Here is a 144,179-nt window from a genome sequence, read left to right as displayed (position 1 = left end):
TCGGCTTCCGTAACGTGTGATCCAGCCATCTCTATTTTATAGCCACGTATATAGGTTCGTAATCGTCCATATTTATTGTATTCAATCTCAGGCAATTAGTTTTATTGGTATTGATCTTAAGGCCGACACCCACAGTCACCTCCCCATCTTTTTGGGTGTTTATTATAGTTCGCATATCAGCATATGTATAAGCTAAGAGGCATATATCGTCCGCATACTCAATATCCTCCAGCCTGTTGGTAAACCCAATCACGGTTTGTCGTAACTCTTTTCATTATCCATCCAGCACCACTATGAAGAGAAATGTTGATAGAGGACACCCCTGCCTAACATCTCTGCCTGGGTTAAAATGTTCTTGCCAAGACAAACAAGATAAAAAATTTGAATATAAAATTTTCGAGACTAGTGTTATTAGAAATAATAAAATTAATCTCGAATTACTTTTATACGAAAACTAATGAACTACTTTTAGCTAAACTACACTATGGCATCACAATGTGTAGCCATCGTCTTTACATATTGTAATTTGAAAACCGAAACCTAACTCTGGGTGCACTAGACAAACGTCAGATAAAATTTCGAACAATTAACAAATCGCATTATGTTCTGTTTTCCGATTTCGGTCGTTATAAAATATGAATTATATTTTGTATAATTAAAAATATTTAAAACGATTACTCATATTTTATAACGAAACATATGTGTTCATCGGTGCTCTGCGTAAAATGAACGATTTCGAGAGAAATGAAATATTTATGAATTGAAATTTTAAAAACGATATTACCGTGTTTATAGATAGCAATTTCGGCATCAATTTGAATTCGTTCGAAAAATTGAATATTGCCCATTGTTTTTATTTCTTGAAATTATTATTGATCAATTCAAATTTAAAATTTATTTTATTTACTTCATTTACAAAACTAAGTGTCTTTAATAAATTAGAGAATTTTTGTTTACAAAATTTAATTTTTAAAATCCGCTTAATATTTGATATTATTCACAAAAAGAAAATAATCTTTTAAAATTTCTGTTTACACACATGTACCTATATATACGAGTATATATATAATATATTTTAAATACTAGTAAGTATTTTGTTTAGATAATAAAGTAATATCCTTTAGAAAAATATAAGAAAATTTTACAAAATCAAAAAAAAACACACAAATATTTTCTTTCAAATTGTAAAACAAAAAAAAAAATTACCTGAATTGAAAATTTACCCATCATAAAAAATCTTGTATATAGTAATAAATTTTAAATAACAAAAATCACATACATACATACGCACATTTCGCACTATAGAATGAATTTATTTGTACATGTGTATGTATGTATAACGTGAAATTTATGTATTTATTTTTAGCGCCGCAATGTCTACCAAATGCGATAACAAAAACCAACTTTACGCATCACGCAGTTAAAAATGTTAAAAATTTGTTTTTTTGTTATTCTAAAAAAAATTTGTTAACTTTACAATCTGTTTATATAAGTAAAATATCGGAAGAAGAATATTATTTAAACAATAGAATAGCATTTATGGACCATAGGTGAAAAACTATAATATATACGTTATAGGTACACAATATATTTAAGATTATTGCACATATGCTTAAAAAATTAAAGGAAATTCATAATAATATAATATACGAGTATTATTATAACACAAGATTATTGTAAATTTAAATGGCTATATGCATATGCGCATACTCGTATAATACCGCCACAAACATGTGTATGTAGTAAGAAGGGAATTCCTTAAACTTGAAAATAAAAATATTTTTGAAATTATTTGAAGAAAAGAAGCAAATAATACTGTTGTTTAGTTAAATAAAAATATCCTTGGGATAAACCGTTTTAAGTTAATTGATAGCCTACCTGATATGCAATATAAAATATTATTATTATTGGTACCTTTAAATAATATAGAGTGCGGGCATAGCTGTATACTAATTTTATATACAACATATATGGACATTTTATATTTACTCACATGTGATACGAGTATTATAAATATATTTTTTAATAATTTTTATTTTATTTATTTGTTAAATAAGAAAAACCCATGCTTTACTTACATATATAAAGTGATGTGGTAATTTTAATACATGAGAACTAAAAATTCTATATATACACATGTGAAAATATTTTCTATTAATTTTATGAGAAGAATATATATGTATGTATATATATGAGTGTAAATTTCTTATGATATATTATGTTGGATTGGAATTTCCACACATGATCATTTCTAAAGATTTACCTTTTAAAATGTTGGGAAATTTTTATAATTTATTTTTTGGGTAATTTTTATTATACCTATACATATGTGTACGTACCTTATTTCACATATGTTGGAAAAATTTTTCTGGGTGTTTATACAACACGCAATTTGTATTAAATTTTAATATTAATTATTAAAACATACAAGTAAAAATTAGAGGAAGTTGTGCTCAACTTTTAGAAAAAAAATTTTCGTTTTTAAATTTAATTTTTATAGTTAATTAATTTTATTGTACAAATATTGTACACAAAATTATTTTTACTATTAATAATTATTTAATTTTGAATTAAGAAATTATACACTACACAATTGAAGTATTATGCACAATTAATTGGACAGCAACACTTTATATATTTTAATACTATTATTTTCTGTTCAAACACAGTTTTCTAAAAACATAAATTATGCACATATTTGATTTTATTAATATAATGTTGCAATATCACAAAAAAAACAATATAAGATCAATTCATGTTTTATTCAAAATTTTCAACTTATAGAAATTAGTTAAAAAAGGTGAATATTTTTACAAAATTTTTTATTTAACCCTCGCGGTCACACAAAGCCATTAATCACATCATGTTAATGTCATTGAATAATACAAATACAATTTGTTAAATTGTTCTCTTTGTGACGTACACATAGAGATGATGTTTTTAATTGCATGAGGTTTCATTATTGAAAAAAATCTAGCCGATAATTAATCTAGTAAAATAGTAAACATTAATTTTGAATATTACAATTTTAATTGGATTAATCGAAAAAGAAAATGAAGATTTGTGTCAAAAACATTCCTCTATATGTGAAAGTAGTCTCTTTTACTGCCCGCCTACCAGTAATTTAACCTTTAGATTAAAGAAAATTTAATTGATTGCCTGCGCTCCAAAATATTCCTTTGTGTCACGTCCCAATAAAAAAAAACTTTACGATAAAATATTGAAACACAAAATTTTGAATAAATTTATGTTCCAAAAAAAATTTATAAATGCAAAATTTTAGAAATAAACACAAAAAAAAAATAAAATTTGTACATGTCGTCGAAAACAAAAAATTAAAACTTATATGTCAAATTTAACATAAATGCATGTTAAAATAATTTTTTTAGTGAATTTTAAAAAGATAAGAATCAATTCTTTTAAGATTTCCAATTTATTCAATCACCTATATTGTATAAAATATTTATGTAGAAACATGTGGTAAAATGATGGAACAAGCAAAAAAAACAAAAAATAATATTGATTTTCGGAAACTTCATTATTTTTATCAACAAAACTAGCTTTTTTTATATGACGTTTATTTTCATTGAATAACATTAAATTTGGTGAAAATAATAATATGTCAAAATTTTGTTTGTCATAAATATTTATAGTAAGTAGTCTATAAATAAAGAAGACAGAATCATGCATAATTCTACATTTTCTGAATTAAACTGAAAGTTAAGCTCTTTAGCACGGTCATTCTATTTACAAATGATCAAAAGAAAAATAAAATTTTTATTATAAGTCAATTACATTGAAACGTACAACTGAATAAATGATTACTTCACCTTATCAGTTCTTTTAAAGCCCAAATTACAAGAAACGATTGCATTAGTCAAATTTGTTGTACAGCTCTTAGTCGATCAGAACTCAAACAATTGGCATTGTTCTACTAATAGAATTTTAAAAATGAAAACCAGTTGAAAGTCAACTCATTATTTTAAGCCCATTATTTTAACAATAATAAGTGTACCGATTGTTCAAAATATTGGACATTCGACTAAGTTAAAAAATTCTTTTAATATAAGGTTCATTTCTGGAGAGTTCCTTAATATATAAGGTTCTATTCATCAGAGTTCCGATCGGATGCCTCCAACTTTATTCTTTCATCTAGGAAGAACAATAAATTAAGTGAATATTTTCATATTTAATTTTACATACTCAAAGTATTCACATGTGATATTTGATATACACATGTAGTACAGTGGCTTGTATAAAACATTTTATTGCCTGTTAAATTTTCCAAATTCATATACAATTTATACCTTTACCAATATATTCATTACAATATCGTTATAGCACTTACATTGAAAAATCCATTATTTAAGAAAACTTCAACTATGCTCAAGAAGGTGCCGCCGCGGTCCTTTAAAAAAAATCAATTACAATTAAATATTTCATATGAAATAAAAAAAAAAAAACAGGGAACAAAAATCTCACATATGGAAAACAGACACTCATTGCATGTGCATAAATTGACAATATCTTTTGTACAAGTATACAATGTAAACGATTTTAGATGGCACAAATTTTTTCACACATTTTAACAATTTTATTATATAGAGGGTTGATTCGTTTTTCTTCAACATTATTATGTTACCTTTTTGACACCTTTATTAAAAATATATACATAATGTGAACAAATGTGTATATACACAGAAATTATATTTGAGCTCATTATCTACACTGTTCTTGGCTGATAACAAATTTTACGAAACCAGAAAATTCTCTTATGCATTAAACAATTCATATCCAATGTCACAACTAAATATCTTTAGGATATTTATAATGGTATTGTTTAAATCTTTTAAGGCGCTAAAAATTTCACATGAAAAATTAACAGGCGCCTGTACAAATTTAATTCTACATAGTATATTTATTTTGTTTATATGTACATAAATATATGCGAACATTATTTTTGAATCAATATAGGATTGATCTATCCCGAGAGAAGAAAAGAAAAAACAATATAATACTTAAAATCTCATGCTGCGTCTACAAAATATAAAAATCTTATGAATAATATCATAAGTGTATGGTACAATTTAAACAAGAGAGCTCAGGTAAACAACTTTATATATGTGTATAGGACGCCATTATTACTAATGCAGATTGTCCTTGAAGCTCAAATCACGTACAACTACTTTATAGAAAACTTTATTGTACGAATTTGTGATGCCCTCTAAATACTATACTTTTTTTTTCTAATTCACTTTATGCAGAATTTGGAAAAAATAGCAAAATTTGAAAAAGAAAAAACTAAAAAAAAAATTGCTTTAAAATTATTTTGAAATTAATAAGTTTAGCAGAAAGAGACAGAGAATGAAATCGCATTAAGTTTTTTTTTTGCTATAAAAACATTAAATTTCATGATGACATTTGACAAAGTTATATGAATGTATGTTAATAATTTCGTTATTAAATACCCGTATAATTTCTATTGGCAAAAATGTACAAAAAGCTGTTATAAAATTATTGTTCCATTTAAAATGTTATTTATCCCAAATTTTAGACAAAATGGACTCTCAAGAGATCATACAGTTCATAAATTCAAGAGATCATGCAACTTACAAAGTGTCATACAATCCGATTTTCAAGAATTCGGAAATGTAAGTTAGGAAAACTTTAAACTGAATTAAGTATAAGTGTACTGTAAAAAGGCAAAAAATTCCAATCTAATTAAAGGTGTAATAGATGTGACAAGAATGCTTCCACCAAAAAAAGTCGGGTGCAAATAACGATAAAAAAATGTTCATTGAACGAAAATTTGAAAAGCTCTAAAATGCTTACGATATTATTCAATTCAATCATTATTCAATGAGAATTTATTTTATTTTATTAATTGCGTAAGATGTCCAAAGATCTTGTTCGATGAAATAATACTCACACCATTTAACAATCATCAAAAAAAGCAAACGAGCAATGTACGCGATAATCTCCCGAAGGGAGAAGAGAACGAGCAATGTACGGCTCTCCCGAAGGGTACATTTAGGCCTTTTAGGCCATTGTGATATCGTCGGATCTTTTCCTTGCTCTTTCAGCAGTCGAGTTCCTCAGAAACCGACGAAGGCACCCTAGCATTTTTTTTTTTTTTTTTTTTTTTCCTTTATTCACTCCTAGAAGGAGCATAGAGCTAGTGCATGATTTCTCGTGCACTAGTTTCATAGCGTCATAGAGTTTAACTAGGTAGGTGACTAGCCTGCCCGTAACCCTAGCATTTACATTTGTTAAATGTAAGTGCTGAAAGAAACAAGACCTAAGAAGCCTTCGTTTTGAGCTCGCCAGCACCGGCCATGAGCACAGCATATCGGTCACCGTTTCCTCCTCGTCAGACGACAATATATAAATATCGCCTGAACCATAAATCATCTACTCCAGGGTCCACGGCCACATAAACAAGTAAATGCCTCATGCCACTTGGCATTTGCAAACTTCTGATTAGTCACAGAAAGGATATTATTGTTGAATGCCTATTGTTGTTGCAATACATATATACACTATATTAAAACGTTGCATGTAACTTGCTATGTTTGTTTAGCCTTCATCCATATTTCGTGCAAATATCTTAAGGTTAACATAATAGAACTTTTATAATTTCGACATAATTCGAACAATACTCACATTTAAGGTGTCCCCACAGTTTTGAACGAATTATAGTTATTAATTTAATCTAGACACATGTTCATTTATCTACACATTTATTTTTGTAAATATTCAATAAGTTATCATTGATCTTTATCTATATGCGCAATGATTCACTTCCATAGTTAAAAATTTGAAAATAAAATTGTGTTTTGTATATTTTTTTTTTTTGTTTGTTTATTAATTCCTAGGGAGATGTTATTTTTAAAGTTGTTTTGTTTTAAAAAAAAAGTTTTCGCCTTGAAATTTATAAAACTTAAAAAAAATATAATTGTTTTGCTACAATAATAAAGTAAAGATTAAAGCATTATCAAACATCAGTTACAATAAGAAAAGATGTTATTGTAGGACATTTCAACATTTTGTTGAAAAAAATTAATAAATTTAACAGTACATTTACGGTTATGATTAATTTAGTTAAAATGCTGTAATAAACGTTTTTATTGTAGTAATCTGGGATCCTTTATTATGACCTTTATTATGACTTTACGTAAACCGTGGTATAAAATAAAATGTTCTTTACATTTAATGGTAGCTAATTAAAGAGCTTGGAACCAGTCTCAGAAATGCGTTGAAATGATAATAACGTATTCGATTCTTAATTGCGAATAATATCCTTAAAAAATTGTGTTAAAATTATGACTAAATCTCCGAACAGAATCTATTGTGCTATAAGCAAAACCGTTAAATATCCTATGAATACCAAATATTACCTGACAACGTTGAATAGCTCTCACTCGTAACAATCTACGAGATATAGTATATCGTAATATCGTAAATATTATAATGAGTTTTGAAATCCCAAGATATTTTTGGGTACTCTATTCTAAGTTTTAAAACGTTATATAAAAATATGCCCATGTAGCAGTCCCGTAAGACAAAACTAAGTCATGCAAAGCAAAATACATTTTCAACTTAATTGAATATGATAACTTAAATATGATTCCATTGTTTGTACATGATTGATTATCCAAATAAGGATGCCAACTTAGACTATTATCAAAAGTTACATTTTAAATCACTTACTTCTTCAATATTATCTAATCTAATTTGTGTAGCTGCAATATTAGTCCTACGCAATTTGAAAATTAATAATTTATGTTTTGAGAGAATTCATAGCAAGTTTATTTAATTTAAAAAAATTCAGACAACACAACTAAATCATGTTCAATATTAGACTTAATAACAAGAAGATCATTAACTAGATAAAATAAGCTACAATCATTTGCATATATATACATATATAAATATCTACAATATATTTGCATAAAATGGCTCACCTATCAGAGGAAGTTTATGGATGTCGTTAATGAATATCAGGAATAATATTGGTTCGGGGATAGAATCCTGAGAAACCTTGATATTAATAAAGTCATAAGAACTTTCTACACCTTTGCAGTAGACAAATTGATTACGAAATTTTAGGTAACTCACCATTATTGCAAGAGCTGAGACCGAAAAATCAGCCACTTTCTAGTAAGCTTAAAAGTGGATTTGTATAACGGTTTCGAATGCTGTTATATTGGAGACATTTGTATTGCCCATTAATAAAATTAATTATTATCATTATTAATTTTCCATCGGCATACAAAGAATTCGCCAATTTTTAACATATTTGGAAAAGTACATAAAGTTTGATCTGAAATTTTCAAAATTATTTCAAAAGTAAATCATAAAAATCAATTTTAATTTTTTGAAACTTTTCTTTTCTATATTTTTTTTTTTTTCAACATTATTATAAAAAATAACTTACATTTTATATTAAATTTTCTTAATCATCTAATGGACTAGATTTGAACAAATTCAAATTTACAAAAGACTAACAAATAAATTTAATTAAATTAATTAAAAAAATTTTTATAAAGAATGATTTTTAAACATTTTTCTTCTTTCTTCATTTAAAATAGCAAATCAGTCTTTCTTTTTCCTTTGCAATGCAATAAAAATGCAAAAACAAAAAAAACTTAAAAATCAAAATTAACTTTGGTACTTTTAGCTTCAGAATTCATTGAACATTTTACATTTAATTTAAAAAAAAAATTAATTTTCTATATTAAAAATTAAAAAAAATTAAAATTAATTACTTATTGGACATATTCTTTGACATTCTACATTATCATCGCAATGTTTTCGTAATAAAGACATACGAGAAAATGATTTTTTACAATTTTCACAATTGTATTTTTTGACATCGACATGTGTCTGTTGATGGGCTCTTAAATTAGAACGATCAGCAAAAGCTCTCGGGCAATGATCACATTGAAATGGTTTCTCTCCGGTATGTGTTCTTATATGACCTTGTAATAACCATGGTCGCGAAAATGATTTACCACATATATTGCATTTACATGGTAATGTATGTGTTCTAATATGCATTTTAAGGGCACCCAATGAATTATAAATTTTACTACAATCTTGACAACTAAATACTTTTTTAATTTGATTACTTTCAATTTTTGGACAATGGAATTGTAAATGTTTTGTAAGGCCAGCAAATGTTGAATATGATTTACCACATTTATCACAATTAAAACGTATTGTATTCTTAACTGTACCAGTAGACGATGGTGAGGTTGCCGTTAGCGATAATGTTGAAGAACCATCTAATATTTTATTTTTATTATAATTTAATTGTGATTCGGATTGATTATAATATGATCCATTATTAAATTCTGCTATTGGTAATGGTATATAATTTCTTATTGATAAATCTTCAGGTTCTTCATTTTCTTTAATTGCAGTTATTATTGTTGATGTTTTATATTCTTCATTTAATTGATAATAATAATGATTTGATTCTAATGATTGATTTTGATATGATTTTTCTATAATTTGATAATTACTATTATGATAATTACTATTATGATAATTACTATTATCACTATTATAACCAGAAGATACTGCTGATATTGGTGATAATCTTGGTGACATTGATTGTTCATTGTAATTTGTATAACGCATTTCGATACTAATTGGTGATATTGTTGAATTACGTGATATATATGAATCACCGGATAGCGATTCCGGAGTTATTGATCTTCGCTCAATTTTATTATAATGTAATTGATGTTGTGTTGTTAAATAATTTTGTTGTGGCCAAGTTATTGGACTAAAATATTTAGTACTATTTTGTTCCTCTTCTTTTTTGTAATTATTTGGATTTGATGCAATTGATAAATCAATTGGACAAAAACGTTTCGATTCATTGATTTCATTAATTTGAATTTCATTTTTACGTTTTAATGATAAGTCTTGTGGTTGGTCTGTATAATCCAATGGTAGATTGTTTTGAACAATTTGTTCTTCATTAATTTGATAAAAAATTGGTCGTTTTTTTAATGGGCACTTCATATAATCCATTTTTTGTTAGTTTTTTTAAATTTTTCTTTTTTTATCGAAAAACAAAATTATTAATAAAATTTTAAAATTTAAATTTCTCTTTTAATTGTAAACCGTTATGTTATGTTATGAATGCTACAACTCGAATGATTTAATCCTTGAACATGAAACACTATTTATACTCTTTCATTATCCCCTCTACAAAATTTTAAATGAAAAATAGTATTTTTACTTCTTTTTTTTCCAAAATAAACTCAAAGAAATTCTTTTATTGGACAAAAGCACGTGCGCAAAGGACTAAAAAAATTTTTTATTTTAATTTTTCGTTCTTTGTTTTCTTTCTCTTTTTTTCTTTTCAATTCATCTTCCTTTTGAATCAGCAGAGAATATGTACACATAAAGAGAAAAAACAAACACATCACATATTGGAAGAAAAAAAAACGGAATTCCCTTCTTTTATAATGGTTAATGGTATGCACATTATAAAGGTATGTTGCATGCACACATGCATTTCAAAAATTTCGGAGGGCTGTTTATAGTGTTATTAATGTGCAAGTTCAATTCATGTTCACCGTGCATCACATATAATATGTAGTACATACATATGTAGTGTAATATGATGTGTAGATTTAAATTTTTACTAATACTACAATACAGGTAGGGAAACTATATATATATACATTAATATCAAAAGAGAATCGGAATACAAAAGGAATCTAAAATAAAAAAAAAAAATTTTTTTTCGTTTTTGTGAACTATTGAGCAGAACAAGAGCACTAACCGACCAGGTGTGTTAATACAAAACGTACCAATATGAGTTTTTTTTTTTTTTTTTTGGAGACGGTAAAATATTTTAGGAGAATATGTAAAAGAAAAATTCATCCATATGGAATATTTTTGTACGAATTCGTTTAATTAATATGAGGAATTTTTTATGAGTATAAAAATGCTAAATTTTAATTTAAAATAAAATTTTGGTAAAATTGGTCCTTTCAAGCCAATTCAATTAACCAGACTCTAGTGGTTAGAACCAAAATCTACAGCTATTAGGTAACTTTCAATATGAAGATGAGAATTCTATTTCCTGCAGAATAATATAAATTTCGAAATTAGAATTTATATTAATTGTAATAATTATTTTAATGAAAGGTTTGAACTAAAAAATTTGTTTTCCGTCAACTTTTTGCCAAATATTTCAAATGTTTGAATGAATTTCGAATAAAAATGCTTCGAAATATTCAAATTTTTAGTATTAAATTTGAGAAATATTTTTGTTCCAAAACGTAAGATTCAGATTTTATGAATTAATTAAATTAATATTTACTTACGATACAAATTATGTGGAAATTCTTAATCTTAACTCAAAAAATATCAAGCCCAATTTTCTTGGGTTTTTTTTTTGCTGTATGTTTAATTCTACAAATTTAGAATTCAAATTCTCGCATTATTTTTCTTTTGTTAATTTTTAATAATTTTTTAACCGCAAACGTCCTCACAACAAATTATTGACGTGATTAATAGATGAGGTCCAAAGATTTCGTTTCTAAAAATTAATTTCTTTGTTTTTTTTTTTTATTTTAATTGTTCAAATTAAATTGTTATTATTATATTGCGGTGAAAAATAAGTAAAAATATAAAACTTTTATGATTAAATAAGAAAAATTTTAATTTTTGTAATTTTTATAAAATATTCACGTCCACCTTATACTCATTTATAAAATTAAAATTATGTTATTCACTGAATTTTTTTAATTACTTTAGAAAAAAAATACTTAAATTTAATAATAATTTGTAGCCGATAAGGTTACCTATACCCATAAGGATCTAGATCAAAATTTAAATTAATTCAAATTCAAGAAATGTTCTACACATTTAATTTTAAGTATAATAAACCGGAATCTTATTAAAAAATTCGATCGGATCTTTTAACAAAATTAATCCTATCACAATAACCACATCAAAATCAAATTTGATTACAAATTTTCATTTATAGATGACAAAGAAAATTATTTTTAAAATTATTGCAATTTGAATTTTAATTTTGTAAATTTCTAGTAACAATATAAAATATTTCAGGTATAATTCAAGTTATAATGTTGGATAATATTGTGATTGCACAAAATGCTTTGTGGTTTTTCCCATAAATTTTAATTATAGGGTAATTTTTTTTACTGTTTTTTAGTGTTTTTAACTTTTAACAACTCACATATATAATGCGTTATAATTATTGTTAGCGTCAAATAAACCTTATTCAGTTAAACGAGCAATTTTCGGGAAACTGGCGCCCGAGCAGAGCTTCTAATATTAATTATTTTTTTCATTAAAACTAATTTTAAAAAAAATTTTTAGCAAAAATTAATTAATTAATCTAATTCATTTGAGTTTTCTAGATTATTTTTTGTAGAGGTTCGCATAAAATTTGTTTTCTTAATTATTTAAATACGGGATTGTTATCTAAATTAATCAATTACTGCATATTTATAAAAATAATATTGAAAATATAATTGATGATTTTTAAATTAAGGTGAATGGGTGAGAAAAAACAACTCCGGATTGTGTAATCTTCGAATTCAGCACCAAAATCGTGCTCATAATTATCATTTAATATTGAAAAATCATAATTAAAAGCCAAATTGTTGATTACTTTTGCTTTATACTGTGAAAAAAATAAATTATGGCTTTCCACGTTGCTTATTGTAAATTTGCATGGAAAATTGGAAATTTTATGTAGTTTTATTATCCACCCTATATACTGTTTCTATTTATTATTATTATAATGAGTAAAATATTTTATATATAATATTGAAAATTCTCATTTCCATATTAATGCAATTCTAACAATAAAATAAAATTTAATTTTTCATATTTTAAAAATTAACTAAGTATATGAGATTTAAATACGCTCTACAATTCACAATATCGTAAAAAGCAATCCGCATAGTGTTATATTGTCCATCTGCGTGTATATTGTTATTTTATAATAATTGTAGTATTTCCCAAAAACGTTATAGACATATTGATGACAAAAATTTTTTCAATACACAAATTTTTCTAAAATTAAATCAAGGAAATTCCTTAATATTTGTCTTTTCCCAAAAAAAAAGTATTACTCTCTAACTACTCCTAATAAATTATATATTATGTACGCCTTAATTATCCTAAATAAAATAAATACGTTATGTGTATACAATTCGTGTATATATACCTACCTAGTTAGTTGTATATTATGGTATTTTTGGGTTTTGCCACACTTAACATAATTAAGTATTTCAATCATATTTATACCCTCTAGTATATAACTTGCATATATTAAACAAAACATTACTATATACTTTTTAGTATACGAATACGTAATAATATGCGCACAGGTATAATAATAGTATATTCATAATATAAACATGTCGGTACAAAAATCAAACTAAAACCATAACTCACATACATATTTGAACAATAAAAATGCTAACAGGTAGCTGAAAATACAATAAGGTATAAAGAGCTATATACGAGTATATATAGTAAAATTATAATTTTTAATATTATTTCTTTTATACTTTAAACTAAACATTTTGAATACAAAACAGTTTTCGAAAAAACCAAAAAAAAAAAATTAAAAAAGGATATTAAGTACAGTAATAGTAAAACAACAAAAACAAAAAAAAGAAGAAAAACCCAAAATAATTACTGTTTACTATGCGATACAATAATGAGTACACGTGCATTAGATATCGAATATAATATAGTGAGTATATTAACTGTGAAACAAATAGTATACAGGTGATAATACAATTGTTTTTATTTTATATTACCTAGCGCCATCTAAAGAAACAAAAATATAAACAATTGATCGAACAAATTTTTTTGGAAATTCCACAAAATTTAAATTGGTTTCGAGTTTTTGGTTTTTTTTTTTTTTTGGTACGTGCTTTATGAATTTGTAGTTTTAACATGTTGTACTATGGTGACTATAGTGATATACTTGCTTCTTATACTATATACCTATGCTAACAATTAATAATTATGCATATGTGATGTTAGGAGAGCAGGACACAAAAAAAAAATTTTTTTTTTTTTGTTTTCTGTATTCAAAATAATAAGTTCAGCACAGGTGTAAAATTGTACAGGAATATTGAGATAGTATGGGTTTTTGTTTTTTTTCCGAAAAGCCATAATTTTTATTTAAGGTTCGTGCGGTTTTCTTTTTTATTTTTTTGAAATTATTTAAAATTAAAATATGAAATTTTGTATTGAATTTTAAAATTTTTTATATATGATTTAGATTAACGAAAGGAGATTTGAACGCGGGAAATTTCACGGAAACATAATATTAAAAAAATCAAAATAATTAGATCAAAAAAAATTACGTACCCTCTGTTGAAGAGGATTTGTGATTTTAAAGGTTTATTTCCGATGAATTAATTAAAAATAATTGCTATTTATTTTGATTTTATTTTTATATATTTTTTAATATTTAATTTTAATTAAATTGTTCTTTGAATTTTGTGGGAATTAAAAGTAAATTGCTTTGTGGGAAAGAATACTTAATAATGTGTCTTATATCATGATATTTCAATTATATATTGCATTAACTATATACTATATTATAAAATTTCAAGAGAAATTATAATCTAAAGTTTAATACCCATTAAATGATTTGGGTATTTTAAGTACATGTGTAGGGAATAGTATAATATAAGGGTCTAATATGAATATGGGTATGTTTGCATATCATATACATTCATACTTAAAATTAGTTTGAAGAATTCTGAAGACATTTTATAATAGTTCAACATAAACCAGCATACCAAAACAGATATTTTTGTATATTTGAAAAGTTCTTCATATATATGAATTGCGTTCCAGACAGACATTTTTTTTATAAATTAATGATTTTTTAAACAAATTATTATTCCGAACTTTTAATTGTAAATAATTTTATTAGAAATTTCCTTGCTCAATATGTCAAGGATATTATTAAAAATTTCATATTGTGAATGATAAAGAAAACAATCAATTGACTAACTAAATTAATTTCACCTTTAATTCTCTTTGTTAATATTAAACTATTATTTGAAAATTAATTTTATATAATTGATATACTATATAAAAACATACAAAACTGATTTGAAATCACCTGAAGAAAAATACCCTTCATATATTAAATATAAATTAGATCAATTTCAATAGATGAAAATAAACGAATAATGGTCGCACGGCCGGCTTTGACACTATTACCATTCCAATATTATAGCTATACTCAAAAAACAATCATACAAAAATCTGAGCATTAAATGCATCTATTATATTGAAAATTCAAAAAAAAAAAACATTTTTTTTTAATATCTCATTTAAATTTGCGAATAACAACACCATTATTACAATTTGTATAACAAAATTAAATCTTAAATACTTTACTTATTACTATTGTTGTTATTATTATTATTTTTATCAATTATGACCTATAAAATTGAAAAATTTAGACAATACAAAATATCAAGAAGAAAAAAAAAATCACAAGTTTTTTTTCAATTGTAGCAAAGTACTGAACCAATTTTAATATACAAAAAAAAAATGGTGAATTAAACTTCATTTGTTCGTGATTTACAGTAATAATTCATTAAACTTTAGTACATGATTCTAAAAATAGTTAAGAAAAGCTTAAATAATAATGACAATAAAAATGAAAAATAAAAATAGTTGCCCATATTACCTTTTTTGTTCTGAAGAGCGAAAATCGAACTAAATTATGGAAAAATGGAAAACAATCGCGATAAGTCGCAGCGCGGCGCAGCGTCATTTCTATCACCATTTTATTTTAATATACCTATGTATGTATATTTCTATATGAGAACAGAGCAAAGTAAAACTTTGAGATAATCAATAGAATAACAAATTTTATAACTATTTCTTCATGATTACTGCTATACTTATTTTTTTTTTTTTATTTTATATTGATGAGTTTTAATAATTATTGTATCGAGTTTTTTTAGAAATCGTATTGGTTATTCTTTTATTCTATTTGTTTTGAAATATTATTAATAACATCATTAGTAAATTATATAAAATGATAACCTAATTATGAAGCTAAAATTAAATAATTGAGTTGTAATTATTTTGGATTTTCAAATGAATGAAATTTGAATTTTCATGGGAGAATTGAATTGAGTTCCAAATATTCAATGAATTGTGGTTTAATTTTTATTTTTAAATTACATACGAGTATATGACAAAATGGCGGTTTGTGAGCATAACGGTAATCCAAACAACTTTTTCTAAATTTGGAGTTATAAAACTTTCGGCATATTTCAATAACTTTCATATTATATATCATCCTATATATGAGCATATTTACGAGATTTAAAAAATTCTAATTGTTTGGAGGTCTCCTTACAAAAATTTTTTTTACTCTTTAATTTATTTCGAAATACTCGTTTGTTCAAAAAACTTAAAATATATTAAGAGCTTACTCGAGAATGGTTTATTAATTAGTTTTCTCACATTCAATTGAATTAACATTTCAGAAACTTGGAACAACAAATTACAGGACGATATTTGTTTAAATCACGAATTATTAAATGAAAAATAAGTGAATTTTTGATTAAAATTTCGATTTATATTTCAAAGAAGTGAGCTAATTTAAATTCTTTTAGAAACAAACTTATTAATTCACTATTTATCGTACTAATTTGCTGATCCAATTACACTTCAATATTTTAACATTAATATTTACAGTACCCATAAATAAAAATCAAAAATCAAAATTCAACTGTTCCAAATTCAACACGAAAACCTTTTTTTTTTTTTTGCTTATTGCCGTCTTTAAGTAAAGATTCTTATCATTTACCTGCTATTAATAATAAATTTACTATAAAGGTGCGTGCAATCTATTTTAATATTTTTTAACAATAAAATTGCAAGAAAATGTCCATAATATTTCTCGAAAAACTTAAAAATACTATAGATAAAATAAATGTTCATGAATTTATTTTGTAATGGTTTAATTTTTCTTTAAATAGAAAATAAAAAAAAATTTCTGAATTAATAAGAACTTTAAAAATAAAATCTAAGAATACAGATTTATGGTACTTTAATGGATAATAAAAAATGTTAAGGTAAAAATGCTGATTTTAATAAGTAAATCACAGTTAAAGTTATATCAGCAACTTAAAATTTAAGATATCGCCGAGCAATATTGAACGTATATAAGGTTTGTGAACAGCTATTTGCTAAGCAAACCTTATATTTTGGCAGCTAATGTGCTGACGAGGAGGGGGGAAACCACACCTTTTCTTGGGCCGGTACCCTTCTGAGAAATCGGACAACATACGATTCGTTGAGAATTAAAGAAGGAATCGGAGAGGAGGCGGTCAGAATGCAAAGGTTCCCGGGCTGCGCAGGTCAAAAAGCTCTAGGGGACTTATAACCAGAAGCGATTTAAGGAAATAATAGGGATGGGCAAGAATCAGCTGAGAATTCTCATCGGGGTAGAAGAAGGGAGGCGCTGAGGGCTTTGCTTTCACAGTCGCGCAATTGCGGTCTTCCGGGCCTCACAAATTGCTTTAGTTCATCAGGAGGTTGGGTCTCGAATGTGTGTTGTAGAGCATTCCCCGCTTTCGGGCAGGGAGGGCGAATCATTCTATTATTTTTGTTATTTGAATCTCATTACAATGTTTGTTACCTATTACAGTAAATTATAATTTTTCAATGAAATCTATATTTTTGTTTACATCGAAAATAAATGTCCCGCCATGAGTTTGACATTGAAATTTGAATTTTTCGGTTTGATTTTCATTGTAAAATTTACGTTTTTCAACTATTACTCACTTTTTTAATTTTCAATTTTATTACTTTGAAATTTTACAATAATTTCTATTCTATACACCTATACAGAATAAAAATTTAAATTTTTATAAATTATTTTAATAAAAATTCTTAAAATAACAAACTCAACATAGAATTCTGACATTTGATCGAAATGACCTTGAAAGAAAAATCATAAAAAGACAAGAATTAAAGCGACTATAACCTCAAAATCAGGAATAAGATGAAAGAAAATTAAAGGAGAACAAAAGACCTACAAAATAGAACAATAAAGAAAAACCGGCAATACCGACAAAAAAGAAAAGAGTTTGAAAGAGCATGAAAAATTAAGGAACCAAAGAAAAGAAAGAACAGAATTTTCTTTTATTCTATATAACAGTCAACAAAAGTTAAAACAACTGTAACAACAAGAGCAATAACAACAATAAAGTAAATCATGGCAGACAATTTGTCTGCTATTCTTCTTATTATCTTGCTTTTTCTCTTTGATATTTTCAGCAAAGAAGAAAACATAAAAGAGAGATAAAAAAAAAACAAAGTTGAAAAATACCAAAAAGAAAATTCCATTTTGTTCTCAAAAAAAAAAATGTTGAGATATAAACTACAAGCCAAATAACATTAATTAAACAACACTTGAAAAAAAAACAATGGCGGTCCTGCAAAATCAAAAAGAAAAAGCATCCTTGTTACCAGGCGTTCAGAAATTTTAAAAAGAAAAGGAAAATTTTCAAATATTTTGTTACGAAGAACTTATCTCCAAAAGAAGTCCCACCAAAAGTTTAATTTTCCACATTTTATTTTCATGCATGTTATCTCATGTGATTTACTCTTCTTAACAGTTAAGTTATCTATTATACTTTTTTTTCCTGTTTTTAGAAACATCCACATAAGGGGGGCATCTTTAAAATCAATGTGTATACTGAAAATTATTACAATTGGTATGATTATATGTGTATGTGTACATGGATGCATTGTTGCTTTGCTAGTTCCATTCAAAATTCATTCCTAAAAATTGAGAATAATTTGAAATCAAAATTTTTGTATGTAATGTACGCACTACTTAACATGATAATTTCGAAAATTTTACTCGCTTTCTCTATATAAAACAAATTTTCCTCATACTCTCCATACATAACAGATGTTATTATTATAACAAGTGTTCGGAAAATTTGGAGGAAATTTTACAAAAAGAATAATATTGAGTATACACATAAAACGGATCTAGCAAGGCAAAACAAATACAATAATACAAAAATTGTCATATTATGAAAAGAAACGAATATAACAGCATCACAACAATCAAATATGGTAGAAAAATTGAACAGGATTCAAGTAAATAATTGAAAGAAAATAATTTCGTTGTTGTTGTTGTTCCTTTATGAAAATATTCATTTCAAGTACATAATTTTAATATTATAGTGTATATATGTATACTGTTATACATATATAGTTATAGTTTACAAATACATGAAAATTATTTCGATTTAATTTATAAATTTTTATTAAATGCGCATGTTTTCGTATTCAAATATTCTCTACGACAATATTTAGGTACTTTTATCCTGTTTTTTTTTTTTTCATTTTTTGGGTATTATTCTTTCCGAAATTTTCCACTCAATACGTTGTTGGGAGTAAAATATTCAATTTTGGTCCTTAACATTCACATATACTTCTGTTATATGCTTTGTATTATTTTGCTCTCATGTTGTATGTGTGCACATAGTTTGATAATTTCATGAACAATAATAAATGACCGAAAAAAGAAAGCATCAAAAAACGGAACTAAAGAGAAAAATTGAATGGAAAATAAGAGGAAAATTTGGTTTTTATTGTTATTATTTTTTTCGTTTTTTGTTTTTCTCTGTGTATATTCATTGGGAATAAAGAATTTTTTGTTTTTTCAATATTATTTCGTGTATATATAGTATCTATTTTTCTGCTTTGATGTTAGCCTGGTATTGTAAGGCGCCAAAATTTAAAATATTTGCTTGTAGAAATTTATCTTTTTAATATTGGAAGAAAATTATCAAAATTATAAGAAGAGTTTCCCCAAAAAAAATAATAATAATGAAAAAAGAAAGAAAATAATTTTTAATTTTATTTTTTCGTCCCATTTCATTGACAACGCCATTTACACACGTTATTATAATGCAAGTTTATCATAATTGATAAAATCTTAAGAAAGGTCAAGAATTTTTTTTACATTTTAATTTACTTTTTTTTTCGGAAATTTATGCAATACCTACCCTACACCAATATTTTGAATATTATATATTGAACATTGAATTACCTCTACACACTTTTATTATAATTTTACGTTATTCTATTTTGGAAAATTCCAAAATGCAATGAATATTAAATTGGTGGACCGGGAAACACTGAATGATATTATTATATATGATATGGTGATAAAGGAATAAAAAAGGTAGATATTTGGTATTTATTTTCTTAAATTATTAAAACAACGTTACATTTTCATGATATCCTCACTTATATCCTTTGCAATATTATTTCACATATGGCCATTTAATAAAGGTATATTGCCTATACCAAAAAATTCCAAAAATATTCAAGACTACACAAGTACAAATACCTACAAATGTACATATATGTATGTAGATTACTCGAATATTATGCAAGATGCATGAACATATTTCAGAGACTTTTAATGAATGTTACATAACTACAAAGTCCATATAAAATTGATATGAATTGAATTATTTAAGCTATATTTGAAATATACCCCCATGTATAATTGATTGAAAAAACAACACCGTATATACATATATTGATATTGATTTTCATCAATGACTGTATGTACCTACATACATGTGTACACATTAAATATTGAAATTTTGTATTTTCAATTACTTATATATATATATACGCTTTGTTTGCATAATAAATGAAAATTTGTGTATTTGTATGTAATATTTCATATGTACATTTGAGTGTGATATCTTAAAATTATGTGTAAATAAATTTGTGCAAGATTTCATATATGTATGTATACATATCTATAGCTGGATTTATATGCAGATATTTTATATTCAATATCCTTGCTGTTAAATTTTAAAATTATTAATGTAATCATATACAATGTATAACAATTCCAATTGTGATATTATATAATTATTATACTATTGAATCTATAAAATATAAATGTTTATTTAATTATACGTACACTGCATCTACACGAACACACATCATATACCAATGGGGTACTACTCTACACGCACATACGTCTATACTCTAAAAATAAAATCATTTATTCAATTATCGAACAAAATTTTCAATTTTTGCCGCGCCATATTCGCATAAACACACCATCATTGTAAAATTATAATAATATCCTTTTTGATAATTTTCAAGGTACATTTATAATTCACAATAATAAGGTGATTTTATTACACATGTTTATATAAAATGCTATATGAACAACCCATTGAGTCTAGGAATATTCAATACAATATTAAAACAATACAGGACAAATAAAATAAACAAAAAATCAAATTCAATTTTTCATTTTCCACTAATTTTGTGTTTTCTTTTTGTTTTTGTTTCATTTCAATCCAAATTTAATGTAAAATTGCATATTATACTGTTCTAAGGAAATAATATACAAATATATCGTGCAGTATATTTGTACAATATGAAATTCATGCAAATCGCAAATCGATTTTTTTTTATATATCTCATAGGAATTTATCGATATTCATATTTATATTAATGCAAATTATAACAGTGTGAACGTGCAATTTGCTTTATATCCTTTTCTAAATCTAATGAAAATTAAATAAATCTAAAATATATTTCAGATTATACAGATCCAGAGATTATGTTTCAGAAAATCATGTTATGTAACAAGATTTTTGTATGCATAATATCGAAATGTATACATATGTACATATATGTCTCTAATATTTACAACTATAAGAAGCATAAGAAATTCAATTAATAATCATAAAAGTATAAAATTTCTTATTCTGTAAAGATATTCAGTGAATTTAATTCATATTTGTATGTATGTACTTATGTCTAAGGACCCTAATATTGTAAATATTCACAACACAAGTGTATAACAAAATCACGTTAAGGGTGGTAATAAAAGCAATTTATCAAGTGTCTGTTAAACACATTGGTCGGTTTATCGTTGTCGATATGATTCTGTATGTGTATGCGATTGGTAATTTCAAGAAAAGCTATTAAAAATTAAGTTATTAAAAATTGTGAACATATACATAATCGTAAAAATATTTGCTAATTTATTTACAAATAATGTACCAATTACAAATAATTTAATAAAGTTCCAAGATAATCCATACATACATATACACAAGTACATAAACCGTACATATGTAAATATGTATATATGAAATTAAGCTTATTACATAATACGATTACAAAACAAAACTTACACAATAAATTTTCAATATGGGATCAATGTCCGACATTTTTAAAATTTTCTTCAATATATGAGGAAATCATGTAATTTTAGTACTTTTTATATAACAAAACATATTTTAAATTCAAATTGTTGTAAAATGAAAATTTCCCGCCTAAAGTTTTTTTTTTTACAATTAAAAACACTATAAAAATTTTTTTTTTGCTTTTACATATATTTTCTCGATTATGTAAGTGAGAAGAATCTTGCAAATCTATTATACATGAGTATAATTCATATGGTGTTATTGTAAATCCTGCTATCACTGTTTGAGGAAGCAAAAAAGTGAATAAGAATTTATACAAGAATGTGTACGCACACGGAATTAAAGATTTCCAGTCGATATTATTCATGAAATTAAACTGGAGTGGAAATGGAAACGATTTTTCAAAGCTAACTATAGCATAAAATTATTTAAGTTCTTTTTACATATACATATATTCCAAAGGGGGTATGTATAATCCAACTTTTATTTATTTAATTTGCCTTGCCTGTTTACATGACGACATGAATCAATATTGACATACATAAATATGTACGTTCAATTCCAGCTAATCAATCACATGTCAAATGGTTTTGCATAAACATTGCTGCAAAACTCGTCATATAAACACAAGTAATAATAAAGTATAATTATGTATTTGAAAATTTAAAAAAAAAACAATTTACCTACACCAAATAAATTTCAAACATAGGATTTAATTTGACAAAATAATTTTTCAATATACATACATAAGTATATTATTATTCTAACAAGAAGTTCAAAAATTCTAACATGACTGCCGAATTATCATTCGATCAGCTGCTTAATCAGCAAAAGCTTTTGCTTTAACTACTATTGTGAATAGGATTTTTACATTTCTGCACGCAAACGATCCATTTTGACAAGATATTTTTTTTACGTCGTTATTTCTGTTTCAACTGCAAATGTTGAGTTAATCAAATAAATTAAAAATGGAGAAAGGTTCTGGAGAATTTTAAAAATTTAATAAATTACATAATGGCTATTTCAAAAGATAAAACATATTAAATATTAAAATTTAATAATTGGAAATTAAGATGCTAGGCTATCGATGGACTCTGTATATTGATTGTTGGCCTCCGGATGAAATTTGACCTTTTCAGATACGCAACAGGCACAATTTCAAGGTTAGCAAAAATATATGTATGAGTAATAAAATAAAGATGCACAATTTCCAGTACATTCAGTTGCCGGGAAAATCACATGGTAAAAATTTTTTTTTCATTAACTGTTATTTTAATCACTCCTACATTATATCTGAACTTTTTTACAATTCATATTTTATTAATCAATGTATGTATGTATGTTGGTATACAGTAGTTACATGGTTACAAAAATATTGAAAAAATTTACTTGCTATTCTGCATTGCAACGTGTTTAACAGGATAGCAAAGAATATGAAAACTACTCTAACTACTTACTCTATTATAAATAATATTTTTATTAAGTTACACAATGTCACATATTTAAGAATAAAGACCTATGAAATTTTAACTATTTGCTGAACATTTTTGCTTGAATTTTCTTTGTTTAAGCAAAAAGCTCTTGCATTTGTACATCATTGTTACATATGTCATCTTCATTCTTCAATAATTATCTAAAATAAAACATTTATTTATAAGTGATTTCATAAATTCTACTAGCAATATTGATTCATTTGTTATCTACAGGTATGTTTACTAGAATTTTGCGCGAATCTAAAGAAATTTTGAAACTTATCCAATAATATCTTGCAACTGGAAAATATTACATATGTGTAAGTTCAAACAGTTTCTTCAGGCACATTAGTAACAATATTTTGTAACTTCACACGATATAGCACGGTCCGTGCAATCTTTCATCTTTTAAATAAATCTTATAGCCCTGCAATGCTGCACATACTTATCTTCATATATTTCTTATTAAAATATTTTAACCTATAATATAAGTAGGTTATGTGCATACGTATTATATGCATACATATGTACTTAAATATTATAATAAGAAAGAAAAATAATATTAAAGTAGAACGAGAACCTGATAAAACATCTTAAATAACTGTTATTACAAAGTAACATAATTTTCTTGTACGGAATTCAATCTGGCGCAGCACAACGCACGCGAGACGCAATATTATTCACATTTTAAATGTGTCAGGTGCAATTTTATGAACAATTTTAAAACTAGATTATAAAAAAAAATATGTAAATTTAGCAAAAATTTTATAAAATTTTTAACAAATTATGAATCGACATATTCAATTAGGATTATTTCTCCAATTACAAACATTTTAACAAACGAATTTCATGTTACAAAGGTTTTTCTTCATTTTTGTTTTTACAATATTTTAATGGAATCTAAAACTGTCATCATAAAATTTTGCATCTTGGTAATGCGAAAAACTAAAAAGAAAAATATGTAGTTGAAATTAATAAGAAAATTTTAACATTTTTAATATTGCAATTTAAACAAATTCAATATTTTAATAACAATTTTATTTTTACAATTTTTTTCTTATATTTCTTCTCGCTGTTTCCATTTTGTATTAATGATTTTGATTGTTATATTACCTAATATACATTTTCAACGTCATGTTCACTTAACTAATAATAGTGTTACATTTAACAGGAAAACGAACATTACAAATCTACTTACATTTTCAATTTACGGTAAAAAAATATTTACATCTGTACATGTGAATGCATTGAGATAGTCATTAGCAATATAAATATTTTACCTTAGCAAAGTTTGTATAGGTATACTAGGTGCATATTGATTTCTATTAGATCATGAAAGTCTATATAACACACATCGCAATGTATTATCAAAAATCAAACTTAGAATTTAGGAAGCCTACAAATAAATGACTGTATTTAGAATTACTATTCCCTCCTTAAATTAATTTATAGTCTAAATTATAGTTATAAGTAAAATGTATGTATATACAGAAATTATCATCTAAATATAACGAATGAAATGAATGAATTTAAATTCAATATTAAAAAAAAAAATAATAAATACTTACCTTTTAACATGCTACTTTATATTTATCCCAGGTGTTGTTGTTTAATTGGTAAACGTGCATTATACAAACAAATGGCGCGTATACACATTCAACATCACAGTAATGTGAGATTTTGATAAATTGATTTTAATGTAAAAACTTAATAGGTGTTAAGAATCAAATACCAGGAATCAAAGTAGTTAGTGTAAAAAAAAATTTACTCTTAAACACCAAATTTAACATAATTTTTAAAATGTAATTCTCACCTTTTTTTTCCAAATGTATTAAAATAAATAAATAAAAAAATAATATTAAATAACAAGAAACTAGGAGATTCAAAAATAATTTTTGCACTTTATACTTGTAATTTTATTTTATTTTTATTACATTAACAAGATTTTATTAATGTATTTTGATTTCATTAAAAACAAATGTTTTTATTTTCTTTATCATGTGTTATTCTTAAAATTTTATTTGCGAAAATTATATTTGAGTATAGGGTTACTCACTCTTTATTTGATTTTAAATTGGGCAAGTCGATTCTGATCGCATATATGTATGTGTTAAGCACATTTTAATAAAGAAATAAAATTTCAAATTTGTGAGAATAATTTTGAAATAATTCAATCAATCACAAAAATAAAGTAGACAAACTCTTTTTTACCTATGAACTTTCTATGAAAGTTCCAAGTTGCAAACATCTAAAAAATTATATTTTTTCATTTACAAATTATTTTTAAAAAATTAGTGCAATAATTTTTTAGAATAAGTTTTCGAAACTCGGAAATATTTTTTTAAATTAAAAAACATTTGTTTATTTTCTTGAGTATAACATAATAGAGTATAATATTAGTATAACAAAATTGTAAAAATTTTTTTTGATCTCAATTTTAAATTTAGATGCTATAATTTTATTGAATCACTTTATTTTTCTAATCTTCAATTATATATAGGCTTAAATGTATAACTCTAAAAATCTATGTTAATTCTAGATTCTTAATCGATAGATAAATTAAATCAACAATACAAGACTTTAAATATATTTTGAGCGCTAAATTCGAATTAAAAGCAAATATAAAAAAATTAAAGTTAAAGGCCAATGTGCAAGAGTATATTTATTTGATGTCATTTGATTTTGCCCACCTTGTAAATGTTCTTTATCAACTGATCCACAATGACTACTTGTGTATTATATGTGGTGTTATTCCTCTACATTTCTAATTTAAAATTTTTGCGTTTCATTTTACTTTCAAAGATAGTCGAGATTTCTTTATTTTTTTTTTTATTATTGTTATTTTTAGAACCTGTAAAATCTATCGATATCCAAGCATCACAATACATGTAGAGAATTGGAATCTATGTAAGACAGAGATATTGAAGCTTGAAAATTAAATTACTAAATTTTCATTGAAAGAATCACGAAACAAATAGAAGAAAAGAAGCTGAAAAAAAATTTAAGATAAAGCAAAGAAAACAAAAAATAAAAAACAAACCGCCGATTACTTATTTAATCGAAATATTGCATATACAGGTTGTTTTCACGAAATTTTAGATTTGTTTGTATGTTGTAAGAATTTATGTTGATAACTGATTGATTTAAAAAAAAGAGTTGCCGCATTTTTAAGAAATAGGTAAATAATTTATGAGTAGTTACTTTACAAATAATTACCAAGGTGTTGTTTAAGCATACAGTGATCGAAAAAAATACCGGTGATGATTCTCAGCTTAATCTTCGGAGCGGTCGGAATGCATTCTCTCTGATTCTCTTCTTAGTTTTCAATGAACCGAAAACTTACTCAGCACCCCGATGGTAGCCTGACTATCTGTTTCCCAAAGATTCGAAGAATTTGGTTCTTGGCAAAAACATCCCCGCAACCAGCCTCCTACTGGTATTCAGCCCATCTGTGTACCAATGATGCCCGATCGCATTTGGTAAACCGAATCGACTCGTGCGTATGTTATACCCCTAAAGGTATTATATAATTTGATCTACTAATGATCATAATCAATTGAATAGGAAGGCAAATCTTAGTTGTAATTAGACAATAACGTTTTCTACACAATATTTGTTAAGAAGACAATTAAACAGTATGCGATATTTAAACCGTTATACAATTAGCTAACTGTTATAATGATATTTAAAGCAATAAATATAATATAAAGCTGGAAACCTCGATTGAAAAAAAGGAATAAAAATAATAAACAAAGAAAATTTCCTCATGCAATAAAAATAATTTTTATGCAATTCCTTTTTTCTTTTTTTTTTTTGTCGAAGGTGAAGGGAGCCTTTTTTTACTGTTTTATTTTCAATTTTCATTCAATTCAAAGTATTTTATTTTAAATGCAATATCGTAACATTTAACGATTTGAATTAATTTCAAATTAAAAAGATTTCTCAACACAACAATTTTATTTTACAAAAATGTTGTAATATGTGCGCTGATTTACACGAATTTGCTTCGTTTTTTTTTTTTTGTTTTTCTTATATTTTAGATTTTGATATTCTCAGGTGCATATTATTTTTGGCATTTTCTTGTAATATATATTTATAGTTTTAAATACTCAAATAAATATTGCTTATAAACACTTTATTTATATGTTTAAAAAAAACATGCAGCAGCAAAAAGAAAAAAAAATTAAATTTCACGAAATTTCAATTTGCAAAAGTGCACAGCACAACAAAACCACCAAAAACACAAAACAAAAAATTCGATTTAAACAAATTCAATGTTTAAATTTTAATCTTAAATGAGAATTTTAATTTTAATATCAAAGTGATTGTGGAGTTTCTTTTTATTTTTTTCAATTAAATTTTTGTAACATAAAATTTCAATTAGTTTTATTACTTGTTTTAAACTTTTAAATGTATTTAATTTTTTTTTATTATTGTATTTGTGTAAATTTAAATTAGTATTGCAAATATTTAAGTTGTTTGAAAAAAAAAAAACGAGAATAGTTACAATTTGGTGTTTTAATTTTTTAGAAGACTAAAAGAAAAATATTGTAATTAAAATAATGTTAAATATGTGAAACTCACATATTAAACATGTTATGGGTAGGTGCCTGGCTAATAATCATCAAAAAGTGCGGTAATAATAATAAATATTTGCATACTGTAAATTTGCATTTTAAATTAACGCTAAAAGGTGAAAAGATTAAGTTCATATTCTACATGTATATAGAGGCATGAGAGGAAAATAATTATTGTAATTAACAGAAAATTACAAACCTGACTATAGAATGGGCAGATTTATTTTATTTTATTTATTTTTGCTGTTTACTAATTTGCTAAAATTAAATATTATATTTAATGTTTAATATACGCAAGAAAACTTGTTAAATTTAAATTTGAATTATCTCTGCATATATAATACTTATGTAGAATAGTTTTTGGGAAATAGTAAGACTTTAAAATTGGTTAAAAAATGTTTGATTTTTAAAAATTATCCTAAAGACAATAGTTAATTATTTGACTAATTTTCATACAAGAGATTAGAAATATTTTGAATTTGCCTTTAAGTTTATGTGAAATATGGAAAACAGAAAGAAAAAGTGCTGGGAAGAAGTCCGGTATTGAATTGGCCTCACAATAAATTTCACTGTTTAATGTTCTTAAAGCCTTTCTTATATATAACTCATATAAAAAGTTTGTTGAGAGACTAATACAAATTTTTAGAAATGCATTTCCTCAAATCTTGAAACGCGATCGGAATAAGGTTTCCAAATTTGATCATAAAAACAAAAATATTAGGGATTTTAGTGCTTTCTTTAGACTCATGTACAATGGCACATACATTATTTTGAACAAGATAAAATATAGCTTGCAAATTCGATCTTTTTTCCCACACGATCTGATTCAGTTAACATATTTATCGGACCCGCAAGACTCCTTGTCAACTGCTACTTTTATTATCATATTACATTATAACATTAACTTTATTTTAGGTTCTTCGAGAACTCGATTTTCTGTAACTGAATTGAAGTCTCGCAGAATCGATTTCGTATAGTCTCCTTTTTGAAGACCTTTTCAAAAAATATTTTGAATTCTAATATTCAATCAGTTTACAAAAAAAAAAAATAGTCGTCAGGCTTTTTGTATTATATCGGGCTAGATTTTGAACTAACAAGTTTTCAGGCTTTTTGTACTAATTCGGCCTAATATTTTCGATTTTTTTTTCTTTTTTACAAATAATTTTGTATAATATTTTTTATTTGATTCAATTAGTTTTGACTGTCTTTTTGCAACACAAAACCGCACACATGGGGTAAAATCAATGTGCGCAAAGGTATTTACATTTATTTAATTTAAGTGACTATAGAAAATTTTTAATATCGTCATTTAGTATTGTACCCTTTAAGATATTTTATCTGAGTTTATGTTTTTAAAAATATTTCAAAATTCACAAAATAATAAATGTTTGCTTATTTTTTATTAGATTAATTGTAGCATTAAAATGAAATTTGTTTATTTTCTAGTAAAGCATTAAAAATTATTTATTTAAATTTATTTTAATTTCTGCAATAATTATTAATCATTTACAATTTTAAAAGTAATTTTTCAAATTTTCTAGATAATTTATATTTTGTTTTTTTTTTCTCATTTGAAAATTTGAGCTCCAAATTCCTTTCACAGTTCATTCTATACAAAAAAAAACAAAAAAAGCAACTTTTAACTCTGGTATTGCCTATTACAAGATTTTTTTTTTATTTTTTTTTTTCATTACTTTGTTTATAATTTATTGTAAATCATTTATTTTTTTACAATTAATTAGTATGTACCTATATGTATACATTAAAAATATTTTTATATTCAAAAAATTTAATTTTACAGTAAAATTACAATTGGAAAATTTTAACTAACTAGAAAAATCGTAAAAATTAAATAAATGATTTTTGTTTTTTCTTTAACTAAAATTTCAAATTAAGAATTAATTATAAAATTTAATAGAAATAAAGATTAATAATAGAAAAGGAAAAAAAAAATTACAATTACACTGTAGATAACAACAGAATTGAAAATTTTTTTAATAAAAAAACCAAAAAATAATGCAAAATTAAATAATGCAAAACAAAATATAAAAAAAATCTGTAAAATAACTTGCAATATAAAAGAGCAAAAATAACAATGGCGACCTTTTCCTACAATACAATTACCTACAACTCAAGGTTGAATTTAATAAAGTAAAAATTAGAAAAAAGAAAAATACACAGAGATTCTAGTTAATTCATTAAACAAAATAACGAACAATAATAATAAAGATTAATAAAAAGAAATCTAAAATAATAGTAGCATTTAAAATATATATATATAAATATATATATATATATATTGAATTATAACATAAAAAAAAATTGGAGCATATACAAAAAGTTGGTAATAATAAAAGTAACTAAAATTCGTTCAAGTATTTAAAATCTTTTTCAAAAAGAGTAATTGACCAGTCTAACCATAATCTCAGTTTTGGTATTGAAAATTGAATTAGGAACAGTAAAAAAAATAGGTAACAAAAAAAAAAATGTATATAGTTCGAAAGATTTGTGCTCTTATAGCAGAATACTCCTATTGAACTCTATTGAACTTTCTATTCGAATAATTTCTTCAAAAAAAAAAAAAACAAACGTTTAAAAATTCTAGTGAACCTAAATAAGTCAGTCGATTTTTCCCATTTGTAATACAAACCTAAGCATAGTAAGCAGAAAGGGACCGATTTCTGCTTAATTCAGCCTTATTGAGCCTTTTTGCGTGATTGAACCAAATAAAATACGTAATGTGCTAATAAGCAAACTGCTTGATACAAGGCTAAAGCCATGAAAGGCGAGTCCGAAGCTTCGGTAACCAAAAAAAAAGTTTTTAGACAATTAAAATCGAGATTACTTTAAAGCAATCATAAGGAAATTGTAAGTTTAAGAAACTACTGAAAAGGTTCTGTGGCGGAAGGGGAGTAGACTCCGATGCGTTTTTTTTGATGATTGTAGATTCATGAGAGAAGGGACGGTTGAATGGATTATCGCTGATGGGCATTTTGTCGCGGATTCATAACAAATCTGTGTCTATCGGCGAAGCTCGTAGGAGACTTTGGGGAGAGCACATAAGATGTTTTAGTTACTAGTTCTTTTCATTCTAAAATTCTATTAATATTCCATTTAAATATATCGGACATTTGCGAGAACAATAACAGGCCAAAATACACAGTCGCAATTTTGCTTTTATTATACTTTGATATATAAAGATTTTCTGTAACAAAATAATACAGAAAATTGGTTCATATACTTGTAGAAGGGTTCTACACCAACGCTTTTTAGCCTGCGATAGTAATTTGGCACCCGGCTATAAATACATTGAATTCCGGAATTGGAAGTTATATTTTTGAGTTGTGTCGTTATTCTACCCGATATGCAACATGATCAGATCGATTTGAATTGAATCAAATGTATAAAGCATAATTTATTGGATCGCAAATCCTTACTTCATATATATTTTTTTTAAGCCTCTAGTGATAAATTGAATACACACCCCCTATATGATTAATAGAATGTTATAGGAATTCTTCGGCAGAAACCCGAACTGATTTTTTATTCCTCAACCACAATTAAACTACTTACAAAATCAATTTTATTTTCTAAACTCATAAGATTTCTTTAATATCAAAATTATTATAAATTTTCCCTTGATCTCAAATATAATAATATTATCATCAATAATCATGAAAAATTAAAAATAAAAAATAGAACAAAAAACAAAAAGAAAAAATAACACCCGAAATACACAGTGTTCGAAATATCACAAAAAAAAATAAAAGTAAATTTACTTTTTAATCCTAGTAATCACATACATAATTCGTTGGTATGTTCAAAAAAATAGTCGTGATAATAAAGTGCAAATAATATGTTTTTTTTTCCACCACAATATACTTAAATAACAATAAAAAAAACAAGAAGAAAATAAATTTTAAAACAATAAACAATCACAATGAAAAAATAACAAGAACAACTCCACTATGTACGAGTATGACTCCCCAGTCTCCATTTGAAATATTTAAAATAAAAAGAGAGCAAGAATATAGAAGCACATGTAAACTGCACCGTTATGATATCAACGGTATTCTTATGTATTAATGTGTATGCGAATATTTGTATATTCGAAAACATGTTGAGGCAAAAAAGACATTAATATGGAAATGCACCTGACTTGAAATCAAAATAATAAAAAGCAAAAACATTTTTACTACCTTATATTTTTATACGTGTATCCCATTGTACTATATTGTAATCAACTGACAGCATAAATGTGTGTTTGGTGTATAAAAGTAGAAAGATAGATTCGTTTACGACTTATTTTGCAATTTTATTCCGTTTTTTTTTTTCTTGTTTTTATTGTTTATATTACATATTTTGCTTCTTGCATGAAAACTATGTTGTTTTCATTTAATCAGGTACATAAAATTTATTGCTTAAAAACATACATGAGTAGTACTGTGCTTGTTGTTTTTTTGTGTTTTTTTTTCATATTTAAATGTTATTATAAGGTGAATATGTTACAAAAAAAGTGCATCAGCTGATGATATTGTTCCTAAAATGCTACAAAATTATTAAATTGGGAGAAATTACCAGCATTTTGGAGCCTAAATCGAAATCAAGGAACTGGTACCAGAATTTTAAGACTTCTTATTGGTGTAAACATGATTCGAACTAGCCAATTAGAAAATTGATTATATGAAGACGCACTCAGAGAATGTTGATGAAATATTGAAAACTATGTTTTCAATTCCATTTTCCAACATTTGGCTGTTTGTTGTTCGCATCATAACAGTTTTGCAATCAAATCTAATCTATAGGAACCTTTATATTTTGCAGCAAAGGTTTGTCCAACGCATGATTTTTCTTGATTATTTTTTTTTAAACAGTTCTAACTGATAATTTTATTTTTAGGTAATCATTATTCATCATTTTAATTTTTGGAATTGTCATCGTGCAGTATTTTCACTTTGACCGTAACATAACATGTGCATATTGTATGCATGCATGTATAATGTGCTAAACATTGAGAAGGCTGCCTATATAATGTTTTGCTGTTTTTTTTTTTTTGTGGGTGCAAATAGTTTTACCGTTATAATAATATAGAATTAATATTAACAAAAAGAAAAAATAATTATTTAGAAATAAGTCATATTAGTCTGTGTATATATAGTGATCTAGGACAATTCATCGAAATTATTTGCAAAAAACACAAAAAACATTTCAAAATTAAAATAAACTATCAATTTTAAGTAAAGCTTAATAAATGACCATTAATATCTGAATTCAATTTTTAATTGCCATAATTATTTTATAATTTACTTAACATAAATTTTTTTGTTCAACTATAATATAATTAACAAAATATAGAGCAGTACTACTTGTATAAATGAACATTACTACATTATTTATTTATTTATTTATTCAAAACAATATTAACTTTAAAAATTAATTACATTTATTATTCATTTTATATTAAAATTCAATAATATAATTTTTTGAATCATAATTAATGATAATTATATGTTTTACCCTTTATTAAGGTATAATAAAAATCTGTGATCGAAACTGATAAAAATTTATGTGGACTTCTAAGATAAAAATTAATCAAATTACATAACCGCATATCATTTTACAATCGAATTTATATAATTTAAAAACTGATATTACAAATATTTTATATTATAAAAATTAAATAGTTGTTGTTTTATACCACATACATATATTATTACACTGACATTTATAGACATTTTTAAACAATAAACAATTCTTGTATACCTGACATCTAATATGGGCACTTTTGACTTTGTATATTATGTAATTAAACAGTTAGTTATAGTTCTTCTCTTCAAAATATCCCAATTTTATATTTTATTAAAAAAACAAAAATATATGCAAATCAATTGCGCTCATATTAAAACTATAAAAATTTGTGTAAAGTAGCTCGGTCTAACTTTAAAACATATAATTAAAATCTATTTTATTAAAAAGCAACTTATATACAAATTTAAAGAATTTATTAGTTGAAATACTGTTGTAGAACCAAAATAACAAAAAAAAAATTATCTCGTAAATAAATTGTGAATACTTAAAAAACGTTTATCTTTTTTTTTATGGGATTTTGATTTCCACTTTGTTTTTTTTGCTTTAAAATATACCGGCAACAGTGGCAAATATTATAAGTAATTCCAATAACAGCACCAGCAAGAGCACAAGCAGCAGCAATAACAAGAACAACAATATATTAAATATAACAAATTTGTATAACAGTCTTCTATTTATTTTGTTCACTTTTAATTTCATTTGTACCAATTTTTTTTTTTTTTTTTTTGTACATATAGATTGTTTATTATATTATTTTTTTAGTGGAAATAAAGTATATGTTTATAACATTAAGGTTTGGTCAATTATCTTATTGAACCAATATATTATTTTTATTATGATTTTGATATTTTTCTGGTTATAATTTTCTTTAATGATTGTTTTTTTTTCTGTGAATTTGGCCGACCGATCGATCGATCGACCAAAAGTACAAGTGGTGTTCAAGTTTTAGTTGTTCTTTTTTTTAATGTTTTTTTTGCTGTTGTTCTTTTTTTCCAATTTTTTTTTATTTTATTATTTGTATGTGTGTACATTTTTGTTAATTCAAATTGCTATCATTTAATTTTTTGTATATTGTTAAGATAATATGTGCTAAAAAAAAAAATTTAACAAATATTCAAAATCGTTCTTAATCAGGTGAAACTTTAGGATAGATGTAGCTAAGCAATTCAATTCGAAAAATTATACGGTAGTTGAAATTGCGCATTGACGGTTATCTTGATACTAAAGAATGAAAAAGTGACGTTTAAAATAGAGAAAGAGAGCATTTGATCTTTATTTTCCATATCAAAATATAAAGCCATCTACCAGAAGAAATACGTGAAACTACACCTTTAGAGTTACTCCTATAAAATCAATTGGTGAAGCTGGATGCTCTTTAGACGTTATTGTATCCTCAAACAGAACGTAAACATCAACATTTGTTATACAGACTCCTAATCCAGCGTATAATCCAGTCTAGACAATGGAATTGTTAAAAGTAATAGTAAGCTACAATTATTCCGGCAGAAGACTCGACACTGAAATATACGTATATTATATTTTGGAGTATAAATGCCTAATTTTCAATATATGTATATGAATTTATGGATTTATTTTCACTCCTGGAAATATTTTCCACATAAAATGGCGTTCCGTTTGCAGATTGCTCTGAATTCATACCTCAGTAGTAGTTCGAATTGTTATGTGCTCTTAAAACAAAACAAAAAAGCCATTGTTAACTAGAAAATCAAATTATTTTATAATTACATAATCATTGTCCATCAAATTTGAACAAAACTACTAACTTTTGTTAGTATTAGGAATTAGGAATTAAGTTCGTATTAAGATGAAATCAGAAATTGCAAATTTGGTATTAAATTATACACTTAATTAAACCAAATTCATAATACACTTCAAATTCTATTCATAATACGGAAATTTTTACCAAAAAAAAAATAAATAAAATTCAAATAGAACAGTGAAAGGTTTAATCATTGTATAGTTGCGGTGGCGTGCTGGTGGTAGTTGTTGTGATTGTGACGCTTGTAATGATAAGCATAGTACGGTGGTGCAATATGGTTGGTGGTGTTTTAAATATATAAGCTTTAAGCTTTTTACCTTGGCAGACTTACATAATATTTACTATACATGAATATATTTTTTTCTTCCTATTATTATACATTTATTCTGTTCCGTTTCCAATTTTTATTGCAATGCTAATTTTGTAATCGTATATATTTGTGTATAACATGTAATATGCACATAACCATTATTAAGTAATTTTAAATAGTTATTTTTATTTTTTTTTTTTCCTTGTTTATGAATTAATTTGTAATCTGAATCTATAAAGAATAAAATAAAAAAATAATTTGAGAAAAAATTTTTTGAACACAAATCAAAGTTAATAAAACAAAGATCTTAAAAGATTAGTGAAATTAAAGAATGAAATTTACAAAAAAATTATTTCTTTTTTGTAATAAAATAAGCATTAAAATTAAAATAATAATATTGTGTTTCATATATATATAAAAATATTATCAATTTTAAGAAATCATATACATAATTAAAATTTGTTTATCACATATGTTATCTGGGCCATTATTAATTACAATTATTGAAATTGAAATTGTGTTGAGTTTTCCTTGTTTGCAACATTATAAAAATTCATATTTTCTATACATTTTATTGTAACAATTATAACATAGTTAGAACTATAATTAAAGAAATACGTGCTTACCAAATTGCAAAAAAAATATTATGTTTGGTATACATAATTAATTGCTAAAATAATCATTATACATTCTAAATTAATTGAAATGACAAAGAAATACTCACTATTTTGTATACAAAAGTTGCCATTTTATAGTACAGAATTATTGACTGACCTTGATTGTAATGAGTAACAAATAGTGTAAATTTTGTAACTTACTTATGTGAAGGTGATTTTGTAATCCAAAGGAATTAATGACCTCACAATTCAGATCTAATTTTGACGGAGTCCAAGCTTTCTAAAGCTATTAGTTATAACAAAATTTTAGATTATGAACTAGTTCTGTTAAAAAAATTCTAAATTTTAATTTTTAATTTAAATCATCTAATTTCTAAATTAGCTGACTCTGATGTTGAACATAACTAAAATTTTTTCCTTTAGAAATACAATGGCACTGCATGGGGTACTCAGTAACCCGTTTAATATCTAGCTGAATATCTAATAATACTGTAGCATTGTCGCGCGATACAAGCAGTTTGTAACCGGTGTTCACATTACTTATTCCATTTGAACTGTTAAGTACTGTAAAATTAGCCTTCTTCTTTAACCCTCCAACGATTATTATTTATGTATTTCTATTGAATGGTCTAGAAGTTTTACCTCTTCTATTTATACATAATGCTGTCTCTCGCTATCTCATCTCCTGCTTTCCGCTATAATACTGTATCTCACAATTTAATCATTAAAGTAGCCTTCTTCTTTGATCCTCCAGCGATTATTATTTATGTATTGCTTTTGAACCATCCAGTTAGATATTTTATCTTTTCTTCCTATATACAGAATGCTGTCTCATTTCACATATCTCCTTTGGCCTCTGTTGTTCTCTATTTTTTCTCATTATTGCTAGAAATAAAAAAGGTCAACACCATAGACCTTGATTTTTCTTATATGTATATAAAATTATATTTAGTTGACTTTCTTCCCATTAAGGTAAACAATGTACATAATACACAAAATGTCTATCACGTGTTAGTATATTTAATATAACTACTATATGTATATGTATTCAACTATGTTTATTCAAATATACAAATGCGTGTATGGATGTGTGATATGGTGTGTGTTTATTGAATAATTTATGTTAAGAAATTCATTAAAAATAATCAATTTATGATTTTATCATAGCTTCTTCAATTAATTTACTTAAGGGTACCTTATTACAGGATTTTATATTCAATAATATTTAAAATCAAATAAAATATTTTTCCTTGTTTACGCACAATTTTAAACTTAATTACCATAATATTTTTGTTATTTTTTGATGAAAAATGTCAATAGAATATTTAAGGCTATAAAATAAATAATAAATCTATATACCAGAATTCTAAATATCTTGAGAATTAAAATTTATTATGAAAAAAAAAAATAAATTTAAATTTCCAAATAAAAACAAAAGTTTAAATGACCTTAAAAAAATACAAATTTTAGGTTGACCTAAAATGAACCCAACATTAATTTTTTTTTTTTTGTTGTTGTCATACAATACACAAAGATCCTTCAAAAAATTTATAAGATTCCTAAATAAATTATGTATTTTTTGTTTTTTATAAATTCTATGTATGAGCGTGTTTTTAAAAATTGAAGTGTAAATAATCGCGCTTCTAAAACACAAAAAAAAAATCTGAATTAAAATTTCTAAATTTTCTAGATAAAAAATCTTAGAAAATTTACAATTTTTCCTTGAAATCAATGATTTTATCATACAAATGTCATTAACACCATACAAAATATTGTTTTTGATATTTTTCTTTTATATTGATGATTTTTATTTCAGACACAAAACAAAATTACGAATATAGAGTCGTTCTTAAATATTGTTTTCCAATTTTTTAATTTTGTATATAAAATATTTTTCGATATTTCGATTAAAATTTCCTTTCTAAAATTAAAATAATTTTATTTTATTGAAATTATTCTATAAAAGACCTCAATTAGACGGAAATCAAAAATTTGGTACAGTTCTTTTTATGAAAGAATTAATTGTCAAAACATACATACATACATACCTTACTGTGTGTAAACTCAAATTTTAATTTCAAATTTACATTAATACAAATAGGTTCTTAATAACCATATAACCTGGTACTTAAAAGTGTTAATTGTATAATGAGGCCTAATCTATGTATATTACATTATTTTGACCGGGACCTTTACCTTATTTTACTAAAATAAATTATTTAAATTTTTCAGTTTATTTGAAATTTATCTTTTTTTTTCTTCATTTATGTCCTGAAATAATTGCGTTTTCAACGAAATTTTAAATAAATTCGCACTCTATTTCTTTTTAATTCTTTATTTGAAATTGATTAATTAAAAGAACAGCTAACTTTAATTCTGACATACTTGTGTATCACACAAAAGTGGTAGTTGTCAAACCTTGTTGTACTTCAAATATTGAAAAAATACCTTTTTAGTTATGATTAAGAACTTGCAGCGCATCATGCGACAAAGTCCACTTATCACGTACGAAATGCTTTAGTTTCTTTAAAATAAATAAAAATATTGAAATGTTTTAGGATTTAAAATTATTTAATAAATTAAATATTATTTACAAAAAATTTACGTTCTGATATTATACAAAATCCGTTATTTTTAATTTAACATCAATTTTTTTGTTTTTACATTTAACAAGAATATATTTATAGAAAGAAGAAAAAACGATAAAATTTTGTTACGTTAAATATTTGCATATCGCACATAAAGAAAAAATATGCATTTGTACATGCCTCTGTATCTGTATCTATATTTGTATAAATTAACATTTAAATTTGTAAATAATTTTTCTTTTCTATATTTTAGAATAATTTATTGTTTCTTTGAACTCATCTCCTTAACCTTAATATCGCATAGAAAATTCAATATAATATTATTTTTCAAATAGAGCAAAGATTTTTTTCTAATATTTTTTAATTTGTTAAAAATTTACTTTTTCCAATTTCATATTGCAAACAATAAAATTTTTTAAGTCAAATAAATTTGTTTTTCAAATTAATTGAGAAAAAAAAAACAGAAAAATTAACATACTTTAATTTTTTTTTGCATAAGTGTAAACCAATTACAAATTTATAAATAGTGTTATGTCAGCAAAATATTATTAACTAAAAAATAAAAAAATATATTTTTTATACAAAATGCTATTTAAATTATGAAAGATAAAAAATATTTTTTCGTTATCTTAGAATTACATAAATTTTTTGAAATAATCCGAGCTACTTAATAATAATTTAATTTAAAAAAAAAAAAAACAATATTAGAAATTAATCATAAATTATCACACATAACTCACAACGTACAATATAAAGAACACATAATATGTATATATATGTACATACAATTTAAAGGTACAAGCGGAAAAAAAATAACAAAAATATTCTTGAACTTTAGTCTGTAAAATCAAATAAATAATTTTTCAAAAAAAAATTTGATAATCTTCATCTATTATTATTGCAGCCTTATGCATTAATCCGAAAAACATTTAAAACATTAAACGAACAGCACAACATTGATCATTGAATGATCCGCAATTGAAAGGCCACAAATAAATAAAAAAAATCTGCACTATTAAAAGTGTCAATTAAATATTTCTGTTTACTTGTTGTGATTTTCAAAAATTATGTGTAATAAATGTTTTTTGAGTTTGCTTTTCTAGTTAATTCTAATGCCAAGGGATCCGAACAAATTTGATCCCTCTACATACAATCTATGAATCCAAACTAGTCGGCATCCTATGTAAACATTAAAATTTAGAATAAATCGATTTTGTTGTTGTTATTTTGTTGATGTTACCCTCTTCAAATGCCCATTTTAAAGTTTAATCAGAACAATTAAAAAATCGGTCCGCCTTCAAGTCTGTTCTATGGCATTTTTTGTTTTTTATATTAATTTTATTTTACTATTTCGCTTCCATATCTTTTCAAATCTAAAATAAATATTAAAATTAAATTAGTTATTCAAAATTTTAATAAATTTACTTACTTTTAGGCGTTGTAACAAAATCATGGAATACCAATGTTGATCAAAACTGTTTCTACTATAAGATAGTCGAAATAAAAGCAATTAACGGAATTTAATTAATAAATAGCTAGATACCAGAGTGCGAGAGTAGTATGGCACATTGCAAGACTGGGTAAGCCTCTTATATTTCTTAAACACCCATAATAAATTAATACAAAAAAAAAAATTATTATTTGAATGAAAGTTTTTAACCACCCACTTTTATGTTTAAAATGTTTTTGTAAATTAAGTGAATTTAATTCCGGTTTTTGTATATAAATTTTTTATTTTATATTAATATTTAATATTTTTTTTTTTTTCATAATAATTTTATGCATAAATAAGATTTAATTTAAAAATTTATTTGAATATTATTTGATCTATTTGTAAAGAAATAAAATAATAAAAAAAAAAAGAGCATATAAAATAATCGAAAATCAATGTACTCTCCAAACAACTCTAAAAATGCATGCAAATACACGTTCTTAATATTTTATTATACGTGAACTACAACGCATATGATCCTTTCAATTGAAAATTCCTCTTTTAAACCAAAAAAACAATGCATAAATAATTTTCATTTCTGCACTATGAATTAATTGGTTCTAAACAAATCTAAACGCAAAAATTTGCATTGTAATTTTTTTGTCACGTTGTGAACTTTTTACCCTATTAAAGTTTATTCACTGAAATCAAATAGTTCTAAATATAAAATTCATAATATTACCAGAGTTTAATATTTTCCGTGTTAAGTATCGTGTTTTAAAAGTGTAACATGTGTAAATTGCATTTTAAATTTAAACGAAAACGTTTTTTGAAGTGAGTTGTTCATTTTATCATATTTTATTTTCTCTATTACTAATATTTTCATTCATATTTTTTTTTGTAAAATTTTTTTTAGAAATTCAAATTGTATCAGAGAAAATCACAAATATCTATATAAGAATTATTATTTTTTGTTCTTGATAATCAAAATATTTATGTGCAATTGAAAAGAATTCCCATTCATTTATAATTTGTAAATTTTATAAATTTTAATAAGTAAATTGAATTTGTAGTAAAAATTTACAAGGACTAAAGCGTAATTAGAATTGCGTGTTTTGTTGATTGTTGAATAAATTAAAAGAATATTATATATGTAATTTTGTTAATGAAAAAAATTTAATATAAAAAAAATTCTTCTTATTTTAACATAAAAATTACTCTGTAAGGTTATACACAAGTTGAAAGGCTATAAGGGTTCTTTCTGAAAACAATTACATTTAGGTATTGTAGAATGGTATTGTATGAATTAAAATGAATTTTGCTCAGAACACTGAATATTAGAAAAAAAACTTCTTTTACGAATTGTTAAGAGATTTTTTTCAAGAATTCAAATTTCTTATAATTATAGAAATTAAAATTATAATTATTGTATTATAGCATTATTTATATAAACAGGATAATACAACAAGCTTGTACCAAATATTGTAATCCTAAATTTCGTATATTAAAATGTTAGTAAAATTAAAACTTCAAAATTTATTACTTAAACTAATATATTTATAATACAATTATGAATAAAAATTTCTTTTTACAATATATAAATATAAAATTTTAAATTTAGTATATAACACTTTCTATATAATAAAGTTATAACAACTGTTAAATATAATTATAACTTTAATATTAAGAAATTTATATATTATTTATAAAATAAAAAGACAAGCATAAAGGAAAATAGTCTACTTACCTATTCTAGTGTAAACCTAAAATTTGTCTCCGATATATTAAAACTGGTCGAAAAATAAATTACCGTTTCAAAAAATTTCTCTTGGATTGTGTCTTTGCTATTGTAGAAACAAAAAATCATCACAAATTATTCAACTTCAAGTTTCTTTTAAAAGACAATAGATGTCAGATCAAAAAACGAAATAATAAATTTAAAATTTCGAAAAATTTAAGAAATTTTAAATTTTTAAAGAATGGGAAAGAATTATTAAAAAAATGTACCGAAAGTAAATTATTATGATACTCGTAATTTAGATTTGATCGGAAAAAGAAAAAAATTTCAATTATTTTTGAAAAATATGAAATTAAAATGGTTTTCGAACTATCTTAACAATATTAAGTTATTCTTTATCTAACTTAAAAATCGAATATGTGTATTGGTAACTACATATATTTTTCAAATACTTTCAGGTTCATAGGCGAAATTGAACTTCAATTGAATTAATTGAAGATTTCGAGGACATTTTATTTATCGAATCTTCAAAATGAATATTTTATTTCAAAAAATGAAGATATTTGGGCTTATCTATTTGCCAGCATTGTATTCAATACTCATCCTAAGTATCCAAATAGCAGAGTTGAATTAAATTATGAACCCATTCCAGACGCCGCCAATCTTAACGATGTATGAACTAAGAAGATCATCAAAGAGCCGTAGTTCGCATTTTATCATCCTGTAGTTCCTGACTACCTTTGGTGAGTAAAAGTTCAGGACATTCTTGCCTTTGGTGATTATCAGATGTCTTACAACAGTGTTCCGCGGACAGTTTGAGGTTAGCCGACTTCCAAACTTGCATCTACATGTGCAAGTTGGAAGTTGCAAGTTGGAAGTTGGTGTCCGGTATCCCTTGTTGTGGTTGCCTGTGGCTTAGCATAAAACGGTATAAAGGAATCTTGAAGTCCCCATATGCTTCAATTTCATCAATTATCTCTTTGTATTTGATTTTGTTCTTAGCATCCCTTTCGCAAACTTCCCCTTTGGCCGAATGACAGAATTTACTGTCCTTATTAATTTTAACTTAATATAATGAATACACTAAGTATGCGTGTATATAGAATAGAAAAACAACCTTGTAATAATTCTAAACCATTATTATTCATTTAAATGACGTTAAATTTCGCATTTGATGTGGAACCTTTTTATTTCAATAACTGAAAACTCAATAACAAAATAATTAAATTTATTTTTATTTTGAATCTATTAAAAAACAAGTTTTTGTTTTCAATTATTGTCTAACGCATTTTTATATGTACATATTTCATATGTATATATATATATATATATATGCATATATGTGTACATAAATATGCTTTCACCTTCAATTAATGCAAAATAAAATTGCAATTTAATAAACAAAATTTGTAGTACGTCCGTCTCTCCTTTTAATCTTCCTTCCTTCTATGTTAATTTATTAATCTCAAAGTTACTCATTCACATGCACACATTCATATTCAACGTTTATATATATATATAATGATTTATATTAATTATTATCATTATTTATTATTAATTATACTGATAACATATAATTATCATGATTTTTTTGATGCTGGTGGTTATATAAGAAAACATGACATAAAATATAATAATTTTTGTTTTTCTTGTTTTTTATTTCAAATTATAATTTATAATCTAAAATAATTCTTATATTCGACACACTAAATTTACTAAAAAAAATTAAATTATACTTATATAAATTAAATTAAATTAAACACTTTTTTCTTATTACAAACATTCCATATAGATTATGATTAACATTTTCAAAATTTATATGTATATATATATATATATATATATATATAAATTAAATTATGTAGATAATTTATATTTAAATTAAGAATAAAAGTCTGTCGTCAACTTAAAGACTTAAAAAAATACGATAATTCATGAATTCTTTTTTAAATTCCAAGAATTTTTTTATTTTTTTTGATTAAAAAATTATTTAGTTAATTATTACTCGGGCATATTATCTAATGAAATTGAATGACTACTCCTTTTCCTATATAATTTTTCTTTTTCCGGTAATTCTCCAATAAGATAATCTTTTAACATTAACAAAGCAAGTTTTGAATGTATTCCATGGAAGGCGAATGTTGCATCTCTACCAGCATTTTCAAATAGAATATCCTGTCCACCGGGATGCTATATTTAAACAACAAAGAAAAAAGAATAATTGGCATATATCTATATAAAACAAATTAATCTATTTTGAAAAATTAAAAGCCTTAATTTTTGAATTTCGGAAATAATTTAGATTTTAAATTCGGAAATTTTGGAACAATTCTATGCTATATGTAAAAATTTTACTCTGGTAATTGCATCGAAACTATTTATAAAGTATTTTTTTTTTGCTAGCCTCAAGAATGGCAAACACTTAATCAGTCTGTGTTATAAACAAGGGAGTAAATTTTGGATCGCTCATTAGAAATACCGTACATGTAATAGAAACGAAATGAGGTGATTGAATTTTAGTGAATTTAATGAAAACATTGGAGTTTAAAAGATTTTCCATCCTACACTCTTGCAATTTCTTGTTTTTTAATATTGTTGTTTTTTTTTTTTTTGTACATTTTGCTCTTTAAAATTTCAAAAAATTTCAAAACTTAAAAAACCTATAGAACGCTCGTACCCTGTTATAACTGAACTAAACACATATCCTTCAATCAGGGATGAGATCTGATTTTACAATTTATGTATTTTCATTGAAATGATGTTTTTTTTCATTATTATTAAAATTTTTTCAACTCTACAATATGTTTTTAATATATTCCAATTAGTAACATTAAAACAGTTGTATAGCAAACTGTTCGAAATCATAAATTTTACTAGAAAATGACATCCCCTATTTAAGTAGAACTGTAATTCCCCTATTTTATTAAGTAGATAAGTAGAAACTATTATAGTAATTGTATAATATTCAACTTACCAAATCACGAAATTTTGTTACATCATAGACACGATCATACAAAATAATCCAACAACTTTCATATGATTGATGTTTCGAGACTTCTTTTAATGTAAAAATTTGTAATTCATTTTGATTATTTAAAGATTTTTTATCATCCGTGTTAGTTTTTACAGTTAAAGAATTTTTTGAATCTTGTTTTTTATATTTTTTATCTTTTAAATTTAAACCGCGTAATGCAAGACTCAATGAATCTTCAGTCTGAGTCTTTTCAAATTTTATTTGAAATGACAATTCAGAATTTAAAACTTCCATTATTTATTTCTCTATTTACTTTTATTTCAATTTTTTTTATAATTTGTTTTGCCTTTTTACAATAAAATTTATTATTTTAATAATAAAATTTTAATATTTTTTTTTTCTTGTTTTTTATAATATATATATTAATGCAAACTGTTAGACAGTTAAATTAGAACTAGTGATGCTATGTCAAGGAGCTTTAATTAAATTCTATTTTATATTATTTGAATTGAATCCGAAAATATAAATTCATACAAACATAAATATTCTATGTAAAACGTAAAAAAAAATTTTTTTTTTGCAAAGAAAATAAATTTATGAAAATAAGAAAACAAAAAAAAAATATTTACAAAATATGGTACCCGTAACCTCATTATAACGCTTTTCAATAACGTCATTTTCATGACATGTCAAAAATATAGTTAATGGGGAAAACGTAACGGAAATAAAGTGTGCTATTTTGTCACTCTTATTAATCATATGCAATAAAAATTACCGTTTTCATGGGAATGAGTAAAATCGAAACTAAATGAATGAAAAATTTCAGGTTTTCTCTAATTTATTTTGAAGTTGACAGTATTCTACATTTTCAATTCCAATTCCGAATTTATTTGCCGTATTACCGTGCCGAATTTACCGTATTTTTACTGAAAGTGATATTTTACAGATGGTATGTCCGATTATATTTCTGAATCATGATAACCTAATTGAACTATAAAACTCAAATATTATGAGATTTTCGAGTTATTGGGCCATCTTTTTCCAGTAACTTGATCTACACATACAGCTTTTTCCCTGAAGGTTATTTTTTTTTTTACATTTTTCCTTGTGACTCAGGAAATATATTAGGTGGAGCCAAGTTAGTAAACAAATTTTATAACATTCGCTACCCTATGGTGTTACCTTTGAATTCATGAAATTTTTTTCACGCTTTTTACAAATCTTTCAATTTGCCATAAACTTTTCCCGTTAGATATACTTGATAATGGCCGTAAATCGGTGCTTTGGTGTATATTTATAAACATAAATTATAAAACCCATATTTGAAAATATTGATAAGAATTTTTTAAATATTTATTTTATAATTTCAATATTATCATTTCAATTTTGAAATAAATTTTGCGACAATTTCAATCATTTAATACTATTTTTTTATCAACGAAACAAAAACAAAATAAATAACTAATTTAAATTTCTAATTTTTCATTTTTTTTTCTCTCTCTTTCTCTCTTTCTTCAATTTATCAAATTTTATATTGCGTACAGAGTCGCGTGTTACAAAAAGAAAAATTAAGTAATATATTTCGCACATTAACATAAACATAGATAATTATGAATGTGTGTGTTTGTATTTAGTCACTTACTTTGACTTTTTATACATGATACCAACAGATTGGTCGATTAATTTTTAATTTATATAATGACAATTTGATAGTTAATGAAGGGTCAAAAATCTTATTCTTTTCTTATATTCTCATTTAATATTAAAAGTATGTTAAAAGTTTGATTAAATAAAATTGTGATTTATCTGTAAAAGTGTAGATTTATAGAAGAAATTTCAGGTTGAATTGGAACTTAACCTTTTCAAGACGCAATTCAATTAAATTACCATTACTGCTATAATAGTTTTTTTTTGTTATTCTTTGCTTCTTTTACTATTCCTATAATGTGATAACAATTTCTAATGAAATTTATCAATAATATTTTCTTTTTTAGCTCCTGTACTTATAAATGTATTTTATTATTCTTTTAATATAAATATGAATATTAAGTGAAATTAAATATATATAAATATGTACATAAAAATAATTATAAATAAATTTTAATTATAAAAAAATGAAAGTTCGTAAAACTTTGTGTTTTAGGACGCATTAAATATAATTCAACTAATATTTAAATAACTTGAATTACGTTCAATAAATGTAATATAAACTACAATTTTTAAAAAAATATTTTTTTGTTTCCGATGAATTTATAAAACGTAAAAATTTTCTTATTCGTTGCGTCAGAGCTTTGTAGGTATACGTATATTTCTTATTTATTATTTTAATTCTTAAAAATTCTGTTTTACGAAAACATATTTTCCAATACTTTTAACAGTGATGTCAGAGAAGAAGACGGAAATTGAAGAACATTCTATATGAAAAAACTAGAAGAAGAGCGAATTTTGGATGGCAGGCGAACTTGTGCAACGAGAAGGACCCTAAAGGCCGAAAAGAAACGGTGCAAGAACGAGGAATCAGCTGGCGTTCAGCAGGGGAGATCTCAGTATTGTGGATGGCATTTTGACGGGGTTGGGATGTTTGCATGGGGTGCCGAGACATCGGGTTGGTGGATGACGCGAAATACATAATTTGCGAGTGTCCCATTCTGACACTTTTTTGAGGATATCGACTTGATGAATCGGACTCCTCTTGGGCGCCCGTGCGTGATCTGCTAAATTATGTCAAGGTACTTGGATTGATTCAGTAGGGAGAAAAGTATCGTGGAGGTGGATTACAGCTTTGATGGCGCCTCCTCCTCTCTCCAACTGAACTATATACCAAAATTGAAACAAAATTGAGAAAAAAAAATATTAATGATTTTTTTTTATAATATAATTATTACTATTTTTTTACTACAACAAATATTTTTTCTAAATTTCTATTTTCAGTATAAATAAAGAATTCAATAAAATCTAGTGAGATGTGTTAGGATTCTTTTTGACTATTATAAATTCAATGCATTTATAGGAATTAATTGTTAAAAGTGACTGATTTTAATGTAGAAAAGGAAAACAGGTAAGAAAAAAGAGAAATTTTATTTGTAAATTGTAAAATATCAGTTGACAAGAATTTCTTTATTTACGAATATGACTATTTGAATTTGCCAGAGGTTGACGTGATTGACGTGATCATCATATAGATAATGTTTTACAAAACTTCGATTCTAAGCTGAACCAAGAGTTTCCATAACTAAATTTTATCAAAAAAAAAAAAAAAATCATGATAATCTCAAAATTTCGGTCTACATTCATCAATTTATATGAAATTTATGCAAAAATGAATCAACATCACATTTGAATGAAGACAACATCGTATACCGTTTTCGGAAAGCAGTTGTGCTTTCGTGTTCCTCCCTTTTAATTTTATTTTTTTTATTACTATAATTTTTTCATATAACAATTTTATTATGCAATTTTTATTTAAATTTACTAATAAAATTATTTTCTATTAGTTGTGAATATTTGCTTGCATAAGTGAATATTTGCTTGCTTGCATAAATGCACATGAAATATATGACTGTGCTTACAATTTATTAATAAATATGGAAAATCTTGTGTAAATTTTTATATAAACAAGGACTGTTTCATTATCAAAATATTTATAGGCATTCCAATTTTACTATTTAATTTAATTTTTAAAATTTCATTTATTAAAATACTTTACACAGATTATCTCTAATGTGTTTTTTTGTGAAATTCAAATGACACTATCAAATAAATAAGTGAAAACACCTGCCAAAGGTCAAATATTTTGATTAGAACAGGAAATGATGGTTAGCAAATTTTAATAAAATTATTTTTTAATTACTTTTTTCTTTTCTTTATTTAAATTCAATATTTTTTTTAGAAAGTATCTTTTGTACAAATATTTATTATTAAAATTTTCAAATAAATTTCTTCTAATAATTTAAATTTATTTGTTTTCTGTTTTGATATTAAGACTAACAAAGCGAAATTTATTTACTTTGTTTCAAATGAAAAGTGTACATTGTAATCTTTTATATATAAATCTTTTGTAATAAAAGAATATGGTGGGTCAATGATTTTTATAATATTTGTTTGATTCCTTTTGTTATTCTTTCTAATTTAATTAATCTTTGTGAAATCAAATTTTATAAAATGATTAACTATATAAATTAAAATTAATGTGGGCGTTTATTTGTATTACTATATAATTTGAGGCGCCTCACTCTTATTCGTAAATATAGTCAATGACCTAAATCTATATTTAAAAAATACTATTTAGCTTTAAATATGAAAGCGTGAATTTAAATAATAAAACTTAATTTGATCCGGAAATAAAAATTTTTAAAACCAGTTCAGATTAATAAGCAATAACTCTTTCATTTGTCTTTTAATGATTGTTTTTTTTTTGTTATACTCAATCGTAAATATAACACAAAATTAATTGACAATTGAATAGAACAATTTTGAGGTAGCAGTTTTGAGGTAGCCAAATCATTTCTACTTTAAATTACTAATAAATTCACGCTTCTAAATTAGAATTCTTATTTTCTTACTCTCTTTCTGTCCGGCGTTTTAAAAATAAAGTGAAATATTTAAATAATTGTGCTACAGATTCAAGTGAAATGCAAGCAAACCTTCTTTTATACCTATATTCGTTTATTTTCAATATTATAAACAAATAAATAAATTTACAGCACCCCTCAAGCTCAAATATTCGTGGCGTTTATTAAAACACTTTCCCACTTTACTCATGTCGTACAATATTGAATCGCTATTGCGCATTAATTTTTTCTATATTTGATGACAATTCATGAAAAAAGTGCGGTTATCGCAAATTTCACACAATTTTAAGAGCTTTCATTTGATTAATAATTGTTTTGTTTTTTGTTCCATAACTATCTTCTAATATTCACAAAAATTTTAATAAAAATTTTTAATTTAATTAGCGGTTGAACAATTTTTGATAATTCCCTTAATGAGTCGCTGATCTTCCAACATTCTAAAATAGTTTTAATAATTAATTAGAATATTTGATTTGTTTTTTTTTTTAAAATAAGACCAAAATAATTTATCTTTTCCATTAATTTTTGCAGGTTCATTTTGTATTTAAAAAGTACTCGCATAACACATTCATAAATAAATTTGAAAAAACAATTTAAATGCGTTTTAAGGCTAAACTGGAAAAGACAGAAATGGTACTTTTTAATGAATTCAACATCAAAGCTTTGACGTTTTCGCTGAAGGTTATGAACAAGAACTTCGAAGCAAACGCAACTAGAGCAGAAAGAAACTTAAGCGAAATCAATATTGAAAGTAATTGTGTATGCATATGATAAATCCATGCTACGAACGTAAGGAAGTCACAAAACTGCAGAAAATCAAGTTAAACCAGGTAATGCCAGTAATGTACATGTGATTATAAATAATGATGTAATTTTGATGATGAGGCCCTTATCGTCCAGGAAAAATTCGAGAACATGATCTTTAATCGTCTGCAACAGAATCTAAGGGTTCTTACGGTGGTGCAAAGACATAGGACTAAATATAGATCACATCAAGAGCACATTTATTGCCTTCACAAAACGTAGGAGCAGGGAAAAATCAACAAATATCACAAGTATTTGGTGATCCTGTTGCGTACTACAGTGAAGTTAAGTATTTGGGGGTAACCCTAGATGATCGCTTCTTCTGGAATACCCATATATACAGGGTCATCGAAGAAACAACGAAGGAATGTAGTACTTTTGTTGCAAAATTTATTGCGTTAGATCTAGGGTACCACTGTGACTAAACACATTCCTTGGTTGGCCTACCGTCACATATGTGTCCCTAGGTGATGCCGAAAGTTTGAACAGCAGGGGGTGGGGCCTAAAATTGGGGAAGCTTCAGACACTGGCTTGTCTGCAAAAAATTCGAGCAATTCGGACGACTTGGATGGCTGATCTGGAGGCATTCATTGGATTGTCGCCATTGCATAGGAAATTTTATGAAAATATTTATATATAACTTTTACAGGGACCTTTTTAAAAATTACGTAAAATTTTAAAATATTTTATTCGCACTATTACAGTAGTATAATAAATACATATTATTAATTTCCTTGACTGCACTCTGATTTTACGATTACAAAAGTTGAGTTTGTAAAGTTTACTGGGTCATAATTTAAGTGGTTGGGATTAATTGCTGTCATTTTTTTTATCTTTTTTTTTTTTCTTTTTTAAATTAATATTTTTATTCTCTCCGCAGTATTTTTACAAATACATTTAAATTATAATTAATATTGTAGTAGATTTGGGTCAGAAATACATAGAATTAATTATTTTTCTATTTACACTATTAATGATCAAGATTTGCAAAATAAAAAAAAATTTAAGTTTATAATAGGAAAATATCAAAAATAAAAAAACAAATTCAAACCAAAATAAAAAATTCTTATCATCGTTTAAATATTGCGTAGACAGCGGGATTCTTTATTCGCTTTCCCTTTCATAAATTTTCGCAAATTCTTAAATGATAGAATAATTAAATAAAATATCATAAAAATTTCAACATGTATGACTCATGCGGATTTTTAAAAATGATCAAAAGAAATTTTTTTTTTTTATTTTGGAAAATTCATAAATAAAATCTAATGACAAGAATATCCACTAATTTTTAGATAAAATTATCAAAAAATTTTCCATAGAAGAAATTAAAAAATTTTCCATAAATTCAAATTAATTTTTGTGAAAAATATTGATGAACTCGTTTGCGTCAAATCTGAATAAATAGGAACTTGGTATGAAATTGCTGTACAATATTATTTTAACAAAATTTGATCTCCGTTCTAATAGGAAGCTGTGATAGTCTGCCGGACAGTAACGTAAGATAATTATTTTAAATTTAGAACTTCTATATCTCTCAAAACAAAATAGCTATCATCTAATTAAAGCAAATCAACTAATTCAAATAATTTAGAAGTTTTCGTTAATTATTAAATTATCAAATTAGAAAAAGAAACCTTTGACTTAAACTCCGAATGTTTACTTTAGTAATTTTCAAATAAATTAAAAGAAAAAAAAGACAATGATTATTTTAAAATATCTACATTTGATTTTCATAAATCACAGTTTTAATTAACAAGTAAGTACGTAATTCAAATTATCGTTCTAAGAAATAAATAAACCCATACAATCATAACAATAAATGTGTAGTAAATCGTACGTTTTAAGAAAATCCATTTATCAGCTCTTTAGGGGGTAAATTTTCAAATAAACAAAAATTCCGTATAACAATTTTCTATTTTATTTAATTTTTTTCTTTTCATTTTATAAAAGTTTAACATTTATTTTCGGAATCTTTAAACCAATTTTTTTTAAATTTAATAATTTTTAACCTTGTTACGATTTATTTTTTTCGCTAGACATTGAACTAGAAAATCAATTTACATATTAAAATGATGTTAGATTAATATTTTTGTTTATTATATAAAATTTTGTTTGAAAAAAATTAAGGAGTTAAATGTTTAATTAATTGACTTTGCCAGCTATGTAGGGATTTGAACCACATAGTTCCGTCTTGAATATTATAAAAGCTATTGACTATAGACAAATTTTAGTTCTGAAGTGATATTAAAACTGCTATGCTAAAATTTTAGCGAAATATTCGCTCAGCTAAGATTATTCATATAAAATTTGTCATGAATTTTTTTATATTGGTGTTCATATTCAAAAATTCACTGAAATTTAGACACGTATAATTTGAAAATTTAATATTTTTCCCCAAATATTCTGACTAAGCAACATTATTAAGTATATTTACTTATTACCTAATTAAATTTGTATACTGAGTATACATTTCATAAACTTTCCAATTAAATTATCACTGCATAGATAAGGTTTATTCATTGAGTTATGTATGTATAAAAAATGTTAATAATTCTCAATTTTTTAATTATCATAATGCAAGCAATTAAATTTGACTATAGGGAATAAAAATTATTTTTCATTAATATTTCAGAATAAATTTAAATATGGTTTAGATAATAATTACATATCGCGATCCCTTTAAATTTTCAATAATAAATAAAGCAGGGTATTAAGAAATAATTAAATTTATATAAATTATTTAAGCCCCGCTTCTTTTAGCCCCATTTGAACAAGCAAAACTCAAGCGGATAAACTAGATTTTAAATTTTTTCTGAAATTTTGATGTGAACCAAACATGCTTACACTTTAAACAAGGTTAAACTTCATACAGAATTTGATAGCCCTAATGTCAATGCATCAGTTTCAATTTCAGCTCCAGTTTCAAAAGTTTCAAAAAACTTCGTGAATTCTGTGATGGTTACCGACTTGTAATGAAAATAACAATGACCGTAATCTTTTCTAATTTCAATTTTTTTTTGGAAAAAAGGTGCTTTACAGTAATATCAGGGCTATCAATTGAATAATTTAAATATGGACTGCTACCAAAAAAAAATCGCCTCTTCAAGCAAAAATATGAAATACCAAATCAATCCCAGATTACTATTTAAATTATAATAATATATTATTTAATTTTTATAATTATGGTAACACTATAATTACCTCAATTTTCCAAAAGAAAAACATACACACATATCTACACTTTATATTTGAGAATATTAAAGCTTTTCTGAACTGAAACTTGAATGTTATCAGAAATGTTTTGTAAATATCCTTTTTATCTCATAAAAAAAAATTTTTACAGTAATTCGTGAACTACTAAACTGGTTTAAGTAACACGGTAAAAAATTCTATATTATTTTACTTTTATTTTCTGAACGAATTTTTAGTATTTTATTTGATTTTGAAATTGTGAAATAAATGTGTAATATATTTTAGAATAAAAAGGACGAATGGTGGCATAAAGGGAGAAATGCGTTAACTTAAAAAAAAAAGCTTTCCTTTTTCTATACTCTGTTGCTTTATTTTTTTTTTGTCAGTGTTTTGTTACACGTCTTATCTGATTTTTTATTTTCAATTTTCTTTGTACATTCATTTTGATTTTTAGTTATTTTATTTTACTTCAAGGATTCAGAAGGATAATATAAATAAATAGTATACGGAAGGAAATATTTTTCTATTTAATTTTTTTTTAATAAACGTCGTCTCTCTTATAATATTGTAATTGAAATTGTGTGCGTGTACCTGTAGTTACTTTATATATGTATATATATATATATATATATATATTCAATATAAATAATGACAGTTAATTAAATTAATTTTTATTCTTTCGTGCATTTTATAGGCATAATAAATAATAATTTATAACAAATTTTCACCTATTCTTTAGATTAATATTTTGATTTAAATAATTAATTATTAATTTAACAAAAAACAAAAATGAAATTAAATTTAAACATAAAATTTATTAATCAATAAAAATAATTTTTATAATTATAATAAAATATTAATAATTATTGAATTATTGATAATAAAAATGTTATAATAAAATAAAAATTAATCATTAAAAACTAATAATATATAGAAGGAAATATTAAAAATCCAAGGTTTTGTTCCAAAGAAAATAAACAAGAAATTTTTGATTTCAATATAAAAAAGTTATTGACAAAATTAAAAGTAATGAAAATAATTCTAATTGAAATTGTATAATTTTTTTTCAAATAGACTTTAGTTAAAGCCAAAATATTGTTGAATATAAAAAAATTTGGAGGATAAATTTAACAACGATTTTATTTATCTCAACAATATAGGTACGTATTAAATTAAATATACAACATTTTAACAAAATAACAACTGATTGTCAATGAAAACAGATTGTCAAGTGACTGCCAATATACACAGTATTAGAGTTAGGCATGATAACAACCTCCATAATTCGAAATTTTTGTATAAATAGTAATTATAATTTATACAAGTAAGAACATTTCTCGTATATGCTAATTAAAAATAGGCAAAATCCCGACAATTTAATTCTATGTCAATATAATTTTTATTTATTAATAAAGAGGTAAGTGGACAAAGAGATTAACTAACATTTTGACGGGAAATCGAGCTTTTCGGATGGAATATAATTAAATTTCATATATTTTTAACTGTGATTACTTCTTATAACTAGAAACTTAATAGAAGAAGAGATTGACATTGCACATAGGATATAAGTATAGCAAAAAAATTAATAGTTTTATAATTTGTAAATGAAAAAATGTGTTAGAATCCGAATGTAAGTTAATTCCTTTGTCCGTTTACCGCTTCTTATTGTCATTTTATAAAAAATTCATTAAATTTAGTTACTAGGCTTTGCTAAAAACCGAACAATGTTGTGGGGCACAATAATAATTTTATGTTTTCTAATTCCGAGTTAAAGTGACATTCAGTTTATTATTCTCTGCCAAAATATTACAATTTTACAGACGTCATCCCCGTTATTTATAAGTTTATTAGCAAACAATTTTATAATACTGAATGAGTATATAGTTGGGCTTACTGTTTTATAAACGAATTAAATCTACTCTGCCACACCAATTGACTTAAGGAACAAAATCCAGTTGGTATTATCTATAAGTACTTGAAATGGTGACTGCTATATTTCGAGAAATTCTACCAGTGCTATATAAATAATTATCTTTTATTTTTTGTTATATGCACTTGTTGTTGAGCAAAGTACTTAAGAATCATAGATGACTTTATTTACTGTTCTATAAAAAAATCGAAAATTGCAGAATATTTTCCTAATACACATTTAGAAATTAAGACTTTAATAAAAATTTTTCATTACAAAAATACAAACAAACTCAGTCGGACTTTGTTTTTTTTTTACACTTCATATATAAGGAAAATTCAATGTAAGTGTAGTGTAGTTGTAGCGTACTAATATATACGTCGTAAATGTATTTTAACTCAATCAATTTCATTTATAAATAATTCTTTGTTGTCTTCATTTCGTTAAAAACTCAATAATTAAAATTAGAAAGGACATTTTTAGTAAACATCACAAGTATAATTATAGCATCGAATTTCTTTCATACATGAATCTATGAGTTTGAAAGTCAGTTATCTATACATTTATAGTATTCATGTATAAATATATTTTACTTCCGTTCCTTTAATGTTTACGTTACTCTTAACTTACACATTATATATACGAGCGAATTTTTTATACATAATTACATACATACATATATATGTACGTTATTACACATTGTTGATAATTTTCAAGTTCTAAGTCAATATACACGAACCATGTATAATAAAAATTAATTTTATGGAAAAATAAAATAAACAACTTGTTTGATTGTGTGGATACTTCGACATATATATATATATGTGTGTGTATATATACTTATGATATATATGCAGTATACTGTTAATATACGACGGATTTTTTATTCCAACTCCCCTTCAACCCTTTCCAATTTAATATTTTTATTTTGTTTTCAGTTTTATCGCTTCATTTTTCTAAATTAACTTTTTTTTCCATTCCAACTCATAATTATTTTGAGGGTGCAATTTGAGTTCATGATTGAATGAAAATATAAGAGTAACAACAAAGGGTTTTATAAAAATATTTTTTTTTTTGCCGACCCTTTTTTGATTTATATTAGAATTTTTTTTTTCGCATTTTAATGCTGCACAAAGGTGGAATATTTAATAAATTTAAATTCATTTTCCTTTTGACACGACGTATAATTTTTCGATAAAGTTTTATAATTTTATAAAGTCTTTTTTTTTTTTGCTTCATGAAAAAAAGAAAGCTAATCTCTATAAATAAATTTAAATTTTTTTACTTAAATCATTTAAAAATTTAAAATTTTCTAATGTGGAAAACATGTTAAAATTTAGGGAAACTAAGTAAGAAATTGTACTTGCTAGATAAATATTTCATTTACGTATATTGTATATTTGATTTTCATTCTCAAAATTTAAAACAGTTCCGACGGTTTATAAAGAAATTTATTAAAGCCTCTTTCGCTCACCAAAATGCTTCCTTTAATTTTTATTTTAATACCGAATCTTATGCCAGAATCTATCGCAATATTTTCTTATACCATTAATAGAATTAAAACGTATATTTTTGCATAGCCTCAAGTACGAGTATTACACTTATTCCCAAGTCAATACTATAAAAAATTAGTATGAAAAAGCTAGATAGTTTCGATCTCTCTGTAAATAAAATCTTATTCTGAAAAATATTATTTCTAATTTAAAAATGAAAACATGGAATGGATTTTTTTCTTAATTACATACGACTCACATACTCGCTTGTGCTCTCTTTTAATACAAAATTAAAAAATGATCTCTTTAAAATATAAAAAAAATTAAAATATGAACAACGGTACATTGGTATGAAACATCACGTAAACATATAGGTACGTGTGTATAAATTTAATCAAAATTTATTGCTAAAACAATTTGATGACCAAAACTACACGTAATATATATAAATTCTCTTTCTTTGTATAACTGTGCTATTAAAAAATGAATTCCCGTTTGAAAAATCAAAAGATTTTTAAAGGAGCAAATTTTTCTTTAAAACTATTTAAATTGTTTCAAGAAATTTTTAGCAAAATTTTGACATAATCGTGGAATTCGACAGCTGTTTGGTTTAATATAATTGAGGCGATAGAGCAAAATATATCTTGGCTGAAATTATTTACAGCCTGGTCGTATATCTCGCTTTTTTATCCACTCTTTCAAAAATAAAGTGAATAAATTTTGTATACATTTTAGAAAAATACGAGATACGTAATGCCGAACCATTCTTCTCACTCGAAAATTACATTATACAAGCATATGATAGTTACTCACTTTCTTCTCACTTTCCGAGTAAAATAGGGAAACAGACGATCGGCTCTTAATCTATATATACAGGAGTCAATATATGGCTTCTAATTATATGTAAAATTTCAACTTTCTATTTTATAATTATCATAAGCAATGCAACATAAGCATAAACGGACAGACGAATTGATTGAAACTATAATAATTGCATTTTATCGAAAATGTTCAAAAATGGAAATAAAACTTTTTGTATCTTCGAATAGTGTACTCTGCAGTTTAGCCATACATACATATATATTAACATGTGTGTGTATATGCAATATAACTTATATGTGAAAATATTTTATGCATTTCCAAAATAAAATTTTTAAGAATATTAAAAGATTCAGTAAAATTCTCTATTTTGATTTCAGAATATAAAAATATCTATACATTTTCTAATATGACCTTCAACTATGTTCAACGAGTATAAAATTCACATTGTGTTATCCTTAAATTAAATATCGATTTTTAAGATTACAATAATATGAAGATTTCATTTTAGATAAATAAGCGACTGATTATAATGTTATTGAAGCTACTGTAACAAAAACTAGTTGCAGCAGTAAAAAATATTATGCAACTTTTATGATTGTAACAGGAATTTTTCACATTGCTCACTAATACATATATAACACTCTTTGTATTTTTATTAAAATGTTAATATTTAAAATTAAAAAAATATATTGAAATTTGAAATATTATAAGTATATTATTAAAAATTCTATAAATTTTTCTACCATTATTTCATAACCGTGCATCTATTGTGTATAAGAAATTTCAATACACACACACACATCATTATAAAATTATCTGTTTTTCTAATCTATTTAAAACTTTTACTTAAGACTTGAAGTATTTATTAATTTTCTTAGAAAATTTTATAATGTATAAATAAAAAGGATAACATAAAATTTTCTTGACAACTTGATAAATTGTTATATAGTACTCGTATAACAAAAAGCAAGATAAACCGAATTGTTTTCAGTTTTTTTTCTCTAAAATTCTTCTCTTCATTATAAAAATGAATTCTTTAAAATTATTGTTAAAACTGAAATTAATTGATGCTTTTAATAAAATAAATAAAATTCTTTAAAATTTCAATTAAACAAAGGCTTATACACAAATAACTTTTAATTAATTAGTTTCAATAGAAAGATTATTATATAACTTTCATGTTATCATTATATACTAACGAATATATGTATACACATAAATATGTATGTAAATAAAATTGAATAACAAGGTTACATAAATAATTAAGTTTCAAAAATTTTAAAAATTTACTTAAAATTTAAGACGCAAAACTTTTGTATTTTAACAGATGACTACTACTTAATTTTTCAAAATTCCTACTGAACCTTAGAAACAATTTCGAATTATCAACACAATACACATATTGCCGTTTAAATGTAAAAGTTTAACTTAAAAATAAAATAAACAGTATTTTTTCTTTTAATTTTATAAATCGGCTTAATATTTTAATCTGTACGATGCTTGCAACAACATCATTTTATTTTTATTTGTCTGTTGAAAACAAAGATCAAAAGCATTTTTTCGAAGGAAATTTCTAAGTATAGCCTTAACATAACAATAAGACTGTAAAACTTAGTATAGACATTAACTGTCGGGCACTCACCGGAAGTGGAGAGCTTTATCGGCATATGGGGAATAACAAGAAAAATGAAGCAAAAATACGACCTTAGGGAATCAAATAGGTTAATGGCGACGTTCGAGAGATCATTGCCAGCCTGACGGCAGTTTACATTAGACACCGTTTGGAAAACAAGCGATTAAGTTGGAATTGCCTTTCAATACAAAATTGTCTAAACTGCCAGAAGATGGATAAAAATGAAACTTTTTTTCATTATCTTAGCGTGTATCCGGCTCTGTGCTGGGCCAGGCGTAACGGGCATAAATGAGATATAGAATGGTAAGATTCTTCAAAATTTCCGAGTACTGACTTAGAAACCAGTAATCGTACGCTAAATGACTATACCTATTGGTCATATGATAATTTTAGCAAAATGTCAGATTTGTGCCAATTAGGATGCAGATTTGTGCCGATTGCGTACCGGCCACGTCAACAAACCGATATGCAAAAGTTTTTAAAACCATTTTTAAATTTTTGTACATAATTTATATTAATTATAAAATATGCCTAACTAAATAATAACAAATATTAATTAGAAAACTTAAAATATAATTAATTTTTAATTATTTTATTAAAATATTGTCTAAAAATTTAATATCCGTTTTATTTTAATATTATTTTTGAAGGTCATTTTTTCCCAACATACACAAATAAACTTTAAATTAAATTTTAAGTAATAAATTTTATTTGTATAAATATACATACATACATATGTATGTATGTATATATAGTAAAATTTTCATATCAAATGTAAAATTTGTCTAGACTGTAGAAAATTTTATTTTATATGTACGAGTATATAAGAATATTATTGTGGACATTAATTATTTATCACATTCTTTTACTTATATGAGTTCTACACTTCTGAACTTAAAGATCATTTAAACCCTTACATTTGTAAAGGTCTTCAAAGTATTTTTGAAGATTTTCATTTGAAATTTTGTGGAAATTTTTAATAAAGAATTTTTATGTAAGGTTTGGTATTTTCAAAGTCATACTATGGATTCCTATTTTAATATTTACCGTCATATTTCATTTATAATGGTCGGGACAAAAATAATTTTGTGGTTTTCAAACATAAATCAACTGAAAAGGTTTGAGGAGCGTTCTACATGATTTAAACAAAATATTACAATGCATTTGGTTTGAAGAGACATCATCTTACTTTTGAGACAATTATTGAAATCACAATTAATCTTGATCAATATCCTACAAAATTCTATGTCCGGTTTAATTTTTAAAGTAACCCTATTATTTCACCAACTTGTAAACATTAACAAGTAATAGAATGATTTGTTTTTTTTTCCCTAGTGGAAACCAAATGAGTACATATGTATATAACTTGTGAACTGCGACTGCATTTATTACAATTTCATTTATTAACAAATGCATTGGGCCTCATTGCAAAGCACAATTTTGCGATAAAGTGATCTTGAAAATAAATTTTAGACTTTTGGGTATTGCTAAATTGCAAGCCCATTCAAATTATGTTTTGTCAAATTAAACCGGTGAAAATGTTAAATGATCAAAACAGACCAGAATACATCAGTTTTTTTTTTAAATTGACCATTTTCTTCTCGTGTTGCTAAATGATATATATGCGAAAAGAATATCATCCAATTCTTCATAAATCATAATTTATTTTCAAATTACTATTTCGAACTGTCGGTATAAACCGATTGAATTATATCCTGCACCTTTCGTTGTTGATAGCAATTACTCAAACCTGTGAAACTATTCTATAAAAACTTCTCGGATATGTCTGACCAATAATTGGACACACAACTGCCAAGTTTCATGAGTCTGACTTTATTATTTTTTCAAATATTTAAAATTAGCTTTTGGAGTTGTATGGCAGCTACCCGAACCACTGCAGCCATTCCATCAAAACTTTTGGAACATATGTAGATTGTAATTGGACACATCTTTGCAAAATTTGATAATGTTATCTGTATTAGTTCTTGAAATATTTAAAATAAACTCTTTGAGTAGTACGGCAGCTACCCGAACCCGTTGTCCGAATTAATCCAATTACAATAGGGTTCGTCCTTGGCATAAAAGAAACAACTTGTGAAAGTTTGGTGTTGATTGCATTATTCGTTTTTGAGTTATCGTGCGATCGGACGGACGGACGAACATGTCTAAATCAACGCAGAATTTTACGTTGAGCAAGAATATATATACTTATATATGTACATACCGCAGATGACTCCTTCAAGTAGTTACAAACTTCATACCAAAGTTAATATACCCTTCACGAAGTGCAGGGTATAACAATGTACCCGTTGCAATATTTTAAAATGTTCCATGCTGCTAATTCGAAAGTTATAAATTTTTATGATTATTACAAGCATTCACTGTTTGATAGAGCTTATATAAACTACTTCTGTGCATAAGTACATACATACACATATAAAGTACATACTTGCACATATTTTAATAATTTATTTTATTGTTTTATAAATACAACTTAATTATGAAATTGTTATTTAATCTCTTCAAAATATTTTAACATTCCTTTAAAATAATAATTTTAATTCTTAATAATATTGTATACATACATACATACAAATACAATTTAATGTATAAATTTACAATATTTTAATATTAACCAAAAAATTTTTCTATACTTAATATATGTATAGGAACTTTTTACTTTTAAACTTTTTAAAAAATTAATGTTGATAAAAAGAAAAATTACTTTATAGCACTTTTCCATAAAAAAATTTTGAAATAAAAGTGCTTTATAGTTTCGCCCGTCTGTCCGTGTCTTTGTTTACAAAATTTCTACACCCTTGAAGATAAAAAGCTGAAATTTAGTATGTACATAGATCTTTACTAGAAGCTTATATCTGTAGAACAAAATTTTCACCTATAACTCATCCTCTTATAAGTTATTAATCTCCCCCCTTAAGTTATGTCCCCCCCCAAAACCTTAAAAATGCCGTTTTTCAATTATTCATTGCAGCGAAATCATCTGTTTTCAACTATTTTTAACTCATTTTTTAAATTTTGCAAAAACAAAACCGTACCGGCAGGTTTGTTCCACTGCGGTGTACCATATTTAAACACTTTCAAAAAACAAAATGGCCGTAAAAATTCGTTTTTGCCAAATTTTTGATATTGTTTTTCTTCTAGACCTCAAGCTGTAGGAATCTGAAATTTTGGCAGCATTTATACACTACCAAATAGTTTATTTTCGTTATACAATTATTTTTCCAGTTCCGAAAGGTACAGGCTTGCCCAAATTTCTATTAATGTAGAAAGTTAACGGTAAATTCCTTTATTTTAAACCCTTAATTTCCAGCATTATGTTAATGCCTCCTTCTATATTTTTTTTCGTTTTATTTCAAAGAGTGCATACAATGCTAATCCTACATGTATGCAATAATTAAAGTATATTCGTATATGAATGAAAGTAATTTTAATAATGTTGAAGTGAAAAGTGCTACATTGCAAACCATTGGTTTATCTCAATCTTATCTAAAAAAAAAAAAGGTAATATGCTTATACTTTAAGTAGTTTACAAACTTTTCTTCTTTTGGTTTAAGTTTAATAAGAGTATTGGATATAGAGGCATGTTGTGTGCATAAAGAATAAGTATATAATATGTTCTGTATGTATAAAGATTAAATTCGAATGAAAATTTCCCTTTTTATTTAGTTCATTAAAAGTATTGGTAAATATTGACCCTAAAAATGTCAATAAAAATATGGTTTCTCAAGTGACAGTTGGTCGATTTTATAATGATTAACTTTTTAAAATGAGAAATTAATATTGAAAATATTAAAGACTGCTCGTAATTATCTTTAAAAATTATATAAAAGGTGATTTTAAAAGGCATAAATGGTGATTCTTTTGTTTTTATTTTTGACACTTGACATGTCAAATCAACTCACCATGAAGTGTATTATGCCTTAACAAACATTTTTGAACAACTATAATTGCAGCTTTCGAAAATAATACTGAACGTGTAATTGGTTATATTCAATTCAAAATATAAGAAAGTTTGACTTAAAATATAGTCGTTTCTAACATTAACATGAATATAAAATGTAAAAAGTAAGTGGAAACGACAGTTTATCAACTTATATGTATACATGTACAAAAACTCGTATCCGTATGTTTCGTATTAACTAAAAAGCCAATTATACCTTACAAAAAAACACCCATTGAATTTAATTGTTGACGCAATAATAAAATTTTAATGTTTTTATTAAAAATTATAAGAGAGAAAATGTATTTAAAGTTTAGAGTATTTCATTGACCGGGATAATTACATTCCAAGATGTTGAAAATTTCTATAGCTGCAGAAGTTTTCACAAACTTTAAATATTCAGGACGGCACAATTAATTTAAAGTTTATTTGCGTATGTTGTGTTTATTATGTATGTATTTAAAATTTATTTTTATCAACCCCAGTGTATACAATGAGGTAAGTTATGTAATGGTACCAAATTTTGAATGTCGAATTTTCGGCGGGAACGCACTTCTCCATAATAGGAAAGCGTAAATAAACTACTTTTAGAGAAATGTCGGTGTGTCGGTCTGTGCGTGCAATTGTATATCTCAAATTTAATATTTAAATTCGGAGTGTTAAAAAAATTATTCTCTAAATATTTTTTTGAAAGATCAGGGCTCGGAAACCGAGCTGGGGACCGATTTTACATTTTTTTACCATATTTACGGAACAGATTAGAATAGAAATAATAGATACAGATAAATAGAATTTCTTCAAATTTGATATATAACATATATAAGCTCTTGTTGTTACCGAAACTAACTGGTGAACATTTCAGAGGATTCGGGTGATATAAAGCGAAATACTACTAAGAGCCAAATTTACACTTTTCTAGGTATGTCAAATAAAAGCTTATTAGTGTCCTTAAAATTGTAAAGAAATATTTAAAACGCATTTTTTATATTTTTCTGTAACACTTTCGCTAAATTAGGCATTACACATTGCGGTCAGTTATGTGGTGACTACATCAGATTTTTGACTATTAAAATTATAAATTAATTTTCGAACAATTTTGATGTAATTAAATTTTTTAATGTTAAAATTTAATGAACTATTTTAAAAATTTTTATAACGCATAGTATCTAATGGAAAGTATGTATATAGTAATGGAACGCAATCGATTTAAAAATTCTTAGGAATTAAGAATATTCCCCGACAAAAATTTCGCTCTATCAGTACGTATCAATTTTCCTTCTAATTCTGGATTAATTTTTTGAAAGTTTTCTTTTAGATTCTACAAGAGGTTCATTACAACTATATTATATAAATACGGGTTTCTAATAAGCGTATTGTAATAGTAAAAGACCTTTTCTAATAGTATAAGACCCAAGTAATAATCACTATTATGAGTATGTACATAAATGTATGTGCATATAGATGCTTCAAGCGGTTCAAAGAGGGGGCAGATTAAGTTTTAAGAAAAGTTTAAAGAAAAAGTTTTTCCCCTATTATACGTAAAAAAAACGTTAATAATATCAAACTTAATTTTAAATTTCCAAACTCGTGGAAATATAAGGAAGAGCCTTTTAAGAATTTTGTAAAAGAAAATTTATTTTCTTTCAACCTTATTCCTAGAAATTTTCAATAAACAAAATTTCCTATAAAATTTTTCTTATAATATCTGTTGGATTGTGTATTTCTTATTTAAATTCTAAAATATTTTTTTCCTTATTTTTGTAATTAAAAAAAGAACCTTAAGACCATTTCTTTTTGGTTTTATTCTGTTCATTTCAGTATAACACATTGTTTACTTATCAACTTTCTTTTTCAGACAAATTGAATTTTCTTTTTCTTTTCAAAAATTTCTTTGAAATTTCAATTGTTTTTCAATAATAAATTCTCGTTTTATATGGTCCTCTTTTTTGATTTTTTCCTCTCAGTACATTCTGTATTAAAAAGTTTGATAACAATCAATAGAAAGCGGAAAATCAAAACAATTGAATATGAAATATTTATTGGGAAATTTTGATTTCAACGGAATACGGAAATTTTTAATGTAGTTCATTAGAACTTTTATATAAAATTAAAATTTACTTTTAAAATCAAAGTATACTTTTGTGTAGTATACAAGCAACAAGTTCTATAATGAAATTCATTAAAGTTTTAGAATTTAAAACAATATTGCCTGTTACTTGTTATTATATACGATTTGGGAGCTACCACATTTGATTATGAAGTGAAATAAGAGTATTGTTATCTTTATTTAATATTGTTCTTTAAAGCGAGACAGCATTGAAATCATAAATCATCTTGAATTCTTAAAGAAAAAGGATAGAAATGTAAGTAAAATTTTTGAAAATTTCCTTAAATTTTTATTTAATTTTCTTCATACTTCAAATTTCAATCAATTTTTTTTTCTTTATTATTTATAATCCTTAGGGAAAAATTTTCTTTCGCATGCCATTTATTTTCTCTCTCCCTCTCTTTTGTATACCTATCAGCGCTGCCAAAAGTGAAAATTTATCTTTAAATTAAGGTTTTTTTGGTCATATTTTTTGTGCTAAATTTGAAAATAAAATTTTCACAATTTTTAAATTTTACATACAAAATTTCCTTCAAAATTAAGGTTTTTTTTTAATGCTATTAAAGTTCTTCAGAATTGAAAATTTTTGCTTTTTTCAATATTTTCCAAAGTTCACCAAAACATATTAACCAAAAAGTCAATTTAATAGACAAACACTTGGTGATGCTACTTTAATGGCAGAAAATTTTTAATATTCTCCGGTACAATTAATTCTATATTAATCGACTTGGCGCATTAACTAATTGGATTGAATGACGCATATGTCATTCCGCATGTCATCAGTTTTTCTATTTATCGTGTCTAATTTGATTTGAATTGAAACTGCAATTGAACGAACTTTAATTGAAGATCCCGAAGGGTTTGCAAAAAAAAATTTTTTAACGAATCTTCGAATGGAAAATTTTATTTAAAAAAAAAGTGAAGATTTTTGGTCTAGTCTATTTGGCTGCACTGACATTTCATTTAAAAAAATTTTGTTTATTTTGAGAAACTCTTCTGTCTTTAAGGTTTTTTCCATATTTTTTTAATAAAATCTACCAGGGTGGGTAGATATAGTTGAGAGTAGAGTGCTCTCTAAGTATTACAAGTTTTAAATTTAAAAAAATTTAAAACCACATATTTTTTTTTTTTATTTACTTTTTAATTACTTCACAAGAAAATAAATTTCCATTTATACTTTTATTAAAAACTATAGAGAAAAGTTTAAGAATTTAAAATTGCGGGTGAGATTTTTGTGCATCAATTGCACAGTATTATACGCAGGAGAACAATAGTAATAAGCTCGTGCTATTAACTACACTCGTGTTAAAGTAAAATAAATTTTTTAAAAGTATTTTATTAAAAAACAAAAAAAAAATGTTAGTGCAAAATATTTTTGAAAGCTCAACCACCACAATATGTTAAAAAAAAAGAAAACCAATTTTCAAGTATTCTTTAAAACAAAAATTTTCCAACACTTTTAATAAAATAAACTGAAAAGAAAATGAAGAAAATTGTGAAAGAAAAAAGAATTTCTTTTCAAAGTTGTTTTTTTTTTTTACCTTTATTTTCTTTAGTCATATACCTTTTGGTATAGATTTTTCTTTTGCAAAAATATCTTAAATATTTCTGGATCCATTAACAAACAGTAGGTAAAAACGTATTGTATGGCCGTGATTCCTGTATATATGTACATCACAATCCTTTCGAGAATAAAAATCAAATATGAGAGTAATGAAGAAAAAAAAAGTTTTGAACACAAAAGATTGTGCTTAAAGTGTAATATAAAAGTAAACAATCGTTTCCCTTTATAAAACTTATACTGAGTGTTTGACACCGTTCAGCAGAGTAAATATAGCGATAACTTCTTTTTTAGTGCAATATCTCTTATATATCGGTGGCTTTCGTTTATGGTCGCTACGCTCAAAGTTGTACAATAGAACTAAAATTTCTTAGTCTCAGCGTTAAACAGTATGCAAAAATTTTAGCAAAGTTCTTGTTTTTTTGTTTACGCCGTCTACAAATTCTGAAACTTCTAAATAATCAGTTGTTTGAAACTAACAAAATTTAAACTAGAACACTACGCTACATTTCTGACATTTCTTTATTATAAATTGAATTTCCGAATGCACTTTATTTCAGCCGAAGTAATTTCCGAACGATCTATATTTTCAGTGTATGCAACGTGAATTTTCGAAAGTACTACATGGTAGAACTATTCTAGAACTGAATAAATGAAAACCTCTATAAACTCTACACAATAGTATACCTTACAAATTTCTACATAAACCAAAAATTTCACAAATATTATAAAAAATCAAAAATATACATTTCTTCTTTGAAATAACCAGTTTAAGAATAAAAGTTATATTGTCGCCGGAAATCACAAAATTTCTAAAAAAAATAATTATATTGAATTTTTAATTACAACTTTTTCTGAAATTATTCGAAGCTAATTTAGGTGATAATCGCATAATTTACATGCTCGTGAGTTCTCTGTCGCCCATATTCTGCAGTTTTGCTTATTAACAAAACCATTTAATTGGAAGTGAGCTTCATCTCTCATTATCAAATTGTGTAGGAAATTTGGATTTTCTTCTGCTTTTTGTTGGAAAGAAATTGCATAATCAAGCCTTTGTTGATAGTCTATCGGCTTCAACTCTTGCACAAGCTGAATTTTATATGGGAACATGCGTATTGAGGCTAAAATTCTCTGAAGGGATCTTCGTGATAGTCCCCGCTGTATCGAACGTCTCCTTGTTGATGTTCCCGGATTCTCATTTACACTGTTGATTACACGTTCAACATTTTCCTCCGTTTGGACCGTACGCGGTCTTCTACGAATTTGTACGTTTCTTACTGATCCATTTTCTTCAAAATGTCTTACCAGGCGGTTTATTGTTGCTGCGGAGGGCAGATACATTGAAATATCGCCGATATGCTTGCCGAGTTAAAGTAACCGACCTGTGATTTTGATAGTAAAATTCTATGATTTTTGTTTGCTGCTGCGTTGTGTACTGCTCCATTATAAATTTGCTAAGCCTTGTTTACAAGATTCTGAAATAAAAAAAAAAAAAAAATTAATAAATAAAAAAGTTATCAAGAATTCAAAACATATCGTTCTTTTTGCGCCACCCTGTATAATAAAGAACACCCTGTCCAGAATACATTTATAAAGTTTGTATGTACAAATTCTAACAAATGAGAGAATTTACAACTATGGAATTTAATTTTCCATTATTAAAACAATAAGTATTTGAAAAATTCAACAAAGTAAAACTCACAATATTAAAACCCTAAAATAAAAAATTATAAAGGCTATTGTTATTTTGAGGGTAGTGAATTTAACAAATAAATAACAATTGTAAGTGCGACAGAACTTATTTATGAAAATTTTTGTCTTATATTATGTACTTTAAATAATAATTTCTAAGAACTAAAACATTGTCCTCAAGAATTAGAAGAAGAAGGTGCCGTACAAACAACTTATATAGAACGAAATTTATAGCTGCAACAATTTTTTTTAATTTTTTACGGGGAAAGAGTTAATTCGAGTGGAATAAACTTTTAATTTGAACCTCAATCTTATTTTTATTAAAGGAACCTTTGCCAGTGTTTTTATTAATTTTATTTTCTTTTTTTTAATTTGTCATATACCAAAATATAAAATGAAAGGAGAAATTTCCTGTCAATACGAGATTAACCCAATTTTAATTTTATTTTTAATGTTGGTAATTTCTTTTAATTTAGGATAAAAGAAAAGTTAAAAATTTCATTCAAAATAATTAAATTTTTCGTAAAATAAAAATATCCTTTAAACTTTAGGTTGGCTCCTTACATTTTTTATTCTTAAATAAATTCTATTAAAAATATTGGACATTATAAGGGAAGGAGTATCGATCGTTCTTTCATTTTTAGTTTGAACCACAATTCAATTGGTATAGAAATCGATTGGGAAAAAATTCTTTCACTAAATTGATGAAATAGTGAGAAATTGAGTTTTAATTCTGGATATGACGATTTCATCGAAAAATAGGTAGAAAATTAAGGTAGAAAATTTTTGTTAGTTCATGTTGCGTGTTGTATGTATGTGAGTAACTTTTACTAAACAAACCAACTTGAAGCCCTCTAATTATTGTGCATAACCGCTGTCTAAAATTTCTGAAATAGTTTAGGTATTTACAATGCAGTAAAATATTATGGCGATTGGAATTTTATTTGCCTTAAAAATTTAATATTACTGCCTTCCGAAATTTTAAAGACTGAACCAAAAAAAAATTTAAATATTATAAAAATGAAACTGTTTAAATATAGAATTTTTTCTTTAAAATAGAAATATTTAAATTCATTTGTGAATGGTTCCGCTTTTTAATGAGAAAACAAAATTAAAAAAACCAAAAACCGTTTCAATTGGTCAGTTATAAGCCAATCGAATTATGCCCTGTACTTTAACAATCTGAGTGTAAAAATTTGTTTTTGAAATATCTAGAATTAGCTTTCATTTTTGTAAGTACTCGAACCTGCCAACCACTCTTTGAAAACTTCACAAATATGTCTGACATATAATTGAACACACAACTGCCAGCTGAAGTTGTATGGCAGCTACTCGAACCCGTTATCCGAATTGGTCCAATCACAAAAGCAGCCGTCCTTGGCAGAAAACAAACAACTTTTGATAATTTGATGTCGATTGCATTATTTGTTTTTTAGTTATCGTGCGGTCGAAAGAACAGACAGACGTCTAAATCAACGCAGAATTTTTGCGCTAGGCAAGAATATATATATACGTATCCATACCGGAGACGACTCCTTAGAATGGTTACAAATTTCATATCAAAGTGAATATACTCTTCACCCTACCATATCAAAGTGAATATACCCTTCACAAAGATGCAAGCTATAAAAATTATTCTACCCCATAATTTCGTTATGTTTCTTAAAACAATATATGAAGACTTAGAAACGTGAACTAAAAAAAAATTATTTTACGAGGGTCTAGTTTTAAACTATTATAAATAATAAAAATTTTGATGCTAAATTCAGGGATAATTATTAATAAAATAAATAATTAAAAAAGGATCTTCTTTTCATGTCAAAGTGTCGTACACCTCATGAATCCAAAAGAATAAAAATAAATGGTTTTACAAATTACATGCAATTTAATAAAATAATTTTATAATTTTCAACTCTTATTGTTTAATTATTAACACTTTTCAAAACATCAGTCGTTCATAATTAAAAAAAAAAAATATCTTATGCATTACTTATGAAAATTAGACAATGAATAAATAAACAAGTAAACCCATATAAAAAGTTTTTCTAGAATTTCGCAAGGCATCTCTCGCCTGTTGATCAAAATTTCAATTGTTCCGAGAAGGTATATAAGTATCGAAATATCGCTGATCGCCGTTTTCGCTTCAAAATATGTAAAATGCCTTGCCTTTCAGATTTAATCTCTTAGCATGTCTTCCGATTAAACAGCATCCCACTGAAAAAAATTAATTATTCTTTTTAAATATCAAATACAGAAAATTTAATTTATTTTCATACTAAGCCTATAATATAACAGATTTCATAAAAAATAAAATTACAAATATTGTTTTTTAAAAAAAAATTTAACGAAATGCAAATTTGTATAAAAAATTATGTTTTAAGAAAATTAAAATGAAGTGTAAAAAGTAATAGACCCAATATTATGAGCGTTCTCAGTGAACTTTTTAATCTTCAAAGCCCCAACTTCCTTCATAAAATACTTCCGAATCACTCTCAGTCCGATGTCATAGAAACAACTAGGACATTATTCTCGCCTTCATTATCTACTGTGCTTAAATACCGCTGATGAGGTCTACCTGTCTACTTCTACACTACGTATATGCAATGTGTCATCGAGAAGTTTGAAACCTGTTCTTATTCCTATTCTTATCAATATCAATACTAGATCATCACCAATTATTTTCGTAAATTTGTTAATACTAATTCCGTATTATCACGAAACCAAATATTTGCACTTAAAATTCATAATTAAAATTATGAGTTTTAGGAGGCATTTTTATAAAGTTGACATTTTTATGGTAATCCTTCACACGTTCTTACATGACGTTCTTCATTTTCATATATACCCTTAATTTGAATTCAATTTGCCATTAAAATTCTTATAAAGAAGACAGGTAACAAGCAACGTGTATAATTTTGTAGAAAGCTTAAATATAAAAATTAATTTCTTTTTTGTAATCTTAGTATAGTTACAAGAAATGATTACATGTACGTGCACAACCATCTTCGTTCTTTTACTAAATACTTGGCAACAGGCATTTATCCTTAACTTATAACATTATTGCTCACATTATTAAATCCGACAATGAAATGCAAAGCCTTGAGCTAACAAATAAAAACAAAAATTATATTTAAATAAATTATATATCTACATACATAGATGTACATAATGTATGTTTGCTCATCATTCCATTTAAAATATACATACCTCTATACGTTATACATAAGTAGACAAAATTAAATAAGAGAAAAAAATAAAGATTCTTTTTTTTTCATACACCAGAATTATTTAATTATCCTGTTAAAAGTAAAATCAAATCCTGTTGCCTTTTCACTTTTATTTATACATGATTATTTAACACGTACAATTTATGTGTGTATGTATGTATATGAGTTTGTATTTACTTGTAACATTATTTTTGTTTCCTCTCGTCTTCCTTTAAGCTCCAGAGCAGAGCACATTGTTAAATATAAAGAATCTAAATACATTTGAGGCAAAAATAACAACTAACTACAATTTTTTTCCAATAAAAATTTAAATTAAGAACAAAATAAAAATATGTAAATTTATTGGTAGTCAGAAACAATTTACATCAATCTAAAATGATCAAAAAGAAAAAGAAATTCCACTTGAAAAATAATGAAGTTTTATTGTCGCCATTGTCATCATTATATTGACAAGAACACACACACAAAAAAAAAGTCATAATTATTAAAAATTTATTTGCAAAACAAAATCCACGATAAAAACCCATCAACTCTCACTTTCATACAAAAACTGAGCATTTGATTTTTTGCTTCATTTCACTTATGAACACATAGGTGATAAAATTTTTAATTTAAAAGCTGAAAATATTACATAGCTTAAATAAGTTATTAAAATTCATGCACCCTATGCACACCACCTGAATGCGGGCAGAATGTACAATATATAATATGAAGAAAAATAAACACACATTATACACATGTACAAATACACATCCTTATAATATTTTAATTTATTTTAAAACGAGAACGAGAAAACTCTAAGTTACTCGTTCGAATTTGTTATCCTATGTGAGAATAAATATGCCCATAACTGATTATGGGACAGACTATGACTTTAAGTTGTCGTATTACCATATTAATTTATGCAAAATTTCAGTACTGTTTTTTCAAAATACTGTGTGTGTTAAACTACTATTGAAGTTTAATAAGTTTAAGAATTTTATCAAACACATTAGCCCTACTAATATATTCGTTTGTGTTAAATTTCAATATCATAGTTTTTATAGTTCCTGAGATATAGCCAAATAAATTTTGAAGTTGTATAGCAGCTACCCGAACCGGTACCCTGATCATGTCCGATTTAAATAGGGTTCTGGCACTTACTACAATAAATCGTTTGTGAAAATTTGGTGAACTTACCTCAATTAGTTTTTGAGTTATCGCTGCATGGACGGACGGACGGAAGGACAGACAAAGCTAAATCAACTCGAAATTCGACGTTGATCAAAAGCATACACTTGACTCTATATCTCAGAACATTATTTCTTGGCGTTACAAACGGTGAGGCAAATTAAGAACTTACATACGACACATACGACACATCCTTCGAACATACGTTCGTACGCGTATAAAAAGAGTACACAGAATATTAACTCTTCCACTTTTAATTGGGTGTTCGTTTATATTTTGGTGTGCAAATAAAAATATTATGTTTTCTCAACAAGTCAAAATTCAAATATGAAATGTGGAGCAAAAGTTGAAAAATTTTGACAAAAATATTTACCTTTAAACTCAAATAAAAATAAAATTATAATGAAAAAGGAACTTCCGAATAAAGTTTTCATTCGATCATGCAAGAATATTGTGATTGACAACTAAAAATTTATGTATGATAGCCAGAAATTCTATTTAATTCAAAAGTGCGGTGAAAAATTTTAAAATTATTTCTATTAGTTGGTGAATTATATTTAATTTGTTATAGGTGTATAAAAAATCAAACAGTCACTTGGACGATTTGCCTTAGATTTGTCGAAAAATATACGTATGTATGTATTCAGTAAGAATTTTTCAATTGGACTGGTTTTTGGAAAAATAGAGAGTGAAAATGATTGTTATCTTAGATTGTGGTATAGTGCCGTAATAAAAAAAAGGATTAATTTAAAATCCGTCACAATCTCACGACATTTTATTGATTTTTCAGTCTCAATGAAAAATCAATAAAATATCGATATAATCATTGAATTGTCATTATAAATCAGGCACAAATTCCAGAAATACATCTTCACATATTAAGTACCATGTGATTAAGTTTTTTCCAAAAATAGTTGAAGCGATTATTAAATAATAGAGTTTGGAAACTTAAAGGACAAAGAAACTTTTGAAATATTTTCCTTACCTCTTGAATTTATTAATCTCTTCAAGTATGATGAAGTTTTTTAAAGTAATTTCATATGCAAAATTATTGTCCTACATACTTCAAATTAATTGCAATCTTGCACTCACAAAACGATTACGTCAAACGATTTTTCTCAAAAGAATAAGTTTTTGTAGCTTCTTCTCTCATTTCAGTTATTTTTAACATCATTTTTGTTTGTTTTTAGAATGCAACAGTTTCCAGCTTAATGAAAATTAATCAAAAATTCTCATCAAATTTTAAAATAAAAAGAAATGAGGGCGATAGAAAAATTTATGCCAATCTTACACAAAAATGACACTGACGTGATAAAAAGCAAATAAATTTTAACTGAAAGCACCATCACGAATAACTATAAAAAAAAAATTGTTAAGAATTTTTAATTTATTTACTATAAGGATATTCGAAGTATTACAGAAATTGTCAATTAATATTCATGAAACAGAGGGTAGATAGTTTTATGAAAGACGAATAAATTAAAGTGAAAAATTTTTTTTTCATTTTGATTTCTTCACAAAAAATTTTTTTTACATTTAAACCTACACATACACGATTATAAGTTGTTGGTCCCGTCAGAATGAAATGATAAATTATACATTGTACTAAATTACCTTAAGGTGAACTTTTATGATTCGAGAGAAATCTACAAATGTACGATTTATATACTATTTGCTTTCTTAATTTAACTTGTGTAGTGACAAAATATTTTAGTTATTTTGTTATTCTTGTTTTTGTTGGTTTGGTTTTGTAAATAAAAACCGAACTAATTTTCAGAATGATTTATGAGTATATCTGAAAATTAATGATTTTTTTTCTATTTATAAAGAAATATTTCATATTTATTGGGTTTGAGGACAATAATAAATAATAAATTGGCCAGAAATAATAAATTTTTTCATTGAAAAAGGAAAATTTCAAATTATTAGGTATTTATTAGTTTTTGGCCTAGTCAATTTATTTAATTTTAATATTGACCGATGACGAGTTAATATTTTTGTTTGTTGTCTTTTATTAACCAATATTAAATTTCAACAACCAAAAAATTATTTTAATGCCGAAGTTATACCATGAGAGAAAAGACGTCCGGGATGGTTATCCTTAGAAATTTAACGAAAGTTCTATATGTACCGTGGTCCAATTTTTTCCATGCGGCGTTATCGCCAGTAAGAAGGTAATTTCAACATACAAATGCCAACAGAGCAACTGTGGAAACCATCTGCCTTGCTCCAGTTACTCCCAGACAAGCCAGCCTCTGAAGCTTTTCTAACTTGAACAGCACTTGTTCCAACTTGCGGTACCAAACCAAAAACGCATAAGTAAAAATAGTCCCTGCGCGGACCGTGTGTAGTCCGTAAACCATAACTAATGCTCCAAGTTTTTGCCAACAAAACTACTACACGTCCACAAGACTGTGGTTGTTCTTTCGATGACACTGTATATATATATGAGTATTCCAGGAGAAGCGATCATCTAGAATTATCCCCAAATACTTAACCTTCGTGGTGTTCCCTGCTATGGAATATGATCTTGCTGGGATTTATATTTAGCCTTTGCATCAATTTTCCACAACCTTACATTCTTTTGTAGAAGATCAGAGACCGTGCCTTCAAATTCTCCTGGAGACCCTAAGGCCGACGATCAATTCATCCACTGCAATAGGCCACAGGAGAGGCGAAACAACTCTGTACTGTGCATTCTTTTGAAACGGAAATATATAGCGTGTCATCAGCTATGGCGGATTTAATAATCTTATCGTTATTCACATAAATATTAGAAAATTAGTTCGATAAATATTATTTTCATTTCGGATCAATTATCTCGAATTTTCCAAGAAATTCACTTTTACAAAAAAAAAAAACCTATGATTTTACTTACAGCGAATCAACCCTATATAAAAGTTTGAATCCTATTTAATTCTTTAGAGTAGAAATTTTTCGTTTAGGTGCCTTTCTTACATGAAAACTGCGCCGTACTCTAAACTCTATTACTTTTATAATTTATTTTATAGTTTTCTGAAAGTTTTTCTTTTTTACGGAATCTCATATTTCTCAATTCCCCACAGGTACATTTTTCATATGGTCAACATAAATTAAGATTTCCCTTCTGCAACCTATCAATTTCCCGATTTTACAACAAACGCAAAAAAAATTCGAGAATCATTTAATAATTTTCAAATAAAATTTTTAAACTACATTTAATTTTTCTTTTCTATAATATTTCGTATCATTACAGCATAATAATAAGCATAAGATTTAATAGGGGTTATATAAGGACCCTTTTGTCCTTATAACATAAATGTAAAAGAAAACAAAAGAAAATTATGTTTTCTTTTTATATAAAATGACTATGAAAAGGAAAATATAAATTACCATAATAAAAATAATATTTAAGAAAAGTTTTCATAATTGTATTCTAATCTTATTCGAGAAATGAGAACCAAAACCATGGTTCAACAAAATATCCGAAAAAGAAAACACCAAACAAACAAAAATTATAATACAAAACAATTTGTTTTTTTTTTTCTTTTCTTATTTTATATAAAAAAAAAAAATGTCCTTTTTTTGTTGATGTGTTTGATAATCGTGAATTGCATAAAATTTCCCATATTTATTTTGAGAAACTTTTTACTTTTCATCTTTTTGAATATTTTCTTTCATTTTTCTTTCTTGTGTTTTTCATTGCTATGCAAATATTATGTATGGCCAAACTAGATATTTTAAATTTTGAATTCTATTTAATTTTAGAAAGTTGGAAATGGTTTTCTTGTCCTTTTTCCACTTATTTATAAAATTTATACTTAAAATTTCTTGTGAAATACTGTGAACTTTTCAATTTTTGAGATTTTTATAAAATTTTTGAATTCAATTGAATGAAATAAAAAATTTACATATGTATAAGAAATTTCAACTAGAAAGGGCAACAAATTGAAGCCTAAATTTGGGCCCCAAATTTCTATTACTCGCTAACAAGAGTGTAACTTTTTCATTTGTTATGGCTCTTTTTAAAATGCTTTACTCAATTTTTTATTTGTAATCACAGAAATATTAAATTTTTTTACTTTTATTGTCTTAGCCGACTTCCGTACATTCCGCATAGAAAAAATTATCCGTCCAATTAAGAAAAAAACAATTCTACTCCATGCAATTAGAATTCGATAATTTACCTCATAAAATGCAATAAAAAACTTAAAAGTATAATAGTAAACAAGGTACAATTGATATTGGTTTTTTTCCTCAACTTTTTATTAAAAATGATAAAAGTTTTCTGTAACAAATAAGAGTTTAAAAACTCTTTTTCAACCGCATTTGTGATTACAAAAGAACAAGAAATTCAACAAGTTGAGTTTAGAAAATATTACAAAAATACCATGAAAGTTTTTGTTTTTTATCCCATAATATGCTTTTCAATTCCACTCTAATCCGAATGTAAAAATATTATGCATAACTAACTTTTGGCATACAAACAAAAAACAACTTTACTGTTAATTCAAAATTCAAGCCACATAATCTACTCAAATAAAAAACTTTTTTTCCATAATCGTATATTAAAAAATTTTCGCTTAAAATTTTAATTACTGACTGTCAGTCGTTTTGTGTTATACTATTAAATTTACTAAAGCTTTAAATAGACAACCAAATTACAATCTGCAACGTTGAATGTGTTCTACAAGAAGTTATTCATTACTTAAATATTGAGAGACTTGTTTTGAAAGCCTATAAACGCTATAATTTAAAACTATATATGTAGTTAAATCAGTATAAACTATGTACATTAAGTTCTCGAGATACGACATTTTATGTCGTAACTCGAATTTTTGCTTAGGAAGGAAAAACATACCAATATATATACCAATATATAAAATATATACCAATTCGATTCGTATTTTTAACTAGCGACTAATGTCTTTAACTAAAAAGAATTCATTATTGAAATATATATGTTGCCGTTTACCTAAATTCGGCATAGATTTTATTATTTACAATATTTTACGGCTTTTAACCCATAAAATGTAACAAAAAAAAAAATTTTAATGTCGTATTAGGAATAATATCGCAAGTCGAATAAAAATGGCTCCAAATTCATAACGTGTCGTAACTGAAAATGTCGTATTAGAAGATGTCGTATCCAAAAGACTTAATGTAATCTAATTGATTAGCAATAAGTCAACGTAACTGTGACATCATGTTGATTCGAAAATTTTTCTATTTTTTTTTGATTCCCTCACCGCAGTTCTCCTAAAAACATTGCATTTAGAATTTTTATCGCCAATAGTTTTGAAAATAAATGTGCTTATCAATAATATTTTTTTTTATAAACTAACTTATTTTCTATTCCATTTACAAGTTTTTAATACAGAATACACATAATGTAAGCATATGTAAGTTAACTATATTCAATATCAAATATACATACGTGGTATACGAGTAATATCGGTATTTTAAATGGAAGAGGAAAATACTGTTTTATAAAATCGGTTTATTCAGAAAAAGTTTTCAATTTGAAAAGTTTTTTTGTTTTTTTTTTGCTTGAATCATCTTTGATCTTTGAAACCAAATTGAAATCAAAATTGTGCATGTATTCAGAAGAATAAAATCCACAAAGCAGAAAAGCTCAAAAATGCAATTGTTTTAAAATTGTACCGGTGAGAAAAGAATTGTACTAAGAACAAAAGATGCTTATAAGGCAACTGAGGTGTAAATTTAATCTCAGACTTTATGAATCTCGTTAAATACATGAAAAATTCATTACCAAAACAGAATTCCGGACACCTTTAAAGTCAAAAACTAAAGTACATATTTAAAACCGTTTTCTCTGTTTGTTATTGAAAAATTTATTTAATTATTAAAATTGCAAACAGTTACAAGCTTAGATCATCCAACAGAGAAACAAAAAATTTTATACAATAAAATTTTATTTTTGTCACAAACTGAAAATATTAATGGGTATTAAAGCTTGACAAAATTAAAAATAGAGCTGAACAATCAGAAGGACCTTAATGCTCTTGGTAACGATGACATTAAATGAAAATTTTCACAGAAAAAATTCATTTATTCAAATTCTACATTTAAATGATGGTAATTTATTAAATTATTTATATAATAATGGGATGAAATTGAATATATTAAAGAAAGGGATTTAATAAATCAAATGATGAAATTATTACGAGCAAGTGAAATGAAAAACAGAAAAAAATCATTTTGATGCTTTCCCAGTCATGTTCATTAAATAAATTACGAATTTATTTTCTTCTGCATGCTTTTACTTTTCAATTAACTTGAATTTGAGTTTAAATTAAAAGCATTTTCATGTTTATCATGGACGTAACAATTTTACTGTGTATGCAACAACATATTTTTACAAAGTGTTGTCCTCCTATTGTTATAATTACGTATAAAATTCTTGTTTATATAATAAAACATAAATGTTTTGATTTAGATTTAAGTGATTAACGCGAATAATACGATAATGATGTAGTTCATTGTTTTTCATGTTTCATTTGATTCACAATTTCTTTTTTCCTACATTTAACGTACCCCTTAAACTGTCAATATGATCTCTTATATATCATTGATAGATTGAATATTCTAGATTGTAAATTGTACAGATGGAATAAGAGTGCACTGCCACCAGCATATAAGGATCTATTGTCACCTCACTAGGTACACGCCCCCACAACGCCCCCTTGAGAACCAATTCCCGAGAGAAAATCCGGGCCAAAAAAAGTTTTTTAGTTTTTTATAAAAATATAAAAATATTTTATTTATCCATAATGCAATCAAAATTTATTTTAAATTTTAAAAAGAAGCAATTAATTTGGATTTCAAAGCCCAACTTATAACAACGTAAAATAAAAATCTAATAATAGACAGAAGGAGCCAGGAGAGAATACAGAACACATTATAAATAGCATTATTGAAATTACAAAGAGATTCCATTGATTTCGATAAAGACAATAATAAAAGCACAAAAATTGAGAGATAACAACCCAAATAATTTGAAAATAAAATTCTTAATTTTCAAAGATATTTTTAGATCTTTTTAAGGATTTATTTTTAAACTATACAGGAACATGCAATAACGTAGTGTGAAGTAATTGTTATAATATAGAATACATAACGCCAAAACATGCAGTAAATAAATTGGATTTATAAGATTTAGATATAAGATTTCCGAAATATAGATTTATATCGGACAAAATATCATAGAATCAAGAAAGCTACCAGAATAAATCGTTTTCTTAATTATTTTCGAGGGAAATGCTGTGGCAAAAAGTAAAAAGAGTATTTCATATAGTAAGAAGGCAACAGACATGCTTTAAAACCATATTTCTCATCACGAGCTATTGAGTTTAAAAAAAAGACAGGCGGATATGCTCGGAATATCAAATTTACTCCTGTGCTTAAAACGTTACGAGTCTTCTAGGAACTATACATTTTTCAATGTAAATCGATATTAGCTTCCTCGTGGAACAATAATTTCCAACTGGGATTGCCTTAGTGTTGAGCAATTATTATAGAAATTCTTGCTAATATGTGTTAAGTCACGAAACAATGTCATAGCTCGGAATTATTATAATAAATTTTTCAAGAAAGGACCTATTGTAGCTTATGCCTGAATATTTAAATATTTAATAAGAGCTACCAATGTATATTTGAATTTTAGAATAGACGACCGAATTCTCCTAGGATTTATAAACGAAAATTTCAATTAACTCAATTTTAAATAAAATGAAAAAAATAATTTTCTACTCTCTGATTTTCCAATTTTTAAAAAAATCAATGAATAACAATGAAAATAATCCACTCAGCTATGAAACGATAAACCTTTGAAATATATAAGATTATGGTGTTCATATAGCATTATAAATATGATCTAAAAATTCAAAAGATTTCATATTTATTCATGTACCATAACTTTTGTTCTCATATTTATTCTTACTTATATATTAATATAAACAATGTGTTAACATTATATTTTAAAATTTTCAGGAATATTGAATTTACATAAGTAAATAATTTGGAAAATATAAGCATATACTCATAGACTTGTTATTCATCAAATAGGGCGAAAAAAAAAGAAAAGATTTTCTATACCATTAAATTCTTCAAGGCTTTTCCTCGCAATTTCCTTTTTGTAAATTATACGAAAAAAACTTCCTTATTTCAATTCTAAATAAATATTCATCCTGTGAATTCTGAGAATTATAGACAATGATTGAAATTCTTATATAGGCGAAAACATTTTATATGCGTTGTAGATTTTTTTTTCCTCCTAATTTGAACTGAAAAAGAAAAATTAAATTAACCTGCTGGCTTCAGTACACAAATGCATTAACATAATAAATAGAGAATTTTTGCCCTCCTTCTTGTTTTTCTTTACAACTGATAAGTGAAAACAATAGAGTTGGAAAAAATTATTTTTCTGATTGTTTGTTTGTAAATGCTAGGATAGTGTTTATTTTAAATTATAACTAAATTTATTCATTTCTTCCAAGTGAGTCTTTAAACTTATTTTTATGCAATAACTATATCTACAGTATTTTAAGAAAATAAATTTCACCACAAATAACATTTTAACCTTATTGTACCAGTATTTACACAAAATTAACATTGTGCCCACGACAGATGCTGATTAGTTTGTAAAATATTAAAAATCTCTACCCACACCTTTGAGTAATTCAAGTAAATGATAAACAAATAATAAATAATTTGTATTTGTTTGTATAGCATGCGTTTATATTAATACCGAGATTGAAGGGCACACTTACTAAAAAATATTTACAATTTATAAAATGTTGCGATGTTTAATATATTTTGAGATAATTTGAGAAAAAATATTAAATGTGCTACAGTGAAGAAATTTTAGTACAGTTGGAACACGGTAACTAGTTGACTGTCGCGCTATTTCACATTCTATAGAATGTGAATAAAGTTCAGGGCGACGAAACGATTGCGCTTTCCAAAGAATATACAAGCAATCATTTAAAATTTTATGAAAATTTATCAGACGGACATACTTAAATCAGGTTGTGTCTAAGTCGACATTTATTGGTTAAATAAATTCTAGTTTTTAAAAATTCAGAAAGTTTTGGTATTAATAAGTCAAAACCATTATTTCCGTACGAGGGCCCTTTTTAAAAATATCACATGATGATCATATGTGACATACATATGTCATCATATTAAAAACTCTACCCTGCGTGTTAGAAAAACGCCATATTTTAATTTTGCACTTGATAATGTCAAATATTTCAAAATTGCAGCAATAATATTGTATCATTTATGCATCTTTAAAAAACTAATTGCGAAGATGAGCCTAGTGGAAGAGGATCGAAATTTATGTAAGTGAAAATAGTGAACCTGATGCACATGAAACTATGAAATTATAAAAATAATAATTTACATGATTTTTGTAAAGGTATATTTTTGGACCGCACAACGAGTACACATTTGAATCACATTTGAATTTAAAAATATCAAATGATTGGAGTCATGTAATGTCAGTTTCAGCTTTGCAGATAATGATCATTTGCAGAAATCATATGACCATTTTTAAAAAGAGCCTAGATTTGATATTTGACCTGGAATCATTATAAACTACGGCCTATTCGTGACACTGTCACCTTATATTCGTGCAACTGTCACCCAATTTTAATTTGCCTTTCTGTTATATTTCAGCAACCCTTATATATTATCTTCAAACATATTTAAATCAATGATTATTTCAAGGTCAAAGAACCAATAATATCAAATTTAATATAGAATTTCATTATTACATGATTTCGTACAGATCACAGCATCTACCTATGTTAATCAATTATCAAGTATAAAATTTTCTTGAAGCTTAAATAAGCAACATAACAAAATATGAAGCCAAATAAATTTACTTTGGAAAATATTCCAAAGATGAAGAATGCAGATGAAAAATGAATTAAGTGAAGGCTTTTTTGGAATATTTCTTGTTTCATTATGATTTTTCTCAATAGATTGAGAAATTACTTTTACTAAATGAAATTATAATTTATTTCAAAAGAAATGTATGAATGTATGTATACTGTATATAATTTTCATGAAATTTTCTATACAGATCAGTTAAGCAGAAAATTGAAACAATGTTTCTGATTATACCAAGAAAATTTTCATAGTATATTGATTTGATTCCATTGATTGGAATTGACATTTTCCATAAAGGATTTTGTTATTATATATGATGTACGTATATGTACATACGTATGTATTATTTTTGCGATATATGTGATTATACAATATTAATTTAGACATTTCATTTTATAGTATTTTGGATAATAATGGATTTGATTTATTTTAATACTTTTGTTTTTTTTTTGTTTGAAATGCAGAACAAAGCCAACAAATCAAACTTCCTACAAGGTTCTTTTTTAAGATTTTTTCAATTTTTACTTATGAACTTAAGAAACCTAATTCTTATGTCCATAAACATAACCACATAAGATAAAATCTGGTGTGACTAACAAATTGTCATTTAATATTTTATAATTTTTAAGATTTCAGTTATTGTCAAATAGATGATAGACTAAATCACAGTTACGTTGTAAGGTAAACTTCAATGAAATAATTAAAAACCTAAAAAGTTAGTAAAAAGGTCAGCACATAATCAACCTATAATGTATATCGCCTAGTGAAAGTGCTACAGAAGATTATAAAAATTCATTTTGAACACTTCCTTTCAATTTTAAGGAAGTTGGCAAACTTTTAGCTAACATACCTAGAAAAATGTAAATTTGGCTCTTAGCAGAATTTCGGTTTGTACAAACCAAAACTCAAAACCAAATTTCAAGAAATTTGGTTCTCAAACCCTTATGTTTTCAAAAAATTTACAGATTCATTGTTTTAACACCCCAAATTTAAATATTAAATTTCGAGGAAATCCGTTGATTATTTCTGTTTATTTGGGCAAAAATGTAAAATTGAGGTTCGCAAAAAAGGTTCAGTTCCAAAGGTCTGATACATCCCAAAAGTTAATCAATCCATGCCATATCCAAAATATATAAAAATCCACCAAAATCGGCTCAGCCGAACTTTAGGTACACGCTTGCACACATAGACCAATATCACTTTAAAAATAATTCATTTACGCTTCCCATTGCATAACCTACATCATTGTATACAATGCTGTCGGCTTATTAATTAATATGTACATTGAAATCGAATTAGTCGCTAAATCTTTAATAATGAGTAACACAAAACAAACGAATCCATTATACCGTATTTGCCTCCTAAGGGTTAAATGTATTCTATACTTAAGGTTAACCCCAACAAACATTCTTTATAGATTTTATTCGATTTAATCGAAATCTGATAAAAATTTTATGAGTAAACATATCCGTAGATTTCGTTTTGTGGAAAATAAAACTAAAATATGATTTAATTCTCATCGAATCCTTGTACAACTGTTAATTAGTTAAACCCGTGTCATATACATACGTCGTGGCATTCTGTTTCAAAATATGTAATACATTTAATCTAATAATAAATTATAGAAAAACTGGAAAACTTGAATTCTTATTAAATTATAAGTTTGACTGGTGTTCTTCACATCAAGTGTTACTTATTAAGTATAACTAATTCAATAACTTTGTTATATATTATATGCCTACATATGTAGTACAATGTTAGTTAGTTGTATAGGCATTGCACAATGTACGCTGTGTGTTTGTAGTTTCTAACACTGGAATATTAATTAAAAAACACATTGAAAGATTTTTTTTTTTGTTCTTTTTCCCCATGAAGCAAATGTATACACCCACACTTTCACATATAAATTTATACAAAATAACATTACTTAACTATTTTATCACAGTTAGCCTTGTCTACTTCATTTAACATTATTCTATATTATAAGTATATATAGAACATTTTTATTTATTCAAGTAAGGGCGCCATAATTCATGTCTCCATAACAGTAATCTTAGACATATACATAAACACACATATGTATATTTATAGATATATTAGTGTACAGTACAATGAACCATAAATAACTGTTATAATAACAGCATATCATATGAAACAAATATTATAATTGTATATAGAATTTCACAAAACAAGAAATAATAGAATTTATTTTCGAAATTAAAAAAAATTAAGGATCGTTAAAGAAGGTTTGTCTAGAACATCCCTTTTTTTGTTTGTCAACTACATTGGATTCATTAAGGCAAGTATTATGATCGCACCAAATTTAACACAAAGAAATTTTAACAAGAATGAACTTCTTGAAAAAGTTTAGGTCTTTTCTATAAACTTATTTTTTTCCTAAATTTCTGTAGGAACTGTAGATCTATGATAGGTATTGATTTTGACGGTGTTGATTGAAACAACAAACCTGTAGATTGTGTGAGTCAATGGGATGATAGCAACATTATTGGGGTAGTTCTCGGTATATAATCGGCAGTCGATAATATGTTGTACACACTAAGTTTCTTCCTCATTTTTCTATTTTAAAAATGTTAATTTCCTGGGATTTGGGGTTTGTGACTTTCATCATTTTTTGGTTCTACAGCTCCGGGTGAGCCTTAAGCTCGTCCACAATTTTCCGACAAACTTCACGGTTCTGGGCAGCTGCCCTCCAGTCATGGACACCGGTTCTTTTACAATCAGTCTCTATACCATCGAGCCATTTAGGCCTGCCTCTTGCCCTTGTGTTGTATGGCATTGCGTCTAGAATTCTTTTCTGCGCCAGAGATGCATGTCCTGCCCATCTTAGTCTGTGTCCCTTAATATATTTGACGATATTTTTGCCATCAATTAGTTCTTCTAGCTCCTGATTTGATCTTATTTCATATTCCCCGTTTTCATTTAATTTTCGACCAAATATTTTTCGGAGCAGTTTTCTTTCAAATATTTTTAACTTTTCCTCGTCACTTGTTGTCATAGTCCATGTTTCGCAGCTATATGTTAGTACAGGTTGAATTAACGTCTTGCACATTCTAATTTTTGTTGACCTAGCTATTAGCCTGGATTGGAGAAGCCACTTGCATGTATAATAGCATTTGTGTGCCCCTTGAATTCGCTTATTAATTGCTATGTGCATATAATTTTTGCTATTTATTAAGGCACCCAGGTATGTAAAATTTCTTACACCTTCAAAGTTGTAATTGTTAATGGTTATGCTTTGAGGGTACCTTCTTGTATCATTTCGCGTCATTAGCATGTATTTCGTCTTTGACTCATTGATTATCACACCCACAGAAGAAGCTCTTCTCTCTAATATACAAAAGAAAAATAAAATTAAATTAAAAATTCTATCTAAACATCAAAAACTGTAAAAGGAAGCATTAAAGAAATTAATACTTTTAATCATAGAATTAATTATAAATTTTTTATACTCGTAGTAGTATAATAGTTAGTATAACTATATAGTAAATATAATAAAATACAGTAATATAATAATTAATTTTCTCAATAAATTTTGTAATTCATCTGATCAAACACACAGAAACAGGTAACAAATAAGTACTGATCAAAATTTAATGTTATACTAACTGTTATACTACTATAATACCTAGTATAACAAAATAGAAAAATCAGTAAATTTATATTGAATAGCAATTCGGGAAAAGTACTCAAAACGTGAAATTGTTTGGAATTTTCTATGCCATCATAACCTTTTATATTTCAAAAATATTAAAGAATAAAAATTTTAATTATAAAAGTTTTTATATAAAATTAGTATTAATTTAATTTTATACATATATACATTGTATGTTCCAGAACTCGACCCCATTTCATTTAATTTAACAAAATTTGTTTAATCTATGACATATTTCAGATACCATTTTAATGTTCATATTAAATGAAAAGTGTACCATACATATTGGTTCCAATAGTACCAATAGGGTGTCTCGTATCTAAGTGCACTGCTATAGACCATTGCATAAACCCTCATGAGTAGGTAACACTTTTTTATGAAGTCAATGTTCACAGCTAAAATGGTATCAAGACTACTCTCGATGATTTTCAAACCTCGACGATTACGTACGATTTTCAAACCTCAGGGCAAGAGCTCCCTCATGAATATTTACATCAATTTATTATAATCGATTCAGATTTCGGAATCTATGTGATTTATCCACTTTAAAGTTCGAAAAATTTGAATTTTCAACTTTTCATTTTTAAAAAAATCTAATTTTTTATGTGACATAACATTGGAACTTTCTCTAATTGAACCACAGTTGGCAGACCTGTTAACTGAGCTTTCAATTTGGTAAATGAGTCATTTAGTATTTAGCACATCATAAATGAAATTTGTATCGTAATATCAAACATATTTAAATTCTTTATATTTTTGTAACTTTCAAATTTTGGTATACCCTTACTATAATGGTTAGTATACTGGTTACTATATAATTTAATCGAGAAATTTAATATCAACTCTTATACCATATTACATGAATTTATTATCATTTTATATAATATACCATTGAGAATTGTGTAATAGTTCTTATTATTAATACTCGCATACATACATTTACGTACGTACATATTAATTTAATTTGAAAAATATTTATATTTACCTATGTGTATACATGTACAGCCACATACAGTATATAATAGATGTAAAGTGATAAACTACAATATTAAATAAATTTTCTATTGGTACACACACTTACTAATTTTGTAACTTACAAAATTTACATTGGAATATAATAAACTTCAACGTACTTGATATTTTTTATTACATGTTCAGGATCACAATATTTTTAAATTTGTAGCTTGCATATATGAAGAAACTTCAATTACAATATAGAAAATTAATTAAATTCCATGTAATACTGGTGTATTTGATAAAAGGTTTCTAAAGAAATTATAGCACTTCTTAAATTATTATACAAACTTGATACTATATCCCTTATGAGAACAAAATTTTCAAAAAATTTTCACTTTGCGTCATAAAAATAGAAAAATTGTAATAGAAAACAAAAAAAAAAATTTTAGTACTTTAAGTGCAAAAAAAAATAGTTTTACTTCAGGAGTTTGAGTCTTTGATAAAAAAAAATGTTTGTGTATGTGCTAATTAATTAGAAATTCATTTAATAACTTCATATTATTGATAGAGCCTATTATAAAAGTGGTTGAATGTGGCATATAAAAATTAAAGCCTAGTAAATTATGACCTTAAATACTTTTTTATTAAAATACTCGTACTATAGAAAATTTACAATATTTTATTAGCAAAAGAAATAGTTACATTGGTTAAGACTCAAACCATCTTTCTAACATGTTGAACCTGGCTGCAAATCATAATACCGTATACACTATAAAAGAAAACCGTTTTCGATTTCATGTTGTATACATAGCACTCGTTATTCAAAACCGAATTCTAAGATGATTTTGCAATTCCTACATTATACGTCTATTCTTTATGTATCTCAAAGGGGCAATTAAGAAAAATGGTCTATAGCAATACCCTGTTAAAGAAGTTTAAAAAAGGTTTACGATCTACACAAGTTTTAAATTCCAAAAAAAAGCTCCCGAAAAGAGGCTTGTAAAAAACAAAATTACAGTGACGCTATTTTTGAAAAGAGCATAGGTTAGGTTAGGTTAACACAGCCCCCTTAAGGGTACAGATAGGCCATTCCGTTGTGACACCGAAGGATCTCTCTTTTTCCGCTTCTCATCCGAACCAACCGAAACTCCTCATAAATTGGCCAAGATTCCTAATATTTATATCCGCTAGATTCGCAGCGCAACCGAAGAAGTAAGACCCAAGAAATCTCTGCCTAGAATTTCGCTCCTCACATATGATACTATAATATACCATGTATAAACTACTGTTAATTCTTTTATCTTCACATAATTGAATTATAATTAATTACGAATAATAAGAGTAAATAAAAGACGATTATATAATTAAAATTATAAAATTTTTTTTTGTCATATAACACAAAAATAATTGAACCTACTAACAATGTACGTATGTATTTGACTTATAATAGAAATATTAATTTACTTAAATTATTTACAAATTATAATTACTTATACATACATACACACATATATAAAATAATAATTTTCAAAGAAATTTTATGCTCGAATAATAAAAATAAAACTTTTAATTTACTTTTAAATTGCTTTTATAATTCAACGATTAATATAAAATTGCGTCTTCCTAAATAATACACAAAATATATATATATATATATATATATATATACATATATATGTACATATTCATAAATACTTCACTAATTTTAGATTTGTATAGCTGTAGTATATCTAAATATGTGTAAGTACATACATAGTTATCTCATATCTATATACCGTTATATATAATTTTTGCAATTTAACGCCTACTGATTCCTTTTGAATCACATGAAACAAAAAAGCATTCATCGGTTTATTGAAAATTATTTACAAAAAGAAAATATTTCAAAAACACTATTGAAGACAAATTCATACTGGAATTAAAATACGTTTAATCTGGTTTAAGCAGGTTCCAACCTCATTAAAGCAAAAACAAACAAGATCTCTTATAAACTTTAATGAATTTGTAGATTACATATACGATAATTAAATTTAAATTATTAAAATAAGTTTTCTTGATTTTTAAAATTTTTTTTTATACAAGAGCTTTGTTATGCACCCCCCAAAATTATTAAATTTACTTTTATTTTATTCATTTTATAGTATTTAAATTCGTTATCCGACCAATTCTCTCATATCTTAAGATTAGTTATGAATTTTTACAAATGGCTTATTTTTTAATCAGGGAAAGGGTTTCGCATTGCTCAACATTAAGCACTAAACCAAAAAAAAATGAGACCTATCAGCAATCCTCGAAATCGAATCCACGAAAAGCTGGCCGGATAACCGAAGCCAGCCCACCGCCCATATATATATATCTCAGTAAAGTGACACTTGATAATTCCTCTACAAAAGTTCACGAAAGAATAAAATCCATAATATTCGTCTCCTCATTAAAAATTAAGACTTACAGAGAACGTGATCCACCACCATGTATTCCCTACAGACATTCGAAGACCCGACCTAGTTCTTATATCACTCTAGAAAGACCATAGGGCTCTTGAAATACCACACATACTTGTACACCACTAGACCACAATTGCCAACATGACCTCATTCCTTGTTCTATTTTCCCCCTACTTCCAAATTTCTCTATAATGGCGAGAGAACAGACCATTCTATTAAGTCGCTCCCCTCATCTGTATTCACTCTTATAAGTTCTTTAGCCCATTTTTTATCGTCTATTTCATTATGGCCGGCAACCTAGGATAGAACGACCACACCCATACTACAAATGACTTAGTTTATTTTAATATTCAATTTTAAATTCTTGATAGATTTCAATTACCAAAATTTTTAATATTAACTCTATACACATAACGTCCTTCTGAAATTTACATAATTTTCGTAAAGCATATATATACAATATTCATGATGATGAGAGAGAGAAAGAAATGAGATATCAAACATTTAAGAAAAATTTAAGAAAATTGTGGTTTCATTTAACTTTATTTTGTTTTTAAAAAGAATGGCTGCATTTAAAGGTTTACTTTGAAAATTTTTTAAAGTAAACATTTTTCAAAAAAAATACATAATAATGTACTAATAGCTAAGGCAACATAGTATGTATTAAGCACATACATAATAATATCTGCCAAAAAAAATTTACGACTTTTAATAAAAATAAATTCATATACAAAATACAACCATGTTTATTGTACAAAATCCGCGCGTGTGTTGTTGCTGCAGAAAAATAAATGAAACAACATTGTATATGTATGTATGTATTTATGTATTGTAAAAACAACGAAATAACAAAAATATCCTTTATAAAACACCAGATATATGTCATTTTTATATTGATAACAATATATTTTTCCAGATCCTGTTTGAATTATATGAAATTGCTACCGTACGTTTCACATCACCTTCTATTAAGTTTATACACGTAAATATATTATGTACATACGTTTGTCGTTTGTTTATAAACATACAATATACACACCTGTCAGCTTACCACTCAGTACGAGTTTACCACTCAGTGTTAAGACGAAAAAGTTCACAAGTTTTTTTTATTCCCGCAAGACGTATACGATAACGAGAATTATAAACTTGTTTTAAAAATTTACTTAAAGTACATTCTATTTTAAAAGAAAATATTTTCAGTTAGAAATGTTTTACGCTAAATGAACTAGAAAATACATTTTATACGTTAACATATTATGATAAATTGTTGTCTTTTATATTTATTCATAAATATACGACGGTATCATTTTGCTTAAATACATAAAAGGACATTTTACATATATTCCTCAATCACATTATTATTATATACAAGGTATGCAAATTATTCGAGACTCAGGTGAAAGCAAGATGTTGAAATGAAATCAGAATAAGCGTTTCTTGCAACCCTCTTAATAAAACCAAGTCCAAGTACAAAATTTATTTTGATCAGTTCAGAACAAAATTTCTTCTTCTGAATATAAAGTTGGTTGAAGAGATTTTTTTCTTGATTTCAGGTCAAGTACTTGTTTCATAGAAAGATTTCCATACATTTTTTTAAATTTTTATCAAAATTAGCAGTATAGTTTTCATTTTCGCATTAAAAGCCGAAAAATTATGAATAAATAGAAGTTTAGAACAGTAGAACGTTATCGAAGAACTTTCTGAAAAATTATTATAATTTTGAACTTAAACAATTTCGTAAAATAGAAATAAACTTAAAGTAGACTACACTTAATAGGAGTACTCCAAAGGGAAGATGATCATACGTTTAATTGGATAGTTTCATAGTACTCGTATTATTCTGTTTTAAAAATACGATCTGGATCTCGGACACTCTGTTATAGCTTATATATCTTTCATTATATCTCGCTTTTAAAATATATTTGTGATCAACTAAAATATTCTAATGTAAACCTATCTGTACATGATTTATAAGCCTATAAAAAATATTATATATAGAATTGTATTAATACATGTGTTTTAACGCACGACTTACAATTAAAATTGCTATTCTATCTCTACTAGAGTGTTATTACAGATGTTATACTTGTACATGTGTTTAGGTAGCCGCGCCGCGTTCATTTATATCATAATATGAGAAATTTGTACAAGAGGAATTTTATTAAAAGCCTTGATAATTCAACAAAAATTCTATTTAATTTATTATCCTGCATTACAATTCTCAAATTTAATTCAACAAATTTTTTTTATTATCCTGCATTACAGTTCTCCAATATCTTGATAATTGGATAGTAATAACTTAAAAAAAAATTTATAAAATCTGTGAACATTAATTGTATGAAAGCAATAAATAACGGTAAATAATTATTTAATTACAATTCTAAAGAAATTCAATTATCAGTAGAAATTTTCAATTAATCAAAATATTTTTTAAATATGCTTAATTGAATTAACTGAATACTAAAATTATGCGGAATTAAGAATCGTAAAATTTCATTTCAAAATCGTCCCTAAAAATATGCAATATTATTTTTAATTTTTATATATTAGAAACCAATTTCAATAATTAATGATTTTTATAATATGTGCATGGAAAATTTTGACTTTTGTAGCAAATTTAATCAAAAAGTAGTAAGAAACTAGAATAGCTGAACCTAGAAGGAAATGAAAAGGCAATAAAACTTAGGTTAAAAGTCCATGTCAGGGAACACAGATTATTTTTTTCTTATATAAATAAAACAAGAAATTTTTTTACGAGAATTGACGAAGTTTTCATATCTGAAAACCTTAGTTACATATACGTATACATTTTATTTTTAGAAATCTTTAAATAAAAAGTAATTTTCTCACTTCAAAACTGGTTGAATATTTTTTATATACCTGTAAACGTATATATATATAATAATATGAAAGAAGAGCGTAATTTTAACAAAATTACCTCTTAATACTATAACAAAAATAGAAAATAAAATAAAATTATAAAAAAAACAACTAAAGAAAATCCTTAAAAATTGTATTTATTCCGATTTAAATGTAATTTTATGTGAATAAACAGAATTACACCTGTAAACGCCTACACATGCAGTATGATTGTGCGAAATAAAACGTATAGAGATGGGAAATCCAAATTTATTCTCAACACGTTGAAAGTATTGCAGATAAAAATTTAGAAAAAAAAATCAAAAATCTCACTAAAGTTTTTGATTTAATTTTAATTTGAATAAATTATGCAAATGCGTATAATATGCCTTCGTTTTGAAAATAGGTTATCGCCGATGCAAAAAAAGAGCTGCGGCAAAGGAGCGGTGATAATCTATTCATAAAGTAAGCATATACTTGTATCAGTATCAGATCACAAACTAACTAAACCACAATGAAAATTTGAACAGCATCCACACTAATTATTATTGCCTTAATCTGACAACTAGTATAACGGGCAATATCATTCATTTCAGTGATTCGTTCTGAACAAAATACCTTTTTTCACTGACCGATTACAAAATCTCATTCAATCGTTAATTTCGTTCACTTTTCTTCTCGTACTGAAAACAATAGATTAGAGCTGGACCTAATCTTAAATCTTTTGATCCTTAATTGTTGTTTTTTTTCAATTTCATCACTCTCGGAGTCTGATGAATCCGTAAACCATAATGCAAATGAAAAATAAATATATACACCGAATTTTTTTTTTTAGCTTGAACTTTACTCGCCAAAATTTCTTTTTAAAATGTATCAATTTCACTTGAAACGTTTCATTTTCGTTTATTTCTCGCAGTCACGTCACTCGACAACTAGAATACCACATTTCAAATGATGTGACAACGACAACGACAAATGTCACGTAAGTGACGCGACAACTAGAATAAGGCTCAATAATTCTATTTAATGAAACATGGATTTAATATTTATGCAATATACAACAGAAGATACTAAATACTGCTAATTGGTTTTAGTATATAAATATACTAAAAATCTTAATTGATTTTACATTTAACATAAAATTTACTATTTTTTTGATCTACATTAATATTAATATAGTGACAGATATTATTAGAATAAGATTAACTTTTTTTCTTATTTAAATATACAAGTACCCAAATAGCTCAATATCCAAATATTCTTTATAATTTGACTATTTTGTACGTCAATCAAAATTCTTAACGCACATATATAAAACATACCACCTACTTTAGGATTTAAAATAAAATATTATAAAAATTGTTTGCTTCCAAATGTAATATTTCTAAAAAAGATTAAAATATTTTATTAAATGGGAAGTGTCACTCAGCTCACCTTACCTTCGTACAATGTATATTTGATTTTTTATTATAAAAATTCATCTCACGTATTTGATAAAATAAAAAAATCGCAAAGGTGTAAAAATAACAATACCATTTAAATACTATAATCCTAATAAACCATTATCGACCAATGTTTTGCCAAGCTTTTGTATTTGTCATCAATATTTTAAAATGAATAATAAATAGAAAATCCTATTAGAACGAGCAAAAACTTTAAGATTTAATTCTTTTAAATAATATCCGTATAATGAATATTAATTAGATTATTCAGATATCTGATATAATTTATTAAATTGCTATGAATAATATTATATTTGTTGCAGATTATCTTGGTATATATGTAGATAGAAAAGATAAGCAGACCGAGAAAATGACTCAAAATCAAATATTTAAATAAAAATTTTTTAAATTAAATATTTATAGCATGTATTTAAACAATCTTTTATAAAATTTTTAAAGAACCTATTGAAGAAACATGGGATTTTTTGTTTCTAATACAAAATTTTCTTAAGTTTAAAACAAACAATTTCTATAAAAAATAATTTTGTATCCTTTTTCTATTTAAATTTCATTTGTTTTTGGTATACGTGTACTCGTATGTGCGTGATATTGAAAAACAATTTTAAATTAAATTTTTATGAATATTTTCAAGTAACAGAAATTTTTTGGATATGAAACCGATCTATTAAAATCTATTAAAATTAAAAAAAGATTACTGAACAAATTCCTTTAAGAATTTTATGTTATTTTGATGGGCCCCGACAAGGCTTTTACTATTTTTAAATACATAATATATTATTAAAAATCAATAAACTCGTTTAAAACATTTTGAACGAAATTTGGAAAAAATTTAAATTCATTCGGTCTTCTAAACTCATTTCCCATGCGATGATTTGCATAATTTGAACGTGGCATGACTCGATTTTATTTAACATTTAAAATTCAACAATATTATGTTGTTTTTTATTGTTATTCTCTACTTCTAAAAATATAAAATAAGAGGACACATTTAATTCAAAGACAATAATGAAGATAAAAGATTAATTTAAAGAAAGAATAGATTTGTTTTTAAACAATTTTAAGATTGTCAGGGAAACTACAAACGCTACAAATACTTTACAAATGATTTACTTTTAGTCCGAGGTTAAAGTATAACATTTTTATTTCCTAAATTATTTATAGAACATTATTGAATTTTTTAAAAAGTCTTTAAACTTAAATTAACTTTTCTTTTACTTTCCATAATAATTTTCACTTTTCAGTAAAGAAATCTTAAATTTTCAAAATTTTAGAATGAAATTAAAACAAATTTGTAAGGCAAAAATTAAATTTTCACAACCATTTCTTGGAATTGGAATTTAAAAAATTTTCATGTACTCTATTAAGCTTAATAACTTTAAATTACTAAATTGTGATGATTTAAATTATTAAAGAAAATAATTTCTTAAAAAACCTCATTGATTAAATTGAAATTTCTTATAATAACAATATTTCTATTCAAAACGAAAACACTAAAGTCAATTTTATAAAATATTACAAATAAATTTTTCTTTTTCATATCTTAATGACATTAGAGAGTTGTCGGGTATTTTTACCCCTCTTTTCCTTATGAAAAAGTAATAAAATAAAAAAATATTTGTATTTCATTTAAAAAATACTATATCCTTAAGCAAATATAATGGTAAATATAAAAAAAAACATTATGTACAAAATATATAAATGTGTTACAATACAAGCTTACATAAAGATATTTATTTTAATAAAGATAAAATATAAGAAAAATTTCTATTTCAAGTGCTTGAAAGCTTCTCTATTATAAATTTTTATTATGTAGATATGTAAATACATACATTATGAATATATAAACATAAAAATAAAAAATGACCTTTTTTATATACATACATACATTCCTTGCACTTTGTAAATGTATCATAATAAAAAATAATATGAGATCCTTTTCAACACTTCAATAATATTGAATTCATCATTTTACATATAAGCATTTAGTTTGTATGTGCATACAAGGTTCAGTCGAAGTAAATTAATGATTATTTTATGCTAGGCCAGAATGAATTAGATATAATAAAAACGGAGCTAAATATATAATTATCAGGTCCCTTTGTAAATTATATCTTATTATTAAAACGTAAACATAAAAGGTATCCCTTTAGTATAAAATAACAATGTAACAGTAAATGTTATTTGGATTACAATACATACATTTATATATATATATGAATTATTTATTTATTACAAAATCGCATCAACTATATAAATTCATCCATATGGATTTCATCACTTATTTATAAGCCTATAATTTTAGAATCAGATTAAAAAGAACAATACTGAATTATTTGCTCCATTTGCGGGATTATATCACTACAAATCAATACCAGAGTTTAATTCAGCAGTAATTTGTTAGTTTCAGAATTCATTTACAATTTTTTGCATTTATGAACTTCAGTAATTTGTTTTCTTTCATTAAATAATTCATTATAATTCTTAAAAGCTTCTTTTTTATTCTTAAATAAAGTTATAGGCTGTATCCAAATTATTAAATCTTATTGTAGTTGACTCCAACTCACATGCTGTTCGCATTTCTGGTAAATTAGCTAAGAATGCTGCTGTTCATAATAGATGTCACATTTATGTGAATATTCTTAATTGATAATTAAATGTACCTGAGTAAGGAACTTCCATTTAATTACCAAATTTAATGATAATATTTGATGAGTCTTTCAAACCTTTCTTGTTAAAGTTCGTATTTGATATCCAAACAAGTTTTCTATGGCCTTATATTGAATAAGTTAAATCTTAATACCATTAAGATTTCTTTATAGGTTTTGTGACTTTATTAAAAAATATGCCTAAAAATTTCAGTTATTCATCAATTCTTTTTTTAATTTGTTTATTAATATGCAACCATCACTTTAAGTTTTAATCAATGTTAATTCCTAAATGTTTATGGTGTCGTACCAATTCTAATTTACTATTTTGAAATTGTATAATATTTAGTGTATCATCATGCTTTCCTTTAAATATTAGATATTTTCTTATGTTTACACATCCATTCTTTAATTATGACACGGTTCAGGTAGATGACAAGTAGCTCCCTCAAGTAATATGTTATGTTGAAAGGTAGATCCTAAAATAAACATTATGTATTAAAAATAATTTTTTAATATTACATTTATTAAATAGATTAAGTAAAAAATTTTTGAATTTTCATATTATTTGCCAAATTACAATTAATTTAAATTATTTAACCTTATAATCTGCGACCTGCGTTATAACCTGATAACCTGAACCTGCGTTATAAAAAAAAACAAATTTTTTTCATTCAATTTCGAAAAAAAAGATCTACACCCAATCATAAAATATCTTGTTCAATTTCAAATAATGTGAAATACCTACAAATAAAAATATAAATAAATAACTAGTTATTTTAAAAAGTCCTTGTAAATTTTTTTGTAAATAAAAAATGAAATAATTTTAACTTCATAGTTATTCCAAATATTTTCATTCCAATTACAAAGTTTTCAATGCCTGAGTGCCCGAGGTTAACATTTTTGTATATTACAATAAAAATAATAATTCTTTAAGTACACCAAGCCATTCCATTATTTATCGTAATAATCTTAAATAACTTTAGAAAATAATTAAAACTGCAATAATTTTACTGTTTTACGTAGATATTTTAGTATGTTGTTCTCTTAGTTAAAAATTTAATAATCGAGAACTGTCGAACACACGCCACGAATAACACAAGCAATAACGGCTTTTAAATTGTCAGACGTTCGGTTTATCTCTATAAATTAGTTACTTTACTAAGCAATCGGAAGGTGTCAGATCACACGATTTTAGTGACGGTAGTTGATAAATTTATTGTTCGATATGAGCTTATTGTTAAAAGGAAAATTATTTATTAGGACTCCATTAAACTTTGAATTGAACTTCATTTGAATCTATTTTTAAGCAAATTTAATTAACAATTTTAAATAATTTTTAAATTTACCGCAATTCAAAAATTCATTTTAAATAGCAAAGAGCATTTTAAATTAATTTGAAAAAATTCTTTAAGAGCACCTCAAATCGAATTATAATTGAAATTCCAATTAAATACTCTAAGTAAACAAATTGTTTCAATTAATGATTTTCTCCTTCAATTTCCTTTATACTTATAATAAAAGCATTAATAATAATTTGTTCCTTAAGTCTTCAACATTAAAATCTTCTATAATACACAGGTAAAATTGAGAAATGTTTTTCCACTCCTTGAATATAATTTGAGGCTTTTGTTTGTTTTCTGTTTTCGGAATTCCATTTATTTCTCACTTCCATTTCCCACATCATCTTTTCTTTCATAATTTGAATATTATGTACGATACAACTAAAAATATTTATGAAATTTGTAAAATATTTTAAAATAATCCTTTAAGATATTCAATATAATTTTTTTTTTTTTGAAATTCTACTGCACACCCCCGCCAATATAATAACATTTTCGTTATTAATCAAAATGTATACGTTATATAAGCTTTGAACTTTTGATTTTTTTCTTTTCAAAAAATCGCGTGTTCTTTTTTATTTTAAATTTTACTCTATGAATAAAATTGAAAATAATTGGCCTGATTTTATTTTATAAAAAATGAATTTTTTTTTCTGTTATTATATAAATTTGATAAGATTTTTAAAATTATATTTTCTGTTCATGGTTGTTGTAAACAAAGTTCTTATTATGGCAATAGCAAATGATTTTAATAAAAACTTTTAATATAACGAGAAACTTGTGAGCCTATTTATTGTACTCGTATTAGTGGGACTATTAGCGGTTTTCTATTACAGTTTGAGAATGAATAATTTCATTCAAGTTTGAGTTGAAATTCCAATTAGATTGTTAATGCAAAATCTTGCCATATTTGCTGAAAATCAAAAAACAAAAAATCTACACCTAAATCACTCAATAAAGAATTAAAATCAAGGATATTTTAAAAATCGGTATATAGTCAGATAATTAATTTGCTTCTAAAAATCAAGTATTCTCGTACCTTAAAGAATTAAAACTCATTAAATAATTAGGAATAATTTAAAACATGAACGAATTGTGATCATAACTTCAATGTTTTCCACATACTCGTGTCTATGAAATTCTAAGAATTGAAGGTTAAAAGAATTATTTTGTAATAAAATACTGAAAAAAAAACTATGAATTATTTTTAATAATTTATCAAAAAGAAAAATTGTCTTTTTTAGAAATTTAATATTCACAACACAAAAACTTAAAAAAAAAAAATTTTTAATTGTATGAAAATTTTATATGAGCAAGTATATTTCTTTTCTAATTTTCCCTTAGAGAAGGCTTCTCTTAAAAAAAAAAACCGGTTTTTTGACCCCGAAAAACATTATACAAATTATTTACTCTCACATACATATAAACGCTATATTATATTTATTAAAATATTTAACATGAACTTTTACATTTCCGTGAAAAAAAAAAATTAAACATTTACGAACCAAAAATAATTTGCAAGGATATTTTCCTTTTCACCATATGAAGGCAAGGTAGAAAAAAAATAAGCCTAAGGGTTTACAGTTGAGTTTATTTTTATTTGTTTTTTTTTTCTTTCCCGATTTCGTAGAAAAATTATATGGTGTAGAAATCGAAATGGTGAAATTTTTACTATAAATTATTTGGTTTTTGGTCTAGAATAATATATAAATTTAGAAATGTTCAATGATAATTTTCATTTACAAGACTATGTTGCCATATCCAGTTATGCTATACTAAGTTCAAAGAGCAAATCAATCGTAAAAAATATTTAACATTTTAACAGGACATTCTTTAATTAACAAACCTAGTAAAAAGATGAATCGGCCGCAAATGGATGAGAATCCGGCTCTTTTACAAATGTCCTTTGGTTCCCATTCTCTTTACATTGTACAGACTTTAAGAAATTCAGATTGAATGAAATGATGATAGAGATAAAAAGCTTGAACCTATATTTAAAAGCAAGACGGGTGAATCCCTAATATGCATATTAATGTTATCCACTTCAAGTTTAAAACTAACTACTGTAATTTTCCATGGTTTATCTTAAAATTTTTCATTGACGGACCGAGAAATAATATTTTTTATAACAAATAAAAAAGGTACATATGTAAATATAAATATCATTCCATATAAATTTTGACTGCAAAGCAAAAACCTAAAATTTAAAATTTTTCTGACAAGATAAAAATTTTTTTTTTATTCAATTGAATAACTTTAAAAAAAAAAAACCACTAACAATTTAATTTATTATGGCAATTTTCTATATTATTATACTTGAAAGTTATCTTTTTTAAAATTTAAAACCATCAAAGAAATCACTTAAACCTAAATCAGTCAAGATCATATACAACTTCATAAATGAAATATAATTTGAACCCTAAGTAATGTAAAATGAACACTGAAACTACATCAAACGTAAAAAAAAAAAGGACTTCGTAATCAAACAATTTCTCTCACTTTCTAAGTATTCAAATAACTTTCTAAGACTACGTCAAAAAAGTTCTCTTACAACACAAATAAATTTCTAAATCCTTAAAGGTTTTTTGACTACTCGCATGTCTTAAATTACAAAACAAATTATTTTTTTTCATTATTTCTTTATACGCTTAAGGATAATACTTAACATCGTTTTAATTTCGATCTAAATATAAAATGAAAGGAAATTCCAGGGTTAAATAATTCATTGTATAAGCGAGCCAATAGCAAATTAAGTATTAAATCTTAAAAAAATCTCAATTGGTTTAATTTTGGGTAATTTTTTATACTTGGAATGAATATAAGCATTTATGAGTTTTCGGTCAAAGTGATCAAAGGTTAACAATTCATGTTCTTGTAAATTTTTTCAAATAATTGTTCATATTTATGAAGTGAACCAAATTTAAAATACTACAGTCAAAATCTTTTCAGGAAATTATGTTCATGGCAACATCATGAGAAAATTATAATATTATACTGTTTATTTCAAATATTTCCCGAATTTCTTGAAATTGCATTACATATTTGTATTTTCGGAACTGATACAAATCTCTTGAAATTATAAAATAAAGCATTCACTGACAAACGAAATTAAAGGTTACTCAATTGTGACATAGTCCTTTCCTTTTTTAAGCATTACAAGAACGATAAAAAAATATTATTTTCCTGATTAATATCCTAATAATGTTTAAGAATATTTTTAAAGACTCATTAATGGGTACGGACAAAATACAATGTTATATATTTTTCTTTTTTTGCTCATTTTTTAGCAATGAAAATAAATTTTCAAAAGGATATATTAAAGGAAAATAAGACAAGGATGTAATTTAACTTTTAATATAAAAAAGTGGTAATTTTATGGTTAAAAATTTAATGCTTATTATTCGTATTTGATGCTATTAGTAGCACATTAAAAACTAGATAATAAAATTAAAATGTTAAAATTTTAAAAGTTTATCGAGATTTTTGAGATGTTTTTTTTTTGAGATTTTAAAGTATAGTATGAATACTTTGGGTATAGTTTACAATTTAACAAAAATTACAATGAGTATAAGCTCATTGAAGCGTATTATTTTAAAATTTTAATTAGTTAAAGTTTTATGAGATAAAATGCCCTACAACAAATTTAAATCTAATCTAAATATTAAAGTTTGCGATCCTATTAAAAGGTATACAACAATTTAGACGCATAACATTTCATTCAAATGTACAACATTTTCCTGCAATTACATTAAGTCTATAATATATAAAAGAACAGCTTGATTGAAAGGTGTATTCACTGGGCATATTCATTCTAGTTAATCCATTCAAATTACTTTTTTTATTCAATTGATAATATGTTGATAGATCTTGTCCAGTAAATGATTGAAATCTAAAAATAAAATAAAATAATTTCTGTTAATTACAAATTTAATTAAGCATATTTATTTACTCCTATATATTATATTATTTACACTATTCTTAATTTGCTATTGAAATTTAATATTGTAGAATAATAAATTAATTTGTTCTATAATTAGAGTATCCTAAGGTAAAATATAGAAATTTTTATAGTGTCAATCAATTATTTTATTATTTATAGAAAATAGTGTATTGAAAAGAATTAGAAATAATTGATTAAAAATAAAAACTTGATTGATTTTTCATTATCAATTAAAATAAATAATATTAATTTGTAAATTTCCCGCCCATTATAACCTGTTATAAATAAATAATTAAAATAAAATCGTCTTTTTTACAATTTTTGTGTTCTATTTAAGGGTATATAAGGAATAATTTATACATTTATGATACTTCCAACAATACCAAGCTATCTATTTATAGATCACACGATTAAGTAGCTGAATAGGGTCATTACACACATTTATTGCATTACATTCTCATTTGAAAATTAAATGTTAAATCCTCAAAGAGTATTAAAATTTAAGCGTTGATTCTCACTCCTGCATGTAGCAGTAGTTTTATATAATACCGAGCTAGATTTAAAAATTATTCAATTCTACTCCGGAAGTATTTTAGAGTGTTAAATATTCTTAACCAATAATACAAAATTCTGGAACGAATTGAACTTTTTTCCATTTAAATTCTTGAATTGGAAAACAGTTCAATTCGTTTCACAACTCCTTTTAGTGTTCGTACAATAATAAAATATTTTTTCCCATCTTTTATACAGCTGGCATAAAACAGTAGATTAGATCAATAATAATTTTCTTGATTTCTTCATTTCTTCTTTTTTAATCTATATTACGATATTGTGACATTGAAAAATACGGAAAAATATTTTTTTCTCTGGTAATCCGCCTTAATCTTATCACTATATAATTTCATTTGTGAATAAATTTCAAACGATTTATGATGAAAATATTGAATTATTGAGTGCATAATAATTAAATTGAGAATACTTTTATTCGATTATAATTAATCTATGGATTAATTATTTTCAATTATTTTGTAATCTTTTTATAATTATTTCTTAGAAAAAGTTAATAAAAATTTGTCATTATTTACAAAATGATATAAAAAATAATTTTTTGGAAAATTAATCGGAAATTCTCAAAAAAAATTTTTTCAAATATTAAAATAGTTTAACAAATTTGAGAGAAACGAGAACCCTTGTATGTTCTCTATTCACAGGCTGTTACTGTTAAAAAATATTAAAGAGATACCTACATGAAACACGTGCTTGTGACCCCTACTTAAAAAAAAATATGTACTTATTATATGTTACTGAGTGTTTACATTTTATGTAATAAAATACTATAAAGTATAGTCAGTAAAATATAGACGACTACATTAAAATTTAACGAAATAAAATTTTAGCCAAGGATTTTAATAGAATGCCGCATAATAATATCTTCCATTATTAGTTGTTCAAAATTATTTTAGAAAGATAATTGTAAAAATTTTTATTATTAATTAATTTTATATATAAACGCCAATAAAAAGACATTTGGGTATCCCTGTATAAATTATAAAAAATAATATTAGGATTTTATTATAAGCTCATAAAAAATACATTGAAATTAGCACACAAAATCCCAATTTTATATTCTTCAATTCTTTCTGTGTCTACTCTTACGTACTGTTTTACAAACTTCTTTAAGTTAAATTAAAAATCCCATTTATAATCTAATTATGGGTTCAGATATTTGAATTAACAATATTCGTATATTGTTGGAAAATTGAACAGGAAAAAAAATTTAAGAATAATATGGTCTATACAATTCAATTTTTGTTAGTTTTTGTCTTCTTCAACTAAAGCAATTTAATTTTATTAGGATTTAATTATCAGGTCGCTTATGTTTATCAAAACAAAAAAAAAACAAAATTCTATATACGAGTATGTAGCTATATACACAAAAGATAACACAAAAAATCATAATTTTTGGTTACAAAATCTGGAAAATTAATTCGCTTTGAAAAATCATTTAGAAATTTTTATTGATTTTCCTTATCAGTGTTTTTACAATTCTCTTGGATAAATAACTAAAATTTATAATTTCAGTCTTCTATTATGGTGTAGATATGCTTTTTTAAAAAAAAATTTTCTTTAATAAAATATTATAGAAAAGTAGAAAATAATTAAATATTGTGTACTTCCCTATATAGAGGACGATACAACGGACAGTCTTCTGTATAACTTTGAGACTCGGTTTAGATTAATATTTTAGAATAAACCCAGTGTATAAGAAGAAAGACAAACCTAAATCAAAAATTTTACATCTCAGAATTGAATTCAAATGATTTGGTAAGAGAATCACAAAAAATTTCATTGGACGATCTAAAATTTACGATTGAGTTCTGGGTTCTCCTTATATCTGAAAAAAAAAAAAAATTTTTGCGTTATTATGCATATCTAATCCAACTCACATTAAATTGAAAGAAACAGTCTACTAATATATTGATAAAAGTTTAGTCATTTTGGTAACATTTCATAATTTTGAAGTAATTTGTAAAGCAAATCAAAGTTTTTGAACATACCACAAAACATCAATTTTTATATTAAAAGCTTCTTCATTCTATATTTAGGTTCATGTCATTCAAATAAAAGACGAATACAAAAGAGAAAACTTAATTTTCTAGGAATCTTCATCGTTTAAATAAATATAAGGATTCTTTTATGCTTTTAAAATTGTAAGTATTCTCACAATTTCTTTAATTCAAGTTCACACATTGTAATACAAATCATATTTCCATTAAAATACACAGTAGTATACACAGTAATGACCTTCTAATTTTAATGGGACCGAAGTAAAATAACAATAAGAAGCTATAAAATATTATTTTTTTTATTTTTCATTTTCTTCCTCTTCCAATACTCTGCCATAAATTGGAATTTTTTTCTTTGTTACCATTTTCTTCTTCAAAAAGATGAAAATAAAAATTATAATGTAATAAAAAAGTTATACGCAGCATAAAACGAACATGAAATCATTAAACCATTAATACGTACATTTATCACAAAAAAAAAATTTACAACTCTAAGGTAGTGTTTAGATATCATTGAACATAACGAAAATTGGATGGTGTTTGAAAAAAATTTTCGAAAATTTTCACATTAAACTCTCGAATCATACAAAAAGTAAATGTTCTATAGCATAATATAGGCTATAATGAAGCCTATAGCCTATATCCTATAGCTCATACAAAATGTTCGATAGCATGAGCCCTATGAAATTAAAGTATATGAGTTGAAACAAACAACTGATTGTTGAAGTTTTTCCTGTTCCTAACATTTATCCCATTTATTTTAGGTAAATAAAATTTTTGTGTGCGTTCAATGTTCATAGACCAAAGAGTTCCACAATGCAACAGTTTAAAATCAAATTAAACTGTTTTTCTATTTTTTACATTTTTGAGCATAGCTTCGATGCTTTGTAAGATAGCATCAAAGTTATAAGTCATTCAAAATCTACTGGTGTTGAAAAGCATTGACTCCATTATAATTGGTTTTGTGCATTCATAAGGTTCGATGGTATGTATATACAACAATGTATTTAAAATACATAGAAATATTTTTCCTACAAACAAGCACATATACTTAGAAGAATGAAATTCAAACTTGTAGATTCCGTACATCGTATATGTTATAAAATAATAGCTAACTAAGAAATAATAAGAAATAATAACATTATAATTTCCTTTAATTTTCTTTTTTTTTTAGAATATACAGCGTTCACATATATAACATATGCATATCCACACAATACATAGAATTCCCAGTACTCAGAATTTTACTGTTCAAAGAAAATTGTGAATCAAAGAATAATAGTTAAACACTATAAAATAGAGGAAAGAATAATAACAATAATAAGAATAAAATAACTACAAAAGCATAAAATGGATATAATTATAACTGAAGAGGAAATTTCTTTGCCACAAGTGGCTTTATATGCTTCCGTTTCATTTTTAATTGTTTCAATTCTCGGAGCAATTTTATACATAACTTGTTCAAAGAAATATCGTCTCAACTGGTTTGAGAAAAGTTTATTAGAAGCAGCTAAAGATTCTGAGGATATTAGAGAAAGGTAATAAAAATTAAAGTTATTTAATTAAGATTTAATTATTAGCCATAAATTTTGATTAATAAAACGAAAATTAAAAATATTAACAACGTTATTTTGTTATTTGAATATTAAATTGCAGTCGAGAAGCTTTGGTTGGAAGTGGAATTCCATATAATGTTGACAATGTTAGTGAATGTTCACGTTCAATAGGTAAAGGTAATTTAACACCTACATCAATCAATGATGATCCAACATTTTGGGTACCACCTAAAACAACTACTGGAAATGCTAATCAAAATTCATCAGCAGGTAAACCTAAAAGAAACAATATTTGTCTGTGTTACAGAATTTAAATCTTGAATGGACGCTCAATAATCGAGTCTTAATTGTGGCTAATTTACCTAAAATTTTCATTTCAATATTTCTAATTCAAATTAAAAACATTTTTATTATTAACAAACAATTACAGAAGAATCTACTCCGGCAACACCATCATCACCAACAGAAAGTACAAGATCAATGACATTATCAATGTGCTCTGGTACAATACCAATTGCTCGTTCTGATAAACAGATGGTTTTAGCAATGAATCCAGTTAAACCTAAAGTTACATCAATGCATGCTAAATTGGATCCAACAAAAATTGATACATCATTATACGTAATTAATTTTTATTTTTTTAAAAAATTTCCTTTTACTATATAAAAGTATTATAGCAAGGTAATGAGCCTACCTCACCACCGCCAACAAATGAAAACTTAAGAGGAAATATACATTTATGGATTTGGTACGATCCAGTTGCTGGAAATTTAACAATAAGATTAATTGAAGCACAAGAATTACAGCCAAGAGATTTTAGTGGTACAGCAGATCCTTACGCAAAAATAAGATTGTTGCCAGATAAAAAGAATGTATGGCAAACTAGGATACATAAGAAGACTTTGAATCCAAGTAAGTAAATAAAATAAAATCTTTTTTATTAAATTATTATAAAAAAATTTCTTTTATTTTAGTATTTGACGAAGATTTCGTTTTTGAAGAACACCCAACACAAATTGGTAAACGAACTCTTGAAATTCTTCTTTATGATTTTGATGCATATTCAAGACATTTATGTATTGGCGGAACACAAATTCTTTTAGAGAAATTAGATTTATCTGAAAGAGTTGACATCTGGAAACAATTAGGGGTAGTTGCAGAACAAGTAATATAAATAATTATTAGAAAAGAAAATATTGAACATTTTTTTAATTAAATTTTATTATTCAGGATGCGAAAATTGATTTAGGTGATTTAATGGTATCTTTATCATATCTACAATCAGCTGAACGTTTAACAGTAGTTGTTATTAAAGCAAGAAATTTAAGAGTTATAGATGATTCAAGAAATTCATCAGATCCATATGTTAAAGTTTCTTTAATAAATAATGGTAAAAAAATTAAAAAACGTAAAACTGGTGTAATACGAAATAATGTAGCACCAGTTTTTAATGAAGCATTAACATTTGATGTATCAAAAGATGTCTTAAAAAGTAGTTTTTTGGAATTTATTGTACTTCATGATAGTTTATTGGGTAACTAAATAATTATTGATTTAATAAATATAATTAACAAAAATTACTTACATATTTTCCACATTTTTAGGATCAAATGAAATTTTAGGTAAAACTGTTTTAGGTCATTCATCAGAAATTCGATTAGAAGAGAGAACATTCTTTGATGAAATGTTCCGTTCAAAGACTGCTATAGCACAATGGCTACCTTTGTATGAGCATAATGTTAAAATTATTTCAACACATCATCATAGTCATCATCATCATCATCATCAAAAATAATTTAAATATTAAGTAAATACACGGGAATTATTTTTTTTTTTTTTTTGGATTACATACCTAAAAATTATAAAAAGATTTTAATTATATTTTATAATTAATCAAGATCATTTTTAATTTTAAATATGTATACAATTTATAATATAATGCATATTAATTAAAGAAATTTAAATATAAAATAATAAAAATATGCAGTGAATGCAAGACTCGATTGCACTGTTGAAGTACAGTAATAGAATAAATCTAGACGAGATCAACAATTTTAAAAAGAAATTGTAACGTGTGGATTCATTCTAACACTATTCAAGCAGTATTATTGGGGTTCAAAGACCCCAATAAATAATATTATTTAAATTTATGAATTATGTAAAATAATATTATATTTGATGATTTTAATATTATGTGTACAAGCTTTTTACAATGATAAATTCTGTAATCAAAATATATTTAAAAGAAAACTTTTTTAAATTAAATTTACTTAAAACTTTTTATATTAATAGTATTAAAATATTAATTAACATTGTATATTATATTATGCATATTTTACAAATGCAATACTAAAATTATTTTTAAAAATTTATTTTGAAATCATATATAAAATTTATTTTTATAAGAACTGAAGTTTAAAGTTTCTAAAATACAAGGTTTCTTTTGAGATGTCAAAATATAATGCTAACATTCATTTTTATATATTTTTAAAACTCCGTGCGTGTGTCTATATACTTATAAATATTTCATAAAGCTTAAACGGTATAAAATTTAAAAGAAACTCACTAATGATAAAATTCTATATTTAATATACAACCATCATACTACACAACAATAACTAAAATATTAAACTATATGTATTAGGCTCTTATTGATATTTCAACAAGAAATCCCTTTCGTGTAAATATACAAATTAATTTTTAAATTTTAAACTAAAATTTTCATTATATACTCACAACATTTTATAAATAATGAAATTCAAAAATTCACCTATGTACTTACTACAATTATAATTTTATATCAAAAAATAATTATGTGAAAATCAATTTTCTTAACATAAGATATTGCCGATGCTGTATTTAAATCTAACATATGTTTAACAATTTTTCTAATTACTTATAAAAATTTTACCACCGTTTCAATCAGTAATCTACATAGATTACTTATGAAACTTACAATAAATTTGTATCTTAATTCAAAGACAAATTCTAACTCTTATTTAAATAAAAATTACAAAAATAAATTATAAAAATTTGAACAACTTTAAAATTAATTTACAAAATATTTATTTATTCATTGTTAACGAAAATAGATTGCCTAAAATTTTAAAATGTTCTTCCAGAATAAAATAATGCCGATTATATAAAAAAATATTTGTACAAGAAAGTATTAAATTTTGTATAAGAAAAATTAAAAGACACATGAGAATAAAATTCATCTCCCTCAAATCAACATTAAAACCTAATAAAATTACGAAGAAAAATTCATAACATATCTCTAGTTAATTCTAACAGTATAAATCCATTTGAATAATAAACAAAATAATTATAAATTAGTTTCTTGCACCTTCAAGTTTTTTCATTAAATCTATTTTAAACTGAAATCAACAAATATTTATAAACCCCTAAATAATGAAAATATGAAAAATATCCGCTTAAGCTGTTTGCCTATAAGTTTAAACTAAAATAAATATTTAAATTACTTTATATGAGTTTATAAAATTTAATATTAAATAAAAAATAAAAAATACAAAATTAATTGAAATTTATAAATGTCCATTGTACCTAAAAGTATTTAGAAAAAATTATGTATTAAAAAATATATATATATATGTATGGTAAATACATGTATATATACATATTACATATTATATATTTTATATAATTATAAAAAAATATTTATAGACGCTGTTTCATTTTATATAAAACTTGTAAAATTATTTATATTAAAATATAAAATTTATATATAAGAAAATAATGTTATAATTAATGTTTACCTAATGCTTTAAAATATAATTAACAAAATTAAGTATGTATGTAAAATATTCTTAAAAATACATTATTATATAAATAAAGTATATAAATAAAGTTATACGTATAAGGATATAATATATGCAATGTAAAATGTATACATATTATGTATACAAAATTATAAAATCTATATAATGTTAATGTTTCGTGAAAAATATTAGAATTCTGTATAAAATCCAATTGAATATGTATTAATATATAAATTAAAAAGTTGAAATAATTAAAAAAAAATTAGTGGTAAAAATTATTGTACCTGGTCTTAAAAATTATTGTGTTCCTTTCGTATATTTAGTTTCTTTTCCTTTTTCTCTTTTGAAGTTAGTTTATCTGGCTGGCTAAATAGTACGATTTCTGAATATGCCTACAAAATAAAATTTATATTTAATATGTATGTACATAAATATTCAGTTTACTTAAATTGAAAAAAAAAAGAAATATCATTTTAAAATAAAAACTTAATTAATACTCATTATGAAATTCCAATTAATTTCCATAACTAATACATTTACTCTCTTTTTATGCATTTTTCTTAACGATATATGTAAGCTCTATTTCACCAACCACTTTGAGATTTCTCTTTAATCAATTAATCAAAAAAATTGCAAAAAATTTTATTGTATCAAGAACCAAAACATCAATAAAGTATACTAATAAAAAGTGCCACAAGAGAATAGTTTCCAGTTCATGCTGTTCACCAAGGTTCTTCCAGAACGGGCGTAGACCCTATCGTAATTGGACAAAAATCAATTTGTAATCATTGTCGTTGCAGAATAATTGTTCGATATTGATTACTTACCTAACAATTGCCAGCTAACGTTTGGCAAGCTAAAGTTTGTGCTGTTTCAATCGACCCTTACAAAACAAAATGTATAATTAAGTTATTTATCAGCAAAATGTTACTCTAGTTACTCTGTATTAAATGTTACTCTGTAGTCTTGTAGTTGGTGCCATATGGTAGAAATTAAAGATGCTAATCCACGTACTCCAGTTCATCTACGTATGTACATATATGTATGTACGTATGCATATACATACTCTTAAATAATTAAAAAATTTTATTTAAGCAAACTCATGTCACATGAATCGCAAACTTTTTAGAAACTGGAAGTTCAATCATTAATATAAAAGTACATGTATGTATGAAAAATTTATTTTTTACAATTGAATTATGTAATTACCAAAAATTTTTAGTAGCAACAAAAAAGTAGTTACAAACATTTTCATTTACAAAATGCTCACCATTCCCGCCTTCATCAAATGAATAATTCAAAGTTAAAATTCGAATGAAAAATCTTAAAATTTGGAATTATTTAGCTGATGTTTGAACTTATTTAAAAATACTTGCTTTTATTAATATACAAGGCACTATAATTATATGCTTTATTAATTAATGAACATACATTTTCGTTTTCGTCCAAAAAAAAAAGTTTTAAAAAATTGAAAAAGCAATTCTTATATTTCAAATCCTTATATTTAAGTTATTAAAAATTTGTTACCAATTCATTCACAATAACAACATAACGCATTCATTTAGATTTTCTTTGTTTATTGTCTATTGTGAATGGTACTTTTTTATTAAAAGATTTTTTTTTATTAATTTTTGACATTCAAACAATAACAAATCTTTATTTTAGTAATAATACGACAGTTCCGCAACAATTTGATTGATAAATTTTACATTTTGTAATAAAAAAGGAAATAATGGAAAATAAAAACGATGGTACAAATACTGGTAATTATCAATGTATTTTAGCAAACTTTATAAAATAGAGAATTATAATTTAGTTGAAACAGCTTCGTATGTTACTCCAGAAAAGAAGGTTAAATCAATGGCCGATATGAATAAATGGCAAAAATCTGAAGCTTATTATGATCTTATTGGTTTTATCAATGGTATAAGTGTTGTTATACAAGGAAAAAGAAATTCATACGATTGTTACGTTTCTGAAACAATGAATAAGCTTTTAGAAATTTTCGATAAATTAAACAAACTTGTTGATGATACACCACCGATTGATCAACCTCAAAGGTTTGGGAATCAAGCGTTTCGCATTTGGTTTGAAAAACTCAGTTCTGTAATAAATTTCTCTTTATGACGAAATACAAAACCGATAATCAAATTTTTCGATTTAATAGATGACGCCAAATCTTCTAGTGGATGCGATTCCCGAAAAATATCATTCAGCTATTACGGAATTTTCTGTGTATTTTGTAGATTCCTTTGGAAATCAAACACGAATTGATTATGGAACTGGTCACGAATTAAATTTTATTATGCTTTTATGCAGTTTTTTTAAAGTTGGAGTCTTACAAGAAAAGGACAATATAGCTGTAGCTTTAAAACTTTTTAATTCTTATCTGACATTTGTAAGACGATTGCAAAAAACATATAGAATGGAACCTGCTGGAAGTCAAGGTGTATGGAGTTTAGATGATTATCAATTTGTACCATTCATTTGGGGAAGCGCTCAATTATCAATTAATAGTCCATTTGACCCATCTAAATTTCTGGATGCAGATGTGATTAATAACTACAAAAATGAATACATATATATTGGATGCATAGATTATATTTGTCAGGTTAAACGCTTTTAAAAATACAAAATTATATATTTTTTTTACTTTTGAATTTCAGGTTAAAACTGGTCATTTTGCTGAACATTCTAATCAGTTATGGAGTATTAGTGCTGTACCATCTTGGTCAAAAATTAGTTCTGGACTCGTAAAAATGTATCAAAAAGAGGTAAAAAAAATATCTTATACATAAAAGCGTGTGTTTCATAAATAATTTTTCAAATTTTTTTTTCAGATCCTTGCTAAATTTCCGGTAATACAACATGTATTTTTTGGTACTATTATGTCATTTAACACTGTCAAACCTGGCACAACCTTATATATAGCCAGATTAGGTGTTCCCGAATCAAATAGCTCAAAATTACCAACTATGTTATCAAGTGCAGTTTCAGAATCGAGTACGAAATAATTTTAATGATTTTAATTTCAGTTGAACATTTTTTAATTAGTTTTTGTATTATTTAATTTATTTGGATGTAACTAAAATTGCAAAAAAAATAAAAACATCATAACTTATTCTTTGCTCTCCTTTTTTGAAAGTGGAGGGATAATATTGAATAATCTAGCAAATCCTAATGCGAATGAACCTAAAATAGATTTTTTGGATTTTTGTGTAAAATATTCTTTCATTATTCTTATTTTAAATTTTACCACACGACAGCATAATAATAGTGTTCCGTTCTAATCCTTTTCGTCTTTTGGCATGATGCCATAAATAAGCTCCTATTACTGACATACAAAAACCACCAACCATTCTACATTCTAAGCAATCTTCTATTTCTCCTTTTTCAAATTTTTTCCCCATTACTTTTATTAAACTATTGTTAATATTATTTTAAATATTCATATGTGGGCTTGTTATACCTGGAAACTAGAAGGAAATAAAATTACAAACTTTTTTATGTTAACATAAAAAATTATGTTTTTTTAAAAAACTGTTTTATTAATTATGCAAAACTCTTTGTAAATCTTAAAAGCTAGCAAACAATTTGTGAACAAATTTTGTTTAAACTATTTCTAAGTAGTTCACTCAAAACATTCATATCAAAACCAGTGTCACAAGATTGGGTTAATTTTGCTTCTAATGGTAGATTTCCCAAAAATGGAACTTCCATTTCTTTACACATAACTTCTGCACCTCCTGAACTCTCGTCAAATATTTTCGAAGTACCGTTGCCTAAAAATACAATTTCATTTAAGCATTTAAAATTGTTTGAAATACAAGCACATATTACAGTGACCGCAAATAAAAGGTGACATGTTCTCTATAACCCCAATAATAGGAATGTTTAATTTTTTACAAAAGCTTATTTGCTTTCTAACATCCAGTAAAGCTACTTCTTGAGGTGTTGTTACAATAATGGCTTTCAAAGATCCTTTCGGTTCATTTAAATAAGAAACCGATGATAAACTAAAAAACATTTTATGGTTATTTTAACTGAATACATTGAGGTAAACATAAATGATTGAAGGGAACTAATCAAAAAGGCAAATTAACCTCAACATTTGCAACTATTTCAAATTATAAACTTACTGTTCATCTGAAGTTCCTGGTGGAGTATCTAATATCAGATAATCTAAATTCCCCCAATCTACCTCTGTTAAGAACTGTCTTATCATTCCATTCTTTTTCGGTCCTCTCCAAATAATGGCATCATCAGGACTTGACAATAAAAAACCAATAGACATTAAGCATAAATTATCATCGATATTTACAGGGGACCAACCAGAACCCGAATTATGTACTTGTTCATTTTCTACCCCAAGCATTCGTGGTTGAGATGGACCACATATATCAATGTCCAAAACACCAAAATTTAAATCATCATGCTTTTGAGCAAGAAATTTAGAAAGCAATGTTGTGACAGTACTCTTCCCAACACCTCCTTTTCCTGATAAAATCAGGTATTTATTTTTTATATTTTTAATCTTTTCTATAACTCTTTCTCTTTCTTCGTTTGCTGCAGATTGATTAGACGAACATAATGATTGATTAGGGCAACCAGCACAAGCGCTACTTTTACCAGCATTTTGAGTTCCAACGCCGGGACAACCCTCAGGTTCTGGTTGCATTTCAGTAGACATTTCAAAGAAACTTTGCACAATTAATTAGTTTATTAAATTTGTTAAAGTTTGGAACAATATTCTAAATTCATTTACACTTACTTATAACAAAAACTTTTCTGTTTTAATTGTTTTTTTTTTTTTTAAACACACTCGATCAATATAAAGCGATGACAATCATAACAAAAATTATAACAAATGTACAATAATTTCCAGTTTCCTCCAGTAATAAGAATGGATTTCAAAACATTGCGTTAAATTTTAACAGCTGACCCTGCAAAATGTCAAATGTAGGTATTCATATTCCCTCTTAATAAAAATGGCGTTATTCAACAGTCAATTGGGTTCACTAATTTGTGAATTATTTATTCCTATAGTGTTTGCTATTATTGTGATTGTAATATTCAGATTAAGGGCCTAATGATCTTTCTTCCTTTTTACTCACAAAGTGAGAAGAAAGTGAATAACTTTCGTATTCTTGTATGTATAGTAAATTTTTTCACTTTGTTTTTGAAACAAAGTCGATAAATTTTGATGACGTTCATTCGATAATTTGAGGAAAAACGCAAAAATCCAATCATATTGAAAAAATGAGCAATCATATTGGAAAAGTAAAATATCCATTAGAAAACAGACAATTCCGATTTAAAAATGAATTGAAACGAAGAATGAAAGCGAGATACACGATCAGGCTTTAAAATTTTATTTCGTTTACTAAAAATTACTAATTTTCTTTTAATTTAACACAGGAGCCTTTCTTACAATTCTCCCGAAATCCAGGAACAATCCTTTTTTGAATCATGCATGTCGGACCCTTCATTACGGTTCTTTATTTCTTTCTGAATACTTCAGACACACTGGAACAAACTAATCAAAAAGCATGTAGATATCATAAATGAATAAAAAAAAAAATTGTTTGATTTCTTAAAAAATCAATCATAAACTTTGTAAGATTAATTGTGTTGTGACTGTTCAAACATGATTTTGTGTTTCATAAGATTCTCATTAACTTGCTGCTAAATGTTGCTTCTATTATCTATAAAAGTTCTATGGAATTATTACTAATATTTTGTAATAAAAAAAATTGCATTTCTTAATTTTTAATTAAACAAGTGGATCAAAAGAATCCTTACTTTGTTTAAATGTGATTTAGTAAAGATTCAATTATATTAACATAAACGGAATATATGTAGCTAATGACATTAAAATCCGTTAACTGCATTCGTTTAAAAAACATAAACAGCAGCAAAAATGAGCCAAGTTGTGAAATAAAATGCAGTTGAGCTTTGTGGCCTTGACTTAATTGTAGATGATTTGTTTATTTTGCAAATTGTACAAATTGTCATATTAATCCTAGTCGTCAAGTATTTATTTTTTATTTATCCTTTAAACATGTCCACACAGAAGAGAACCGTAATACATTGGTTTAGAAAGGTAAGTGAGTATGCATGTACCTATGTGGGCACTATTTTATACATGTTTAAAGTATTTTTATATTATTTTACATGTTTAAAGTATTTTTATATTATATTTTGTAGGGTCTTAGAGTTCATGATAATCCAGCATTAATCAAAGCGTGTGACACTGTACGTTCAAACCCAACTGTTTATTGTTTACGTCCGATATTCATATTAGATCCTGATTTATTAAAATGGTTAAAAGTTGGAGCCAACCGGTGGCGTTTTCTTCAAGAATCTCTACAGCAATTACATGAGAACCTTACAAAAATAAATTCAAGACTTTACGTCGTACGCGGCAATCCAACTACGGTTTTTCCAAAAATTTTTGAGAATTGGAATGTTGTTCAACTAACATTTGAAACTGATATTGAACCATATTCCGTTAAAAGAGATAATGATGTGGAAGTGAAAGCATTTGAACATGGAGTAATGGTTTATCAATTTGCATCGCATACAATTTATAACCCTCAATTAGTTTTACAAAAAAATGGAGACAAAGCTCCGGTAACTTATCAAAAGTTCATGTCAATTGTAGAAAAAATTAAAGTTTCAGCTGCCCTAGATGTACCAGAAAAATTACCAAAAGCTACCATTCCTTCCAATGATTCAGAGGAAAACCAAAATAATAAATGCTATGATGTTCCAGCTTTAAATGAACTAATTTCAGACAAATCTTTGCTGGGACCTAGAAAATTTCCAGGTGGTGAAACGGAAGGTCTAAATAGGCTTAAAAGGTATTTAAAAGATACTGAATATATATGCACATTCGAAAAGCCCAATACCTCACCAAATTCTCTTGAACCTAGTACTACAGTTCTCAGTCCTTATTTGAAATTTGGATGCCTTAGTTCTCGATTATTTTTTCATAAATTGAATGAAGTTTTAAAAAAAAATCCTAAACACTCAAAACCTCCGACATCGCTATTGGGCCAATTAATGTGGAGAGAATTTTATTATACGGCTGCAGCTTCCGATCCTAATTTTGATAAAATGATTGGTAATAAGTTTTCATACCAAATCCCATGGCAAGAAAATAAAACGTATTTAGAAGCATGGTCACATGGGAAAACAGGTTACCCTTTTATAGACGCTATTATGAGACAGTTAAGACAAGAAGGTTGGATACATCATTTAGCACGACACGCTGTAGCCTGTTTTTTAACAAGGGGGGATTTATGGATTTCCTGGGAAGAAGGTCAAAAAGTATTCGAGGAACTATTATTAGACGCAGATTGGGCTTTAAATGCCGGAAACTGGATGTGGTTGTCAGCATCAGCGTTTTTCTATAAATATTTTAGGGTTTATAGCCCTGTAGCTTTCGGAAAAAAAACAGACCCTGAAGGAAAATATATAAAAAAGTATTGTCCAGAATTAAAAAATTATCCTGCTGGTATTATATATGAGCCTTGGAAAGCATCGTTAAATAGTCAAAAAGAATATGGTTGTGTTTTAGGGAAAGATTACCCGAACAGGATAGTGATACATGAAACCATACATAAAGAAAACTTGAGTAAAATGGCCGAGGCTTATAAACTTAATAAACAATTAAAGGATAATGTAAATGATACATCCAAAAAGAGAAAAATTGAAAACCCCAAGTCTTCATCAAAAAAGATGAAAAAGTGAAATGCGAAAAATGTTAATTTGTAAATTTTTTGTATCTAAATTATTCAATTATTTTACCTATTAAAAAAATTTCTAAAATTTTATTTGTTTTTTTTCACCAACATTTTTTCTAAGCTTCTATATAAAACTACATATTCTTGTAGTAGTTTCCATAAATATTGTTTAATATTCCATAACTATATATTGTTTTAATTTCCATAAAATTATAGGAGCTACAGTTTATTGCCAATCTAAAGTTATAAACAGCGATTGAGTAAAGATTATATAGAAAAAATAAGAATGTTATGTAGATATTGTTTTTCTTAAAACTTTACAATTAAAAAAATTGTTTAATATTTTAGATAATTTTGGTTTAATAAAATCTTTCCTAAATGTTAACAATTTTATTCTTTGCTAGATGATTTTTTTGGATCCCATGCCTCAATTTTCGGAGGAGTAGTTGTGTACGGCATATACTGAGCTACAGATACAAATACATTTATATAACGGTAATGTTTATAAATAAGTGTCTAGTTTACCTTTAGTTCCCGATAAATTTTCGCTATGGTCAATCATCCATTTGTATTTAGGGCGAGATCCGTCTAAGGTTGGTGGAATATCGGTCTAAAAATTATTCATATATAATAGTGATTTTCTTAAATTAATGTTCTCAAACCTTGTAATGCATCCAACCAAACCATTCAGCTGGAATCTGTGATCCATCGTAATCCATATTAAAGTGATCTGCATATTCTACCCATCTATTACGACCATAGAAATAATATGGATTTTCATAATATCTATTACCATATTTATCGGTTCCAACAAGGGTTCCAGGTTTAAGCTCATCAAATCTAGAAATTCAAGCAATTTTTTTCTACATCTTTTTATTTAGATGAAATTATATAACCTGTAAAGTTTCATATATGCTGCGCGAATACCACCAGCTTGACGAATAATATCATAAATTTTAGCTAACCTATCAAGTCCTAAAAATCTCGCCATAGCTTCGCCTGTTTTTTTAAGTTTTAGGACGTTTAAAATTAACTAAATAAAATTTTTAGTTAAATTTTTTTTTTTTCGGTCAGAGAAAAACAATAATCAATATGTATTTGACAACTTAAGTTGTCAATGTCAATTTGATATATATTTGACATATGATTGGAAAGATTGCATGAAAGTTGAATTATTGGAAAATGTCTTTTTGGAGAATTTATACCAGAACTGCCAAATGTTGTTTTTCTTTTTATATCAAGTTTATTAAAGAGGTATAAACCGTATTGCCGTCATAGAAAAAAAAGTCACTAGATTGTATTTGAAAATTCTTCATATGTATGTGTTCATATAAATTTTAGAACCAAAAATCTTTTAGAATTATCAAAAATATAGATACAAAGCTATTTGATAATTAAAAATAAAAATTTTTGGTTTCATAATGTAAATAATAATGAAAACCAAAATCATTTAAAAAAAATATCACTAAATCTATGAAATAATTTTATAATAATACAAAAATGAAATAGGTATGGCAAAAAAAAAACAAAACAATTTATTAAATTTATAAAATAAGATCTGTACTATAAGAATAGTTGTCTTAATATGAAGCTGTTAAAAATCTGCTATTGCATTATTAATTTACCAAAAAAGTCAAAAATCTATCGACTTTTTTCTATCTTTATTATTATATTATCGCTAATAGAAATGACTCTAGAATCGTCATACTTTTTTTAATAAGGCTAAAATAGTTAAAATTTTAAAAATTTCTTCAGACAAAGTGGCTTAAACAGATTCACTAATGCAAAAATCGTCGTGTGAACGCAGGTTAGCCTAATGATCGATTCTATTTGAGTTTAAAAATATAACGCTTTAAAAAAAAAATTTTTATGGAGTCGATTTCCAAGTTAAGTTAACTTTACATCCGATTAATTTGAGACTTGAAAGTTTCATTGGTATAAGCTCGAAATCCAAATGAAGTCAACTTCAAGTACGTATAAGCGCAGTAATTTATTAGATTAGAATACGGTAAGAAAATTTTATTTTAATATTTTTGTTAATTGTGAAAGTAAAGCCATAAAATATTTTTTACAGTTAAGGAAACTCCCAAGATGTGCATACAGATGTACATATATACATACATACCTATTTATAACAGTTTATGTTTACATAATAATTTTGATATTTTTGAAATAGCAGCGTTGTTTTTATGAAAAATTATTCTCGGGATAAAATTTTGTGAATGTTAAAATTTTCATTCCCTACTTATTGAAATACATATGAATTAATGTAAAATAAAATATGCATTTCCGGAAAATATGATGGATTTTAAATTTTCGAAATAGGTAAGTCCAAGAAATTTGTTTTTAATAGAATCTGTTTGGAGGTACTTATGTATGTATATACATATGTAGGTACATTACGTTTCAACAAATTTAGTGCGAAAAGAAAAAATTCTTGCTACTTCATACCCAGCGATCTTTGTTATCATTAAAATTGTATTTTCGAGACATACATACATACATACATATAAAATTTTTTATAATATAATCTCCAACTTATTACTTTATTTTTGGTTTTTTCTAGGTACATATATATGTACATACATTTTGAATATAGAAATTAAGAAACAAATTCAAACCTCTTCGAATAATTTGAATAAGTAGCTATGCCTTTTTTTAATTTTTTTATGTAATATTCTGCATTAACCTCTAAAGATTTCCTTTTAAAAACTAAATATTATATTTGTTAGTATGTCTAACTAGCACAAGACATAAGAAATAGAATATAAGTTTAAAGAAATTTTGCTACTATATAAAATAATTATTGTACATAAATGTGTTATATATATACAAAATAGTGTTATACTTATAGATATTTACATTTACATGATGTATATTTATGTATATATAGGTTATGGAGGTAGGTTAATATATACATACCATGCCAATTTTGAACATTACATAACCTATTCCAAGTTAGCTTATTCACAGATGTGTCGAAAAGCAAAAAAAAAAAAAATTCTATGAAACTGGTTATGCAATTCATAATAGTAAACGAAAATAATTTCCTTAAATGTAATAATAATAATAATAACAATAATAAAAAATAAGGAAACGAAAAGAAATGGAAAACCTTGAAAATATAAAAATCAAAAAAAAAGAATTTTTTTTCTTTCTTCTTCTATTTGTTGCTGCCTTTTATACATGCAAGATGTTTAATTTAAAAATGTACTAAGATTGCATTCACATAACTATATATGGCATAATATATACAAGTATATATACTATACTCAAATAGTTGGCTCAAATTCAAATAAGGAAGTAACTTTTGTGGTATTACAACATTACCAGTTTTCACTCAATATTAAAATCATTCAAATGTAATTTTTCAATTTGTTTCCTCTATATATTTATAACTGTTTTATATAAGCAAATGTTTTAATAAGATCGCATATTCTTTTTTGATCCTGAATTCCTTTTCTTTCTTTTTTTCCCTGAAATATTATTAAATTTTTATTTATACAGATAAGGATATATGGTTTTTCTTTTGGAGCGTATATGTACATATACGCTCCAAAATATATATATATGAATATCTTGTATGTGCACTATAAGTGCAGAATTTTAAAAAAGGGAATAAGGTACCTTAAGGCATTTTTTTTTCTTTTGTAAACTTGAATTTGTATGATTAGGTAACCTATAACTAAACATTTTGCATTTTCTTTAATATCTTTTGATATCTTCTTTTATCCTTTATAAATAATAATTGTGTAATAAGAATTTTCATATTTACTTAAGTAGCTAATACTTGTATAACAATGGTAAGAATAGTGAAACTATTTTTAATGTATAATATAAGTATGTAGGTATATTGTATGTGCGTATAACAATATTAAAGTGCAAATATAAGTATTTATGTTTATTTAAGAAATAAGTTTGAATCTCAATTCTATAAATGAATAAGTTTGAATAAATTTGAATTTTCCTCATTTATTTTTTTTACTTTTATACATTTTTGTTTTACATTATCAAACTATGTAACAATTAATATATTAAACTTTTTCAAAGGAAAATTTTTTTTTTTGCTATTTTCGATATCTTAATCTTTATTAAAATTTAAATCAAATTTGAATATTAAATAATGGCATAATATACAGTAATCCCTCGCTTAAAATCGTATTTGGAACCGAAAATTTGTGATTTTAGTCGGAATGATTCAAAGTGAGGTTCATACTTAAATTTTATGTATAAAAAAATTAACTCTTCAATTTTGTGTTAGTAGCTCTTCAGTTTTGTTGTTGTGTTATTTATAAAAAAACAATACTTTTAATATCGAGATTAAAATCGAATTTTTCTCTATCACGGTGACTTTTTGCGAGGGATTACTGTATAAGTAAGTAAAAATTTAATTGTGATTTTATATTACTTATTTTTAATCAATCAGTATATTGACAAAGAATTCACGAAAATTGATTAAATATAGCTTTCCTGTAATCGAAGGGTTTCGGATTCAAACCCCGGTCAGGTCACTATTAAAATTATATTCAATATTATAACTCAATATACTATACTTTTATATATATAGTATAAAAGTAATTTTTATATATATTCATAATATTCAGCATTAAAAACTAAGAAAAATTAACAATAAATATTAATTACCTTAAATAATTAATATAAAAATAAACTTTATGACTCAATGAAACTAGGGCATGACTATCTATGATATCATGCATTAGCCCTATACTCCTCTTAGGAGTGAAGAAGGAAAAAAGGAAGGTACGCTAATATTTCCACATGAAGTAGGGTAAGCGTGGCATTCTAGGCAGATTATTTAAAAGAACCAAGCGATGTTCGACGACGATCTCGCGGTTAAAATGGAACGTTTTTATTAATTAGGGGCGATTAACCTGCAGCATGGGCCATGTCAACCCATCAACCAACTATGGCAATTACATATAGTCTGACAATACAAATACATTTTAGATAACATGTTTTCTCTCATATTATTTACTCAATAGTAGATCTTTTAAAGTCTTTTATACATAGCGCAGATTATAAATGGCTTGAGTAACCTAAGTAGTTAAAATATAAATCCATACGAATACATACATAATTGTACATATACTATATGCAAGTTATTTAAATAAACCGATTTAAATCGTATTGAAGTGAATTGAACCCACTTAAATCAACAACCGAATTACTGTGGTCAATTTTCATTGTAAATTGAACTGGAATTTATCATCATTTCCGTTTAATTTTCCATTTTCCATTTTATTTTTTTTATTTATTTTTAGTTTTTTCAATTTTTTATTCGTATATTTATTTCATTGTTTTTAAATTGATTTAATTTAGTATATACTGTTTTTTTTTTTTTTTTATTTGAAATCACTTTGTTTTTGTTTTCATAAAAAAAAACCAGAGAGAAAAATTAAATAAAAAGGAACTGCGAACAATTTTTTTTTTTACTTTATTTCTTGCCAGTTATTTTATTTACCCAGTAACAATAAATTGGCTCAACAATAACAGCAACAACAAGAAAAAAGGGAAAACCAGACAACAAAACTAAAAACAAAAAAGAATCCGAACAAAAATGTTGATCAGAAAAGCATGATTTTGACAATGTGGAGCGATGAGAAGGGGGAGAGTTAATGGGGGGTTAAAAAAAAATATTTTGACATAAAAATAAAGTCCTTTATAATAGATTTTTTTCAATTAAACACAGCTTAGCCTTATTGATTGATAGCATATCGTTTTCTAAAAGAGCTTAACCGCGTTATACAATTGTTGTAAGCGCGTATACGTTATATAAATATGAACATATATTATTTGTACGTATGTGTAAATAAAATATCCCTTTAGCTATATCGTATATTAAAATCCGTTGCACATACGTAATGTACATTTCTACAATATACATCCACACATACATATATGTATATTATTTATATTGTTTTTTTATATTTTATTTTGTTTTTATCATTTTATTGATATGTGTATAAAACGATTCACTTTTTCATGAATTAATTCAACAGGACTTTATCTATTTAAACGGATGTATAAAATGCATATATACATATGTGTGTGTAGATATGTTTAAATCTTTTTTCATATTAAATGTTGAAGCATAAAAATATCTTAAATATTATTTAAAGTTCAATAGTGATATACGTATATAAAGGAATTGTTCATAGCAATATAACTATGTACAATATTAATAGGGGATATGTTCGGACAATGATTCTATAAATGAGATGTAACTGTGCAAGTATATGTATGTTATAGGTGAATTCACAATTACATGATGACAATGAATTCATTTACAGTTAGTTGTATAAAGAAAATAAATTGTATTAGAATTATTTTTCACTATATTTTTATATATACCCACATTGGACATCATTGGACATTGGGTTCCCAACATACATATGTGTACATTCATATACAAGGATATATTGTATTATTAAAGATCTTGAAATCAATTAAAGCGTATAAGGATAAAGGATTTTATAAAGGAGAACTAATAATTTTCTCCTGTTTTTTTTTTTAATTTTATTTCGAATTTAAAATTAATTAAACATATAAAATTTTTCTGTATATTAAATTATGTGGAATTTATCCAAAATATAATATGCTCTACTATAAATAATATTATTTACATTCAACTATTAATATGTTAAAGAAGTTTTCGTCCGGTGAAATATTAATAATACAATTAAACAGCTTAGTAATTAAAAAAATTTCTGAGACAAATACGTATAGTGATTCAAATTTAAGATTTGATTCGAAAATGAATAACATGATAAAAATAAAAAAGAAATATTCATATTGGTTGGACAAAAATCATTGCTGCTATATTTAAGGATCCTAATATTTAAGGATCGAGACGATCGGAGACAGGATTTAATAATTATGGTGGATAAACAGGCGAAAGTGTATAACCATTGAACTGATTTTCTTTATATTCTTCTGTTATGACATAGGAGTGTGTCTAGAGATTTGGCGAAGATGTAAACTAATCCGTTTCCAAAGCACTTGAAAAGGTTGAAAAGACATCATTGAAACAAAGAAGAAATATTAAACGGTTTTCGGACGTTAAGTGCCTTTTATTGTAAAAAATAAAAAAAAAAATAAAAATTCTGGGGAATTTCTTTTTGCTGGTGAAGTGATGACTGCAAGCAGTTCTTGCGAAAACATATGACGGAAAGCCTTAGTTATACTTAGGAAGATTTGAAATTCTGATTGATGAAATAAAGGAGGCACTTATTAATTATACAATCATTTTGCTTCGCCGAACTTCAGAAATTGCTCTAGTTCACAAGGAAGTCCTGCTGATAATAGCTAACTATCAGATGAATAACATATAATTATATTGACATACAATCTGTAATATCATGCAAAACAGGAAATTAAACTTAGTTATTGAATAATTGATTAAAATTTAAAAAAAGGCAATCTATTTTTAGATTTCTTCGTATAAAAATCAAATATTTTTACACCGATACCTATGTGATTTTAAGATTTATACACAAAAATCCAGGAAACATATTTGTTTTGTAATTAATTAAGATTGAATTTCATGATATTTTTAAATTTTTTTTTTTTCAGTTCTTAATTTTATCCGTATAACAAAGTCTAATTATTACAAACAACGTAGAGATTTTAAATAAAAAAATATTTTAAAAAATTCCATGTATACTTTGTATTTTACTATACTCATTTTATTTGCAAATTATTAAATTGCAATGCATTTTTATACTCTCATTTTTATACTCTCTTTCTCAAAAGAGAATAAAAAATAATGTTGCAGATTCTACATGTTACAGAAAAATAAAATCGGCTAAACGACTGTAAACTTTAAAGGGGAAAATTTCTTTATTATTTTCTTATCATATTTTGTGGGACCTTTTGTTTAAAAAAAAAAATAATATGTATGTAAATAGATATACACACATGTATATTATAACATATATATATATAAATGAATGTGTATATATTTTTTTTATTTTTTTTTTTTATTTTTTATTGTAAGCGTTTGCGTTAAAATCAGAAAAACAACCAATAGCAATAAAGAAAATTATAAATCTTATAATAAAAGTCCTTATATTATAGGATAAATTATTATTTGTTAGAGTAGTTTAATCAAAATGTTTAAACGATTTAGACGTTTGATATTATAAATTCAGCGGATTCATTATTTGTATAATATTGAAAATTATATATAAAATTTAATAAATATTATTTTTGATTTATTTTGAGGGTATATAATATTTTTAGGACTATTTTTGTAATTATCGTGTATAACTATAATTATAAATATGTAGATATTGGGAAAAAAATCTAATTACTGGAGTTTGTTGCATATTTTTAGGCTCATTTTTTTTTCTAAATATTTTCAAAGTACGTACTGTGATTTCATTGCGATTTGACTTATTTAATTCGATATTTGCAACTTAAAAATTTATAAATTAAAATATTAAATAAAATTTTATAATGGTATATTGTTTTAGGAAAAAGGAGGAAATTTTAAAGGTATTTTGTTTAACATAGAGAAAAATCTTAATTAACGTATACGTTTCAATTAAGATTAAGTTCGATTGCAAATTATCATGGAGATTATCTCAATCCTTTATGAAAATGGCGTTAATAATTTACGATTACTAAATATATTTAGGTTTATTACGAGTATCAAATATTTGAAATAAGGTTCGCTATACCTAAAATATAATCCAAATATAAAATAGGTTAAATAGGTTAACCGAATGTATAAAAAATTTGTATATAATGTAGTTTTGTATAGTGGCACTCGCCTGAAAATGGTCAATAAGTTAAAATTGTTTTCATTATAGGTTTTTAATTAGGATCTTGAAATTTTTTTAATGTAGAAATAATTAAAAAGCATTTATTTTTTAAGATACTTACTACTACTACTACTACAATTTCTACTTTGAGTAAAAATATTACAAGTTATCAAATATTTTATTTACAAAACAGAAATATGATCTTCGAAATGGTTTATACCCACTTTAGATATGCGTTGTTTTTCCAGTGCAGGGTAAAAATTGTTACAGTCATTGGTTTTGAAAGCACATATAGTTAATTAGAAAAGCTTTACTTGGGAGTTATGTATAAAGATTTTAAAACATGTGCCGGAATAAATTAGTGCAAATATTACTCTTAACCATATAAGGGGGACTAGTTATAAAATTTGGAGTAAATTTGATGGTTATCAAACCTTAAAAGCGGACATATTAAATTAATTATATATGTGCTCATAAATTTCGATATACTTACTTGATACACCGAAAATATAAAATTCACCGAAAATATAATTTTGAATTAAAAGTATGTAATTTTCATATGATTACATGATGACATTTTTTTTTTACAAATTCAAAAATTTTGTACACTTATGTAAACAATTACAATTTATCGTATTAAATTTGAAATATTTACGTACATGTTTTGGAATCACATTATTTTAAAAATATAATCAAAATATTTAACAATTGTTTTGCCATAGGAAAGGTGAAGAGTTCAAATATATTTTTAGCAATTACTTCATTACACAATAAACAACAACAACTACGGATGCCTATATTTTTATTAATAAGAATTATAATTCTAATATTATTGAATTACTACAATTAATATTATTTAATTTCAATAGCCAACTACATACATACAAAAATACTTATAGCTTTCATAAATTTTTCATAGAATTATTTCAAATTCTCTCTAAAATATCCTTAATTTCCTTTCTACATACACATATACAAAATATATATATTTATATTATATTCAATTAAATCTTAAATTTATCACTTTTTTAAATTAAAATTCTTATTTTATTTTCATTTTTCGTTGTTTAATTCTTTACCACTTATTCACATTTCGCATATACATATATATTTTCTTTAAGGACATCTGGGACTAAAAAATTTTTCATTATTTATACATATATATATATATATATATATACGATTTTACATTATCATTTTGTTTATTCAGACATAATCTTTACATAATAATATTATGTAGATATGTATGTATGTATGTATGCATATAGATAAAGTGTTCAATACATTCTTGAACAAGGAATTATTTATTAAGGTTTTTAGACCATTAAAATTTTTTTTAATAATCATCATTATTTTAAACGCTTATCAAGGGGGCCAAACAAAAAATATGTCAAACCAATTTAAATCTATTATTATTAAAATTATATAAGGAAAGCAAAGGAAAAATTATTTTTTCATTTTTTTTTTTATTATTGTTATTTTATTTAAAATAATAATTCTTAAACTTAATCTTAATGATATCAGGAAAGGAAAACAATTTAACAAATAAAAAAAATACAAAGAAGGCATGAAAGTGGAACAGAAAAAAATTCTTTTAATAACTTTATATTTTTCTTCGTTTTTTTTTTTTGTACAAGGACACGTCTGTTTTTTTACTATAGAAACATACGTATATGTACATCATAATATCCAATCATTTACTCAATAAAATTCGCGTTATCACCAACAAACCAATTTCTTTTTTTTTTTTTTATTTTCTTTTCCTTTAAAAATAATCACAATAACATAAAAAAAAAATAAAAAAATCCAACCTCTCTCTTTTGATATCTCTCTGTCTCTCTATATATATACATATGCTCTGTAACTGTAATGTGTTATATATACTCTCTTAAAAGATATTATGGGGTTTGGGCGGTCCATAGACTATTATTTTACAATTCATTTGACAACTTAATGATACCAAGAGTTGGGCTTATTAAAAAAAAAAAACAACGAAACAAATAAAAATAATAAGAAGAAAAAAAGAGAAAGGAAGAAGAGAAAATGAGATTTTATCTAATCAGAAAAGAAAAAAAAATAAAAAAATAAAAATAATAAAAAACAAAAAAGAAAATAATGAAAACATTTTCCCTTAAAAAATAACTTTTAAAATTTTTTTTCTTTTTTGGAATCAGTTTCCTTTTGTATGCGTCGCATCACAGTGTACACTGTGTGTTTCGAAATCCCTTCCTCTCAATTAACCCCACCATATCACATTCCATATAAAATGTGTACTCTTGTACAGATTATTGTTGTTCTAATCAATGTTCATTGTAATTTTCATTCACTGTTACAATTGTGCGGATTACTGTAAAGATTTTCTTGTTTTGCTTTTATTAAAAATTTTTATTGACTTTAAGTTATTTTTAAAGTAAACATTATTTAAGTGACAAGATAAAATATACTTGGTGTACATGCAATATTAAGAGGTATGATTGTTAACAGAATCACTGATAAACAAAAAAAAAATATTGTAACTTTAAATATTCATTTATAATACAAAAATTATGGTATGAGAAATTCACAATTACTTAAACTGAAATAATTGACAGTGAAACAATTCAGAGTCAGAAACCAAAACAAAATCAGACAAGTTTGAAGAAATGAAAAATTAATGACTGAAATTTTTTTAAGTATTTTATTAAAATTATTATATTAGGTAGGCATATTTAAATAATATTGCATAATTTTTGGCTCAAACAAGTTAGTATGCTTACTTAAGCCGAATTTGAGTTAAATCAACATGCATAATTTTCGGATGAAAATAGTGTGTATTACGTATGAGTGTGTTCTTAAGGCGAATTTGAGTTAAGTTAACATTTAATTGTGTTAAAATTGGATTAGTATGAGCCGGAAAGGTTATATATGATATATATTGAGGTTATTATGAAAATTGTTTAGTATATTGCCTAAACAGAAAGCGAATATAATTATTGTTGACTGATTATAAATAAGTTACTAAGCTACTAACAATTTCTTTATGATAATTATTAAAATTAACTTATAGTATTGAGTTCAAAATCGATTATACTACCGAAGTTATACAATTTATGTTTGAAAACTTTGGAAATTCAAGTATTAAAAGCTACGTAAATTCTTCACGAATTTTGGGCCGAAATATTTTTTTTAACATTTTTGTTTTCTGTAATATTTCTGTAATGAATTCTAATATTTACATTTTAATTTTAATTGACTTTTACTCAACAGCTCTTGAATTTTATACAAGTATTTACAACATATTATTATATTTATGACAAATAGATAAATGTAAAATTACACCATAATAAATAGTAACAGTAATTAAGATATTTTCACCATATGGTTATTAATATTTTGTATGTATAATAACCATTTATTTTTGTTCCGTTGTATGTATATAAGAAAATAATAAACACACGCTTTTAAACCACAATCTAATCAGAATTTTTCTTCTTAGAAATATATACTATGTATATACTCATACAGTTCAAAGGGAATTACACTGTATGCCTTTTAAAATATGGAAGAGGGAGAAATTGAAGAATCAGAAAAAGAATTAAGCATTAAAAACATATTGCAAAAGATAAACCATTAAAAGGCCAACTTAAATGTTTTAAAAACAACTTGTAACATAATCCCAGTTGTCATACCAAGAAAACCAAAAAAAAAAGTAAAATAAAATTTTTAAAAAAAGGATATACATTTACTTATAATGTGTGTTACATACTGACATATTCACATATATAACATGTATAACAATTATACCAACATTAAAATGCTATTCTTACATATTATTCATATATATATATATATATATATATATATTGCAGAAGGTGAAAGTTTAAGTAAAAAATAAAAATTATATCCTTAATATCCTTTAATTTTTATGAAAGTAAATTGAATTTTCCCTTTAAGTTTTCCGGTTATTTTTCTAATTTTGTTTTGGTTTTTTTTTTTGTGTGTATATAATAACAGCGTATATGTAACAGCGATAATAAGGAAACAAAAAAAAAAGTCATAATCGTTTTCGCCTTTAATATCCCAGAAAATTGTCTTTAATTTGAAACAATTTTCTTTTTTTTTTTTTTACGTTCTACGAAGGACACAAGGAATACGACTAAAAAATGACACAAACAATTATTTTTAAGAGGGGAGAATTAAACTAAAATACAAAAAAAAACAACATTCCTTTCTTCTTATACACAATAATGGAATGATTTTGAATGGTTGAGAAAATATTCGCGAAACATCTTCTATTTTCAAGGACCACATACTTTTAAATGTATATAAATAGTATGAAGGATAATAACAATTATATTAATGTTTTGATTGTGTAATTGATGAAAATGTTTAGAAGAAAAATTTGTTAATATTATTAAGACTTTTAGGTCTCTGTTTTTTTTTTTGTTTAATTTTCTGTGTTTTTGTTTACAATAGCATTCAAACATTAGTCCGTGCGAATTGAAAAGAATAATAGATTATTGAAGGGGCTTGTAATATTATAAAATTAAATTTTATTATTATCTATTAAATTTTTGGTATATTTTTTCTAATTATTTTAATTTTTAGAAAATAAAATTAATTAATTAATAAAACGAAATTTAAAATTAAAATTTGTTTACTTTTCCTGTAAAATTTCTATTACTAGCTGTTTTTCTAGGAATTTGTATAATTTTTTTTGCCAAATTTTTCATTATGATTGGTTTTAAATATTCTTAGAATTTTAATTATGTTCTTCATACTTAAATTAATTGTAGTCTTGGTATACGATAACAGAGGAGAAAAAATTACTATACTGATGCAGTATCCAAATTAGCCAATAATATTATATTTTATTTTAAAATTTAAATTGAAGAAAAACTTTATTGAATATTTATAATGAGAAATGGATCAATTGTTTCAATCAGGAATTCGAATCAGAATAATTTTTAGAAACTACACACATTTCTTACGACAACATACATCATCATCCAATTTGGGAAGCTGTGCTTCGTCAAAACAATCACTTGTGTGGGTAGATTTCCATTACCAACACGATTGCGTCCCTGTTTAACCTAAGCACATCGGGTGTTGTCTAATTATTTTAATCATCAAATATAATCAAAAATTATTATTATAATAAGTAATAAAAAATTTTATACCTGAAGATTCTGCAAAATTTAACTGGCAAATAACGATTTCACTAAAAAATTAATTTTTTTTTTTAAATTTATTTTTATTTTCTGAACATTAATTCTAATGATTGCTAATCCAGCTATCAAGGGCCTGCTAGATCATCGCTTTTGACACTCTAAAGCAAAACTCAGGCTCAACAAATGGCGTTACCGCACTTTTACAATTCAGCTCATCAGCTAACATCAGTGTTAAGCTACTGTACTTAACCAGAGTTCCAAGGATATCGACGAACTCCCTAATCAGATTTGATATTATCACGTCATATTCACTCCAGCTGTAACCTCCAATTTTCCAGACGCGCCTTTCCGGCATACCCAAGGCGTAGACCCGCATCGCATTCCTACTTCTTGGACCAAAATTCATAGAAAACAGAAAGACCTGTAGCCCGTCGAAAACTGCCAAATCCAAAGATGATCCGTCAATAATATTGCACACCAAGCGAGTTGAGCATAACATCTTTTTTTTTTTTGGAAAATTGTATTCTCTTTTCTTTACTCTTTAAAGGAACTGTATTCCATATTTTAAAATTGTTCAAGCGGAATTAAAGACTTATTATAAATGAGAGAGAATATTTATAATAAATGTGAATAATCAAATAAAATTCCAGAGAATTGGGAACCAAGAATGGATTTCTTAAATATTTAATTTAAAAATTTTAAAGAGGGATTATAAATTTAATATACATACATATACATACATACATATGTGTAATCATTATATTTTTATATAATCGAAAACTGTAAATGTTTTTTTCTTGTACAAAAATTTCATTAACTTTTTAACTTCATTAATCAGAACTACATAAGAGATCCTTTTCTAATTACATGATTTTACTCATCAACTTAATAATACAAAAGGTTTCAAATAAACATAATTATATATTCTCATGTTTTGTATAGTATACGTATATATATACATACAAACAGATTTTATAATAATAAACACAATATTGGATTTCGAATTTAAAAAAAAAAAAAAAACAAAAAAATTCGAAAAAATGAAAGAAAACAAAACTAATTTTTAAGCAATAAAAAACGAAATATAACATCAATCCTTTCTCATTTCTAATTTCCCTTTATCCTTATATAATATTTCAACATCTTTTCCTCGTAAATTCATCTACATCGCATATGCACTATAATAATATGTTCCAAACTGTATAAATGAGTATGTGCTCATTGAGAGTTTTTTTTTTTTCTATAGTATAAAGCAATATAAAATAAACTGATATGAAAGCGAGAATATTATATTATAGCGCTTTATAGTAGAGACTAGAGAGACTAAGATGTATCGAAAATAAAAAAAAAGAGTAAATATTGAGAGAAAAGAGGAAGAGAAGAAATTACAAGTTCTTGCATTCTAGTTTTCTTTTTTTATTTCAATACCGTTATTCTATATACGTTCTTTTTCATTTCTCGTACTAAATTGGTATGTACATATATGAAAATTTCAACGAGGGGGTACATATCAGCATCACTTTCAAAGTATACCCTCCTCTGTATACGTTCTATAAATAAAATAATTGTAAATATATTAATACCAGATATGAATATTGTCTATATAATATGTACTCGTAAGTCGTATATGTATATATATTTATTTATATATAATAAACTTGTGTCAAAAAGACTCCCAGTTGTAATATGTAATGTAGTTTTCCACTTCAATAGATTTTTCCTTATACTATGCCATTTATCTTTTTCATTGGGTAATTTTTCCGGGTTAAGTTTAACTTTATTTTATTGCAGACACTTTAATACCCTTGATTCATTTTCGATAAAGGCAACAGTATATTAAAAAAAAAAAAAAAGTAGAAAGTTATTTCTTTTTTTTTCTGCTTTCTATACTTCTTTTCTAATACTCTATACTAGTGTTATATTTATAAAAGTATTATATTATTATATTATGAATGGTATATTGTACTTAAATTAGAATTGAATTTTAATATAAATAGCTAGTATATTTAAGTAAGATGAAAATAAAATTATAGAGTAACTTTTTTACAATCGTTTTATAAAAGATTTTATGCAAGTGCGTTTTTAAAGTGCTTATTGGTTTAGAAATCAAATAGAAATGTGGATTGTATAGGGGATTTTAACGGCGGGTTTTAGCTATTGTAAAATAAATACTTATTCTCATACTCTTCTTAAAACATCAAAAAGGGCAAGATTTTTCTAATTAAATTCTTTATATTGACGGCTAAAAATATGTAGTTTTCAATACAGTAGACATTTTTAAACTATTAGTTTAAATTATCGTCCTTTTGAGTCAATAATGTATAGAGATTATCTCACTTTCTATATTAGTAACTGAGTTAGTTAGGTTAGGTTAGTAAGGCTCGTTGTGATGCCGCCGGATCCCCCCTCTTTCCCTCACTAGAACCAGCCCGAGCTCCTCAAAAACCGGCCAAGATCCCTAGCATTTACATTCGCTAGGTCCGTAGCCCGCTCAAAAAAGTGGGACCCAAGAAACCTCCGACTGGAGTAGTACGCCAACGCCAACGCCGGACATGAGCATAGCGGGTGGGTCACCGTTTCCTCGTCCTCCTCGTACAGAGATCATCAGAGATGGGGCGGCCCATCCACCTGGCATGATCGCCAATCAGACAGTGTTCAGTTAAAAACCGTATCACCGCGCCAATATCCTCCCGTCGGAGAGATATTAGATTCCTTGTGCGACGCAAGTCTAGCTTTGGCCACAACTTCCTTTCCGCGTTACACGTAGTTCCATTCTATTCCGTCATGTTTGGATCCATACGTGTAGAAATGGACGGAGCCATCCCTGACAGCATCTCGCCTGCTTTGCCTCGGCAGGACTGATGCTCCGAAATTCCTTACGAATGAAAGCACGGGAGGAACCAAATCAATTGACCAACCAACCAACTGAGTTAGTTAAAATATGAAGCAATTTAAATCCAATTCAGTTTCAGATCTGACAAAACGAAATTTATCGCGGCATGCAAATTACGTACTAAATTTATTAACAATTATTCTTCAAATATCTTAATATTTTGCTGAATAACTTCATTAAATAAGTCAATGTTTTTGTTATTGGATTTCATAAAAAAAAAAAAGACAAAAAATAATCAAACTCTTATTCGAATTTAAAGTCAATATATGAGCGGGAAGAGACAAAAAGAACATATGGGGTGGAGAGGATTAAAGGAACAGAACAGTATATAAAAAAAAATTGTGTTATTTCTTCTCAATATTTATTTTTGTTAAAAGTGAAATTTTTGCTCTTAATAATATTCTTTATCCGTTCTCTCTCTTCTTTAACAAAAAAACTATTATACATAGTTTGTACGTAATACGAGTAGTCGTAAATGACAACGAATAATATTTTTTTGTATATATGTATATATATATACATATATGGAAGTATTAAAATGACGATGTATCAAGGTCTCGAGATGAGAAAATGTCATTTTAATAATCCTTTAATTTATATTTTTGGAAGATATGTTCATACTCGGATATTATTATATGAAACGTAAGTAATTTAAAGAATAATTAAACTACATGTATGTACATATGTTAAGTGTGCATATATACTTAATACATATACTTACATATTATAATTTATAATTGAAATTTATTTAAAATATCTTAAATAAATTGAAAATGTACATACATACATATAAATTAAAATGTATATTTATTATAATTTTCCCATTTTGTTATATGTATGTGAACATATTTATGTTATTTATTTATGATTTATATCATATGTGTTATATGTATATACAAGTATAGGTTATGATATACAAAAAAAAAAATTAAGAAAATCAATAATGACCTTAAATGACCTTGTGATTTTATATATACACATTTCACATACTAATGTTTAATTATTTGAATATTAAGAAAAATTCATTGCATTCGACCGGAAATAACATAATTATTTACATTTGTATTTATGTATATATTAATTCATTTAAACAATTCACAATTATTTAGATGTCCTTGAGATTATTAAGTTGACATTTTATGTACATAATTGATTTTCGAAAAAAAAAACAAAAAAATCCTTGAATTTTAATCCTTTTTTTCCTAATTCTTCTTTCTATTTGTTTAGAATTTAAATATTTAATAAGAATCTATATATGCATACTTTGAATAATTTAAGTTTAAATTAAAGAAGTTTTGGTATTGTATTCGAAATTTTGCATAATTGTCTCTTTCTCTACAGTGCTTTTCAAATATTGTGCACATCATATAATCTAGATGGTTTTCGGATTATATTTTTAATTAGACAACTATTTGTTTCAATGTTAAATTTAATATGATTTCGTTAGCTTTTTAGGAGTGCTGAATTAATTTTCGGTATCCTTTGTGGCAGTGTGTAACTGTTTTGAGAAATTCAATAAAGTATAGGTAGGCGCAACCAGTGGAGGGGGATAACAAATCTCTCCTTGACTCGGAACCCTTCTGCGGAATCGGACCACATACTGTTCACTGAGAACTAAAAAAAGAAATTAGAGAAGAAGCTTCGGAGCGCTGGATGAGGCTTCCCGGAGCTGCGGCAGGCCAAGGAGCTTCTAGGAGATTATGACCAAAAGTAACTTAAGAAGATTATAGAATTTTGCAAAAATCAGGTGAGGATTCTCACTAGATTCTTGTCTTTGCACTATAGACTTAGGCGGCACTCTACTCGTGAAATATTGGCATATTTTGCTTTATCGCAGCAGAGTCGCAAGTTGCTCGAGTTCATCAGGATGGTAGATCAAGCGGATGCTATAGTACATGTTTCGCCCTCAGAGGGAGGCACAATAGATTTTTATACGTGGTCGTGGTGGACTGTTGCTCAGGTTCTATAAATCCGCAAAATCAACGCGATCTCTTTTCAATTCGATAATTTTGTAATGTGTGTTGCGTTTCGTGACAATTCCTTATAATAGTTCCTGCATTTGTACTTTTTCAATTTATTGAAATTAATTTAATAATTTAATTTAAAGCATTTAAAATTCTAAAAATTAATCATATTTATTTGATTAAATATTTCAATAAAAGCAAAATAAGAATTCATTAAATTTCTTAATATTTAAAAAAAAAATTAATTCTTATAAAATTTAAATGAAATTTCCTGATTATAACTAAATTAGAAAAAAAAAATCTTCTCGTCTACCATACGAAAAAATTTAATAATTCGTAATTTAAATAAAATTTTTCTTTTTTAAATTCTTAAATAATCTTTTTAATATTATCCCCTAAAATTATATTGTAAAAAATAAAATTTTCTATTTCATCTTAAAAAAAAAATTTCTTTCAATTTATTATAAAGGAAATCTTTTTTTTTTTTTCGTCTTCCGAAAACATTTTTTAAAGCTTAAAATATAATTGAAATCAAATTTGAAAAGTTCTTGTCTGCTCATTTCAATTCAGACTCTTTCTTGTCTATTTTTTTACAAAATTCTATTTATTATTAATGTTTGTGTGAGTATATTTAACATTATATATGTATGTATGTATGTACACAAATATTGATAACAAAACATTAAATATCCTTTTTTTTTTCTAAATATATTATTTTGTATGTACGTTCGTATATGAGCATAAATATTTGAATGCGTACATATTTTACAGTTATAAAATCTTATTGTTGTTACAAATACGTCTATTTTGCATATAGGAATTTTATTTAGAGTTTTTTTTTGACATACATAATACATTATATCCTTCATATTTTAACAATAAATCGAATTTTGAATACAATATACGAGTATTTATAAGGTCCAGAAAATTTAATATTTATATTGATATCACATTTTATACACATACATGCTTAAATACATACATTGCTATACAAAGGTACAACAAAATATCAATTTTAAATTTCAGCCACAACAATACATTAATTTTTTTTTCTCTAAATTTTAGATAGAAAATAACAAAAAAAAAAGAAAAAAAAATATGACGGTAGATTTTTTTTTATTGATAACATTATTTGACTGATATATGCTTATTTTTTTTCATATTATTCTTATTCTTAAATATGGGACGAAAAAAAGGTAATAAAGGAGGATTAAACCAACGGTTTGTAAAGCAGCACTTTTCTCTTGAGTAAATGAAAATACTGTTTTTAAAAAGAATCTACTACATTATTAAAATTATATACTTACATTCGTATGCATATCAAAATATTTCAAAAATTGCATATATTTAGGATGATGCAAAAAAAAAAAAACATTTAAAGAGGCGTTAACATAATGCTCGAATTTAAGGGTTAATTGCGTTACCAAAAATAATTACATTTTCTTATGGCATGGAACTTACCCTTAGCTTTCTGCATTTATAGAAATTTGGAATTCAGTGTGGTAATTTAAGGTGCCGAAAGTTCAAATTCGAGAAGTGATAACTTGAGAGGGAGTGCTTCTAATGAAATAAAAGCTGCTAAAGTTTCGAACTCCTAAAACTTACTGTCCAGGACAAAAACGATATAAAAAAATTGAAAAAAAAACGGTACGGCCAATTTTAGTAGCCATTTTGTGTTTTTAATATTCAATTATGCTGTGCCGCGGTACAAGAAACCAGACACTACGTATTTTTCTGCGTTTACAAAATTTGAAAAATGTTAATGGTTTCTTTAAAATAAATAGTCAAAAAATTGTATTTTCAGGTCTGTAAGGGGTTTTAGCTTTTGAAGAAGTGGGGAAGGGGGAGGGGGAGAGGAAGATACGTAAAATACCTTCTACGGAAATAAATTTCTAGTAAAGATCTATTCACATATAAAATTTCATTCTATTCTATCTTCAAGGGTATAGAAGTTGTGTAAACGTATTCACAGAAGAACGGACAGAGTGAAATTAATAAACACTTTTTTTTCAAATTTTTTTTTGGAAAAGTGCTTAAAAATATGGGGAAAATTAAAAAATTAAAATATTTATACTCATACACAATTCGATGCAAAAAATTTCAATTGTATATTTTGAATTTTTATATGTCAATGGAATTCTTTGAAACCCGGACGTATAACCGTATTACCATCATCACACCAGCTTTGATTATGGTGGTACCTATAGTAATTCTGAAAATTATGAGTGTACGTGCTGGCTGCTGTATTGTCGTCCTATATTTGCTTCATATATTTTCTTGGAATTTTTCTTGGAACATTTTTTATTTTGTGAGTTATTAAAGAAGAAGAAAGAACTTTAAAATAATTTTATTGATTATAATGACAGTACTTGAATTTTTAATAAATAATTTCAAATTATTATATGTAAATCTATGTGAAATATTGTGCTTCAATTTATCTTAATTATTTAATTTGAAAATTTTTTTATCTTAAGAACCCGAATTAATATGTAATATAACTTAATACTGTTCCACATGATAATTTAAAATTTTTCAATTTTGATGAGTCCCATATTTCTTTATTATAAGAGAGAAGAGAATGTAACGGATATACCTCTCATTTTTAATATACGTTATAAAACAAATACGTTCCATAAATAGACATGTTGTTCATTTTTAAGATGTTTTGCCTTCCAAACCGCCATAGTTCCTATTTTCCATATATATTGTGCGTTCCATTCGTACAATACCATTTCGTATTAAATTTTTGATGCATTTACTCTCTCAGTACCTTTAATTTATATCACATTTTGAAATAGAATCATAAAAATTGTATAATTTAATGTTGCTTCTTTTGAATCATGCCCTAAAAAGTATATTAAAAGTGTTAGTAAAGTATTCAAAACAGATTATTGTTCCGTGGAAAAGAGATGCTGACTATGAAAATATAATTTTTTTTTTTTTTTTGCATCCTATTTTTGTTTTAGTTAAAAAATATCTTTGAGTCTATAATATGTTGAAAATAATCGACAAGGGCTCGAAAAAAACGAAAACAATTGAAAGTGATGAAGAATATTGAAATTTATAAATGCATATAATTTCTCAAAGAAATACCCAAAATATTGGTGAATAAAGATGAGCACGAAAAACCAGCAAAAGAAGAAGAAAAAACCAAACCATAAAAATAGAATGCCAAAACAAAAATGAAACTTTCAAAGAATGACTGACCACAACGGTTTTTTATTGTATCGCCTTAATATTTCATTTTAATTTTTTTTTTTTTTTTTTTTGTGAAAAACCGGACCAAACCATATGAATTTTTTTTTTATTTTCTTTCCGTTTCTCTTGTTTGTGAATGATTGATGATTTTCATATGAAAAACATTTTTTGTTTTTTTTTTTCCTTTTGTTTTTTTGCCTCCTCTTCATATACGAGTATGTATATAGGCGGTGTACATGTGTGCTTTGATATCTTTTCTAGCTTTATGTTTACCTAAAATTTCATTTAACTAGGCCAAATTTACGAGTTACTATGGTGATGATTATGATGATGATTATATAGCATTTGATTTGTGAAAATTTTTTTAAAAAATATTTCTACATACATAAGTGCTGGTCTGGTTATTACATTTCTTACTTTTAGTGGTCACATTGCATTCAATAAGGTATAAATAAGGTATTGTTTTCTAATAAAATTTTTAATATTTTTAAACAAATGAAAACCTCTTTATTTTACAAGAAGAAAATTGCCAAACAAGAACTCTTATTACTTGGAAACTCATATTGTTTGCAAAACGAGGTACGTTAGTTGGCCTGTCTTTTGTTAGTCTTGTATTTTAGTTTTGAATATATCAAATTTTCCGAAAGAAAAATTTGGGTTTACTTTGCCGACTAATTGATTTGGAATGTGACACAATGGACCAAAGAATCTGGACCTATAACTTTCTAAATTGGCAGATTTTCCAGTTTTGACGCTATATACAAATTTATCTCTTTTACAGATAGTTTGATGACTTCTCGCACATTCAGCAATTCGAAATAAATGTATAACAATTTTACCATTTAATGCAGCCCTTTCGTTATTAGACCTAGCGAGATTTATAAATATCACTTAAAAAAACACACAATCCGCTCGATTATGTTCTGATCACATCCAGAATTTCCTTATTTTTCATTAATTCAATTATATTCATTTTCATTTCAATGTTGGTCTACTGATATTGAAGAATGAAGTATTTCATTCTTGTGTGCTTTTATATATATTTTTTTTTTATTTTTGGTTTCACCAATATAACGGCGAACTTTTTTTTTTTTTTATTTAATAAATACAGTTTCATTTTCAAAATTCATATAAGATACAACCAAAAAAAGAAAAATTGTAATAAATAACATGACCAAATAACAATAAGAAGAAAATAATAAATTATTGTTCTCTTTAAAGGATAATACATGTCAATATTTAAAGATATATACATATACATACATATGTACATGATATATGAATATATTTATGTATGTTTGTATGATAATACGAAAGAGTTTAGAGAAAAAAGTAGAAAGAAAGAATACCCAAAGTATAAAGCATAAATCGAAAATTTTAAAGAATAAAACAAAATTTAATAAAAAAAAAGAAAAAGTAAAAAGGATTGCTTTTATTTTATTTTCGATTTAAATTCAGAGAAAAAGGATATACCAAAATGTTATTTTGTTGGATTGGTGTATATAAAAAAAATTAAGTCAGTAAAAAACTTTCTTTCTAAAAATTTCCCTTCTTGTTATTGAAGTTATTCAAAAAATATTGTTATCTACAAATTTTAATAATTTCCTTCATCCTTCCATCCATATATACATACATATATGTCTTGTGAATATGCATAGGAATGTATAAAATTTTCTATTGGTCATCATTCATATAGATTCTTCGGGAATATCAATAATTTTTGATCTGAATATTGACCTTAATACGACTACAATTTAAGTTTATTTTATTTGAATATAAAGAGAGAAAAAGAAAGAAATATTATGTCTGTATGTAAATTGTACAAAGTGTTTCATAAAGTTTTAGTTTTCGACTAATTTTGTTACAATTTTGAAACTGTAAAGGATCAGGTCCTATAATGAATCCAGTGTCTACATTGCTCCAAAGAGTATAATTTTATTGAGATCTTAAATAACACTTTCTGATTGATTTCATTCATCTGTGGTAATTTTGCTTATTAAAAATAAAAAATAATGTTTGGAAGTCACGCGAGACGAAAGTGAATTTAAAAGTAAATTTGATTAAAATTTATAGGAACGCTATTCAAAAGCATAACGCAATCCATAACGATTTGTCATAATATATTAATCATAAATAACATAAAATTATGACAGTTCATTGGATATTTTCGTAGACAATTCATTAGATAATTTTTTGACATAATTTATTTGACATATTTCATAGACATTTTATTAGGTAACTTTTATCGTATGTTTATTATGAGAGAAAAATCAAAAATTTGTAAAATTTTCAGTGTCATATTATAAAAATATAAAATGTTCTTAAAATTATTGCTAAAGATTTACGTAGATTTTGACATATTGAAGTCTTTTTACAATTACAGGAAACCTTTGACTGAAAATTAGAAAAATTATTAGTGAATATCCGCCATTTAAAATTATTCAGATATTGCTGTATATACAACTCCTGCCATATATGGGGAAATTATTCGCCGACTTCAACGGTTTGTTATACAATCTATTATACGAGTACACAATGTTCATATAATCTGTTATACACAGTGTATATGTTCGTTTGTAATGAGTTTTTCTTTCATATTTATATTACATTGTTATACAAATATTTTTTTTATTGTTAATACATTTATAGAATTCAAAATGCAAAATGCGAAAAAAAAAAAAATATGATCGAAAATCATATAAAATTAGAAATAAAACAAACACAAAACACAAAATCAAAAAAAAATAGAACGATGAAAAAACCCTTATATTACAACAGTAAAACTCAAAAGGATATGCTGTTGTAATAAAGAATGTTTAGTGGTCTGTCATAAGGATATTATAATAGACATTAAAGTAATATAGAACAAATAATTTTTCCTTTTCGTTTCAATTTGTTATTTGTTCTCTTATATGTATGTATGTATACCACTACAGATGTCACCAATTCAATTTTTCAAGTATATTAGAATCGATTTTTTGATTTTCACTTTAATCTTTTTATTGCTGTTTCGATTTCTTTTCATTTTCGTTTTGTTGTTATTTTTTTCGGGGTTTATCAATTTTTTATTTCCAAATATGAATTTTTGTGTTATACTGCATTATCATATAATCTGGTTTCTTTAATCTAAATCTCTGTTCCTCTGGCTGTTCCCTTCAAATTATTTGCAATGTCAGCTAAATAATTTTTTGTTTTATTTAAAGTATTCGTTTCTTTTATTTTGTCTATGTATGTAAATTGAAGATTATCGTTTTCGCCTTTTTTTTTTTAATATTTTGATATTTTCTGATATTTAATAATAAAAATCGAACAAATGAATAACTGAAATAACCATATGAGTGTATATGGAACTACATTATTTTGTATGTATATGCACTTATTACCAAGGCAATCGAAATAATCTGCAATAAAACTGTAAGAAGATCGATTTTTTTTTTGCCAAGGATTTTTTCATTTTAATTTTTTCTTTTCTTTGTAATCGATAAAAATATCTGCGGTAAAATTATTGCAAAAATTGAAATTTAAAAGTGGTTTCTTTTTCTATTCAATAATTATTTAAAGATGAAATTAAGAATTTGTTTTTTTGAAATTATTAAATTTTGCTTAAACTTACATTTTTATTTTTTTTTTTGGAATTTTCACAATGATTTTGACCTTCAGCTTTAAAAGTATAAAATCATTGCTATATTGTAAGATGATTTAAGTTGGTCTTTTAAAATCTATTATAAATGAGCGCAGAGAAATGTATTACAATGTTAATATTAAAGTACCATTGATAACACCAAAGTTCTTATGCTTTATTCGTGGACTTGAAGGATTTTAAATAA

At 25.3% G+C, this 144,179-nt stretch overlaps 7 protein-coding genes across 7 annotated transcripts; 3 read left to right on the top strand and 4 right to left on the bottom strand.

The window, feature by feature from the left end:
- Positions 1-8,237: 8,237 nt before the first annotated feature.
- On the bottom strand, positions 8,238-10,044 carry LOC129612197 (protein snail-like). The gene is made up of 3 exons (XM_055525717.1): positions 9,558-10,044; positions 8,769-9,413; positions 8,238-8,323 (listed from the first exon to the last, which is right to left on the bottom strand). The coding sequence occupies exons 1-3, from the start codon at positions 10,042-10,044 to the stop codon at positions 8,238-8,240; spliced, it is 1,218 nt and encodes a 405-aa protein (XP_055381692.1).
- A 34,113-nt stretch (positions 10,045-44,157) lies between these two features.
- On the bottom strand, positions 44,158-45,738 carry LOC129612208 (uncharacterized). The gene is made up of 2 exons (XM_055525728.1): positions 45,349-45,738; positions 44,158-44,564 (listed from the first exon to the last, which is right to left on the bottom strand). Exons 1-2 carry the CDS (start codon positions 45,640-45,642, stop codon positions 44,376-44,378), a joined length of 483 nt encoding a protein of 160 aa, XP_055381703.1. The 5' UTR covers positions 45,643-45,738; the 3' UTR covers positions 44,158-44,375.
- An 8,989-nt stretch (positions 45,739-54,727) lies between these two features.
- LOC129612194 (synaptotagmin-B) lies at positions 54,728-109,017 on the top strand. Its single transcript, XM_055525713.1, has 8 exons — positions 54,728-55,075; positions 106,453-106,816; positions 106,935-107,104; positions 107,265-107,455; positions 107,512-107,746; positions 107,809-107,999; positions 108,065-108,368; positions 108,439-109,017. Exons 2-8 carry the CDS (start codon positions 106,629-106,631, stop codon positions 108,627-108,629), a joined length of 1,470 nt encoding a protein of 489 aa, XP_055381688.1. The 5' UTR covers positions 54,728-55,075; positions 106,453-106,628; the 3' UTR covers positions 108,630-109,017.
- Positions 109,018-112,262: 3,245 nt separating this feature from the next.
- On the top strand, positions 112,263-113,734 carry LOC129612182 (serine/threonine-protein phosphatase 2A activator-like). Its single transcript, XM_055525699.1, has 5 exons — positions 112,263-112,376; positions 112,430-112,719; positions 112,781-113,224; positions 113,280-113,387; positions 113,454-113,734. Exons 1-5 carry the CDS (start codon positions 112,346-112,348, stop codon positions 113,625-113,627), a joined length of 1,047 nt encoding a protein of 348 aa, XP_055381674.1. The 5' UTR covers positions 112,263-112,345; the 3' UTR covers positions 113,628-113,734.
- Positions 113,735-114,135: 401 nt separating this feature from the next.
- Positions 114,136-115,537, bottom strand: LOC129612183 (cytosolic Fe-S cluster assembly factor NUBP1 homolog). Its single transcript, XM_055525701.1, has 4 exons — positions 115,385-115,537; positions 114,753-115,313; positions 114,454-114,629; positions 114,136-114,395 (listed from the first exon to the last, which is right to left on the bottom strand). The coding sequence occupies exons 2-4, from the start codon at positions 115,301-115,303 to the stop codon at positions 114,196-114,198; spliced, it is 927 nt and encodes a 308-aa protein (XP_055381676.1). The 5' UTR covers positions 115,304-115,313; positions 115,385-115,537; the 3' UTR covers positions 114,136-114,195.
- A 709-nt stretch (positions 115,538-116,246) lies between these two features.
- Positions 116,247-118,404, top strand: LOC129612192 (cryptochrome-1). Its single transcript, XM_055525710.1, has 2 exons — positions 116,247-116,716; positions 116,821-118,404. Exons 1-2 carry the CDS (start codon positions 116,675-116,677, stop codon positions 118,366-118,368), a joined length of 1,590 nt encoding a protein of 529 aa, XP_055381685.1. The 5' UTR covers positions 116,247-116,674; the 3' UTR covers positions 118,369-118,404.
- A 147-nt stretch (positions 118,405-118,551) lies between these two features.
- On the bottom strand, positions 118,552-119,470 carry LOC129612204 (probable NADH dehydrogenase [ubiquinone] 1 alpha subcomplex subunit 12). Its single transcript, XM_055525724.1, has 4 exons — positions 119,258-119,470; positions 119,024-119,201; positions 118,887-118,971; positions 118,552-118,828 (listed from the first exon to the last, which is right to left on the bottom strand). The coding sequence occupies exons 1-4, from the start codon at positions 119,350-119,352 to the stop codon at positions 118,752-118,754; spliced, it is 435 nt and encodes a 144-aa protein (XP_055381699.1). The 5' UTR covers positions 119,353-119,470; the 3' UTR covers positions 118,552-118,751.
- Positions 119,471-144,179: the final 24,709 nt, after the last annotated feature.

The sequence above is a fragment of the Condylostylus longicornis genome, unplaced genomic scaffold, assembly GCF_029603195.1.
Source record: "Condylostylus longicornis isolate FDR11 unplaced genomic scaffold, ASM2960319v2 ptg000063l, whole genome shotgun sequence".
NCBI classification, from domain to species: Eukaryota; Metazoa; Arthropoda; class Insecta; order Diptera; family Dolichopodidae; genus Condylostylus; species Condylostylus longicornis.
The sequence above is the reverse complement of the archived record's forward strand: the minus strand, read 5'-3'. Positions and strand labels throughout refer to the sequence as shown.

Coding starts and splice junctions, on each gene's coding strand:
- LOC129612197 (XM_055525717.1), bottom strand. CDS start 10,044: ATGGATTATATGAAGTGCCCATTAAAAAAACGACCAATTTTTTATCAA. Junction 9,414..9,557: donor TGGTTATAATAGTGATAATA/GTAATTATCATA, acceptor CTGCAATTAAAG/AAAATGAAGAACCTGAAGAT. Junction 8,324..8,768: donor TCAAAGAATATGTCCAATAA/GTAATTAATTTT, acceptor TGAAAATTTCAG/ATCAAACTTTATGTACTTTT.
- LOC129612208 (XM_055525728.1), bottom strand. CDS start 45,642: ATGGAAGTTTTAAATTCTGAATTGTCATTTCAAATAAAATTTGAAAAG. Junction 44,565..45,348: donor TAACAAAATTTCGTGATTTG/GTAAGTTGAATA, acceptor GTTTAAATATAG/CATCCCGGTGGACAGGATAT.
- LOC129612194 (XM_055525713.1), top strand. CDS start 106,629: ATGGATATAATTATAACTGAAGAGGAAATTTCTTTGCCACAAGTGGCT. Junction 107,747..107,808: donor TAAGAAGACTTTGAATCCAA/GTAAGTAAATAA, acceptor CTTTTATTTTAG/TATTTGACGAAGATTTCGTT. Junction 108,369..108,438: donor ACTTCATGATAGTTTATTGG/GTAACTAAATAA, acceptor CCACATTTTTAG/GATCAAATGAAATTTTAGGT.
- LOC129612182 (XM_055525699.1), top strand. CDS start 112,346: ATGGAAAATAAAAACGATGGTACAAATACTG. Junction 112,720..112,780: donor GGTTTGAAAAACTCAGTTCT/GTAATAAATTTC, acceptor TCGATTTAATAG/ATGACGCCAAATCTTCTAGT. Junction 113,388..113,453: donor TAAAAATGTATCAAAAAGAG/GTAAAAAAAATA, acceptor TTTTTTTTTCAG/ATCCTTGCTAAATTTCCGGT.
- LOC129612183 (XM_055525701.1), bottom strand. CDS start 115,303: ATGTCTACTGAAATGCAACCAGAACCTGAGGGTTGTCCCGGCGTTGGA. Junction 114,630..114,752: donor CCAGGAACTTCAGATGAACA/GTAAGTTTATAA, acceptor AATGTTTTTTAG/TTTATCATCGGTTTCTTATT. Junction 114,396..114,453: donor ACCTTTTATTTGCGGTCACT/GTAATATGTGCT, acceptor TTGTATTTTTAG/GCAACGGTACTTCGAAAATA.
- LOC129612192 (XM_055525710.1), top strand. CDS start 116,675: ATGTCCACACAGAAGAGAACCGTAATACATTGGTTTAGAAAG. Junction 116,717..116,820: donor TAATACATTGGTTTAGAAAG/GTAAGTGAGTAT, acceptor TATATTTTGTAG/GGTCTTAGAGTTCATGATAA.
- LOC129612204 (XM_055525724.1), bottom strand. CDS start 119,352: ATGGCGAGATTTTTAGGACTTGATAGGTTAGCTAAAATTTATGATATT. Junction 119,202..119,257: donor GCATATATGAAACTTTACAG/GTTATATAATTT, acceptor TTGAATTTCTAG/ATTTGATGAGCTTAAACCTG. Junction 118,829..118,886: donor AAATTTATCGGGAACTAAAG/GTAAACTAGACA, acceptor TTGTATCTGTAG/CTCAGTATATGCCGTACACA.